Source organism: Dendrobates tinctorius, unplaced genomic scaffold, assembly GCF_039654945.1.
Source record: "Dendrobates tinctorius isolate UK_male_01 unplaced genomic scaffold, ASM3965494v1 ptg000062l, whole genome shotgun sequence".
In the NCBI taxonomy this organism is placed as follows: domain Eukaryota; kingdom Metazoa; phylum Chordata; class Amphibia; order Anura; family Dendrobatidae; genus Dendrobates; species Dendrobates tinctorius.
Window position 1 is genome coordinate 35,252,596 of NW_027361730.1, and position 144,179 is coordinate 35,396,774.

The 144,179-nt window shown below is 45.5% G+C and overlaps 2 protein-coding genes across 7 annotated transcripts; both read right to left on the bottom strand.

The window, feature by feature from the left end:
- Positions 1-20,981: 20,981 nt before the first annotated feature.
- CSNK1G1 (casein kinase 1 gamma 1) lies at positions 20,982-100,566 on the bottom strand. Of its 6 annotated transcripts, none has more exons than XM_073579518.1 (14): positions 100,435-100,566; positions 70,976-71,365; positions 65,757-65,797; positions 52,447-52,516; positions 49,703-49,854; positions 45,128-45,362; positions 36,551-36,636; positions 34,192-34,276; positions 32,458-32,606; positions 30,820-30,927; positions 26,888-26,998; positions 25,468-25,574; positions 24,275-24,298; positions 20,982-23,016 (listed from the first exon to the last, which is right to left on the bottom strand). In XM_073579518.1, exons 2-14 carry the CDS (start codon positions 71,154-71,156, stop codon positions 22,959-22,961), a joined length of 1,407 nt encoding a protein of 468 aa, XP_073435619.1. In that variant the 5' UTR covers positions 71,157-71,365; positions 100,435-100,566; the 3' UTR covers positions 20,982-22,958. The 6 variants fall into 6 exon arrangements, with proteins under 6 accessions (XP_073435619.1, XP_073435620.1, XP_073435618.1 ...); XM_073579519.1 differs by having other exon boundaries at positions 100,455-100,552; XM_073579517.1 differs by lacking the exon at positions 100,435-100,566 and adding an exon at positions 99,965-100,357.
- A 6,668-nt stretch (positions 100,567-107,234) lies between these two features.
- On the bottom strand, positions 107,235-114,321 carry PCLAF (PCNA clamp associated factor). The gene is made up of 4 exons (XM_073579530.1): positions 114,166-114,321; positions 113,783-113,866; positions 111,784-111,961; positions 107,235-107,461 (listed from the first exon to the last, which is right to left on the bottom strand). The coding sequence occupies exons 1-4, from the start codon at positions 114,218-114,220 to the stop codon at positions 107,425-107,427; spliced, it is 354 nt and encodes a 117-aa protein (XP_073435631.1). The 5' UTR covers positions 114,221-114,321; the 3' UTR covers positions 107,235-107,424.
- Between the last annotated feature and the right edge of the window lie 29,858 nt (positions 114,322-144,179).

Genomic DNA, 144,179 nt, shown 5'->3' on the forward strand with positions numbered 1-144,179 from the left:
AAGAGGGAGCCCCCACACTCTGTTAACCATTTGTATGATGTAGTCACTATTGACAGCAGCATCTAAGGGGTTAAACAGAAATAGACGGTGCCAACACTGATCGTGGCTAATGCAGCATGTTGTCAGCTATAGTGTACAGCCGACAGCTGCTGGATTGTTACTTGTATGGGAATGCTAGTCTCTTATATGTCAGGTCAGTAAAAAGATGTATTGGCAGTCATTAAGGGGTGAAACAATATGATGCGAGGTCCCCCCATGTTTGATAATCACCAAAGATAAAGCAGATAGGCTTAGAAGGCTTAGAAGGTTCCTGGATATTGGCCCCTTCCCAGAGTAAAAATACAAGCCCACAGCCACTCCAGAATTGGCGCATGACATTAGATGCGCCAACTCTGGCGCTTTGCCCGGCACTTCCCATTTGCCCTGGTGCTGTGGCAATCAGGGTAATGGTTTATGGGGTTTATGTCAGCTGTGTAATGTCCACTTGAATCAACCCCTGGGGTTAGTAATGGAGAGGCACCTATCAGACACCCCCATTGCTAGCCCAGTAAGTTAAGAAAAACAAATATTTATATTTTGCATATTATTTGTCTGGGGTGTGAATAAAAGGTACTATTTATTATGAAATTTACTATCAAAAGAGAAAAAATGTAAAGGAAAGAAAAAAGAAAAATTTAGAAAAAAATGAAAATGATATCAGTAGAAGTATAAAAAAAAAAAAAAAAAAACAACAACTTTGTATCAATAAAACAAATCCAGTGATGTTACCTCCACTAATGCCCTTCCTATAAAGCTACTATGTACTGTTATTTTTTGTGCAAAAACCTACGTGCAGAGATGGTCGGCTGTCAGAGACATTAGGCGCCTCTACTCGGTCACCACACGGTTCAGGGCACATCCTGCTGCGACACCCAAGTACAGTAGGTCCCGGTAACAGGTTAGAGGGGTTATCCACCTTTTGGGGACCATTTTTTTTAATCTTTTTTTGAATGTATCCATTTTTGGCTAAAAATAATTTTTCTAATCGGGTTTCATCAGGACACTTGCACCGTTTGCCTTCTAAGGCTTCTGTGGTACAATGTCTATTGCTGGCTACAAAAAGAGTTAACTGAGAATCAGTCAGTGAACTTGTTCGACTGATCCAATGGGAGAATTTGTAGCTTTTTTATCTGTCTTTTTAAGCTCCTCTCAGCCAATTTATTAACACATCAAAGTTGAATGTGCAGAGAAATAAAGAGTCTGTAAAAGTCAAATGGTGCAAAATATGTAATGTAACCAAAATGCAAAAAGGTTTTGTCACCGATCTACTGGAACAATCCATTATCTCCTGTATTATTACACAAGATTTTATCCATGATGGGATCTGCTCTGTTGGACTGAAGTTTGGATTGGAAAGTCTGTGGCTCCTGGCAGATGTTACTGCGATCTGGGGTCCTCAACACTCCAGCGGGGGGATGATTTTCTCTATATGTTTAACATACTGTACAGTATATAATATCTGATATAATTCTATGGACGTCATATTAAGCTATTGGCTCATGTTTCTTTTCTCCTCACCTGTCAAATAACAATTCCTCTAATGTTTGTTTGCCATAAAACACTTTTCTGTCTTTTTACCCTAAAATCTGATAAAGGAGCGACACCCAGTAAATGTCACCTCTGTGTGCAGTGGATATACGGTGTATCATGTGTAGACAGGTTTATATCATCTGTCCCTGAATACAATGAATCACACATCAGATAGAAGGAAACGCCTGTATCATTATGGGCTCTATAAGGTTTGTTATAGGAGATCAGTAATTCTCGGCACTTACATAATAATCATCCTGTTCTTCATCAATTTTGTTTTTTTCTTTCTCTCTTTTTTCTCATTCTCACTATTGTAGAAGGAAGATACATCCATTTATGTTAAATGGTCACAAACTCTATAGTACGAGAAAATGTAAGAAGCTTTGTAATATATCTTATCAGAGAAATCTGCTTCCTTCTCCACTTATGAGACACTTCTACTCACACTTACGTCTTGATCTCACCATCCCTCCCCCCCAGAAAAAAAATCAGTTTAAAGTGAACCTGTCAGGTCTTATACCGTTATTATCTGCAGATATTGGGTTAATCTGCAGGTTAATAGCGTTATGAAGGTGCCGGCAGCTGTACTGAAAGTGCGTCAAAAATTAACTTTTTCTTTTCGGAGGCACCAGCTTTCAGTCATGCAGGCATGCCCAGAGGGATTACAGTCACGGCTCACAGCACTAATAGTGGCAACTGAGAGGTCGCTCAGAAGTGCATCATTGCACAGCCGGCTGTCAGTATCAGGGAGCGGTTACAGCCTCACTCACTGTGTACTGAGTGGTGACTGAAGCTGCACCGAACACTCCTCTATGACTGAAAGCCGGAGGCTCCTCTGTTGCCAGCATACGCAGTAATCGCACTGCACTCGGATGACATTCAAGTGCAGTCAGATCTTTCGCACACACCCTTAGATTTGTATGGGTCAGTGTGATACAATTGCTAAATCTGCATGAGAAAATCTCAGATCTGAGCTGCCCCATAGAATAACACTGGTCCGAGGGCTGTGAGATGTTTTATCATGTAGCACTCGGCCGTGTTATAGTCTCGTGTGACAGAGTCGTTAAACTGCACATTTACCCCATATCTACAGGCTAATAGCGTTTGGGGAATCTGTCACCGGAAGTTTGACACCTAATATGAGAGCAGCATGACATAGCGATAGACTCTACATCCAGCGATGTGTCACTTACTGGGCTGCTTACTGTTTTATCAGCAGTAGATTATCAGTAGAGGATTAGTAAACCTGCCCCCTAGTAATCTTCCACATTCATAATCTCTGTATAACCCCACCTCAACATTGATTCTCAGCTTTCTGCCTATGAACAGTGTACACAGAAAACTGCCAATCAGTGATGAAAGCGGGACTTTTCTGAGCTCAGTATTCAGAGAACTGGTAGATCTGAGGAAGATAAAACACTGATTGGATCAAAACTGCTGCAAATAACCCAATAAGTGACACATCTAAGGACTCAGAGTCTCTGCCCCTACATCTTGCTGCCCTGAGATGAGGTAGCAATAACCTGGTGGCAGATTCCCTTTCATGAGTTTACATCCAGTCCTGTCTTATAACCACAGTATAACTGAATAATATTAATATTCATTATTATATAATTTTATACAAATCTGGGGACGTCTCCACTTTCTACCTGTTGGGGGTCTGACTACCAGTACTGCTACAGATCCTGAGAGTGAGGGGTCCGCAGTGCTTGCTTATTGCCGCATCCCCTCTATTATTCCATATACCGCTGTGCGCTTAGCCGTGTCTGTATTAGGCCACATTCACACTTTTAGTATTTGGTCAGTATTTTACCTCAGTATTTGGAAGCCAGGGCTAGTAGTGGGTGATAAATACAGGAGTGCTGACGGGTTTCTAGTATACTTTCCCTCTGATTGTTCCTCTTCTGATTTAGCCTTACAAATACGAATGTAAATTACTGAGCAAATCCTGACTGTGTGAACGTGGCCTTAGGCTGGGTTTACATTAGCGTTGGAGTCTGCAGCGCGGTGCTGCAGACTTCTTTCCTTAAAGCTCCCCCTATTTCCGCATGGCTCCGCCTACTTCCACATGCGTCCTGCGTACCTATCTTTAACATTGGGTACGCAGGGACATGCGCTATATTCAGATGCGTCCGCGTGCGGCTGTTTGACGTGCTCGCCAAACACAAGAAAATGCAACATGTTGCGTTTGGAGGGCACTTCAAAAGGACGCACGTGGACGTATCCGCATACAACGCATGTCCCTGCGTACCCAATGTTAAAGATAGGTACGCAGGACGCATGCGGAAGTAGGCGGAGCTTAAGGATAGGACGCTGCGGACTCAAACATGAATGTGAACGTGGCCTTAGGTGGAGCAGTTGGGTTTTTTTTCATTGACTCTTGCTGGTAACTATTGTGTCCCCCGTCACATTCTCATAGTTTCCATGTAACTTAGTGTAAGGCCGGAGTCACACTAGCGATGAATACGGACGAGTGCTATGTGATAAAACATCGCCTAGCACTCGGACCAGTATTCATCTATGGGGCAGCTGCCATCACCGCTTTTTTTCTCGGCCGTATTCAGCATGCTGCGATTGGCACCGACACTCGACCGAGTCTCAGCGCACTCGCACCCATGTAAGTCTATGGGTGCGAGTGACAGCGCACAGCACTCGGATATCATCCGAGTGCTGTGCGATATACGCAGACAGTGGAGGAGATAGAGAAATTAGTTTCTCCGCAGCTGTGCTCCGATCCGCCCTGTGCAAGAGGCTCGGGGCACAGTAGCATGACACTCTGCTCCCGCTCTCAGCAGAGCAGGAACCGAGGGTCATTAGCATATCGCATCCGATGCTTTCACATCGGATGCCATACGCAAGCGTGACCCCGGCTTAAAGTGTAACTAAGCTCCACACTATAACAGCCCATGGTGGGAGGGGAGAGGAGAAACTGAAAGAGTATAGATCATTGTTATCTAGTACGTTTACTTTTATTAGCTCGCTAAGTCTCAGTGCTTACAGAGTCAGATGAATGTTTTTGAGGGAGATGTTCTCCTCCTCTATCTTCTTCTCTATCAGATGAATGTTCCTCTCCCTGTTGCACATGGAGAATATCTCTCATATTGAAATGTACAAATGCCATTAATTATTACAGAGTACAACAACATTAGTGACCATGACAAACTGGGCTAAATTCCTCCCCTTCTCCCTCCATCTATTCTAGGTACTTTCTTTGCCAACATTTTACATTGACTACAATCCACAGTTAACCCTTTAACGACCAGAGGGATTTTTGGTTTTGCGCTTTCATTTTTTGCTCCCCTTCTTCCCAGAGCCATAACTTTTTTTATTTTTTGGTCAATATGGCCATATGAGGGCTTGTTTTTTTGCGGGACGAGTTATACTTTTGAACGACACCATTGGTTTTACCATGTCGTGTACTCGAAAACTGGAAAAAAACGCCAAGTGTGGTGAAATTGCACAAAAAGAGCAATACAACACTTGTTTTTAGTTTTGCTTTTTACTATTTTCACTAAATGCTAAAACTGACCATTATCATTTTCCAGGTCGTTACAAGTTCATAGACACCAAACATGTCTAGGTTCTTTTTTATCTGAGTGGTAAAAAAAATTTCAAACTTTGTTAAAAAAAAAATTGTGCCATTTTCTGATACCCGTAGCGTCTCCAGTTTTCATGATCTCGGGTTGAATGAGGACTATTTTTTTGCGCACCGAGCTGACTTTTTTAATACCATTTTATAGCAGACACGATCTTTTTATCGCCCATTATTGCATTTTAATGCAATGTTGCAGTGACCAAAAAAAAAACGTAATTCTGGCGTTTTGACTTTTTTTTCTCGCTACGTCGTTTAACAATCACGTTAATACTTTTTCTATTGATAGATCGGGCAATTGTGAACATGGCGATACCAAATGTGTGTATGTTTGATTTTTTTATTGTTTTATTTTAAATTGGGTGAAGGGGGGTGATCTGGACTTCTATTTATTTTTTTTGTTTTATATTTTTAAAAACTTTTTTTCACTTTTGGCATGCTTCAATAGCCTCCATGGGAGACTAGATGCTGCCATAACCCAATCAGCTCTACTACATACAGGCGATGATCAGATCACCTGTATGTAGTAGAATACTTCACTTGCTATGAGCACCGACCATCGGCATAGCAATATTGCAGTGACAACCATAGAGGTCTCCAGAAGACCTCTAGTTGTCATGCCAACTCGTCGGTGACCCGCGATCACGTGACACGGATCACCGATGGGCGGATTTCCGGCACGATTGCCAGAAGCGCATGTTTAATGCCGCTGTCAGTTTGACAGCGGCATTTAACGGGTTAATAGCCGCTGTTGGATCGCGATTCCACCCACAGCTGTTTCGGGCACATGTCAGCCGTTCAAAACAGCTGACATGTGCCAGTAAAGATGTGGGCTCAGCGCTGGAGCCCACATCAAAGGGAGGGTGTCCAGCATCGGTGGAAACTTAAAGTGGTTAAATGGAATCCGTCAGCAGTTGTTTACTATTTAATCCGAGAGCAGCATGATGTAGGGTGCAGAGATTCCAGCAGGATGTCACTTACTGGGCTGCTTACTGTAGGTTCAATAAAATCACTGGTTTATCAGCAGGAGATTATCAGTAGAGGACTAGTTGTCACTTTCCCTGTAGTCCTGCTCTGTATATCCTCATCCCCACCACTGATTAGCAGGTATCTGTCAATGCACAATTTACCCAGAAAGCTGCCAATCAGTGGTGTGAGCCGTCAGGGCTGTATTTAGCGCTGATGCTGCCCGAGACACTGTGATTCTTAATGCCCCCTATGGTAAGTCAGCCTAAAGACTCATACAGGGTTTTTTTGCATACAAGAAAACAATTTTATCAGTGCGACGGATGCAATTTTAATCTATTTGTGCCTGTACTCTGTGCACTGACTGGTGGAGCATCGCACAGCAGCCCCTGCTGGCTGCCGTTCCACCACAATGTTGCTTCAGGCCCAATTTTTTCCTCTTTACAAAGAAGAGCACAAGAAAATGGACCTCAAAATGTGTTACCCCGTTTCTTCTGAGTGTGCTGATTCCCACATAATTATTCCTGTACTGTTTGAATCCCATCATCACTACGATGGGATCTTTGTGCTGTGAAATAAGTTACATGACTGGCGCCCAATAAATGGCGGCTATGTGTGTAGTCAGATATTGAGCAGACAGGATTTACATGCGACTTCTCCACCTGAATAAGAGACTGAGATCAGGAGACATCGATATCACTGTGTGATCTATAAGGTTTGCTTGCATTAGTGAGTTATATTTTTTTACTTACGTTATTGTGAATCTTTCTTTAATATTTTTATTCAGATCTTGAAGAATTATTTTCAGGGGGTCCACCCTATAGTACAAGGAGAACATGTCACTGTGTATGTTAGGTAAGGGAGAAACTGGGACTTTTTTGTTCCACTCAGCGTCGGACTGGCCCACCGGGGAACCGGAGGATTCTCCGGTGGGCCCTGGCATCTGGTGGGCCCTGGCACCTGCTGGCATACAGGGCCAGCAGTTGCCTAGGGCCCCCGCTGCTCCAGGGGCCCCCAGCCAGTGGTGTGTCGCACACCATGCAGCTGCTATGGGGGCCCCTGCCTGCAGAGCAGCAGCGGGTGTCAGGAGGCAGGAGACCCTGTCCCCGCTGCTAAAGAGAAATGAATATTCACTGCGAAGCAGTGAATATCATTTCAGGTCTCCACCCCCCCAGAGGCCCCGCCCCCAGCCCAGTAAGCTGCTCTGCAGACTACAGCTGTAAATCAGGGCCGGCGCCGCCCTCAGTCCTCTCTGCTCCTGGCTCACAGCCAGTGCGCGATGACGTCACTACATCGCGCACCCGCTGTGTGTCTGGCAGAGGGGGCAGCTCCTGACACTGAAGCCGGGATCAGCGTGGGAGCGAGGAGGAGAGGTGAGTATTGTGTTTTGTTATTTTTGTTTATATCTCTCGCTCTCTCTGTCTCTCTCTATCTCTCTTATATCTATCTTTCTATCTCTATCTATTATCTATATCTATCTATTTCTATATCTATCTCTATCTATTATCTATATCTATATCTATCGCTCTATCTTTATATCTATCTTTCTATCTCTACATCTATCTCTATATCTATCTCTATATCTATCTATATATATATATATATATATATATATATATATATCTCATCTCTATATCTATCTATCTATCTCTATATCTATTATCTCTATATTTATTATCTATCTAGCTACCATCTATATCTATCTATCTTTATCTATATATATATATCTCTATCTAATATCTATACCTATCTATCTATTTATCTATCCGTTATCTATCTCTATATCTTTTCTCTGTATCTATCTATCTATATATCTATATCTCTCGCTATCTATCGCTCTATCTCTATATCTATATCTATCTCTATCTCTATATCTATCTTTATATCTATAAATCTATCTCTATCTATCTCTTTATCTATCTCTATTTCTCTCTATATCTATCTCTATATCTCTATAGCTATCTATCTATATATCTCTATCTATCTCTATATCTATCTCTCTGTATATCTATCTATCGCTCTCTTTATCTGTCTTTCTATCTCTATATCTATCTATCTTTATCTATCTCTATATCTTTTCTCTGTATCTATCTCTCTCTATATCTATATCTATCTCTCTATATCTATTATCTCTATATCTATATCTCTCTATATCTCTCTCTATATCTATCTATCTCTATATCTATCTCTCTGTATATCTATCTATCTTTCTATCTCTATATCTATCTCTATATCTATCTTTCTCTATCTATCTATTTATCTCTATCTATTATCTATATCTATCTCTATCTATCTTTCAATCTCTATATCTATCTTTCTATCTCTATATCTATCTTTCTATCTATATCTATATCTATCTATATCTATCTATTATGTCTATCTATCTAGCTATCTCTATTATCTATATCTACCTATCTCTATATCTTTCTATCTTACTCTATCTCTATATCTATCTGTTATCTCTATATTTATTATCTATCTTTATCTATCTATCTCTATCTATTATCTATATCTATCTCTCTATCTATTTATCGATCTCTGTATCTATCTCTCTCTCTATCTACCGCTCTCTCTATCTATCTCTATATCTATTATCTCTATATCTATCTACCTCTATATATATATATATATATATATATATATATATATATATATATATATATATATATATATATATCTGTTTCTCTCTATATCTATCTCTATATCTCTTTCTCTATAGCTATCTATATATTATCTCTTTATCTATCTATATATTATCTCTATATCTATCTATCTCTATATCTGTTCTCTATATCCATATCTATCTTTCTATCTAACACTATATCTCTATATCTATCTCTATATCTCATTATCTATCAATCTCTATCTCTAGCTCTCGCTCTTTATCTATCTATCTATCTATTGATCTATCCATCTATCTCTATATCTATCGCTATATCTATCTATTATATCTATCTATTATCTCTATTATCTATATCTATATCTATCTCTATCTATCTCTAAATCTATCTTTCTAACTCTATATCTATCTCTATACATATCTCTATATCTAGCTATTATCTCTATATCTATCTCTATATCTATCTGTCTCTATATCTATCTCTATATCTATCTATCTATCTCTATATCTATTATCTCTATATCTATTTTTATTTATAGCCATCTATATATATTTATCTCTATATCTATCTATATATGTCTATATTATTATTATTATTATTATTATTATTATTATTATTATTATTATATCTGTATATCTCTATCTATTATCTATCTCTATCTATTATCTATCTCTATCTATATATCTATCTCTATCTATATATCTATCTATCCCTATATCTTTCTATCTATAGCCATCTATCTCTATATCTATCTATCTATCCATTATCTATTTTCTATCTATCTCTATATCTATCTACCTATCGATCTATCTATCTATATTTCTTTCTATATCTATCTTTATATCTATCTCTATCTATCTCTATGAATCTTTCTATCTATATCTATCCATTATCTACTTTCTATCTCTATATCTATCTATTTCTACATCTATCTTTCTATCTATATCTATCTAACTCTATATCTATATATCTATATAGCATTATACCCTATGAGGAGGCAGCATTATTCCCTATGAGGGGGGCAGTATTATACCCTATGAGGGGGGCAGTATTATACCCTATGAGGAGGCAGCATTATACCCTATGAGGGGGTGCATTATTCCCTATGAGGGGGGCAGTATTATACCCTATGAGGGGGCAGCATTATACCCTATGAGGAGGGCAGCATTATTCCCTATGAGGGGGTGCATTATTCCCTATGAGGGGGTGCAGTATTATACCCTATGAGGGGGGCAGTATTATACCCTATGAGGGGGGCAGTATTATACCCTATGAGGGGGTGCATTATACCCTATGAGGGGGTGCATTATTCCCTATGAGGGGGGCAGTATTATACCCTATGAGGGGGGCAGTATTATACCCTATGAGGGGGGCAGTATTATATTCTATGAGATGGCTGCCTTATATTCTATGAGATGGCTGCATTATACTATGTGAGGGGGCTGCTTTATATTCTATGAGGGGGCTACCCCAACTCCTGCTACATAATTAAGACATGTACAACCTTATACCCGGATATTAGCGTGTTTTACCGCATAATTGGTGGTCTGGTATTTAACTCTATGCAGCTACATAGTGGGCCCCAAGAATGATTTTCTCTGGTGGGCCCAAGGTGTTCCAGTCCGACGCTGGTTCCACTTGTCACTTATTAAAAAAAATATCAGAACTTAGTTCTCCACTATCCACAGTATAGAGAAGAAGTTACTGATTACGGGGATCCATCCGCTGGGACCTCCAGTGTTGAGATGTCCCATAGGATGGAGCCGAGGGGGCGCATGCGCCCCACACACTGTACAATGAGAAGAAAGACGCTTACCTGTAAATTAGTTCTGTAGCTGAAAGACAAACAACAGTTTACAATTAGACTTACTGAACTATCTAATAAATCACTCAGTGGTAGCAGACGACTTATTGTTGGGCCGTATTCACACTTCAATTTATTCTCATCCACACAAAACTAAGCCAATTAGTTTTCATTAGTGTGCAGCATCTGATTGTCATCTGTTTCCTTCCCAACGTTACTGTACAGAGACTTCCTTATACCATTATCGGATCGGATCTGGCATTCAGGTTTCGGTCATACTGTAACTACTGGGGTGCAGGGGTGTTACATCCTTAGTGGCGGACCACACGGCCGGGAGTCCTGGGGAGCACTGGCTATGTTCCCCATCACCCAACAGTCATCACAATTTTACTGTTCCAGTCCCACCATGCAGCCTGCCCCTATGAGTCTGAGACTCAGCTCAGCAGGCGCCATTACATCAATATTTTGCGCCTGCTGTGCAAAGCCTCAGTCCCCGCACTGCACAGCCTGGAGCAGGGCGCTGGGAGGAGACAGCGAGGTATAAATGCTGTAATTGTCAGTACTGAGAATGTCAATACTTACATCTCATGTTGGAAATCGCCATCTGTAATAGTAAAAAGAGAAATGTATAAAATCCATGAAATATTTCCGCTTCTTACATTGTACCGTACATCACACACTCATAGGCTTCCATTACACGGGATGAGCAATGTGGTTTTATGTTATTGTACAGGATAGATTTATTAATTGTAAGGCGATGTATGAGCAGAGCGCCGGTCCATACCCCAATGCAGCATTCATATCGTCCATAAATCGCTCGCCTGGTAAGTGACCCCGGCGTCTGCTGACAACTCAGTGATATCTGACTTTATTATTTCATTTATAAAATATGTGGAATATATCTATAAATGAGCGGCGTCTTATGAATCTCTGAAGCTGCGGCCATTTTTTCCATATTTATTTATGCTAAAAAATGGGGGCAAACTATATTCATCATGAAGTGTGTCAGGGACTTTGGAGGGGTCTCAGAAGCAGAGCCCACTCCACACCAGGCGGCTATCTATATTATATAGATGTCATCATCCTCTATCGGCAGCAGTTGGTGTACCCGTTGATTGCCGCTATTAACCTGTTTAATGGCACTGTCAGCAGAGCTGAGGAAGCTGACTCCGCCCACACCAGGCTCTGTATGTACAATCTCCATAGAGAGTGAGCTGTCTGTCACAGGAGGGGTGTGTTGGACCAGGGCTCAGGGACCAGCTAGTCCCAGCAATGGTAAGCTACTGGCACTGAAACAATCATTGTAAGCATCGCTGACATCTGTGTGTTACCCCTACAGCATGCTGTCTTCAGTTTACATAGCAAAAACCTGATGACAGATTTCTTTTAAATAAAAAAAAAAAATGCAGGTTTGACGTCGTTGTAACCGTACTGACCTGATTGGTCCAGGCAGTTGGCCGTGCATAAATAACGGACATCAGACAACAGAAATTCATTTTTCTATATACATATAGAGATCTCATTACAATCACTATTCTGAATTACATGACTTTTCTTATTTCAGACTTACATGAATAGTTTCAAAAACTGCGCTCGTCATTCTCATACAATAAATAATCGCATTAACCTGAATTGGGTAAAAGAGAAAGGTTTCCTTATAAATATAGCCTAATGTTCAGTACCAGTTGTATCAATAGTACATATTGCCATAACAAGCTAATCAACAAATATAAGGTTTTCTAATTAAAAATGTATGGGCTATGAGAAGTAGGAAGTAGAGGAAGCTTGTCATAAGAAATCAGGACCTTATATAGCTAGGAAATGGGGAATAATAAGGATCGGGGACAGGAGTATAAACACGCACATACTCACTATTACACTCCTACTATAACCCTCAACGGAATGCTGGGTGAGCGGCTGCTTCTTTATTCCTCCTCATGATGTCACAATATCCAGGCAGAGGTGACCATGGCTCTGTGATCTCATAACAGTCTACAGTAGAAAGTGCTAGAACAAGCCCTGCAGCCAATGAGATCAATAGAAATCTGTGTAATAAAATCTATGGAGGGTTTATAATTGTATGCAAATAATCTGATACAGTAAATTGTTACAAATGATTGGAAACAGCAACCCCCCCCCCACACAGACCCGGGAACACATACGCAGAAGCGTCTTATAATCCACGTTTTTTTATTATATTGTTCTTATACACCATATGGACAGAAGTATAGGGATACAGAATTTTAGGACATCCCATTCTACATCCATAGGCATTAATTTGAATTTTCTCTCTTTCTACAAGATTTTGGAGGCGTTTGTGGGAATTTTTGGCCTTTCATTCAAAAGAGTATTTGTAACATCAGACACTCATGCTGGATGGGTGGTCCGGGCTAGCAATCTCCATTCTAGTAAATCCTGATGGGGTTGAAGTCCGGGTTCTGTGCGGCCAGTCAGATTCTTCCAAACCAAACTCCCCAACCTTCCCTTTATGGATCTTGCTTTGTGCACTGGAGCGTAGTCATGTTGGAACAGAAAAGGGCCTTCTCAAAACTGCTCCCACAATATTGGAAGCGCAGATTTCTCCATAATGTCTTCTATGCTGAAGAATTAAACCTTACCTTCACTAAAACCAAGAACCCAAAGCCGACCCCTGAAAACCAACCCCATAGCATTATCTTTCTCCACCAAACTCTACAGCTGGCACAATGCAGTCAGGCAGGTAACATCTCCTGACATTCACCAAACCTAGAGTCGTCCATCAGATGACAGAGAAGCGCGATCCGTGACTGCACAGGACACGTTTCTACTGCTCTGCATTATTGCAGATGTAAAAGTGATAATACTAAAAAGACAGTGTAAGAAAGATGGAGAAATATCTGGATATTCAAGCTGATAAGGAACCATGTCACACCTCCACCAGACTGACTCCAGATCACTACACTCCTCAGCCATCACTCCCATCACCTCTCCATTTGTTATAAAAGCATCAATCTTAAGGGGGTTTTACACTAAGCGATATCGCTAGCAATATCGCTAAAACGTCACTGGTTTTGTGACGTTATAGCGATATTGCTAGCGATATCGCTATGTGTGATACTTACCAACGACCGGCTCCCCTGCTGTCCATCGCTGATCGCGCGAGAATGTCCGGCTCCATTTCTCGTCAGCTTCCTGCTGAGACTTCCTGCTGTGACGACGAGTGACGTGTGGAGGCGGGCGGGAGGACGTCAGGATCGCTGTGTGTGAAAGGTGAGTATCGTGCGCTGCGTCGCTGCTGCATCGCTGTGAGATCTTTCTGTATGAAAGCTCACTAGCGATCATTTAGCGATGCACCAGCGATCCTGACCGGGTCATATCGTGGTCGGGATCGCTGGTGCATCGCTAAATGTAAAAGGGCCTTTAGAACCTTGGCTTATCTTTAGAAGACATTACACCATCCACCCCAGGCAGAAATATCCTGTTTTGACGTCTCTTAAATTTTTTGCTCTTTACTCATTCATTTGTAAACCTGCCTGATGAAGGGGCCTCTGTGCTCTCAACGCATGCAAATATATATTTTTTCTTGCTGTCCAGTATAGGTATCACTCCTAGAATACTTTTGTTTGTTGTTGGCATAAAAGAAATTACACATGCAGGGGTTGAATATATACAGAGAAAAGAAACGATCAAAAAAGTCCAAAACCACTTATGAAAATACATTTTTATTGTGATTTATCAGGAATAAGGAGAACAGTGGGATAAGAGTTAAATGACAAAAAAGCACATGGGCAGACATGGGACAAACAAAGGGTGGAAAAACCATAGGGATATATGTGACTTATACATAGCCATAACAACATAGTTTAAAGGTATATTGCACTATCCCAAGTAAAAGTAATACACCTGGACATAGTATCAAGTAAATAATAATAGTAAAGAGGTAGCTATAAAATGGATATTACCTGTCCTGGTATATAGTGGAGGTCCACCCGGCGTGCTCCCCCCCCCACCCCCGACGAGCATTTCAGCGAGATGGCCCCATATATATGGGGAGAACTGGGGCCATCATACTATATACCCTATATGGAAGGAATTGGGGCCATCCTACTAATTATACATACATGGTCAAAATTGTTGGTACCTCTCGTTTAATGACAGAAAAACCCACAATGGTCACAGAAATCACTTGAATCTGACAAAAGTAATAATTAAAAATGTATGAAAATGAACAAATTAAAGTCAGACATTGCTTTTCAACCATGCTTCCACAGAATTAAAAAAAAAATAAAACTCATGAAATAGGCCTGGACAGAAATGATGGTACCCCTGAAAATGTGACAAAAGGGACATGTTAAATCAAGGTGTGTCCACTAATTAGCATCACAGGTGTCTATAATCTTGGAATCAGTGAGTTGGCCTGTATAGAGGCTACAGATACTCAACTGGGCTGTTTGGTGACATGGTGTGTATTACACTCAACATGGACCAGAGGAAGCGAAGGAAAGAGTTGACTTAGGAGATTAGAAAGAAAATTATAGACAAACATGTTAAAGGTAAAAGCTATAAGACCATCTCCAAGGAGCTTGATGTTCCTGTGACTACAGTTGCACATATTCAGAAATTTAAGATCCATGGGATTGTAGTCAACCTCCCTGGGGACGTGGCTGCAGGAGGAAAATTGATGACAAATCAAAGAGACGGATAATACGAATGGTAACAAAAGAGCCCGAAAAAATACTAAACTGATTAAAGGTGAACTTCAAGCTCAAGGAACATCAGTGTCAGATCGCACCATCTGTCGTTTTATCAGTCAAAGTGAACTTCATGGGAGATAACCAAGAAGGACAACATTGTTGACAAAAAAAAAATCATAAAAAGGCCGGACTGAAATTTGCCAAACTACATGTTGACAAGCCACAAAGCGTCTTGGAGAATGTCCTATGGACCGATGAGACAAAAATGGAACTTTATGGCAAGACACATCAGCTCTATGCTCACAGACGGAAAAATTAAGCATACCGAGAAAAGAACACTGTCCCTACTGTTAAACATGGAGTAGGCTCTTCTGTTTTGGGGCTGATTTGCTGCATCTGGCATAGGGTGTCTAAAATCTGTAATGTAAACAAATCCCATAACGCATATGGAACAAAAAGAGATCCCAAATAATATTAAAAATAATATTTATTGCATATTCCTTAAAAATACAAAAGTATAATGCCATATAGGGGACACTAGGACACCACAATCAATAATATCAGGAAAGAGGGATGCAGGACATCAGAAATACATGAATTTTACAATCTCATAATATAAGATGTGACAAATTATAGTACCAACAATCACTAATCAATACTCATGAAGAATTATTGTATACAAGTAAACATATCATGGCATATTCTATCACAATCTTGTAACCGTCATGCTATAACATGGACTGTGTTCTGAAAATAATATGATTCAAAATAGTGTCCCTCAAACACTGTAGGTAAGGGTTGCATATCCCATTAGAACGATTAACTTAAAAAACCATGTGAAATAACATGGACACATTGTTATGTATGCAATAGTAGTGCCAAGGGAAAATAACGGGTGCGACCCAAAGAAAAGATGGAAATGGTATAATTACCTTAACGTGGTGCCTGGCGTCCCCTCACCCCGATGCCCGTTTCGCCGCCTGCTTCTTCCGGGGGCGTGTCTAGGGGCGGCATGGTTTAAATGAGAGCCGTAATCATGTCAAAACTGCAAGCAGCCAATCAACAATACCCGCGCATGATGCTCTTAGTCCCGCCCCCACGACGTACTTCCCTGAGGCGCTCAATGAAACGCAAGCCTAAGCTAAGCGTGTCAGTGGCTAAGGAAAATTGCGCATGCGCTCTTGCTGAATGGCTGTTACATATGTCAGGGAATGGAATTGAGATGTGCGCTTGTAAGACATGGACCAAATAATATATTATGAAACCTTATGGATTAACGTGACACAGGAGACAAACGCCCCCTATATTTTAAGGTGACAATGACATAGAAAGAACTCCATTATTATGTATAAACAATTAATGGAATGCATCCATCACCCAGCTTTGCACATAGACTTGCCTCTGCACCTAGCATTCACATGGTATGCCTTTCAGCTAACCCCAGCTTACCCCAGAGTTATTTATGACCTTGTTTACTCTGGCGTGATCATATGCATCTGGTCCACTCTTAATTGTGTGACCAAGATGAGCAGAGACCACTCCTCTCTGCTTCACACCTGACTGCACTTAGTTGTACATATATTGCATAGCTCAAGTCTGCATAGCCTTCAGTCTGCAGTGTGATTCCTATAAGTGTGTTCTAGAAGTGTGAAGATAAATTTTAGAATTAAAAGCAGAATTGAACCAGAAGGGAGCTGAAGGCAACTGTACACAGTCACTGTAAACAATGTTTCTATTTGTTTTCACTTTCACCCCAATAATCCTTCACTTTCTGTTAATTCCCCTAATCCCTACTCCTAGTAAGGAACTGTTCATCTCTTCAATCCTCCCCATCCACCTCACGTCCTCCTCAAAACTGTTCCTTAACATACAATCCTCTGTCTCCAAACACAGACAGCTCCCTCATTCCCTCTCCTGCTCCCACCTGCTAACACTTTCTCTGCTCCTCACGGCTGGTGAGATCTCTCCAAATCCTGGTCCTCCTCACCACATTCTCACAGTCATTTCTACCTCCCATCCACGCTCTATCACAACCTTCCGTAACCACTCCAACCTTATACCCATTCAACCAGCCCCCGCTTCCCCAGTCCCACTAACAGGTGCTCTGTGGAACGCTCGCTGTCTGCAACAAGCTTTCCTACATCCATGATCTTTTTGTTACTACCAAACTTTCCTTCCTCGCCATCACCGAAACCTGGCTCACCCCTTCTGACACAGCCTCTCCTGCTGCACTTTCATATGGTGGCTTCCACCTTTCTCACACCCCCCGCCCCAGCAGCAAACATGGCGGAGGAGTTGGTTTTCTCCTGTCAGATACCTGCTCCTTCACCCCAATCCCACTGCCACCCTCTGTTACCCTCCCTTCCTTTGAGGTGCACTCTGTGCGCATCTACTCCCCCTCCAACTGGCTGTCATCTGCCGCCCCCCAGGGCCAGCCACCACCTTCTTTGACCACTTCACCACCTGGCTACTTCATTTCCTTTCCGCGGACATCGCTACTATTATCATGGGCGACTTCAACATCCCCATTGACACTTCCCTCTCAGCTTCTACTAAACTTCTCTCTCACTTCCTCCTTCGGCCTCACTCAATGGTCTTCTACAGCCACCCACAAAGATGGCCACACACTGGACCTCATCTTCACCCGCCTCTGCTCCCTATCTAACCTCTCTAACTCACCTCTTCCTCTCTCTGACCATAACCTTCTCACATTCTCTTCCCTCTCCACTCAATGTCTACAATCCCCACCCCACAAACTTTCACACCCTCGCAGAAATATTAAACACCTTGACCTACACTCATTCTCTGAATCCCTCCTCCCTCTCACAGATATAAGTTCCTTACACAATGCGGATGACGCTGCTGCTCTATATAACACCACAATAGCTGTAGCTTTGGAATCTGCTGCCCCACTTACACATACCATCTATCTATTGTAAGCCCTTTTGATCATCCTGCAGCTATAGCCTCTGTCTTCCACGTTCAGGACACATGCGGTTTGTTCCTTACCACTGTTTTTAGATGTTTTTATGCGGTGTTGTCAATAAAGCTTTTTCTATCCACAAATTACAATTGTGGTGTGCATTCATCATAGTGGTCGTCTTTTTCCTTGTTCTGGTTATGACTCACTCCCTGCACTCTGATTGGAAGCCTGTCATTCCTTCTCTCTGACTCCCCGTGATCACGTTTGTACCGTGCATGTTAGATACATGAGCAGCACAAAAGCAGGGGAAATAAAAGATAATCATTGACTGGAGGCAGCTCTGGGTGGGCCCCCTCAGAGCGCAGGGCTCATTAAGGTACACACTGCACCACATCTTGACTGAAAAAAAAACAAATGTAGAAATTTTAGCTAATTTATTAAAAAAAAGAAAAATTTTAATATCACATGGTCATAAGTATTCATACCCTTTGGTCAGACACTCATATTCAAGTCACATGTTGTCCATTTCCTTGTGATCCTCCTTGAGATGGTTCTACTCCTTCATTGGAGTCCAGCTGTGTTTAAGACCCACTGGTTCTGGGTAATTTGGGACCAGTTTGCCGAGAAATGCCCCGATCAAGACAGCGTCATTGCCTTCTTGATTTTGAGCCAGATCCAAACAGGGAACTTCTACTTTTCCTGCCTCTACTGTGGGTACTACTGTAGGGACCCCTAGAGTACTTTCCCTGGTTCCTATACTCTGCCTGCCTCCGAGAGGTACCAGGCCTAGGAAAGGCCTGATTCCTTTTAGCTCTCTCCTCCAGGAACCCTTTCTCTTTATCAGTGGCCTTCTCTAAAATGTTATCCAGAGCAGGGCCGAACACTCTCAACCCGGAAAAAGGAATGGAGCAGAGCTTTTTTTTTTTTTGAAGCTCAGTCCCCCGACCAGGTTTTCAGCCACATAGCTCTATGAGCCACGTTGGAAAGTGAACTATTTCTGGTTGAGAATCTCACTGATTCAGCTACAGTATCCGCTAAAAAGGCCATAGCTGATTTCATTAGAGGAAGGGAAGACAAAACCCCAAGGGAAGAGAACTTATTAGACACATGTTCCGCCAGCTGTTCCACCCACAGGAACATGGATTTGGCCACTGAGGTAGCTGCTGTTTGTTTTAATTTAAGCCCCTTAAGACTGCCAAGCTCTTTTTAATAGGCTATCCGCCCCTCCGATAATACTTTGCCCTCTTCCTGGTCTGATCCCAGAGAATACGAGTCCTCATCTGAGCTTAGCTCGATCTCCCACCTAGCTCTCTTAGTACTTGGGCCAGGGCTACGGGGTTGAGGCCGAGAGAGAGTGGATATGGATGCCTGGACCTCTTCCCAGATAATAGACCTCATCTCGGATAGGAGGCATGGTTGTTCCTCCCTCACGACTTTGGCCATACATGTGTCACAGAGGGTCCTGTTAAATGTGTCAGAGAGCTTTATGTGACAGATAGGGCATTTTCTGGATTTTACGAATGTTTTCCCAAGTCGCTTGAGTACAGGAAGGGGCATTATTGGGGATCCCTTTTCCTATGCAGCGCAAAAGAGGGATCAATTAGGGCCGTGCTCAGGGACAGCAGGATTGCTCACAGAACACTTACCACATCCTGCTCCGCTCTGCCCGAGTCCTCCATGACTGCTGCTGTCTTGCAAGATCCAGGGAAGCCACAGCCGCCTGTCTCGCTGTGTTCCACTGTGGAACGCACGTTGGCCTCTTACCTCCTTTGCACCCCCTGATGTCACCAGAAGCGCGTCAGCCCCTTCCCTGTGCGACTTCTGGTCTAGCGCTGACATGCCAGCGTCGAGAGCCTGCACTGCGGGAGGAAGCGGCTCTACCCAGGAGCATCGTCCACTCGCTGATCTTTGTGGCTCAGGGACTCCCGCCCAGGAGAGTGTCAGCCCCGGGCTTCTTGACAGGGGGAAGGTTTGGACCAGCCGCCCAATCCCCCTGGCCCAATCCGGTAAGCAGAGCTTCCCCTTGTGCGTCCCTCCTTGCAGGGACAGGAAAAACACTGGGGGAATACGGGTGGGGAGGGTCCTTTAAACCTCTTGTGTGCTTTTATGTCCCTGTAAGGAGGAGGAGGATGACAACCTCCATGGTGCGGTCAGGAGGGACGTCCTGGAAAATCAGCATTTTGGCTGACGCAGATTTTTGAAAAATTCTAATATAATTCAATTCCACTCAAATATATTCGCTCAGCTGCAATGTTCTATTGTGGACATTTGTGAGAACTGTCATCTGGAATGAGGTGTGTGCTTTATAGTGTAACATTTTATTAGCAGCTTTTCTTCTCTGAAAAACACCCAAGCTGATACAGTTAGGTCCATATATATTTGGACAGAGACAACATTTTTCTAATTTTGGTTCTAGACATTACCACAAAGAATTTTAAACAAAACAATTCAGAAGCAGTTGAAGTTCAGACCTTCAACTTTCATTTGAGGGTATCCACATTAAAATTGGATGAAGGGTTTAGGAGTTTCAGCTCCTTAACATGTGCCACCCTGTTTTTAAAGGGACCAAAAGTAATTGGACAGATTAAATAATTGTAAATAAAATGTTCATTTCTAGTACTTGGTTGAAAATCCTTTGTTGGCAATGACTGCCTGAAGTCTTGAACTCATGGACATCACCATATATATGAGCACCAACCAAGTAAAATATTTTTTTAATGCAGTCATTGTAGGTATTTTGCTGGCCTAATTACGGTTATGGCAAAATGGTATCTTCCAGTGCCCCCGAACCCATACCCCTCCAGTTTAGAAAATGCACACATCTCAGGCAGAATCATTTAACAGACAAACATTTATTAAAGTTCTTAAAAGAAACACAAAACAGCTTAAAAAAATCCCCCTTTAGCTACAGTGCAATGCAATACTCTAAATTAAATATACCTTTAAAAATACAAAAAAAAGTGATCTTTGTACAATGAAGGGATAATGTTGAAGTTTCCTGAGGGGAAGGGATTCATCCATCCATGTGGACAAGTGTAAGAAACGGAAGGAGGAATAACTTAAGTCCTTGTTTACCTCCAAAAAAAAACAAAAAAAACACTAAACTAAAACATCCACACGAAGCATTTCCTTGTGGCAATGGTTTTCAGTGTCTGGAAGCTTGAAATGAAGACTGATCAGAATCAAATAAAAGGCACTGGAGCAATAGGGAAACCTTAGTTTTATATACCAGCAGGTATCCCAGTCTCATCAGTGCATGAGAAAATGTCACTTCTGGCAATCAAAGGCTCACCAATAACTGGAAAAAACTGCAGTAGAAATTACAGAATGCAGAATTAGCAATAATTCACAACCTCAAAACTGAAAAGAAATGATTCATTACTGGATCTAAGTGGGGTGAGACGACAGATACAGGATGCAGAAATCATATTGGCTGACGTTGGGATGAAACCAGTCACTGTGGCATGTCTGACTTGTGCATGGTTGGCTTACTGCAATATCATGTATGGCCATATTGAAGCTTGCTTTCTCATTGCATTGATACAAAGTTATAGATTTCAGGATTTCGGAAGGAAAAAAAAAACCATTTGGACTGACAAATGAAACCTTGTCCATATAAAAAAAAAAAAAAAAAAAATAGAATCAGCCATGGTAAAGATTAAATAGTTGCACAAAAAAAAAATGAATTCACAGTTTTTGTTTTGCAGCCAAAATCAGTGTATGCTAGAACACAGGAGAATATTGGTTACCCGCCACAGTACTTGAAAATCAAAACACAAAAGTATTGTTTTGTAGGAAAAGTCTAAAATACCATGCTAAAAGAAACTGATGGATTCTTGATGGTTTCTAATAAAAGTATAACATTGCAAGAAGGTTTACAGTAAGAATTCAAGCATAGAGAGGTATTCCCATAGTATTTAGTCCATTTATCAGTTCCGTTCGGAATTTATTTCCCCTGAAGCAGCAACACTAAATACTTATCCTCAGTTTAATCAGTTGTGGTCTGCTGTTTACATAAAGCTAAGCAGGGAGACAAGGCTTCATCATTCTAAAACCTGAGCCCAAGCCTCGCTCGGAGGTGAACGTGCAGCAGAGCAGGAGAATGTACACGTCATATCAATAAAAAAAAAGAAAAGAAAAGGTATATTTAGTTTAAAGCCAGTAGTGCAACACAGACTCCGTGAGGCATTTACCCATGCAGGAAGCGGCCCATCTACTGTGGAATGCTTTAAATCGTCTATACTTTATTTCTAAGGAGATTTAAAAAAAAAAAAAAAAAATGAAGAGGAGAGTAGAAAGGCAACAAAAAAAGAAGGAGCAAGATCATTTTGTTTCTAAATAAAATGTAGTCAAGTTTCTATTCCCTCCAGTCCAAAATACTTGGATGAGGGAAATGTAAGGAGCTGTGAGATGCAACCCCCAACCATGGCTATTGAGGGGGGGAAATGGGTTGGTGGTGGTTAGGACTTTGTTGCATTCAAGCATTGAGGGAGTGCAGTAACCTATGCAGTTAATACAAATGAACTGGAAGAGGAAGAGTGGTCCCCCGGCAGTCCCTGTTCTGAGCCGTAGGCATGGCCCTTTGTCTTGGGGCTCTCAGCGATAAAGGATCGGCATTATTGCACCTGGACTCAGGAACCACTTCTGGGCCGGCCTTACATTAGTCGATGACATTCAATTTCTGGTGATATCCCCCTGAAGACTTACACCATAGAGAATCTACATCCTCACCCCCAATGCCCTAGAGTCATTGACACAGCGACACTGTAGACGCTAATCTGATCATTTTCTCCCCAGTGGATTATGGAGTTCACTTGTGGTGTCTTTGAGAGTGGTTCTTCCTTTTTCTTTTAAAAAAACAGCAGCACCTGCCAAAAAAAAAAAAAAGAGAAAGAAACAAAAAGGTCAGTTATTTTGCGACCACAATTCTTTGCTAAAGAGGTTTTCACTAAATGCTGCTTAATAACTACACTAAGGAAGATGCGAAAATAAAAGGCTGTGTACAAAACACCAAAATGCACAGAGAGGTTTTCTGCAGAAGTGCCAGACAGCTTTGTAGGAGAAATATTGGCATTAAACAAGTTTCTTTTTTAGCATCGCTGCAAAGGTGCTTGTCCCTTAAAGTGACTAGAAGTATAAACCAGAAGGTAAGTGGAGGCTGAAGGCACCATGGGGTGGTTACAGACATCTGAGGAATGACGAGGAGCAAGAAACACACTGGTGTGTTGCATGCAGACAATATACAAGGTGACAAGTGGACAACAACTTAGCCAGACAAAGTGGGAGTTTGGGTGAAAGGACAGGACCTCGAGTGACCAGGTTTATACTTATGAAAGGAGCAAATTGGCACCCCTGCTGCTTGAAAAATCCATTACCAAAATCCCTAGATGTGCCATATCATGGCCACACCCATTGGGTGAATGTCTGCCAAACTCAACAAAATTTAGTGGGACTAATTGACCATCTAATATGTATTGGGGTGTCTTGATTCTCCCCAATAGCAGATATTCGAGCATCCTTGATTTCAACAAGCCTGATGTTTTTCTTCTCAAGGGACAATAGTAGTGGCCAACTCAATGTCAGGTGCTTGCAGAAAAGTAACTGGCAACACCACTACCACCGATTGTCAAGCATATAAACCAAGACAAGGGAATCAGTGTGGAGCATGGCACCCAAACAAATAACGTAAGTGGCACTCATTCACACAGTCCGAAGAGCACTGATGTCCCCATGTACAGTACGTTATCGGCAGCACATCTCCTGTTTACACGGGACACTGGGCGGTCAATAACTATTTTCAGGTGTGCAAAAAATAAATAAGTCACCCGACAGGCGTTTTGCTCATTTGTAGGGTAACTGCCATCATGTTTACACTGGGGGATAATTATGAAGAAGCGTTCCTCAGGAGATTGTTACTGGAACATGTGCAGATATTGCTGTGTATTATAATGCAAAAAATGTGGACTGTCTCACTAGGTTCTTAATACATTTCTAAAGGGTTTTTATAACTACGAGATAAGCAGTCTATTCTGCATGTAATTAAAGAGGGACACAAGCTAATCCCAGAGGGTAACTTAACATGGGGGTCCTCTCGATGGTGTGCGCTCCTCAAAGAGAGAGACTCACCACAAGTTGAGCATTTTCACGCAGCTACAGTGTGTTAAAAGACAGAGAAAGAAAGAGAGAGAAATATTAATACACCCAAGAGACACTAGGGAGCGGATGGGGGAATGCAGCCATGCAGACAACATGCCCAGCAGGTTGAAAGAATGGGAATATTACATTAAGGTCAAAAGAGGTGGTGACTGAAACACTGGAAATTGATGCTTAGCATTGGCTTTCCATATTTGCTTTTTTTAAGTCAAATACATGACACTGACAAAATCATATTTAATTGTAAATCTTGGATTTTAAGATGTGGTTTTAGGCAAAGAAACGCATTATCAAAATGCTAATGTTTATGTTTACTGCTGATTGGAAGAAGAAACTATAAATGCACATATGTTGTGTTAAGGGTTTTGGTCAGTCACCTGAAATATTTTACAAAAGATTACAATGGTAAGGAAAAAACTGAAAATACGCCTCTTACTGACCCTGGCCACGTTTTCCCAGGTCTCTGTATCCTGGCCTCCAATGATGACGTTTCCACAAGGACATATAAGTGCTGCAGTGGACATCACTGTTGGCTGGAGATTGGCTGGAGTGATCACATGTTCAACCAGTGGAGGTCAGGATACAGAGACCGGCAAGTGCCGGCATGGGAAAGCTGAAGGAACTAAGGAGTTTTACGCTCTTACATATTATCTACTATATGATTTTTATAAACACTTTCAAAAGGTGGACAAGCTCCTTTCCTTGCCTCTTAGACTGAGATAATTTGCTAGACATAATAAAAAAAATATGAATGCAAATAAGAGCAGACATGTGGCTGTGTAATGTTAGGCAGACCAAACAAGTATGATGGAGAAAAATCTAAACTTCTGTTACATCTGTGATGTCAATATACTTGCAACATATATCTGCTCTACAAGGTCCACAACCCAGAAAATCGGCAGTTCAGTTCTTAACACTCAGTGATCTTAAAGCAGAAAAGGTGACAAAATGTAGTGCTGGGCAGGGACAGTGGTCACGGGGTGGCGTCTGAAGACTGACTGCATGCAGGAGTGGCCGCAGTGTGGCAGTGATTTGTGCTGTAGCGGCAGTATTGAAAAAAGGCACAATATGGAAGACAAGAAAGTAGATGAGGCACATGAGAACAGATTAAATGGGCATACGTGCTGGGGTTGGATTTTGGATGGGTACAAAGGTCGGGCACATACTTAGCTTCTTCAATAACATCCACGTCGGCCTGCGCTGTGATTGGTGCATTGGAGTGACCACCCGTTTGGTCATCAGCATTCAGCTGCCCATTTGTTGAACTCATCACCTATGGCAAAAAGAGATTTAAAAAATATATATATTAGTAATCATGAACTAAAAACTGGGACACAGTACAAACATTACTGGTGACGTTACTGGACTCCCAATATATGGAGCACAAACATACAGCAGTCTACGCATCAGTCATGGAAAAGCCAGACTCATGTCAATCTAGATACACTAACATGAGGAAATCAGGCTTGATGGGCATCTTTTATACAGAAGAAATAATGGAAAAAACAGAGTAAAGCTTAACTATTTTGTCAACAGATGAGAGGTTTGTGATGTCCAACTAGTGTTTTAAAAACTAAGTTCAGATGCTGTAGATTTCCTGAATCAAAAGTGTGAGAATTGCTGGTAAAATCAGTGACATCTTAGACAACTGATGCAAGTCATACTCTACTGAACGCCATAAAATCTGAGACAAATTTTTCATCTACATGCGAATTGGGTTCTCCACTATCATGTTTGAATATGACCTTACATTCAGTGGTATGTGTAGGAGTGACCGTGAAAGCCTACAGCACGGGGTCCCTTTCCAAGTTCCGGTGAATAGCAGGTAATTGGGGGCTCTGCAGCGTGATCCCATTAACTTGCAGTTTTCTGCACAGGAGGTGTCTTATGTAAAGGGGGAGACGGTGCTAAAGCAAGGTTGTGGCACATTCAGTCTCAGCGATGACTCAAATGTGCTGCCAGAACCTTTACCAATCACACAGAGGGTGCACCCATGCAATAAGCTATCCACTAGTGTGATGGCAGCAGATTAACCTGTCTCATCCCCTCTACCAGGCACACAAACACCTTCCATCTAACTGACAGAAAGGGACAATTTATAATAAAGGCGCTGCATGTTTACAACTAGGAGTGCGACTATTGTTTGGGTGCATTTTACTCCAAAATGATGTTATCTGCCGTTTCATATTTAATAAGTATTTGCACCAAAGCCATCTGAACCGAACTGTAAAAGTGGAGTAAAAATTTGGCACGGTTTACTTTTGGCCATGACAAACACTTATGAGATGAGACTAAGTGTCACATGTCCACCCCGCGCAGACAGTGCCATAGGTTGGCAGCGTGGATGGTAATGTCAGTGAAGTATGAGGTGAGAAGTAGAGCAATTCAGTTAGAAATCTACTATAGGTACGATACTTGACAAACATGGGCCAATGTTTGCTAAAAGTTAAGAATTGGGAGGTCTCACGTAAGAATTCATGATCTAACAGCTGAGACAATTATGACATTCACAACCTCTGTGCACTAAACATGTTCTCATTCATTCCTCACATGCCTAATAAACATCAGCCCAACATGCTCTAATACCTGCACAGATCCCCCATGCCGGTCTGATGCCAGGTGAGGTGCCAGGTAAGCGGGATGAGCCTGTCGGCTGGCCTGTAACTCCCAGGCTCCTCGGCGGTCTGGAGCGCCCGTCTGCGCAGAGGCGTTAGGAAGCATGCGATTGCGAGGTGTGGAGGAGAGGGGTATTTGGGGAGAAGGAGATCAGCCACGCCAAAGCAATGGAAACAGATCACTGTGTTAGTGAAGGTGAGTAGAAAGCCAAGCTATGGTCGCGTGCTGCAAGCAGAGCAAAATACTCAGCCCTTCTCTGTACTGAAAAATGCAAGTGGTCTCAAGCAGAACCAGAAACGACAACGTGGTGCCTACACAGCAAGCAGATTATGTGGGAAAAAGGGTTTGGTTGCCATGTCTGCACCAGTTTTCCCCAACGCCATCTTGCCCTTTTTCTTACAAGAGAGGGCTGGCAATGCAATCCAAGCCAAGTATAAATTTCACTTAAAACAGAGATGCATTTGTTTTATCAGAACTCCAAGGCATCAGTCCAAAAGTGAGACAATTCTGCATTAGTAAGAAACCACCGATTCCTAAAATAATGTACCCATCAGCATCACTACTAAACACAGAGCACGTCAGAGCTGTCATTTGTTGGAATACAGTAATTACAGGTGCGTGGTAAGTTAATTTATGTGTTAAAGAAATTAATTCTTCAATTTTTCCTTGCAGCATGTCAGGAACCATTCATTTTCAGTAGGTCTAGTTGTTTTAGCGGGTCACAGTTTCCAGCAGCAGTCCAGCACTGCATTCTTACCATTTCTTTGCAATGGAGTCTATTAAAGAAGCACTCCTCCTCCCATCAAAGTTTTTAACTTAATATATTGCACTCATCATATTATATAGCAATGTGTCCTTACATTTCCTCTTCTTTCTTTCTTCCCAGTTAATTCTTCTCTTTTCCATTAGGTCTATGACATCACATGATTAAAACAGACTACTTGTATCCTTCTAAGATCTATCTAGAAACAGGAGGTCAATTTTCTCTGCATGAGTGAGGAGTCGCTGCAAAAGTCCCAGGCGGGGGGAGGAGGGAGCAGCCTGGTCAGGAGTTGAAGTAGAGAATTGTTTTTGCAGGGAAGAGAGACTTCCTGTTTTTACATAGTGCACAGAAAAGAAAGGAATTAGCTGGGTAGAAAGGCAAAATGAGCAATTGTAAGCACACAGTGCTAAACAATATGATGACTGCAATATAGGAGAAGGATAAAATCTTTGATGGGAGGAGGAGTGGTTCTTTAATGTTGGATCAAGACTGAAAAGGTAGCAAGGTCAACAGAGAACGTATCAATTTCTAATTAGGGCATATGGATGACAGATAAAGGAGCCTCCTCTGAGCACAAGGGGTGCGCACAAGCATCGGGTCTCCCCCCTGCTAGACCGATGGCTTCCATGGTCACTACATCTGATACTATGCATCCCTTGTAATTATTGCAGAGGAAATGGTCCCGTGATGAAAAAACACCTTTAATACAGATTCTTCAACCAAATGTATTTAAAAAAAAGTTCAGAATCATCTTTGGAATACAAATGGGGAATGGCCTAGTGACTACGCTACTTCCCTGCAGCAAGGATGACTTGAAAAAAGTGACCCCCCAACTTCCCTTTGCATTTACTAGTATTACACCAATTTGAGTTTTAACCATGGAGAACCTCTCAAGGCAATCCCTGACCATGTGCTGTATAAGGAAATACTAGATAAGACTGGGGTCCTACTCAGAAGCTGTTTTTAGGACGAGGTTGACTTTATGTCATTTTAGCCAAGAACTTTGAGAAAATACCATGTTTAAATGTTATGTGGAAATCCATTCAAATATATCACATTTTTTTATTAGAATAATTTTATCTAAGTGAATTTTTAAAGAACAGGAAAATGCCAATGCCCCCCTGCAGACGAGTCTAGCTCCACGCACTTCCCCCGGTCTCATCACTTAGGAGGTGACCACACAAGCTGCCTTCAGAAATGGCAAGAACATTTGCTGATATACTCTGCACTCACCAGAGGCACAGTGTAGAAATTAGTGAAGTTTTGGATAAAGGGATGGGATAAAGTAAAAGGAAAATGAGAGTACACACTTTAGATCCAGCGCATCAAAAAAAGAGCAAATCGACATACACACTTAGTACATTTAAAAGGGAATCTGTCACCCTTTTTTAGGCCTATCAGCTGCCGGAATTGACATCAGGGGCTTATCTACAGCATTCTGTAATGCTGTAGCTAAGCCCCTGATGTAACCTGAAAGATAAGAAAAACACGTTAGATTATACTCACCGGAGGGGGCGGTCCGGTCCGATGGGTGTCGCAGGGAGCAGAGCAGTGCGCCTGCGCCGCCGGAGCTACTATAGGAAGGGAAGAGGACAGCATCGTATGAAGATGGGAGAAGCCAAAGCGGACCGCGACACCCATCAGACCGGACCCCGGGGTGAGTAAAATATAACTTGTTTTTCTTATCTTTCAGGTCACATCGGGGGCTTATCTACAGCATTACAGAATGCTGTAGATAAGCCTCGGATGGCGGTGGCCGCAGCTGATAGGGCAAAAAAAGGTGACAGATTCCCTTTAAAATACTATAAAACCAGTGATTTTGAGAACAATATTACTGAAGGTGGATGTATAGTAAAAATCAAGGAGAACAAAACATCTCAAAGGAAGACCTTGTGCTTCGCTAAAGCAATTCAGCTTGGCCAGCCGGGTTTCCTCTCTCTTAGTTTTGATATTTAGCATTACCTTACAGATAAGTCTCCCAATACCTTCTGTCGGGTTAAACAGACCAAAACTAGGTTTTTGTATATTGGTATAATGGCAATCAAATCCTCAGGTCAATTATATATTTGTCCCAGGAGGTGTAATAGGGATTTTCACAGAAAGAATATGCAACTTTTTAAAAATTTGCAGCTTAGGGCTTGTTCAGAAGAGCGTATAATATGGATGTGTGCTGTCAAAGTAAAAAAGTCAGACCGCACACTGGCCAACGTCACTGACTAGAGCTGTTCAGATTTTTTTTCTTCTTTGACAACACAAAATACAAGTGTCCGTATAAAGAAAAAAAAAAAAAAAAAGTCTGCACCATTCTTTTCTGTATTTTGGATGAGACCTGCACAGTAGATTCTGTGGGTGTGCAAAAAAACCAAAAAAACCTGATACGAATCAACCGTTTAGAAACCGACACATTGCCATTATCACCCTAGGAAACTCACATACATTAAAAAAAGTTGATGCTGAAATACGGATGCCAAAAAGACGTACCGTAAATACAGGCACATAAATGGCATATAGATGACAATACATATGAAAATCCGTTTTCTGGATGAAAATCGGACGATTTTTGATATGTTCTTCTGACATCATCCTTATATTGAGGTTTTTGAGATGATCAGGACTCTGCTTAGCAGACTACTCATATCAGTTCTATTATTTGGTCACTAGATGGCGCTACTGTACTATACCTTTTTTTTTTTTTTTTAAACTCCCACGTGGTTGAAAAATACATAGAATATTCTTGATAAACACATAAAATAAATTAAAAGGACTACTATGTAAAAAAAAAAAAAAAAAAAAAAAAAACTGACATAGTATTCACTAAATGAGCACTTATAAATAGGCCAACAGTGGTTTAATTCATGGACTTTCACTTCTGACAGTAAGCCATAAATGTATATCATACAACCATTGGACTGATGCTTATGGAATTAAGGAAATACAGAAGGAAAAATAAAAGGGCAGAATGATTCTAGAATTTAATACAAGGGATATACTGAAGGACAAAAATAATCACTGAACAAATGCAATATCTTAATATAATATTTAAATTAAAAAGGGTTAATTTGCGGTAAAACATCAAAATCTTGTACTACAATCATGTAGCTAAAACAAAATCCCTTAGTCCAAAAGTAAGGCAGCTCACCTGGTTTCTCAGGGGTTGGGTTTGTGACGGTCGCTCCCGGTGGGCATGGCTGTCCCTTGTAATCGCAGAGGTTCCAGAATCTACATGGATGGATCCCACAGGAGTAGGCTGCAGCAGGAAAAATACTGATTACTTGATAATAAAAAAAGGGAGTACAGTAATTGATCAACTTTGCAGAGCTAAATTTAATTAAAGGGAACCTGTCGTCTGATTCATTCTGCTCAAACCACAGGCAGCATGGACCAAAGCCTAACTGCACGACTGCCAGCCAGGTCTACACCTCTAACACGCTCCAGTGTTGGCTGGCCAGAGACTCCCAACTCCGCTCCAGATGAATGACAGGTTTCTCCATATGAACAAACATGGGAGACACGTGTCCATCTCCCAGTGTGGGGAGAAGCCAGACAAGGGCCGAGGCGGGCTACACTCTTCTCTGGCTAGGCTTCCCAGCAGGATTTTCAAGCTATATTTAGAGCATTTCAAAGAAAAATATATCTGGCTTAAATCGTGTAGCCGTGTTCTAACCACTAACGTGGTGGTCCAAGTTATTAACAAATTGCACATTGTTATTATTTAACAAAAACTAAACCAAAATGCAGAAGCAGTGTATGACAAGGTTAGTACACCCCATGAGTTATGTGGTGTTCTACTTCAGAGGTTGCTTTTACCCAATTTTAAGACCTCCTGAGGAGCAGAATTTTTTTTTCTAAAACCTAACCCATAAAACCATAGCATTCACTGTTATTTGTTTTATTTCATGACTGTATGCCCTTATTTGCCGTTATTCATGACTGGAGGCCAACTGCCACACTGCCTCCATTATGCCAGTGTATGGCGTCTGATTATACCAGATACGATGACTAAACTACAAGCAACTACACTCCCAAAGGGGAATAGGCCATCAGGGAATTGTCACACGCACATGACTACATAAGTTCCAACGTTCCTCCTTAATGCTGATGGACAATACTCATGGCATTAGAATTGATGAAAAAGATTTTCTGGACCCTGGTCCAGTGGCCACGTCAGTAGGTAGCGGAGGCTGCTGGACCTGCAAGCTTCCACCTACCTGCCAGCATCCCTAACACCTCATCTAATTACTAGGCCTGGAGTGGGGCCATCATTGTGGCGTGACGCATGCATGACATAGTGCAGGACCTACTAATCCGAAGAGGTATTGGGGAGATAGAAGGTAGCAGGTTTGTAGTCTACCAGCACAGACTAGCAAAGTAGCCACTGGACCACTGTGCTGCAAATCTTTTTGATAAACCTTAGTGGGCACACTTCTTTACTAACATAAATGACGCTATAAACATTGAAGGTCCTGTACACATCAAATTTAAGTCAGACAACCAGGCAGATTTTAAAAGAACCTGACAGCTAGCTAGGAACTAAATATCTGCCATTGAGATCTAGCAGCGGCTTAATCCACTCTTCATAGAAGACACAATATTGGTTGGCAAAATGTACTGTTAGTCTTTGTGGGAGAGTCAGGAGATAGACGTTGGATCTACGAGAGGCCAACCACCAAGCCAAGTTGTATGGGCAGCTTTATAAACGTCTTCATCTGTGTCAAGGATCAGGCAGGTTTTGCGAGTTCTCAGCAATGTGAAATGATGAAAGGAGCCAGTTACTTACAATTGGCCTGCCAACCCAGTCGTAAACATAGTCAAAAGTGTATCCTTTCCGTTCGAAAAGCTCGGAAAATAGTGTCCGCAAGTAATCATAATCTGGCTTCTCAAAGAAATCCAATCTTCTTACGTATCTTAAGTAAGTTGCCATCTCCTCTGAAGAGAGCAAAAACAACAATTACAATGTGCAGTCTCCAAAAAGAAACAAAATGTTGTCTTCAGCACTAACAGGGTCATTAATGAAGCCCTACTTGGAACTCTTTTTTCTCCACAAAACAGGTGTACCGTACGTGCAGATGTGGAGTACTGTCAGTGTTGACATTCGCACCTACTGCCGTCTCCTCTCGTACCCAGCACCACTCCAGTCGTCTTCTCAGCAGCATCACCCCTCTTCAGACTCTCCGCGTCACATTGCGTTCTGTGTGACCCGGAAGGAACTTTTACAATGCAAGTCTATAAAGCATCAGAATGAAGCTCCATAGGCTTACATTGGTTCATGCATAGGGCATAACGCATCAGAATGAAGCCCCATAGGCTTACACTGGTTCATGCATAGGGCAGTCCAGGGAATGTGAAGTAACGGGAAGTCACTAAGAGGAGCAGAATGGGGCTGGATACTGGAAAAGAAGGAAAGGCGAGTATATTAGCGCGCACACACACGTAAAAAAACTTAATGGGAGTGCTTCTTTAAAAGGGTTGTACGGTCAAAACAAATAAGTCTGCAGTCACTATGTTTCAGACTGGGGACTGGAGAGAGTATGTATGAGTTCTACATACCCCCAAGCCAGTGAGTGTGGCCTCACGCTCCATACTCTTGTATTGAGCTAAGGCTGTGCCCCGTCTAGTGACGCGGACGGCCAGTGGAGGAGACTGACTACAGGGCACGGTCTCACTCCATGCAAGTGTATGAAGAGCAAAGCCGCACCAACTGGCTGGGGGTATATATAAAGCATACATACCCTCTGGTCGAAAACCAGCGAATCCACGCAGCACACAGTGCGTGTGCTGGGGGATTCATAAGTCTGCAGTCATAGTGACTGCAGACTTGTCTATTTTGGCCGGACATCCCCTTTAATAAGCATGGTATATCCATCTAAGCAGGTGAATGCGAGCCATTATCCATACATACATAAATGCCACCAGTTATGAGTAAGATTTTGACATCATAAATGTTTCTCTTTGCCTGGAGTACCAATAATCTTGACGATCATTTCATAACATTTTTCCTAAGATTCACTTACACACTGAGCAATGCTTCTGAGAATTACACTGAACCTACAGCCCTGGACATATGCAATGTTCATTTACACAATTCACTTTGAGGGATAGTTCACACAAGTGTATTCACAGGTCAAGTGCTGTCCCCATGGGGGGAAAAAAGAAACAGTACTAAGATCAATGTTATTTAACTGGGATGTTAGGATGAATTGTTAGTTTTTTTTCAGTAGCCGAATCTGCATTTGAAAAAAAAAAAAAAAGCAGCCTGCAGTAGTTACTTCTGTATGTCGGGTCATAACGGCCAATTCAGGTTTATGGGTGCGCAGAAAAAGAAAAAAAAAAAAAGAAAAAAAAAAAAAAAAATCGATCTCATACGGAGCATCAGTATTGTAAATTATTAAGAGCTGCTGTAAAATAAATAAATAGGAATGCTCTGATTTGAGGTTATTGCCTTAATCTGTTCCGAAAGGTTGCATTACTCAACAGGCAGACAGTGTGTGTTATAGGGACGTGATGTTCTTACCTGGGAAATTCTCACAGAGGACTTCTACAGGAGTGTTCCGTTTTGTGTCTCCAATCTTCTGGTAGCGCTCCTTAAGTGTATCCGCCTGTGAGTGTTAAAGGGTAATATATAATTAAATGAAGGCAAAAAAGCATTAGACAAAAGAAAAAACATTCAGATGCATAGGCAAATTTGGTTCACGTCTGGCCAAATTCGGTTCTGTTAATACAGTAGCATGAATTGGTCTATCACGTAGGCACTTCTCCCCCCTTTTTTTTTTTTTTTTGGAGATCTGATGTTCGTGTCATGAGAAATCTAGTGTAGAATCCACAAGCCGATCAGACTGCATTTGGGCTGCGTCTGTGACACCAACTCCTTCCCCCAGCCTGATTTTACAAATGGATTTTATGTTCAATTTCTCATGACCAGCACTTTGGCTCTAAAACGGAAAAAAAAAATCAGCCCAAGGACTATTTTGATATGTAAGAAACATGCTATGAAGTTTCCATGATAACTACTATGTACAAATATATTATGAGGTCTATATTATGAAAAAAATGTATAAAAAAAAAAAACTCCACAAAAAATGCAACCAAAATATTCATCATTTCTAACCAAGTCAGATGACTGCAGTGCCCCTTTATTTCAGGCTGTGACTCTACAACATTTCTAAGAACAGGGAACAATTCCAGATGCCGCGGAACACATGAATAGAATCTGGAGTGTTGCCATAAGCTGACATTTAACATGTAGAACCTGACACATTCATAATGTTATCGTGCTATAGCACCTGTTGAGTGAAAACATGTTAGAGGTCACCGAAGACTGGAGAAAGCCACGAGTCGTTTCTAGATTCTCAAGCATCAATCACAGATAAATTAAAGGCAAATTGGCACAAGATTTATGCTTCCCTATCTGGGAACAGAATAAAATATGGACAGAGACCCTGAATTCAGCACTTGTCACTTCTGCTGTAGTTTTGCGGAAATCCCTGTTGCATCTTCTGCAGCTCAGCTAGTACTTTACCTAACATGGGTGTGGTCAGACAGAGCTGAAAAACGATTGACAGCTTTCTTCTTTCACTGTGCAGACCGAAAGCCACCACAGAGCGGTGGACGGCTGGACAGCCGGAGATCATGAACAACGAAGGTACTACATGGCAGGAAGTTCTTACTGAAAGGACTAGCAGAGCTGCAGAAGATAAAACAATGCCTTATCGAAACTATATAAAGAAGCATATCCTGCTCATGCATTATACCAGTCTCAGACGGGCAGCATAAACCAGGTGACAGTCTCTCGAATGAGAGAAAACCGAGACCATGAACCTCGTAGCAGAAGAAATTTTATGCCAATTATCTGGTGTTAAAATATTTGGCCACAAACTTCTAGTGAAACACTTTGTGACAGGAACACAAAACTTATTTACGAAAAGGAACACCATCATGTCCAGAAACACCTATTTACCTGCATACATAGGGTAAATCTACAGGTAGATAGTGTTAAAATGATGCCTGCTTGTCTTATTCGAGCAGCGGCCACAGGTAGGAAATTACCTTGCATCCTCCCTGTAGCTGCTTGTGTTCAGGTATCGGGTCGGTGCAGGAAGCGATTACAGTGATCGTTCAATAGACCTCTGGTTTTAGCTGTAATCACTCCCCGGCACATTGATTAACAGAATTTCTGGACATGAGAGTTTCTCGTAAGGCCACAATCACACGCTCAATATTTTCCATCAGTATCTGTAGGTCAAAAGCAGGAGTGGGTGATAAATACAGGAGTGGTGACGGGTTTCTATCTTACTTTTTCTCTGATTGTTCCTCTCCTGGTTTTGGCTTACAAAAACTGAAATGCTGACCAAATACCGATAGTGTGAACATGGCCTTAACCTTCCCTTTGAATTTTACAAAAATGTCACGGAGGCGACCAGACAAATCTATAGTCCTGCACATTACACAGGTGGCAACCCATTGCATCCTTATCATTTCTCTACATTACCTAACCATGGGCCTGGATGGGGCTACTAGATTTTTTTTTGTTAGGCAACAGTTGTGAGCCCCACAGCCTACATGTCTTTGTATGGGGGCAAATAACCAACATGTAACAAGGCATGCAACGTCATTAATTACAGTATATCTCGCACTTCAACTACTTTAATTCCTGCACTTCAGCACAAAGAGCACATTCATATGGGCATAATAGCAGATTTCCCAGATCCACTGTATATTCAATGATCACCATTGTGGGGAAAATGTTACAAAATTTCATCCACTTCAGATTTGCCACCTGCAGTTGGCTTATATATGCCCCGGCAATTCTGCAGGAAAATGAATGAACAGGACAATTACAGGAGCTTTATTAAAAAAAAAAAAAAAGGTCTTACCTTTAGGCCTTGCCATGGAAGGCTTCCCCGTAAAAAATACATAAACATGTGTCCCAAGGCCTCCAGGTCATCTCTTCGACTTTGCTCTTAGCAGGTAAAAGAAAGATAAAATTTAGTTAAAAAAGTATATATCGACGTTAACTGCACCGTACATAAAATAAAGCCGGGCTCCTCGACTGTATTCATAAAATATTCAACATCCTATCAGAACACTATACGACCCGCCTGTTTCAGTACAAAATCAATAACCATAAAAAAGCCATAATTTATAGTGTAAAGTTACACAGATGTGGAGATTTCTACAGAGCAGATAAAGCGCTTCCGTCCTACTAACCAGCATGTGGGAAAGTGTATTATACCCGGAGTTATTACATGATTGTCCTGGCAGGACTCTGCCTCCTAATGCATTCATGGCTATACAGCCAGCATATGCCAGAGACCCACTTTATAGATGGATCTAGGCAAATGCTTCCATTGAGGCGGTGAAGGAGTGGAGGTGAGAAGAACGCAGAGCATTGATATAATAACATTTTACACTGGAGTTGCCATAGAAATCCTGCCATTATGCAATGTTCCTCTACAGAGTGTCACACCACTAGCAGCAGAGAATAATAAGAGGTTTAACAATGCAATCTCTATAACCAACAGCCAATCAAAGCCTCACACTGTAATCAATGGCAAACACATGCTTATTAACAGCCGCCATAGAACGTCACACACACACTGCAGAGGAGAGACAAGAAGCCAAGTGACTACCGCTACTCCGAGCCTAAAGACCCATATGGGACGGCAGCCATGCCCTCCCTGAAAAACCAGACTCCCAAGTGTTCGGGAAGCTTAGATACTCCTTTACTCTTCTCAGTGACCGCAGGTTTTTGTTATGTAATCTGACAGCAGCACGAGGTAGGGACAGAGACCTGGATTCCAGTGATGCATTAATTACCATAGTTTACAAGGTGCAGCTTTTATGATAGAGTCACAGTTTTCTGTGCTGCTGATCTAGGAGAGCTCAGCCTCGCCACAGCTTTCTGTGTAGACTGTATAGTGACCACAACCTGCTGATCGGTGTGTGTTTCGAATAGGATGCACAAGGCCAGTTGTCCTGTAGTGATAATGTCCTGCTGTTAAAACACTGTTTGTATTGAAATAGCAAAACACTGCTCAGTAAGCGACACCACTGGAATTGGGGTCTCTTCCAATACGTCATGGCGCTCAGATAACTTAATAAAAACCTGGCGATAGATTCCCTGTAAGCACACTGCAGAATTCCGAAAATGGAACACTGCCTTAAGGAAATATTATAAAACTTCCATCACTTCCAGTACTGCTCACGAGGACCGTAAAGGTGCCATATTTGTTGGTAAGTGACAGCAAGCAGAGATCTTAAACAACATGAAGAATCAATCTAATGGAAATATTGGGAAAATCTATAACTTTGCTTTAGTATATAAACTTAAGATTAGAAGAGAACATATTATTCCCATGACAAGGCCCAATTAGCTCTTTTTCCACTTTACCGTGAACACACTTATGGGCATTATATAAAGAGCATAGCTTTAACTCACTGGGCAGTGAAACGCGTGCAGCAAGTGTCCAAAAACCACCAATACGCCAAACATTTTGCCTGGTTATAAAACTAGATAAAGTAATGCCTAAAGGAAGCATTCAGCTCAGTCATGGAATAGAAAATGCCCATAACACAGCACTTGTCAAGCTAATAATGTCCAGGGATGAATAATGTATGAGGATAGTGGATGTCCGTGTGTGCAGGGAGCATTATTAAATCCAGCAATTGATCTTCTCTGTAGCTTTCTACTAGCAGCAAAGCAATACATCGCTTGTTTATACTTCACTGCACCAAAAAAATAGTTAACATCATTATAGTGATCCCAGTCAATGTGAAAATACTGAATGTAATAAAGTGTCAAACAGATAAATATAGTATTACTGGGAAAGATTCCGTCCAGCTTGCTCACTCTAAGCTGAGGAGTCCAGTGGGTGGTGTCAATAATTGACAGGCTTTAATGTGCTAGTGTGCATAGTTAGAGAGCAGAAAAAACACTGAACAGGACCAGCCCCCGTCCCCCGCACAGGACCAGCCCCCACACTACTAAGCCCACAATGAGCAGAGACTTAAACAGAATACAAGTTATACTAAACCATTTAGCCACTAAAAATTCAGCTTCTTTGGTTCAATCTGCATATGTCAGCTAACTAAACGAGACAGGTTCCCCCTTCCCCAACTTATATTTGTTAATAGCTTTTTTCCCAGAACTTGAAAGCAGACATTGCCACCTTAGGATAGGCAATAATGTTTGGTCAATGGAATACGACCGCTGGCAAACAAGGTGATTAAAGGAGTCTATTCAGAGAAGTAGGTTACTGATAACATTATTACACTCCAATTATTATTATATTCCAGTATTGCAGTGTTTCAATATCTCTATCTCTGAGTGTATAGCCCTGCCCACTCCGCATAGCCACATTCACTATATTATCCCACATCATCCAGTCAGCCAGAGCTACCGGACTACTACCCCCAATATCCCACACCATCCCGTCAGAGCCACCGGACTACTACCCCTAATATCCAACATCATCCCGTCAGCCAGAGCCACCGGACTACTACCCCTAATATCCAACATCATCCCGTCAGCCAGAGCCACCGGACTACTACCCCTAATATCCAACATCATCCTGTCAGCCACCGGACTACTACCCCTAATATTCGACATTATCCGGTTAGCTAAAGCCATCGGACTACTACCCCCAATATCCAACATCATCCCTTCAGCCAGAGCCATCGGGACTACTACCCCTAATATCCCACATCATCCAGTCAGCCAGAGCCATCGGACTACTACCCGTAATATCCCACATCATCCCGTCAGCCAGAGCCATCGGACTACTACCCCCAATATCCCACATCATCCCATCAGCCAGAGCCACCGGACTACTACCCCTAATATCCCACATCATCCCATCAGCCAGAGCCACCGGACTACTACCCCTATTATCCCGCATCATCCCATCAGAGCCACCGGACTACTACCTCTAATATCCCACATCATCCCGTCAGCCAGAGCCTTCGGACTACTACCCCTAAAATCCCACATCCTAACTTTCATACCGGGGATCTCTTTAAGAGAGGCCAGGGGTCAAAACCAAAGCGCTGGATGGATTTGCCCTGACTTCTATACCAATGATCCCTTTAAGAGGGAAGATGTGCCTATGGAATGGAGGATGTGTGATGGGTATATGGGAAGGAGGGGGGCAATTCATTTCTGTCATGTGCGCTCTCTCCTTTCTGGGGGGCAGACAATGGCTGGTAGCTTATGTTCGCGGGGATGCTAGATTTCTCCCACCATGTCAGTGTCTGCTGAGGTGTTGTCGTGGAGTGAGAAAACTATTGCTCATAGCAACCAATCACAGCTCAGCTTCTTTTAAACAGCTCTGGTGAAATGAAAGATGCTTCGTGATTGGTGATACACACACATTTACTTTTACATATATATACTAGCTGAAGAGCCCGGCGTTGCCCGATCATAGTAACTAAGGTTAGTTATAACAAATTATAATGAATGAATATATTATATAGCTGAGTGTATAGTTCCGCCCACACCGCATAGCCACATTCACTATAATATCCCACATCATCCCGTCAGCCAGAGCTACCGGACTACTAATATCTCACATCATCCCGTCAAAGCCACCGGACTACTACCACTAATATCCCACATCATCAAGTCACAGCCGCCGGACTACTACCCCTAATATCCCACATCATCTCGTCAGCCAGAGCTACCGGAATACTACCCCTAATATCCCACATCATCCCGTCAGCCAGAGCCACCAGACAACTACAACTAATTTCCCACAACATCCCGTCAGCCAGAGCTACTGGACTACTACCCTTAATATCCCACATCATCCCGTCAGCCTGGGGTCAGAACCAGAGCGCTGAGTGGAACAGTCCTAACTTCCATACCGAGGATCCCTTTAAGAGAGGCCTGGCATCAGAACCAGAGCGCTGAGGGATTTACCCTATCTTCCATATTGGAGAGCCCTTTAAGAGAGGCCTGAGGTCAATACCAAAGCGCAGAGTGGATTTGCCCTCACTTCCATACCGGGCATCCCTTTAAAAGAGGGGCCTTGGGTCAGAACCAGAGCGCTGAGTGTATTTGCCCTGACTTGCATACCAATGATCCCTTTAATAGAATCCTGGGGTCAGAATCAGAGCGCTGAGGGATTTGCCCTAATTTCCATACCAGAGATCCCTTTAAGAGAGCCTGGGGTCAGTACCAGAGCATTTGAAGGCAATTGCCCTGACTTCCATACCAGAGATCCCTTTAAGAGGGGCCTGGGGTCAGTACCAAAGCGCAGAGTGGATTTGCCCTAACTTCCATACCAATGATCCCTTTAATAGAACCCTGGGGTCAGAATCAGAGCGCCCTGACTTCTATACCAGAGATCCCTTTAAGAGAGGCCTGGGGTCAAAACTAAAGCGCTGGATGGATTTGCCCTGACTTCCATACCAATGATCCCTTTAAGAGGGAAGATATGCCTATCGGACGGAGGATGTGTGATGGGTATATAGGCACAGGAGGGGGGGGGGGAAATCATTTCTGTTGTGCTCTCTGCTCCTTACTGGGGGGCAGACGGTGGCTGGGAGCTTATGTTCCCAGGGATGCTAGATTTCTCCCACCATGTCAGTGTCTGCTAAGGTGTTGTCAAGTGGGAAAACTTGCTCATAGCAACCAATCACAGCTCAGCTTCTTTTAACCAGCTCTGGAGAAATGAGAGATGCTTAGTGATTGGATGCAAGGAAAACTGTTGCTCATAGCAACCAATCACAGCTCAGCTTTTTTGAACAGCTCTGGTGAAATGAAAGATATTTCGTGATTGGCTGGTGACACACACATTCATTTTTATATATAGAGATAGATTAAAAAAAAAAACATGGAAAATAAAAGTTTCTTTTTCTTTTTTTAAAGGGTCTATTGAATGCTACAGCCTCTTCAATCTGGGAAGACGTCCCAACCAATAAAACATCGATGGACTAAGCAGAGGTTCAACAGCATTTTGGACCACAGCTGTAAAATACAACAAAGTACTACTTCTGGATTCCAGAAATAGATCATAAAACTGAAGAACTACTCTGGCTTTCACACCAGAAGTTTTCCCTTTTTAAACTTGACAAGTGCACGGTTAACCAGTGCCCCAAAAGCGATACAGAGCAGAGAGGTCTTCTGGGATGAGGCTGTTCTGAGCCATTTACTTCTGTATCAACAGGAGACCGTCAATGATAACGCTGTGCCCCACAAACCTGCACGATTGGGAGGAGTCGCCCTATTGCCCCTGCAGGAATGTAGAGAAGGGACTTCTTCAAGACCATACTCTTCACGATGCAGATGTGAATGACGCCAAACACCCATCAAATCCCAAAGACCCCTCTCCTGTGTCCCTTCTGGGTAACGGATGACGACATGCTTAGTCTGTTTAAAGCACAGCCACTTAGGAGGGCTCACAGAAGACATCATCATACTCAAAAACTAAGGGGGAAATGCACACAGTATAGGAAATTGTTGCTCCCATTGGTTTACACTAGTTATATTGCAGAAAGTTGACTATGGCCATTGAAATTTCTCTGAGAACAGAATGCATTTTGGTTTGTCATCCCCCACTGATGAAAAGTTGACAGAAGCAGGGTAAGAGGGTACAGCTAGAATTTGATATCTTTTATCACTGCGAGTGCAACAGCTTTGTAACGCATCCACAATCTGCTTTCATACAAGACTTGGCACTTCCGGAGAGGTAGGTGTATGCGGACGTACATGCTCCTATGTAATGACTAACCATTTAACAGTATTTTTTGCCTCAAACCTGGAGAAAAAAAAAATAATCTTTCAATCGCTTCATTAACAATCTGACAAAATTCCTATAAAAGGGCTACATTCAACCATCCGGATATATTTTTACATCTGTGCAACAGCGATCTTTGTGTCAGCCATTTTGCCTTAGCTTACTTCATTTTTTAAAAACTGAAGCAGGGAAAAGTTGTAAACTTTTATTTATCCATTGCCACTTAGGGTATGTGCACACAATGACTTTTTCAGGCAGTTATGCTTCCAGAAAAGCTCTAAACAAATGCGAAAATGCTGAGGCCACTCACCGTTTTATATACACACACATACAAAAAAAAAAAAAAAACGTCTTCTGCGTGAAAATCATGATGGGTTCTTCCAAGTGTAAAGTTGTGGTGTGCACAAAGCCTAAATAGTGAATCAGTTATAAAAAAAAAAAAAAAAAAAAAAACAACAACAAAACTCTGAAATACAAAGTATGTCTTCCGTGACTCACCCGTTTTATATTGATCTTCTTTATTGGCAGAGTCTGATCCACAAAAATGGAGAATAGGACAGGCTCCGAATCTCATGGATCTGGTATACAAATCCATTTTTAAAACGGATGAGTGAATGCGTCAATGACATACTATGGGTCCCTGTGCTGTTGGGTTTAAAACATAAACCATGTCCAGCACAGGGATGTCTGAACGCAGCCGTATAGACACGCTGCGAATCTGAAAATCCACAGCTTGTTCTCAGTGGAATAATCTACTGCAAGTACAATACTCTATTCAGTAGCAGCAGTCTATAAACTAAGGCTAGTTTCACACTAGCGTTTAGCAAAGCTCCGGAGGGCTGCGTAGTTCCTCCATGAAGCTACACCCATTGCCGCTCCTCCTCCGTTCAGCTCCGCCTCCGGCATGCGGCCTGCATACCTTTTCTTTACGGAGGCCGCAACAAAATCCAACACGTTGCGTTCAGCGCAGGTCGCTACACTGTCAAAACGACGCATGCGGAGGCATCCGCATACATCGTCATGGCCTGCGTACCCAATGCAAAAGATAGGGTACGCAGGCCGCATGCATACGTAGGCGGAGCTGAACGGAGGAGGCGTGACAGTGGGCGGAGCTTCACAGAGGATTAAGGGTGTTAGTTCACCAGAAACACGTCAATATTGCATTTCTACTTAATTGTTCACGCTGATGTTTTAATCCTCCACTGAAAACCTTTTATAGTGAATAAAAAGTTTTTCACTATATCGCTGAGCTGAATTTCCATGATTTGATTGTTCCACGTTCTGACTCAACGGTTCCGTGCTCCGCAAACCAAGATGTCCACTACGGTGAGCTGAACTTTTTGTTTCCACAAAGCCCATTAATACCTTTAGCAAAAAGACAGCTGTACTTGTACTATCACTGTATACACTGAGCTCAGGTGTTAAGCCCACTCCATGCAGCATGGATATCGGCTGTGTTATAAGCCAGCACCCCACAGTACGGCCCCCGTCACACATAGCGGCGCACCAGCGATCCCGACAACGATATGACCTTGTCAGGATCGCTGGTGTGTCGCTACATGATCGCTGGTGAACTGCCAAACAGGACAGCGACGACGCGGGTAACAAGCGCGCCCGTCGCTTAGTTACCCGCTGTGTACCTCAGTTACCAGCGCGCTGGTGCAGGGAGCTGGTAACCAAGGTAAACAGCGGGTTTCTAAGTGCCGCACGGCGCTTAGAAACCCGCTGTTTACCTTGGTTACCAGCTCCCTGCACCAGCACGCTGGTAACTAAGGTACACAGCGGGTAACTAAGTGACGCTCGCCCTTAGTTACCCGCGGTTTACACTGGAAACCAGCGTCCAGCTCGCTGATGGCTGGTCTCCCGCCTGCCACACGCAGCAATGCGTGCCGGCCAGCGGGAGACCAACGATCAAAAAAATGTCCAGGCCATTCGAGCACGATCAGCGATACCCGGCGGGGGGGGCTGGTCGCTGATACCTGTCATACACAGCGATATCGCTGGTGAGATTGCTGTTGCGTCACAAAACTTGTGACTCAGCAGCGATCTCGCTGTGAGTGATGGGGGCTTACCTCATGCAATTGTAGCGAACTCTGAACGCAACTGTTTAACCCTTCAAATTAAGCTGTCAAGCATGACCAAAGCATTTAACAGGGATATCTGGGACTTTATAAAAAAAAAAAAAAAATTCCTGCCAGTGATTCGGTGGCCTCTGCTGACATCACATCGACAGAGCATCAGCTTCATTTCCGCCCTGCTCCGTCGACGGGGAATGAACGCCGAGATCGCTTTGATTGATGGCTTGATCCCCGCTGGGGAGCGTGCTGTCAATCAGCATGACGTCGTAGTCCCACCCTGTCAAGAGACCACAGCGGGAAAACAAGCAGTAGTTTACCGATGACCCATTACCTTTAAAACCAATCCGAGACATACTGCTTGCCAGAGATGTGCAGCTTTAAACCTATATAGTGGCAAGGCTTTATGCTATTAAATCCCAGGCATGAATCAGAAGTGTAGTTCAAACCTGCATTGGCACTTGAAGTTTTGCTTGCACATTAGCAGTGTATAGTTATACAGGGAAGCTGTGCAGAAACCTCTGCTACTAAAAAAAACTCCAGCAGAAAACATGGATTTCGGCCAATCTCATTCACATGAATGAGACATTTGCAAAGATCTGTGCACCAAAAACAATAATAAGAAGACAAGCATGCCCACCTTTTCCCAAGTGGGTATTTATGGACATGTATCTGGCTGTTCCAGTTAAACTCTTGTGTTCCCGATAAGGTATGTGCTTTTTGGTTTCTGGGTCTATATATTCCTTGGCCAGGCCAAAGTCAATGATGTGGATGACATGTTCTTTCTTATTTCCTTGGCGACCAATTAAGAAGTTCTCAGGCTTAACATCTCTGTAAATGAGGTTCTTCGAATGAACATATTCCATTCTTGAGATCTTAAAAATAAAGATAATGCAATTAAAATATATAGAGCCAAAAAAATAAAATAAAGCCGAAATGTAAGAAACCTAAATTGTACCCTGAAAAAAAAAACAAAAACAAAAAACCACACACACCTAAACTTTCTCCTTAAAGAGAATCGGTCATTTCTTTGTAGTATATTAATAACATCCTGAAATAGTGCAGCCAAAGCACTTCCAGGTTATGTCATTTTTATTTCTCTACGTTGCGCTGGTGTGTTGCTGTAAGCCCTGGACAAATTTATTGTCTTGTGCCAGCAAGTCAAGCATATGTAAATGGTAAATGAAAATTCACCCCTTCCCCCACCCATCCCTCTGCACCGCTGTTACGGAGTCAAACTGCCTTATGCCGAATATTTACACCACAATCCTCGGACTAGCCGTCTGCACTTCTGACAGCTGCATTGAAACACATGCAGCCACACTCAGGTCAGGAGAGCAGACGGCCAGTCCGAGGATTGCAATGCGATCCTCAGGGGAGCAGCTCAGCAGTCTGACTGAATCAGTGACACAGAGAGGGCTGGGCGGGATTATGGGCGGGTGAAGGGGTGAATATTCGCTTACCACTTACACTATGCTTGACTTGCTAGCGCGAGACAATAAATTTACCGGGACTTACAGCAACACAAGGGGGAAACGTACAGAAACAAAAATAACTTGAAATTACTGCACATACCCTATTTCATACCATTAGCATACTACATAAAAATGACCTCACAGATTCCCTTTAACTAATCAGAATGAAAGAAACGCAACTGAGCCAACAAGGCCTGGAAACGGTACAACACTGGCTGAAGAAAAGTTAACCATGTTACTCGTGGTTAGGGTCGTGTGATATTCCGAAATCTTCCCTTTAAAGGGAATCTGTCACCTATTTTTTCATATATAAGGCTAGTTTCACACTAGCGTTCTCTGGCGCAGCGACGGGACGCCGCTAAGCCACACCCCCTCTGGTCAGTTCCTCCTCTGATCGCATGACACTGCATGCGATCACCGTCCCTATATTTAGCGTTGGGTACGCTGACCGTGCGCTGGTATGATTTTGCTGGCGCTGCGCCCAGCGAACAAAAATGCAACAGCGCGCTTTTGTGCGCAGCGCCAGCAAAATCATACCAGCGCACGGTCAGCGTACCCAACGCTAAATATAGGGTATGGTGATCGCATGCAGTGTCATGCGATCAGAGGAGGAACTGAATGGAGGGGGCAGGGCTTAGCGACAGCCCTGCACCCGAGAACGCTAGTGTGAAACTAGCCTAAGACGCAGCCACAGCCATCAGGGGCTTATCTACAGCATTCTGTAATGCTGTAGATTAGCCCCCGATATAACCTGAAAGAGAAGAAAAACGAATTATGCTATACTCACCCAGGGGCGGTCCGGCTCCGATGGGTGTCGCGGTCCGGTGCCTCCCATTTTCTAGCAATGACATCCTCTTCTTTGTTTCCCGTCGCGGCTCCAGCGCAGGCGCACTACTCTGCCCTGTTGAGGTCAGAGCAGAGTACTGCAGTGTGCAGGCGCCGGAAAAGGTCAGAGAGGTTCAACAGGGCAAAGCAGTGCGCCTGCGCCGAAACGGGAATTAAAGAGGAGTACGTCATCGCTAGAAGATGGGAGGTGCTGGACCGGACCGAGACATCCATCGGACCCGGACTGCCCCTGGGTGAGTATAATAGAACTTGCTTTTCGTCTCTTTCATTACAGAATGCTGTAGATAAGCCCCTGATGGCAGTGACTGCATCTTATATACGAAAAAAAGTGTCAGATTCCCTTTAACACTTCGCTACTGGTCATATAACTATAATGGATACGACAATAAAGAACCAAAGCGTGGAAATGGAGTTACACAATACAAAAAAAAAAAAATCAGACAGTTTAGATCTCATTTACATTTGCTGTAAAACAACATCCAGTTTAACCCTTCGCAAGGGAATTTTTCGGGTTTTATTTTGCAATTTCGCTTTCTTCCTCCGGGCATAACTTATTTTAGAGTCAGCAGACGCTGAAAGATTGCTTTTCTGGGACAAGCTGAGGTTTTAAATATCATACACTGTGCTTTGCCATACAATACGGGTCGGACTGGGACTAAAACTCAACCCTGACATTTGAAAGCCATAGCCCCTTGCTGTTAACACCCCATTCGCCAGACTGGGGTCTCTATTACTATTATATTACCTGGAGGAAATCAAAATTTACTACAAGACAATTATTTTTAATAATACTGTTATACAAGAGTTAATTATAATATCACATTAATCATATTGTAACACAACAGACAAATACCACCAGACCATAACCAAATATTACCAGTGTACACAGTAGATATAATATCACCATACAAATCATTAAAGGGGATGGCCAACAGTTTACAAGTCTGTTGTATGATGGTCCCCTCACAGCCCCCCATGTGGTATGATGTCCCCTCACAGCCCCCCCATGTGGTATGATGGTCCCCTCACAGCCCCCCATGTGGTATGATGGTCCCCTCACAACCCCCCATGTGGTATGATGGTCCCCTCACAGCCCCCCATGTGGTATGATGGTCCCCTCACAGCCCCCCATGTGGTATGATGGTCCCCTCACAGCCCCCCATGTGGTATGATGGTCCCCTCACAGCCCCCCATGCGGTATGATAGCCCCCTCAGCTCCCCAATGTGGTATGATGGTCCCCTCACAGCCCCCATGCTGTATTATAGTCCCCTCACAGCTGTCCATGTGGTATGATGATCCCTTCACAGCCCCCCATGTGGTATGATGATCCCTTCACAGCCCCCCATGTGGTATGATGGTCCCCTCACAGTCCCCCAAGCTGTGTGATGGTCCAAGACTGCACCTCGCAAAAAAAAACAAACTCATACTCAACATATTATATAGGCTCTCCGTCCCCGCAGCCAGTCTCCTCTTCTATTCTGTCTTGTAATGAACGCAGGTGGCACCATGCAGTGATGTCATCATGCAGCCCAATATCCCCGGCGTGGAGCCAACCTCCAGCAGGCCGGATGTAGCATGTATCCTACTGGATTAATTGACCGAGCAGAGAGCTAGTCGCTTTGGCTCCACCACATATATTAATTGTACCAGCGTCCTGAAGACACCAATAACGTTAACAACAGTGTGAATCAGTGTGATTATGGAACTCCAAGTGATAAAATGGAGAATTTAGTAACAAAAATAAATAAATTTTCCTTTGTTTTATGTCGCCATTTTCTGAAACCATGCTTTTTTTATATTGATTATGGAGACAAGTAAGGGCTTGTTTTTAGCAGGGCTGTGGAGTCGGAGTCGTGGAGTCGGAGTCGGAGCTCATTTTGGTGGAGTCGGAGTTGGAGTCGGTATAAAATGAACCGACTCCGACTCCTAAAATATATACGGTAATAAATTGGGTACAGTAATTCAATGCAGGATGTGCTGAATATTTTTTCATAGGAGTTTGGGAAAGTTATGAAATGTCCTATAAATGGCTGTTCTATTCCTGATCTAAGGCTACATTCACACACAGCGTTTTTCCTGTGTTTTTTGAGGATACGTTTTTCAGCTGCAAAAGCTGATCATCTTTTTAAAAAACTGCATCACCTGAAAGGTTTTTGAGCTCATAGATAATGTTTTCAATAGCAAAAGCAGATTAGAAATCTGCTCTATCTATATATCCATTTATCCATATCTGTCTATCCATATCGTATCTGTACCAAAAAGAATGAAAACCGGGTAGTACACCAATATATATTCTGTTCTATCTAAACATCTTGATTATTGGATCATAAAAATGATTAAATGTCTGAGGTTCACATTGTACTACAATAAATTTTTTGCTTAAATATAAGCAATATGTGTGGGAGTCGGAGTCGGAGTTGGTGTAAGGGAAATTGAGGAGTCGGAGTCGGAGTCGCAGGTTTGGCTTACCGACTCCACAGCCCTGGTTTTTAGCACGATGAGCTGACATTTTTGTTAATACCAATTTTGGTTGCACATGCTTTAATTTTTTTCGGGGAGATGAGGTGACCCAACCTTCACCCACCTCAAAAAGCAATTAAAGCACAACTCTGGCAATTTTTTTCCTTAACAGTGTTTACCGTAAGGTTAAATTAATTTTGTCTGAATATACCGAACTCTTACAGACACTGCAATCCCAAATAGGTTTAGTTTTTGCTTTGCTATAAACATTTTTTTTTTAGAGACATATATGCACATTTTTAGTCCCCTTAAAAGGACTTTGACATGCGATCTTTTTGATCTAGCGATATAATACAATATAATTAAGGCTGTGTTGGGCATTGACAAAATGGCAATTAAAAATACAAGAACAAAAAGCAAACCGTCTGCTCACCAGCTGAATTGCTATCATAAGCACAGTCTTCAAGGTAAAAGTCCTGTCACACAGGTCAAACAAGTCTTCTAAGCTTGGACCTAGAAGCTCCAGTACCATGGCATTGTATTTTCCACATGGGCCAAAGTAAAAAACCTGGGGAAGTCCATCAGCTGGAAAACAAATATGTAAATGAGAGGCAGGAAAGTGCAATTACCATCAAGATATCATTTGTTAGATTCAAACAGATATTTGTTGTAACTTATGAGAAAACCGCTTTAACGCATAACTTCACTTTCAAAAGAAAAATCTATTACATTGCAGTTTGTCTTTTTAAATTACTCTATTAGAGTTTCTTGTGTCAACCGGCAGCGCGGACCACCCGAAGGACTGTGCTGTGGGCTGCACTATACTAAGCAGCGTTCTGCCTGTCCCTCCTAGCTGCCGTTTTCAGCATGGGAGTGAGCGCTGTAAAATCCTATGGAGTTCGCTCCCGCACTGAAGAATGTCTCCTAGAAGCAGAATGACGCTGCCTTATTTGTTGTAGCCCACAGTGCAGACTTCGGGTGGTCCATGCTGTGGGTTTACAGCAAAAACCTCTAATAGAGTGAATTAGAAAGCCAATCATACTGGCATAAGGTTGTGGTATATCTTCGTTATCAAGCAAAAAGAACAAGTATAACTTCACAAGTGCAGGTCAAAAACAGGAGCAGATCTACTTTTGGCTATATATTCAACCCGCAAACCATATTTTAGACCTTATGAGGATGGTGTCGTTACACTGAAAATTGTCACCAGGAAGGAAAACTTTTCATAATGATTAAACAGTCCTTCTAATACGAAGATGAGCATTTTATGAGCCAGCAAGTACACCAGCCTCACCAGGTCTGAGAGATCCACGTAATAATATATACAGTTTAGGGTACAAAATCTGGTTACAAATAGGGACTTAATGTTTTAGTTTCTGGTTAGTTAGCGGAGTTGCAGGCTGAACGCAAATACATGAATATCAAAAACGCCTGGTTATGATACGAATATGCAATAGTGAATATTCATGGAGAAACATTATGCAGCAAAATAACATAGTACGATGCAGTGAACAGATCCAATTTACTAAAAAGGTACAGTAATTACAGAATACCTAATCAACAGCAAGTAAACTAGCACAAAAGCAAGAATTAGGACCACCGATTTACATGCACTATGCTAGTATATACACGGACAAAAATACAGAGCCACCATACAGAGAGATACCACCATAAGGTCACCATTTCCCAAAATTGTTCCTGAACAGCTGAGAAAACACAAGGAGTAAATGACTATTGTGTTCTGATCCATTATTAAAAATTAATTTCATTCTTAGGAGCCATTTTATAGAATAAGATACTAGCTTTATTTAGCTCAAATGACATTTTGGTAGTGTAATATGGTATTACTTCATCACCCTCTCAATGTTTGTAATAGTCAGCAACGGTCTTTAAAAAGGAATCTGGCAGGATTTAAGCCCCAGAACGCCACCAGCCTGTACTCCCAGACGAACGACAGGTTCACAGAGATTTTCTTTCTTAATTTCACAGGGTTTAGCTGCTCTCTGGAATAATTAAGTGTCCTAGCCCCCCTTATGGCTTAATGGAAGTCCCAAAGTGCTAGTGTGTAAAGCCACTACAGTGGCACAGAGGGCATGTCCAGTGTGTAAAGCCACCACAGTGGCACAGAGGGCATGTCCACAACAGCATATTTAGTTGTGATATCCACCTGCGGTGGCTTTTATGACAGTCTTTTGAATAAAGCGATAAAATATCTTTTCCTCCCTTATTATGAATGTATCCAAAGAAGATAATCATTATGAACCAGTCACTGTCCTGGATAACGGGAAGATGTCAGTTTGGGCATCCTGCTGATAGGTTCTCATTAAGTTGATCAACATCGAACTCCCGAATAGTCCTTCACATTGGAGGATTATGTATTGTATGATAAGGGGACAACCTCAGATGCAGAGATCACCACAGGATACGTGGAGTAATGGCTGCTCCCAAATATTACTCTATAGACCCCCATAAACCTTATACAGCCATTGACCGAATGATGGTTCGGCCAGCAGCTAACGTGCCTTTCCCATACAAATGAAGCGATCGCAGTGCTAAGCATTCCTGTACTCTCTATGAGAGAGCCACTAGCGGATATCTCGGGCGTCCGCTTACCTATCCCTTATGGATCTAACATTTAAGATTTCGTACTGCCGATCCTTTTATTCTCTTTTTTCCCCTTACATCATCTGTAGGAAGAGTCAGGGCCCCTATAAATATTAGACTGTTGGCCGAACTCGGCGATAACCGACAGGTTTGGCTGAGGTTAGTCTTTTGTGTATGGGGCCTTAAAGGGGTTGTCCCACAAAGTACATTTTAATCAATAGACCTTGGAATGATAATTTCCACAATTAGATGTGTTTAAATAAAACGTTCCATGGTACGATCAGACACAGCCGTTACACAGTACACAGCAGGGGCACATGTATAAGATTAAAAAAATGTCCCTGTGCGGAGATAATCTTATACATGTGCCCCTGCTGTGTACTGTGTAATGGTTGTGTCTGATCGTACCAGGGAACGTTTTATTTAAACACATCCAATTGTGGAAATTATTATTCCAGGATCTATTGATCAAAAGGTACTTTGTGAGTGGGAAAACCCCTTTAAGGTTTTTTTTTTTTTTTTATATAACTATGCTAATAACTACTAGGAACCCTAGATTGGCATACATATTACCTGTACTCCCAAGTTGCTTGTAAAACCGATATTCCAGATGAAGCTGAGGAGCACGGGACTTAATTGGTTCCTAGTAAGAAGAAACGAAAAATAGAGCTTTAAAATTTTATTTTGGGATGCTGAAAATCAGTGTGTGTACACAACCTCTTCCCAACTGAATGGATTAGAAATGTACCTGGCCCAAATCGGATACAGCTAATATATAGGTCATAGTGTGCATATGAGAGGACGACATGCAGACACAAGACCGGCACCCAAAGAAGATTCACAACAGGCTGCACCCACAAGCCAAGCCACAAGACACTGCAGAGAGGGACAGGGTCTTTTCTACTTAAAATCATGTACCGTGGCATGTAAAAGTTTAGGCACCCCTGGTTAACCCCTTAACCCCCAAGGGTGGTTTGCACGTTCATGATCGGGCCAATTTTTACAATTGTGACCACTGTCCCTTTGAGGTAATAACTCTGGAACGCTTCCATGGATCCCGGTGATTCTGACATTGTTTTCTCATGACATATTGTACTTCATGTTAGTGGTAAGATTTTATTCATATAACGTGCGTTTGTGAAAAAAACGGAAATTTGGTGAAAATTTTGCAATTTTCCAACTTTGAATTTTTATGCCCTTAAATCACAGTGATACGGCACACAAAAAATTAATATGTTACATTGCCCACATGTTTACTTTACAGCAGCACAATTTTGGAACCAAAAATTTATTTTTTTTGTTAGGAAGTTATAAAGGGTTAAAAGTTGACCAGCGATTTCTCATTTTTGCAACACCATTTTATTTTTACGGACTACATCACATTTGAAGCCACTTTGAGGGGTCTCTATGAGAGAAAATACCCAAAAGTGACACCATTTTAAAAACTGCACCCCTTAAGGTGCTCAAAACCACATTCAAGAAGTTTATTAACCCTTCAGGTGCTTCACACGAATTTTTTGAATATTTAAAAAAAAAAAAAAAAATCAACATTTAACTTTTTCACAAAAAAAATACTTCAGGTTAAATTGTTTTTATTTTACCAAGGGTAAAAGGAGAAATTGGACTGGAAAAGCTATTGTGCAATTTGTCCTGAGTACGCTAATACCTGATATGTGGGGGGAACCACTGTTTCGGCGCATGACAGAGCTCAGAAGGGAAGGAGCACCGTTTGACTTCTTCAATGCAAAATTGGCTGGAATTCAGATCGGACGCCATGTCACGTTTGGAGAACCCCTGATGTACCTAAACAGTGGAAACCCCCCACAAGTGATCCCATTTTGGAAACTAGACCCCCCCAAGGAACTTATCTAGATATGTGGTGAGAACTTTGAACCCACAAGGGAATCACAGAAGTTTATAACATACAACGGTATAATTAAAAAATCATTTTTTCCACAAAAATGATCTTTTCACCCCCGATTTTTATTTTCCCAAGGGTAACAGGACCCTAAAGGTTATTGTGCAATTTGTCCCGAGTACGCTGATGCCACATATGTGGGTGTAAACGACTATTTGGGCGCATGGCAGAGCTTGGAAGGGAAGCAGCGCCATTTGACTTTTTTGGCTGGAATTGAGATCGGACACCATGTCGCGTTTGGAAAACCCCTGATGTACCAAAACAGTGGAAACCCCCCACAAATGACACCATTTTGGAAACTAGACCCCCCAAGGAACTTATCTAGATGTGTGTTGAGCACTTTGAACCCCCCCAGTGCTTCACAGAAGTTTATAACGCCCGGGCGTGAAAATAAAAAAAATCGTATTTTTTTCCACAAACATGATCATTTAGTCCCCAATTTTTTTATTTTCCCAAGGGTATCAGGAGAAAATGGACCCCAAAAGCTGTTGTCCAATTTGTCCTGAGTACACTGATACCCCATATGTGGGAGAAAACTACTGTATGGGCACACATCGGGGGAAGTAGTGACGTTTTGGAATGCAGACTTTGATGGAATGGTCTGCGGGTGTCATGTTGCCTTTGGAGAGCCCCTGATGTACCTAAACAGTGGAAACCCCCCACAAATGACTCCATTTTGGAAACTAGACCCCCTAAGGAACTTATCTAGATGTGTGGTGAGCACTTTGAACCCCCAAGTGCTTTACAGAAGTTTAAAACGCCCAGGCGTGAAAATAAAAAAAATCATAATTTTTTCCACAAAAATGATATTTTTGCCCCCAATTTTTTATTTTCCTAAGGGCACCAGGAGAAATTGGACCCCAAAAGTTGTTTTGCAATTTGTCCTAAGTAGGCTGATATCCTATATGTGGGGGTAAAACACTGTTTGGGAGCATGGCAGAGCTTGGAAGGGAAGGAGCACCATCTGACTTTTTCAACTCAGAATTGGCTGGAATTGAGATCAGACGCCATGTTGCGTTTGGAGAGCACCTGATGTGCCCAAACAGTGGAAACCCCCCAATTATAACTCCAACCCTAACCCCAACACACCCCTGTCCCTAACGGGAAAATGGAAATAAAAACATTTTTTTAATTTTATTATTTTTCCCTAACTAAGGGGGTGATAACGGGGGGTTTGATTTACTATTTATGGCGGTTTTTATGTTCGGCAGCTGTCGCACGCTAAAAGACACATTTTATTGTAAAAATAGTTTTTGCATCACCACATATTGAGAGCTATAATTTTTTCATATTTTGACCCACTGAGTCATGTGAGGTCTTATTTTTTTGCGGGACGAGTTGACGCTTTTATTGGTATCCTGTTTGGGCACGTGACATTTTTTGATCGCTTTTTATTCCGATTTTTGGGATGCAGAATGAACAAAAACCAGTGTTTCATGAATTTCTTTTGGGTGGTGCGTTTACACCGTTCCACGTGCGGTAAAATTGATAAAGCGGTTTTATTCTTCGGGTCAGTACGGTTACAGCGATACTTCATTTATGTCATTTTTTTATGTTTTGGCGCTTTTATGCAATAAAATCAATTTTATATAAAAAATACCACCATGGTTACTTACCGGTAGCCGGTTTTTCCAGAACCCATGACAGCACCACCTGAGAGAGGGATCCGCCCCGCCAGGACAGGAACCTACTGAGACATAAGGGGCGGCACCTCTCCCCCGCTTCAGTTGGGTTACAGAGCATTGAGAGGACTTCCCGGTTAGTTACATGTTTAATCCAACACCACAACACTCAAAACACCCTACTAATTGTGCACACCCATACAGTGAAAAAGGGGGGGAATGTACGGGTGCTGTCATGGGTTCCGGAAAAACCGGCTACCGGTAAGTAACCATGGTGGTTTTCCCTTCACCCATGACAGCACCACCTGAGAGATTTTTGGAGACTTCGAAACACCTTAGGGAGGGACCACCGCTTGCAGCACCCTACTACCAAAGGTTAAGTCAGCAGAGGAGGATAGATTTAATCTATAGTGCTTAAAGAAGGTTGAAGGTGAGGCCCAGGTAGCGGCCTTACAAATCTGTTCGATTGATACCTCTGCCTTTTCAGCCCAGGAGGTCGCCACGGCTCTGGTGGAATGAGCCTTGATGCCGTCAGGAATCGGGATACCACTAGCTGAATAGGCTACACTAATGGCTTCCCTAATCCATCTAGCAATAGTCCCTTTTGAAACCCCATAGCCTTTCCTGGCACCCTGAAAAGCTACGAATAGGGACTGTGACCTCCTCCACTGGCTAGTGGCAGATATATATTCTACGAGAGCCCTTTTAACATCCAGACTATGGAATTTTTCCTCCCCCAGATTTTTTGGATTTTCGCAAAAGGATGGAAGGACAATTTCCTGACCCCGATGGAAATCTGATACTACCTTGGGCAGATAACTGGGGTCTGTTCTTAAAACTACCCTATCCTGAAAGACTTGCGTATAAGGAGGATTTACTGAGAGAGCCTGTAAGTCGCTTATCCTGCGGGCTGATGTGAGGGCTACTAACAGGATTGTTTTTAGGGTCAAGAACTTTAGGGGTAGCTGATGTAATGGCTCATACGGATCTTTTGTAAGGGCTTCTAACACCAGGTTTAAATCCCAGGGGGCTATTCTGGGTATTGGAATAGGCTTAGCTCTATGGCAGGATTTAATAAATCTGGCTATCCACCTATCTGATGCCAGTTTGCAATTGTAGAGCGCCCCTAGTGCCGACACCTGAACCTTAAGTGTGTTTACTGCTAACCCCATCTGCAACCCAGACTGTAAGAACTCTAGGATGGCCCTAATCGGGGGTTCTTTTCCTAACGGCTTACCCAAGAACTGTAGGAACTTATCCCATGTTCTGCCGTAGATGTTAGTAGTCACCGGTTTCCTGCTTTTTAGCAGAGTGGCCACCAGCCCAGGGGAGAACCCCCTATCCATTAAAAGCGACCTTTCAAATTCCACGCCGTCAGATGGAATCCTTTGACCTGAGCGTGCAATATTGGACCCTGAGCTAGTAGGTCCGGGATTTCTGGCAGAACCCATGGATCGGAGAGGGACATCTTCCGTAGCAGAGCGAACCAGGGCCTTTTTGGCCAGAATGGAGCTATTAGAATCACCCTGGCTTGATCGTTTCTGATTTTTCTTACCACAGTTGGGATCAGAGCTACTGGGGGGAACGCGTAAGCCAGTCTGAAGTTCCACTGGATGTGCAACGAGTCCACTGCCCATGGATTTTCCCTCGGGTTTAGAGAGCAGAACCTTTCTGTTTGCCTGTTGTGCTTGTTTGCAAAAAGGTCTATCACCGGTTCCCCCCAAAGCTGAATTATCTTTTGAAAAATGGACCGGTTTAGCGCCCATTCTCCTTGCCTCAGGGTATTGCGACTCAGGAAATCTGCCTCTATGTTTTCTGCCCCTTTTATGTGTAGGGCTGTCACGGAGTGTAGGTGTTCCTCTGCACTGCTCAGAATGTCTGTTGCTGCTTCCATTAAGGAGTGTGATTTTGTCCCACCTTGGTGGTTGATGTATGCCACTGCTACCTTCTTGTCTGACATGATGCGTACATCTCGACCCTGGAGTAGCGGAATGAAATGGCTTAGGGCCTTGCCCACTGCCCACAGTTCTCTCAGGTTGGAGGATGCCTTCCTTTCTTGAGGTGTCCAGGAACCCTGACCTATGAGGCCCCTTAGGTGTACCCCCACCCCGAGGAGCTTGCATCTGTTAAAATTATATCTGTCGCCTGTCTGTCCCATGGTATTCCTAAGGTCAGATTTGTCCCGTTCAACCACCAGTTGAGAGAGTCTCTGTTTTTTGAGGAAAGCTCCAGCTTCCCTTCCAAACGCCCTCTTAGCGATCTTGTGCTCTTAGTATCTCCCCCTGGAGTTGCCGGGTGTGAAACTGAGCCCACCTGACCGCCGGAATACAGGAAGGATGTTAGGGTACCTAGTAGGGACATTGCTTTTCTTAATGTCATACATGGTTGGTTTCGGCCCGCCAAGGCCAGATTTTGTACCTTCTCTATCTTGGACTCTGGGAGCAGACACTCTTGCCTTTCTGAGTCCAGTATAAATCCTAGGAAGGTCTGTTTCTTTAGGGGTTGTAATTTTGATTTTTTGAAATTGACTATCCACCCTAACTCTTGCAAGGTGTTGATCACCTGAGTCAACTGTGCTGTACAGTGGTCCTCTGAACTGCCCACTATAAGAAAATCGTCCAGGTATGGTATTATGACCGTATCGTGAATCCGGAGAAAGGCTGTCACTTCCGCTATGACCTTGGTGAAGACCCTCGGGGCTATGGATATGCCAAACGGAAGAGCCCTGAACCGAAAGTGCCTTAGTGTGCCCTGAACATAAAGCGCTACCCTCAGGTATTTCTGGTAATCTGGATGGATAGGGATGTGATAATACGCATCCTTTAAATCAACTACGGCCATGAAGCAATCTTGATGTAGCAGCTTCACTGCCGTAGTCACTGATTCCATCTTGAAGGTCGGGTTCCTTATCCAAAGATTAAGGCGTCTGAGATTTATGATTGTCCTGAACGACTGATCCGTTTTTTTTATTAGAAAAAGGGGTGAATAAAACCCCTTTCCTTCCTGTAAGCGTGGCACCTCGGACAGTACCCGCTTGTCTATCAGGCTCAGGATTTCTGTTTCTAAGGCCAGTTGTTCTTCGGTCATCTTCCTGATAGGTGTGATGACGACCACGGGTTTTGGCTGACGAATAAAGGGGATTTTCAGGCCTTCTTTTAGGATGCTCAGAATCCAGGTATTGGAGGAGATCTTTTCCCAGGCCTGGAAAAAGAGTGCCAATCTCCCTCCTACTGGAATACCGGCGTCATTGTGGTGACTTTTTTGAGGTGGAGGTGCCTCCACCAAACATAAACCCTGATTCTTTCTTTCTTTTATCATCCCATCTCCTGTCAGCGGGAGGACGCCCTCTATTGAATCTCCCCCTCCGAAAGGGCTGTCTCCTCTGATCCATAGGGAATCTGGGGAAGCCTTTTTTCTTATCGCCTGCTTTCTCCAGAATATCGTCCAAGTTCTTGCCGAACAGGAATCGACCATCGCAGGGGAGAGAGCACAATTTGGCCTTGGACTGAAGGTCACCCGGACAGCCCTTAAGCCATAACACGCGTCTAGCAGCATTTGATAGTGACGCTGCTCTGGCTGTCAATCGCATAGAGTCCGCCGAGGTATCTGCCAAAAAAGCCGCTGCCCCGTGCAAGAGATACATGTCTGATAAGATATTCTCTCTTGGGACCCTTGACGCCAGCTTCTCTTCTAACTGCTGCAGCCAGATCATGAGGGAGCGTGCCGTGCCGGTGCCCGCTATCGCCGGCTTTAGACCTCCTGCTGTCGCTTCCCATGCGTGCCTCAAATATGAGTCCGCTTTTTTGTCCAGCGGGTCTCTAAGAACCCCTGCATCTTCCAAGGGCAGGGCCGACCTTTTGGAAGATCTGGACACCGCTGCATCTATTTTTGGGACTTTGTCCCATACCTCCGTATCCTTGTATTCAAAGGGGTATCGTCTCTTAGAGGCGGATGGAAGGGCCCCCGATTTTTCAGGCTTTTTCCACTCCTTCTCAATAAGCGCCTGGATTTTCGCGTTTACTGGAAAGGTTCGTTTTTTCCTCTCCTGAAGCCCCCCAAACATGACGTCCTCTAGGGTTTTAGCCGCCCTTTCTTCCTGTAGGCCCATTGTGGTTCTAATGGCCTTTAGGAGGGCATCTGTATCTTCTACAGGGAAACATGGCTTACCCCCTGTGTCACTATCTGAGGAGTCTGAGGAGGATGATTTTTCCGCCTGAGATGATACTGACGCGGAATCTGAGGGGGAACTAGGGAAATCCTTCCTGCTTTTTTTCCCTTTTTTCAATAAGGACTTAATTGAGCCTTCCATTTCTGACCTGAGGGCAGATATTAGATTGGCTGCGAAACTAGGCGCTTCCTCCGCCATAGTCCGCTGAATGCACGAAGCACAGAGATCTTTTTGCCAGTCTCTTGCTAGGGGAGATTTACATATAGCACAACCCCTATTATTCTTCTTGCTTCCCGCTTTTCTGGGCCTTTCCTACAGGGTGAAGCATACAATAGAAAACCCCTATTAATATACTGTTAACATTCACGAAGATCACTCACCACCCGTAATCAAGGGTACCGGACTTGGAGGCTGCATCGGAGCACCTGACCCGCGCTCTTTGGACCTTCAGGAGTGCCCCGACCTGCGGCTGGGGCGACTGCTGCTTGAATGGCTTCCATGCTTCCTGCCAGAGGGCTGTGAGGGAGGCAGCGACGCTGAACGTTCCTGCTCGGACTCCATTTTGCACCGCCGATCTACAGCTGTCTTCCTCCTTTTAAATTGCATGCCTCCGCCTGGTGAGCGTCTTCCTCCCCTCCCCCCTGCGACCGCCGGCTCAGCGCTTCAGAAGCCAGCCGGCGTCGCACCCGGCGCCAATACACCGTCGCCTTCTGCTGACGTCAGCCGGCGCACTCAGCATTCCAAGCGCCGCTGATGTCAGCGGCCGGAAGACGCCAGCGTCTCTCCCCTACCACGGGGATCGAGATGTGGCGTGCGTGAGGGGAGGGCGGCGCGGTGGGGGCTTCCCGGAGCCACCGGGATCCCATCCACGCCCGAACGAACCCGGAGCCCCAGGGACCCCGGGGACTGCGCTTCCAGGACCCGACGGCCGGCGCTACAGGTAAGCTACCTGTTCTTCCCGCGCCGGGACGGGCCTGGGTCTTTTATCTTTTTCTTCGCCCATGACAGGCACCGCCACAGTGGGATTCCTTCCAGGACAGGAACCCAACTGAAGCGGGGGAGAGGTGCCGCCCCTTATGTCTCAGTAGGTTCCTGTCCTGGCGGGGCGGATCCCTCTCTCAGGTGGTGCTGTCATGGGTGAAGGGAAAAATTATTTTTGCATCGCTTTATTCTGTGAGCTATAACTTTATTTTTTCACTGATGATGCTGTATGGTGGCTCGTTTTTTGCGGGACAAGATGATGTTTTCAGCAGTACCATGGATATTTATATGCGTCTTTTGATCGCACGTTATTGCACTTTTTGTTCGGCGGTATGATAAACATTTTTTGCTTCGTTTTTTTATTATTTTTTAAGGGGTTCGCTAAAGGGGTTAACTAATGGGACAGTTTTATAGGGCAGGTAGTTACGGATGCGGCGATACCAAATATGTGTACTTTTTTTATTTCCAAAAAATGAATTAGGGAATATTTTTTTTAATTTAGCGATTTTTTAAAAATTATTTTTACACTTTTTTTTTTTTTTTAACTTTATTAGGTTTATTAGCAATCTGTCACAAGCATTGAAGCAGACTTCCTCTTGCCTGCGCTTTGCAGGCACTGAGGAAGTCAGCTCCCTGCAGGCCCCCGAAGGTCCTCGTCGCCATCTTGGATCCGGGGACCTGCAGGGAAGGAGCCCCCCCACAGCAGCGCTGCAGTGGGGGGCTCAGGGAAACAAAGAGGGAGCCCCCTCCCTGCCGATGCTTCCCTTTAACCCCCGGTACACCGTGATCGTGTTTGAGCGCGGTGTGCCAGGGGTTAACGTGCTGGGTGTCAGCTGTGATAATCAGCTGACACCCGGCCGCGATCAGCGGCGCTCACCACGTGGGCGCCGCTGATCGCTGTGACGTACTATCCCGTCCCTGGGAATTAAGTCCCAGGGCACATGGACGGGATAGTATGTCACATGGCAGAAAGGGGTTAAAATGACTGTTGTGAACCGTTAACCAAGTTGACGATCAAATGATTTCTAAAACGCCTAAAGTTACAGATGACACATTTCATTTATATTTTAGGCAAAAAAAAAATTATCTTTTACATAGTAACATAGTTTTGAAGGCTGAAGGAAGACCTTATGTCCATCTAGTTCAGCCTATTTTTAGTGCAGCTGTTCTGCATTGTTGATCCTGGGGAAGGCAAAAAACCCACAGAGTAGAAGCCAATTTTCTCCATAGGGAAAAAAATTCTTTCCCCTAAGCTGGGTCAACCATCTACCTATAATATTCTGTTATTCGTAACCTTCTATACTGTTACTCACAAGAAAAGCATCCATTCCTTTCTTAAATTCATTCAGTGAGTTGGCCATCACCACTTACATTTTAAAAAATTACATAAAGGAAAATGGGCAGATGCAAACGTTTGGGCACCCTGCATGGTTAGTACCTAGTAGCACCCCCTTTTGCAAGTATCACAACCTGGAAATACTTTCTATAGCCAGGCAAGAGTCTTTCACTGCTTGTTTGAGGGATTTTCCTCAATTCTACCTTGGAAAACTCTTCCAGTTCTGTGAGATTCCTGGGTCTCTTGCATGCACTGCTATTTTGAGGTCTAGCCACAGATTTATAATGATGTTCAGATCAGGGGACTGTGAGGGCCATTGTAAAACCTTTATCTGGATGTTGACTTGTGTTTAGGAACATTAGCCATTTGTAGTAGCCATCCTCTTTTCAACTTCAGCTTTTTTACAGATGGTGGTTTGTTTGCATTAAGAATTTGTTGAAATTTCATTGAATCCATCCTTCCCTCTACCAATGAAATGTTCCCTGTGTCCTTAGCTGCAACACAACCACAAACTATTATTGATTTACCCCATGCTTAATGGTTGGTAACATGTTCTTTTCCTGAAATTCTGTGCCCATTTTTTATCCACACATACCTTTGATCATTGTGGCTATTTTAACCTCATCGGTCCACAGGACTGGTTTCCAAAATGCATCAGGCTTGTTTAGATGTTCTTTTGCATACCTCTGAAGCTGAATTTTATGGTGAGGACACAGGAGAGGTTTTCTTCTGATGACTCTTCTATGAATGTCATATTTCTGCAGGTGTCTCTGAACAGTTGAACAATGTACTACAACGTCAGAGTCCGCTAAATGTTTCTGAAGGTCTTCTGCAGTCAAGCAGGGATTCTGATTTGCCTGTCTAGCAATCCTATGAGTAACGCTTGCTGAAATTTTGCTTGGTCGACCAGGCCTCATCTTAACCTCCACTGTTCCTATTAAATTTTGGACTGTGGAAAGGGCAGCTAAACACTTTTCTATCTTCTGATAGCCTTCTGATAGCAATTTTCGAGTGCGGAATTAAGCGCATTCTAGGCGAAATCAAGCATCACTTGGATTGTGATTGTTTGACGAGTGTGACCAACCTGTCAGTGTTTGACAAGTGTGACCAACTTTTTACTATTGAGGCTGCCTATGCAGCCTCAATAGTAAAAGATAGGATGTGAAAAAAAAACAAAAAAAAAAACCACATCGTGATAAACTCACCTTCCGGCGTCCCGCGCATCCTTCCCGATCCTCGCGAAGACCTTTGATGATGTAGCGGTCTCGCAAGACCACTACGTCATCACAGGTCCTTGCCGCAAGGCATTACTGGGAACAGGAGTTGGCGGGGGCATCGGTAAGGCTGTGCGGGACGCCGGAAGGTGAATATAACCCAATTTTTTATTCTTTTTTTTACAGGGATATGGTACCCAGGGCCTGAAGGACAGTCTCCTTTCCTCCAGACAGTGAGTACCATCCGCAATGAGCCGCTCACTTTGCGCATGGTGGGCATAGCCACATGCGGAAAGTAAGCGGATCTCATGCATTCCTGTGTGTGCGGAATCGCGGCGATTCCGCAAAAATAATAAGCCTGCTGCGTTTTTTTCCGCTATGCGATTCCACCACGGAAAAAAACACAGCATTAGCACAGCAGGTGCGGAATGCCTTAGGAATGCATGGGGTGCATTCTGTATGCATTTTCGCAGCGTTTTTGGGGCGAAAAACATGGCAAAAACGCATTCAATCCGCAACAAGGGTACACAGCCTAAATGGGCTGTTTGCTGTAGGTTCAATAAAATCACAGTTTTATCAGCAGATCATCAGTAGAGGACTAATGCCCTAGTGCCACCTAGTCCAACTCTGCCCCCAGCACTGATTAGCACCTTTCTTAGTGCACAGAGAAAGCTGCTGATCAGTGATGTGGGTGGAGCTACACAAGTCTCAACATTCCAAGCTCTGCAGCAGAATCAAAACTGCAGCAACCAGTAAATTAACCAACACAGTTGGAATCAGGGTCTATGCTCCTAGATAATGCTGCTCTCAAGATAGGGTAGCAAAAACCTAGTGATAGATCCTCTAATCATCTGAGCAAGATAAAACCAATATTCCTCCATTGCACTTAAAAAAACAAAACAAAACAAAAAAAAAACAAGAAAACAGACAAACCTGCATTTGAGGTTTGGTTACAACAGGGCATGCAGTGGATAAAATGTGCACAAAAGCAGCCCCTCGCTGCTGGGTAACACATGATAACTACTCTACTAGTACATGGAATTAAGGAATCAAGGTCAGGTAAACAGAGCACAAAGTTAACGACTTCCTTTCAGCTTCTTAGCAGCAAATCCGCTGGCTGGCATTATAGACATGGGTGGAGTTTCCTCTATCACTACAATTCTTCCATGCTTTCTGCTTTACTATTGTTTAGGTTGAATAATTTTTTGTCTTACGCCAATAATCCCCCCATCTTAAAAAACAGAGAAGTATTTTCTCTGGTGGACTAGGTTTTCTTAGGCAAGCCTAATTATGTGGAATAATCTTGTCCAGGTTTTCAGCCACCGACTTCTACATGGTCTCTTTGAATAATGCGTAGGACAGCCTTAAAGAGGTTGTATAGTCAAAATTGATGTCTCCGGTCACTCTGTGTGACTGCAGACTTATGAATCCCCCCAACGCACGCTCTGTGCGCTGTAGGGATTTGCCGGTTTCAGATTTGGGAACGAAGGGTATGTATGAGTTAAAGGGAATCTGTCACTCTATTTTTCGCCTATGAGCTGCCGACACCGCTCATTGTCAGAGCTAGCTTATGCTGAAGGTTGCTGCTGGTGGTTATTTGTGTAGGCGGTTAGTGGATTTAACAGTGAATGTTACTAGGTTTTGACCGTGCGATAATACCCTTTCTTCTCCTACCTTGATTTAACTCCCCAATGCATACCTCTATTATAGGTGTCTGTATATTTGTATGTTTGGCATTTTTCAGGGTACAGTCAGGGTGGATTCAGGAGCTAAAACAAGGTACGTGGCCCCAGCATCTTCACCTTCAGAAATGACCCAGGGAACAGGGTGAGCTAGGGCGCCCCTATCATTGGGGACAGGGAAAGATCCCCTGGTCACTCGACTACAGAGTCGTGACACATACCCTCTGGTCCCGTGTCTGAAACCGGCGAACTCCAACATCGCATCCGCTGGGGGATTCATACGTCTGCAGTCACACAGAGAGACTGCAGACTTATCGGTTTTGACCTGACAACCCTTTTAAGGGGTCAGGTAGCAATATCTAAAAAAGGCATGCTTTTCTGTTTCGTATAGTAAATCTTAAAGGGGGTTTGCCTGGGTAGAAATCATTGATGACCCACCGAACTATTCCAAGAAAACATTGAATCCAAAAGGTGATCAAGGCAACGTGTTACAAATGCTCAACTGTGTTCAGTTCACTCCCATGCTTGGAAGCCTTAAGACGGGCCAACAACATGTAGATACATAAAAGTCTAGCATCCAGAAAGTTGTCGACGAAAAGAAAAAAAAAGCTTTTTTTCAAAAACTATTAAAACCTGCATACAGAGCCAAATAACTCATGCGACAAATTTCAGACATTATATAACCAAAGCCAATTTCTAGGTGGATAGGCTCCGTGACAAACTTGTCCAAGCAAAAGTTGCACCAAAGCGATAGATTGATAATGGCTCACGTATGACCATCTAGTCTCTCACATCTCAGTAACCTGTGAACCCTGACATGCTGAACCAGGAAGCCAGCCATAGTTTATACATACGCTTAGCGGCAGGAAAAGGAAGGAAGCCAGGGTTTAAGTCAGGAAGCTGGAAAGACAAGCGTAAGCCTTACCACAGCGCACACATATACACGACTGCTGTATACTCACCAGTTTTATCGCCACATACTCATTGGTGTAGAGATTCTTGCCTGAAGGAGGGAGAACAGAGGAATTACAAATTTGCAGAAACTCAGTCACTCTTCCAGTCTTGCTACTTCTGCCAATTGCAATTTATAAAAGATACAATGAGGATTTTATAAAGTTCAGAAAAAGTATAAAATGATGGAATGCACAAAACCAAAAACAAACAGAAACTACTGACATGAGTTACAGAAACCGTGGTGGATTTCCCTGAAGGTCACCGGCGCTGGGAGTGTAGCCATCCTCGTCACTGGAAAATCTCATGCAGCTTTTCATGTTTTACAAGTACAGATGACATAACAGTAGAATAAACCAGTACAGGCCCGGGTCGTAAAGGACTAGACCATAGATCCATTACAGGGACACTAAACCTAAGCCAATGCATTGGTATCTTAAAGGAATCACAACATAAAATTAAGGAATAGCACAGCAGAGGAGTTATTAGATATAGTATCACTTTAAAGGGCAAAGTAAAACTATACTTTGCAAGTTCTTTTTACTAAGTTAGAGGTCACTTGATTGCTGAGGATACAACAGCAATCCTGAAATTAGGGCGTTAGAAGCCCAATAACAGGGCTCTGCCAACCCATCCTGAATGGAGTGGAGGTACCCAAGCATGGCCTCCACTCATTGTCTAGGGGACAGCTGAGTGCAGCACTTGGCTACTCCAATAGACAATTCAGAGGTCAGAGGCTTCTCTTAAACACCTCAGCTCCCTGTGGTGCAGAGCAGTGTTCTTGGAATCGCTGGAGGTCACAGCGATTAGAACCAAACAAATCAGTGAATTATCCCCTATATTTTATTATTTAAGAGGAGGAGAGGGGGGCTTAACCCTTTTAATCTCTGATGTTACTATACTTAGCAGTCCATTGGGACATCGCATTCAGCGACATCCCCGCTTAGTCACATAACGTAGGCTGTCAATGCCAAAATCAGTCCACCCACTGGATATGTAGGGAGAGAAAAAAAAAAAAAAAAAAAAGGTACTTAAAAATTAATAAGATACAAGTTAGGCCGGGGTCACACTGGCGAGGAATACGGCTGAGTGAGAGGTGCTAAAAGCACGCATTACACACGGACCAATGATTCTCTATGGGGCCCCTCGCACCAGCCGTATATTTCTCATCCGTATTCTACGCTCCGTGCCAATCGCAGCATGCGGAGATTGTCAGCGTACTACGGCCGTAGTACACCAATGCAAGTCTATGGGTGCGCAAAAAATACGGATTACACACCGACCACACGTGTGACTTGCGAGAAATACGCACCCGGTGTCTTTTAGCAAAGGCGGCAATTCAGTGCGCTATACAGTAAACTCACACTGACAGGTTTAATAAAGAAACGAATGAATAGATATATACACATAGAATACATACATACATATATATATATATATATATATATATATATATATATATATATATATTTTATTTTTTTTTTTCTATATGTCTATATCTATTCTTTGGTTTCTGTTAGAAACCCTGTCATAGGGCTCCATTATATGTCCATTTTGCAAGCCTGCGAGAAAATCTCACCATACGGATGCCATACGGATACTTACATGCGCAAAATACGCGACCACACCTTGCTTACGGATGACATACGGAGCACTGTTTAGGGGCCATTCATCCGTATTACGCATGTAAAATACTGACCGTATTTTGCGTCGGTTAGTGTGACCCCGGCCTAATGCTGACTAACGCCAACAAAACTATAAATCAATTCACTCAGATATCTGGTGACCACAGGGAGAAGACACAGTTTCTTACCATGTCTGCCATTTCTGTTTAAGGCTACATTGACTTTAATTTGCGCTCTCTCCTGAACAGAAGCATTAGGAATGCCGATGAGACGCAACCACCACATGATGGCTGGGTTCCTTGAGGGTAGAGCAGAGCGGGTGTGCTTAGTAGGCCTAGATAACCTGTGCCAGTGAGGTGTGGCACATCAGGTCGTCGCTTACCTGTGACTGGGGAACCTCTGAATGCCCCAGTTATAGTGAAAAAATGAGCAATAAAACTTCTGAATATCCCCCAAATAGTGTTTTCTCACCTCCTCCGGAATATATATAACAAATATACAGTGCCTTGTGAAAGTATTCGGCTCCCTGGAACTTTTCAACCTTTTCCCACATATCATGCTTCAAACAAAGATTCCAAATGTAAATTTTTGGTGAAGAATCAACAACAAGTGGAACACAATTGTGAAGTTGAACGAAATTTATTGGTTATTTTAAATTTTTGTGGAAATTCAAAAACTGAAAAGTGGGGCGTGCAATATTATTCGGCCCCTTTAACTTAATACTTTGTTGCGCTACCTTTTGCTGCGATTACAGCTGCAAGTCGCTTGGGGTATGTCTCTATCAGTTTTGTATATCGAGAGACTGAAATTCTTCCCCATTCTTCCTTGGCAAACAGCTCGAGCTCAGTGAGGTTTGATGGAGATTGTTTGTGAACAGCAGATTTCAGCTCTTTCCACAGATTCTCGATGGGATTCAGGTCTGGACTGTGACTTGGCCATTCTAACACCTGGATACGTTTGTGAACCATTCCATTGTAGATTTTGCATTATGTTTGGTATCATTGTCTTGTTGGAAGACAAATCTCTGTCCCAGTCTCAGGTCTTTTGCAGACTCCAACAGGTTTTCTTCAAGAATGGTCCTGCATTTGGCTCCATCCATCTTCCCATCAATTTTAACCATCTTCCTGTCCCTGCTGAAGAAAAGCAGCCCCAAGCCATGATGCTGCCACCACCACCACCATGTTTGACAGTGGGGATGGTATGTTCAGGGTGATGAGCTGTGTTTCCTTTACGCCAAACATATCGATTGACATTGTTGCCAAAAAGTTCGATTTTGGTTTCATTGACCAGAGCACCTTCTTCCACATGTTTGGTGTGTCTCCCAGATGGCTTGTTGCAAACTCTAAATGACAATTTTTATGGATATCTTTGAGAAATGGCTTTCTTCTTGCCACTCTTCCATAAAGGCCAGATTTGTGCAGTGTACGACTGATAGTTGTCCTATGGACAGACTGACCCACCTCAGCTGTAGATCTCTGCAGTTCATCCAGAGTGATCATGGGCCTCTTGGCTGCATTTCTGATCAGTCTTCTCCTTGTTTGAGATGAAAGTTTAGAGGGACGGCCGGGTCTTGGTAGATTTGCAGTGGTATGATATTCCTTCCATTTCAATATGATCGCTTGCACAGTTGCTCCTTGGGATGTTTAAAGTTTTGGAAATCATTTTGTACCCAAATCCGGGTTTAAACTTGTCCACAACAGTATCACGGACCTGCCTGTTGTGTTCCTTGGTCTTCTGGATGCTCTCTGTGCATCAAACAGAACCCTGAGACTATCACAGAGCAGGTGCATTTATAAGGAGACTTGATTACACACAGGTGGATTATATTTATCATCATTAGTAATCTAGGAGAACATTGGATCATTCAGAGATCCACAATGAACTTCTGGAGTGAGCTTGCTGCACTGAAAGTAAAGGGGCCAAATAATATTGCACGCCCCACTTTTCAGTTTTTGAATTTGCACAAGAATTTAAAATAACCAATAAATTTCGTTCAATTTCACAATTGTGTCCCACTTGTTGTTGATTCTTCACCAAAAAGTTACATTTGGTATCTTTATGTTTGAATCTTGATATGTGGGAAAAGGTTGAAATGTTCCAGGGGGCCGAATATTTTCGCAAGGCACTGTAAGTAATATGTAGAACGATTTCTTCTGAAACATTTTATTGAATTATTACAAAACAAAAACCTATATATATTAGCTATCCATATGACCATAATAACCTCAAGAAACATTCCATAGGTTGTTTATCTTTACTTGTTAACATTATTAAAACAAAAAAAAAAAAAAAAAAAAAAAGATTCTCCAGAATAAAACAAAAAGATAACTGCTAGCTGCTGAAATTGAAGACAATTTTTCTATGAACCTTAAAGGTGTATTCTGGTTGCGTAAATCACTGTTCCCCCACTGCAGTAGGTATTTTTTTTTTCAACCAAAGTGCACTTTCCTCACCCTTGTAAGGTCCAGTGCCGAGTGTTGACCACTGCTTCCAGTCTCTGTTACGGTCTGTACCGTAAAGAGTCACATTGACTTGACAGAACTGCAGCAGCCTAGCGAGCTCAGCTATTCGGGTTGTCAACTCAGGCACAGCCGCTCACCTCATATACTGGCTGCAGCACTGTTGACGGGACATCAGCACAGCAGAGACACATCGCTGGACCCAGGGAGGGTGACTAAAGCGTATATATATATATATTTTTTTTTTTTTTTTTTTTTTTTTTTATTATATTCGGGCAACCTTGAAAGAGTTCCCAAAACTGGGAAACCCCTTAAATGCCTTGCCTTTTCAGGCTATAGGTGATTAATGGTTTAAAGAATGTAAAGGCAGGAAAAAAAAAAAAACACAGCAAAATGTTTTTATACCTCATAAAAACCCTAATAGACAAACAATAATGAGATAGTCAATGCTAAAGAGAGACTTGTCCTAAAATTTGTATCCTGATGGAGGGGATAGTCAGTTTCATAAATAATATGTATCGCCGCCTGTTCACTGAACGTTCTCCTTTGTTTTTTTTTTGTTTGTTTTTTATGGCCTTCAACATGTTTGCCAAAGGTGAAAAAAATAAGACAGAATTTATGCTTTTTTTTTTTTTTTAAGCTGGAAGTGATACGGCCTACACAAAACCCTGATCTTAGCGTCATCAAGTCTGTTTGGAATTACACGGAGAGACAGAAGGAGTTGCTCACATCTACAGAAGCTCTGTGGTGAGTTCTCCATGATGTTTGGAACAACTGCTCTGCTGAGTTCCTTCACAAACTGTGTGCACGTGTAACTAGAAGGATTGATGCTCTCATGAGGTTTTGAATGCAAACCGTGGAAACACCAATCTGACTTGATTTAGGTTTTTTTTTTTCTTATTCCACTTTGTATTTTGTTAATTGATAATATACACATTACTTTTTCTAAGGCATTCTTTGCAACATTTTTTCGACACCTGTCCAAAACATTTGCACAATACTGTATATACACACGCACACATATAATAAACCCATGAGCTCTGCTCCATCCAAGCTACGGTATATCTGGTAGCTCAACAATTTCAAGTATAGCAGAAGAACAAGAGGGCTACAAGAATAATGTGCCTAGGATTTCTGTCACCTTACCTAACCGTAGTTCCCCGAAGTTTCCACAGCCAATCTTCTTTCCCACCCTAAAGTTGGGTCCCACCATAAGAACTCCTGAGGAGGTGGTCGAGCTGGACGGCCGGGAGCTATGACCAGTCCGTACTGGCAAAGCTTTCGTTGCTCGTGGTCGGTCATCCTTCTCCCTGTTGCTATGGTCCATGTTAATATACCATAAGAGCTATTCCTCTAAATCCCAGCTGATGCTAGGAGACTGCCAATCCACAGAAGCAGAAAAACAAGGGTGGACCAAAAATGACCCCGCAGAGTATCCCCAGGGCCGAAGAAGCTGATCACATCACAGCACAGATTTGCCAAGGTACCATCTCACATCCACACAGCAAGGTCATGATGGAGGCTTCTCATTGTATCCTTTGGGAAGAAAGAAAAAACTGTTAGTAAACCCACCCATTTTTAATAACGTCAATTGATTTAAACAGAGTGAATGGAAAAGCAAAAGACAGCCCTCCATGAAACCCAAATAAAATACACCAGCACATTCTTAAGAGTTTTTGAGAGCCACATTGATTGGACACCTCTTTCTTCAGGAGCGCACTATTCCCCCTACCTCCCCTGCTCCTGTCTGCCAGGGTGGTAGCGCGCCTTCTGGAGACAGACAGTTCTGACCGGGGACATGGTGCACGGCTGTTCCAACAACACGGGAAAAGCTTAGATACAAAAACTGGCAAGATCAGCTTCAGAGCACTGTGTACAGGCACCAAGACAAAGCATACAAGCCATTGCTCCTAGCCTAGGAAGGGGGCACGTAACCTAGGCAACAGGCAGTATACAACAGAATCAAAAATCCCTTCGTTCTGGAGACCAATTTAATGAGAGGTAAAACAGTAAACTTTCTTTTTCGTACAAGAACTTTGTAACTTTACCCATTTAATAACATGAGAAGCCTTTTTTATGAGCGATTTATGAAGTGTGTCACACAATTTAATGGATTAAACTATCAAATAAGAAGATCATAACATTGGTAAAAAAAAAAAGGGAGGGGGATCCAAACAATTCAATTACACCACATACGTTAGCTTTGTGCAATAACTATTATCCAGATTTTCGGCGTTCTGTAAACTAGCTTCCATGTTTGCCAACATTCAGGGAAATGTTTCATGGCCGTTATTGACTCGTCTGTGCTTTATGTTTAGTTATGATGCAAAATAAGTAAAACTAATTGTTTCACTGCCTTTGATCGTTCTTTAGGCTTTAATCTTAAAATCTGAAATGATAAAATCTTAAGGCACTGCATTAATCAGCCTGGCGGGTGTACACAGCGCAGCTTTCACTGTCATATATCAGTGCCTGTTCCAGAGGAAAGCTTCCTCCCCTTGTGCGGCTATAAATATCGCCTGCATCCTACCCCTGCCTGCTGCTGGCCAACTCCGCACATCAAAGCACTTATTAACCTGGGTGGTGGTTTCCCAGATCTATCCATTTCCTTGATGAATGTCTCAACCCTGTACCGACCCACAGCCAGCAATCACTGCTGACAACACAAAAAACACGTACAAGAAGAATACTCTGTACAAGAAGATGCCAAGAATACAAGGGAAAAAACAGGAGAAGAGAGCGCAAAAAGGGAACCCAACAGGCACAGCACAGACCGAACACTATGCAGACACCGTTCTGCCACCCATGGGACAGACAGTCACTTCACAGCTTAGAAAGAAAAGAGCAACACTGGTTACAGGATACTTCCAAAGTGTTGTGGGTATTTCTGATGGCAAGAGTTGTTCAGATCATCATAAATACTAAAAAGACAAGGAAAAAAACATTAAAAAAAAAAAGTTTACTAAAAGGGAATCTGTCAAACATTTTTTGTGATATGATGTAAAGATTTCATTCAATTTAGTGTCACATAAGCATTATAGCTGTACTTTTGATACCCCCTGACTCCCCACCTTTGATGCATAAATAACGTTTTAAGCTCTCCTGCGGTGTATGGAAATCACAGCGGTCCGCTCCGATGGGCGGGGCTTAGTCTTCTCTCCCCCCCCTCCTAGGCTTGCTGTACATAGTGATCTTTGAATATCACAGATCCTGTAGAGGTGACGCATGCGCGCATTGAAATGTCCTCCCGCGCGTACGCAGTATGCTTTGCCCAACTGAGGACAAAGCATAAAATCATTATTGCGCATGTGCCGGCATACGCCATTACGTTCTATGGCCTGGAAGTATCGCATAGAATGGGCCATAAAACGTAATGGCATATGCCGACACATGCCCACAGTTGGGCAAAGCATACTGCGCACGCATGGGAGGACATGTCAATGAGCGCGCACGGCACCTCTACGGGATCTGTGATATTCACAGATCACAATACGTACAGCAAGGCGAGGAGGAAGGAGAATAAGGCCTCCTTCACACGTACCTTTTTTTGGCGTTTCCGCGGTAGTATTTTCCGCGCATTTGTCGCGAAAACACGAAAAATAAGCATCCCATGCATTCCTATGCAATTCCACAATGCTGTGCTAATGCTGCATTTTTTACCGCGGCGGAATCGCTTCGCAGTAAAAAACGCAGCACCCTCATTAATTTCGTGGAATCGCGGCGATCCCGCACCCATAGGAATGCATTGTTCTGCTTACTTTCCGCATGTGGCTGTGCACACCATGCGAAAAGTAAGAAGAACATTTGCGGATGGTACCCACGGTCCGGAGGAGAGGAGACTGTCCTCCGGGCTTTGGGTACCATATCCCTGTAAAAAATAGAATTTAAAATAAAAAATATTGTTATTCTCACCTTCCGACGTCAAGCGCAGCCTTCCCGCCTCTCTCCACGCTCCCGGTCCCAGTAAGCCTTTGCAAGCGATGACGTCCGTTCTCGCGGTCATTCACGTGACGTCATCGCGAATGACCACGAGACGTCGCGATCCCGTGAGAACGGACGTCATCGCGGTAATTGTCGCAAAGGATTACTGGGACCGGGAGCGTGGAGGCGGGAAGGCTGCGCGGGACATCGGAAAGTGAGAACAATATTTTTTTTTTCATTATTTTTTACATTCTATCCTTTACTATTGATGCCGCATAGGCAGCCTCAATAGTAAAAAGTTGGTCACACTCGTCAAACACTATGTTTGACGAGTGTGACCAACCTGTCAATCAGTTCTCCAAGCGATGCTCCAGATCGCTTGGAAAATGCTAGCAATTCTGCAAGCTAATTACGCTTGCAAAATGCTAGTTTTTCCGCGGGAATTTAAAATGCGATTTTCCGGCGGAATGGAATTCCGGCGGTAATTTCTGCAAGAGTTCCGCTACGTGTGAACCCAGCCTAAGCCCCGTTCATCGGACCGGACAGCGGAGATTTACATACACCGCAGGAGAGCTAAAAACGGTATTTATGCATCAACGGTGGGGAGTCAGGGGGTATCAAAAGTACTGCTATAATGCTTATGTGACACTAAATTGAATGATATCTTTACATCATATCATAAAAAATGGGTGACAGATTCCCTTTAAATCTGTCTTCTTGAACACAGGTATCTTTAAGAGCAGATTCAGCGGTCTGGCCATTATAATTTTCATAAAAACAACTCTAGGTGGCTGCAGTTTTCAGAATGCTTTGCTCATACTTCACAGTGTCAGGATTCTCCGATGTAGCAGGTAAGAATGGGCAATTTGCATACTTCCAGCCACATTCCAACTAGATGTGCTCGGCCTTGCTCAATTCATTTGTGTAGTAGGCATGGGAAATCGCATATTTGCAGGCACATGACGGCCTGCGACACTTACCTGTGACTTGCAGCTGCAGCATTGTAATTCCACGCATTCACCGTCCATTCCCTTGGCTATGTGAAACTTATCCACCCTTCTATGGGCAGTCTTCATCGATCATCTCTGCGCAGGCAAGTCTCTCTCTTGCGCATTGACTCTCTGGCGCCTGAGCAGAAGATCGATGAAGACTCTGCCTATAGAAGGGCGGATAAGTTTCACATAGCCACGTGAGTGGATGGTGCATGCGTGGGATTACAACTAGAGATGAGTGAATCTGATTGTGTCAGTGCTTATTCTGCAAGCTATAGTGCTTACCGAATAAGGTACAGAGGGAAGCCGGCTCCGTGGATCTCATCCGCTGAACAGCTGCTCGGCGCTGCAGCTGCATGTGTCGCAGCTGTGTGACAGTCACAGCACAAGCATGGAGAAGCCAACAAACAGGCTCTCCATGCATATGCTGCGAGAGTGACACAGCCGTGACACATGCAGCTGCGGAGCCGAACAGCTGGTCACCCAGCACGATCCAGGTTCCCTCTGCAGCTTATTCGGTAAGCGCTATAGCTTGCCTAATAGGCCATGACCCAATCAAATTCGCTCATCTCTACTTACGATGCCGCTACTGCAAGTCACAGGTCAGTGTGACATACATGGAACGGGGGTGCCATTATTATAGAGGCGCGGCAGGGATTTCTTCCAGGCACGGCACGCCCCGAAGCCTGTAAGAAATTAAGGATATGTGCACACGATTACTAAATGCTGCGAGTTGGACGCTGCGTACTTGCAGCATCCAACCTGCAGCGGCCAGATGTTCCAGCATAGTGGATGGGATTTCAAGAAATCCCATGTCCACTATGGGTCCACAGACGCCCGCAGATCACTCGTGGAGAATGACATACGGCGCGTCTCCGCAAGATAAATTTCACAAATAGAATGTATTGGACGCAGTGAATCCACATGGTTCAGTCAACACATGCAGATTCACCTGCATTCAATAGACGGCAGCGCTTTGGACGCAGCGGATATGCGTTGCGTCCAAAGCGCTGCCACTTCGGATTTTGTGAACATACCCCAAAATAAAACATTATAGATGAACTTCACCATATCTACACCGCAGCTATGAGGCAGATAAGACTGGCTTAAGCATTCTGTTAACTGTAAGCTCGGAGTAACAGCGAAAATCGTCTAGACGGTGACAGATTCCCTTTAAGAGCTCCATTTACTATATTATCTTACATCAGTGAGCGCCTAAAATGTGAAAATTCCCTTTATATTATTTTACTGAGGCCAATACCCCTACACTAGGAGGAAGCTATGAACAAGTGATAAATATATTAAATGGGGAAACTTCTATAAAATTAACTATTCAAAATTCCCTTATTTGCCTGTAAGTACCATATATATGTGGCAGGTACCAGGCGATCAAATTTTTCTCACTAACGCCAAGCAGCATTTCAGTAAGGGCTTGTGCACATGTTAAGTATTTGGTGCAAAATTCTGCATCTCTTGGCAGGGAAAAAACACTTTTTTGCCTCGTTTTTAGGGAAGATTTTTTTCCCCACTCATTAGTATGGGTGAAATCTGCAGCAAAAGCGCTGAAAGAATGGACATGCTGCAGATTTAAATCTGCGAGTCACAAATAAGCAATGACTGCAGGAGACTTGAGGAGCATTATTCACTGGCAGCAGGATTCCCTTTGGGCTTGGCGACAAATCTGCACTGAAAAAATGCAGCAAAATGCGATGTGTGCACACAGTCTAAACATTCTTTGAATAGCAGCCCATGGCGTTTGTCATATAAACAGACTTCTGCAATAAAGTAGCCCGACTGAAAGCTGCCTGTGGTTTGGCCAGCATGAATCACACGCTAGGTCCCCTTTAATACCCAGCAGCCAATTAGAAGAGACAGAGCTGCAGAGAGGAGTGACTGCAGAATCATGAACCAATGAGGAGACAGGAGGCGTGTCTCAGACCACCCAGTATTAAGCAACCATCTCTGAGCTTTTGAATAATTATATATCAAAAAGAACCTGAAGACCTACCTCTTCCGACAAGCCTACAACCTGCAGTAACCACCGATTGACCAATCCTCACCCATCCCATGTAGATTGTGAGCCCTCATGGGCAAGGTCCTCTCTCCTCCTGTACCAGTCGTGACTTGTACCGTTTAAGACTACAGTAGTTCTTTTTATTATGTATCCCCCCCCACATGTAGAGTGCCATGGAATAAAAGGCACAATAATAATAAAATTATATATATATATATATATATATATATATATATGAAAATAGAAAATATGGAAACCTTACAGACTTGGGTTTTCATTGGCTGTGAGACATCATCAACATAAATGCTTGAAATACATCACTCTGTAATGACTCTATATATAGGAGGATCACTTTTTGTATTGAAGAATTGAAATAAATTAACTTTTTCATGATATTCTAATTTTGTGAGAAGCACCTGTGTTGTATATGCAAGTGTGTGTGCACACACCAGAATGCAAATGAAAACGGCAGTGAGGGGTTATATGGTAACAACTTTGCAATTTAGAAAAAAAAAAAAAAAAAGGAAATAAAAAGTGCAGAATTCTTTCCACTGTGGCATAAGAACCCTACAGGAGCACCTTGCAGCCGTATTTGAGTGCCGTGTTCCCTTTTCTACTCCTTCATAAGAGTGGCGTACTGTCCTCATTTGTAGCTTTATAAGGAATAAACGTCTGGTGCAAATTCTAAATGTCGTATGGCAGATAATTCTACAGCCAAAAAAAAGGTCTCGAAGTTCACATTAGCATAAAATCAGACGTGGAGTACGTCATGGATTTCTTGAAAATCCTGTTCTACTTTCCATATTAACCAGCCACAACAGTAGCACCAACCTTCTACAAAAGCCCAGTAGGGCAGGATGGCAAAATGCTAAAATGACCCGATTTAAACACTTAAGTGAAGGAATAGCATTTCCAAGCAGATGATTAAAATAAGAATAGTGGTAGGAAATTAACGACCTTGTTTTATACGTACAATTGAGCAGACTAGCGATTTTTTAGGAAAAGCTAAACAATACGGTAAAAGGCTTATAGTCTTCAGACCAGGATCATTCACGATACTTAAACATCAAGCAGTCATGAGTGGGGTGAACATGAACCATGAATCGGATGGGTTGGATTTTCCTGTATGCTTCTATTCATCTAGAACTTCCACCAAATTGTTCTTCTGAAAGGTAACAGGACACGTTACATCTTTCTGCTGCCCTCTTCCCTTTCTCACGTTCTCATGCCTCACTTTCCCAGTGGTTATAGGCTTTCCTTATAGGTGACTATAATGTCTATAAAAACAAACATCCACGACTGTAATAACCATGGGGGGATTTTTTGGGGGATAGTTCTGTTGGGTAAAATATTTAGAGTTTATGCTGCACTGGACACTTTTCAGATACGTTGCTTTTTTTTTTGCAGCAACAAAAATAGTGCTATGTAACTATTTGTAGCAGAGACAAAAACAGACACTATGACTAATGTGTGAACACTGCCTTAGTGTTTTCTTTAATACTGTTCTGTGACTTTATACTAAGCCCATATACTGCTCTGTATGCATACTCAGGAAGAAGCCAAGCGCTTCTGTCTGCTCATCAGCGCAATGCAGAGCGGATTTTCGGGAGATTGCTGAGGGTTTCTCTTTGTGTAATGATAATGTAGTAGGTGTTCTACAAGTATTTCACGAGATTACAGATTACTCATCACCCAGAGATAGGACTCCCATTTTACTGTCCTCCTCCAAAAATACTGCCTTTTATTGCTATTAAATACTGATTTAGTAATACTATGAGTGTCACCACCAAAACCCAAATTAAACTTCTTAAAACAGTTTTACATTATAAAACCTGAACTATAAAAACCATAGCAGCAAAACACATTCAGTGCGCTAGTGCCGGAGAAATTACTTTTATGTTATAACCAAAGGAGGTACTTCTGGTGCACCCTTGGCGTGGTCAAGGGCTCAATGCACCATTATGCTCCTATATTGACAGTGCTCGCCATCCCACAGCGAAAGCTGCCAGAACCCAATTTGTAGTATACAGACACTGAAGGATCAAGTGCATGCCTTGCCCGCCGTCTGCCACTTGCTACACCAATATTGGAAATCTAGCAAGTGGTGGCTGCAGACAGGAGCCAGGGATTGGACGCTAGGCTCCTGTGTCACAGTACCGCACACAGTACAGGCAGCGCTCGCTGTGGGAAATGGTGCACCAAAGCATCTTATATTTTCATATTAATTAAAAGTCATTCTCTGCCAATAAAACGTTAAAACATACATGGTCAGTATTTTTAGAGGGGCCAAGCCCGCTAAATAACTGTTTAATTAGTTTACTATGCGTTTTGGGGGTGACAGACTCCCTTTAACTTGTCAAACACAATACTTTATTAACATAGGCATACAGCACGTCATCTTACAAATGAAGGATTGCTACATGTACAGTGCTGCAGAATCAGAAACCCCATTAGTATGTGGATGTTACACCAAACTTCCCAAGTAAGGTCAGTCCCTGCCATGTACAGCTGTGCTCAAAAGTTTACATACCCCGGCAGAATTTTTGCTTTTTTGGCCTTTTTTCAGATCATATGTATGATAACCACAAAACTTTTACTCCACTCATGGTTAGTGGTTGGATGAAGCCATTTATTGTCAAACTACTGTGTTTTCTCTTTTTAAGTCATAATGACAACCCAAAATATCCAAATGACCCTGATCAAAAGTTTACATACCCTAGTGACTTCGGCCTGATAACATGCACAGAAGTTGACACAAATGGGTTTGGTTACTAAAGGTAACATCCTCACCTGTGACCTGTTTGCTTGTAATCAGTGTGTGTGTGCATAAAAGCGGAGTGAATTTCTGGGGTCCAGACAGACTCTTGCATCTTTCATCCAGCCACTGACGTTTCTGGACTACAGAAAAAGACATTACAAACAGAGTGATGTATTTCTAGTGTTTATTTCTGTTAATGTTGATAATTATGGCTTACATCCTATGAAAACCCAAAAGTCATTATCTCAGTAAATTAGAATACCAGCTTGAAAAATTATTTTAAGATCCGAAATGTTGGCCTACTGAAATGTATGTTCAGTAAATGCACTTAAACTTGGTTGGGGCTCCTTTTGCATCAATTACTGCATCAATGCGGCGTGGCATGAAGGCGATCAGCCTGTGGCACTGCTGAGGTGTTATGGAGGCCCAGGTTGCTTTGATAGCAGCCTTCAGCTCGTCTGCATTGTTGGGTCTGGTGTCTCATCTTCCTCTTGACAATATCCGATAGATTCTCTATGGGGTTAAGGTCAGGTGAGTTTGCTGGCCAATCAAGCACAGTGATACTGTTGTTTTTAAACCAGGTATTGGAACTTTTGGCAGTGTGGACAGGTGCCAAGTCCTGCTGGAGAATTAAATTTCCATCTCCAAAAAGCTTGTCGGCAGAGGGAAGCATGAACTGCTCTAAAATTTCCTGGTAGACGGCTGCGCTGACTTTGGTCTTGATGAAACATAGTGGACCTACACCAGCAGATGACATGGCTCCTCAAACCATCACTGATTGTGGAAACTTCACACTAGACCTCAAGTAGCTTGGATTGTGGCCTCTCCACTCTTCCTCCAGACTGTACGACCTTGATTTCCAAAATAAATGCAAAATTTACTTTCATCTGAAAGCAACACCTTGGACCACTGAGCAACAGTCCAGTTTTTTTCTCCTTGGCTCAGGTAAGACGCTTCTGGTGTTTTCTAATGCTCATCAGTGGCTTGACACAAGGAATGTGACACTTGTAGCCCATGTCCTGGATACGTCTGTGTGGTGGTTCTTGAAGAAATGACTCCAGCAGCAGTCCACTCCTTGTGAATTACCCCCCAAATTTTTGAATGGCCTTTTCTTAACAATCCTTTCAAGGCTGTGGTTATCCCAGTTGCTTGTGCACCTTTTTCTACCTCACTTTTTCCTTCCACTCAACTTTCCGTTAATATACTTGGATACAGCACTCTGTGAACAGCCAGCTTCTTTAGCAATGACCTTTTGTGGCTTACCCTCCTTGTGGAGTGTGTCAATGACTGCCTTCTGGACACCTGTAAAGTCAGCAGTCTTCCCCATGATTGTGGAGCCTACGGAAACCAGCTAAGGGACCTTTTTAAACACTTAGGAAGCCTATGCCTGTATTTTTTGTTAATTTTTCTAATTTACTGAGATAATGACTTTTGGGTAATCATCAACATTAACAGAAATAAACACTTGAAATAGATCACTCTGTCTGTAATGACTCTATATAATATAAGAGTTTCACTTTTTGTATTTAAGAACTGAAAAATTAACTTTATGATGATATTCTAATTTTGTGAGAAGCAATTGGGTAATATATCGTACATTAATAAAATAATGTATGGGCAGCAACAAAAAAAAAAAAAAAATCTGAATTGTTCTGCTACAACACCAATAAAGGAAGATGCTAAATTACACAACACTTTCCTACGGAAATGGTTAATCAGCTTATATTTGTAGATCAGTAAGGTTTCATCAGGAATAGCATAGGGCAGATTTCCAAGTCAAAGCTTTGGTTTTAAAATCAATAGTACCAGATGATGGTGAGAAGACCCTTTCATCCAGCGCCACTGTCCGTTGTGTAGAAATGAGCTCATACAGTAATCGGCCCATTTATTATTGAACAGCCTAAAAGGACAGATGAGTCATTAAGTAGTGCATTAAGGAGACTGGACATCACCAAGCAGACGGACACACACTGCGCTAGAACACTACCAAAAAGGATTTACTTGATGTAGACACAAAAAAAAAGAAAAATGTGGTTAAACTCATAATTACTTCAAAGTGTGACATAAAATTAACAATACGTTTTAGGACAGCAGAAATAGTAAACTATTTGATATTTTTAATGAGCTGAAGCATGGCCAAAATGATTCGAGGGGCAAATAGCACGCTGTACATGCATTCCATAAACAATGCAAAAATGCACAGTTTGTAACGAGACATGCGGATACATCCATTGCCATGCAGCACATTGGAATGGTATTGGAGTTGGGTTGGAAAATTCAAGTGATAAGTTCTGATGTAAACTGTTGACTGTAAGGCTCGTTTTCCCCTGCCGACCGCGGTCATTTAACGACTGCCGATTGGCATGAGTATAGCCTATCGGCAGTTGATGGACTCTCTAGACAGGTCGTCCACAAATTTTTGTGCACCGTTATCAGAACATCACCTGTATATACGGGACCATGTGCTGCCGGGACAATGATTTTAATGTCAACGTGAACAATACACATTCAATCACTCAATAAATGGGCGATTGCCGACATGTTTATACAAGTTAACTGTCAAATGAGCATTCTGATTACTGCTCATTCTAAATTATGAGCTAGTCTAAACGGTACTAAACACTGCCCCTCCTTTCTTCCTCATATCTACCACCCCCATTTACCATGTTTATTACCCTTCCCATGCACTGAACTGTGCTAATGATCTAAAATTAAAATCCCCCATAATGGGAACCTTCCATTCCTCTTTTTAAAAATATTTGTGCTGCACCAGCTTTGTGGAATACACTACCCCAAACAAGCAGAATAAAGGTCCATTTAAAAGAGCTGATAATCGGGAACAAGCATGATACTTGCTGATTTCTAGCATGTTTACCCAAGCTGATCACCCACATTAAATTATTATCAGCAGCTCCTCATCCTCTGAACAGGAAATGTACTGCCGATTACAATATTTTATGTGCGCAGAATGACTGGATTAATGATCATTTTATGCACATAGAATCCCATGCGACCAGGCCATTAAACAACTGCTGACCGGTTTGGAAATATCAGATCCACAGTGATTTAAAGGGCAGCGGCTGCAGAATGTGCTAGTGACCCATAAACTGCAATGATTATTATTACAGATATCACATTGGAAATGTGACCTTGTCGTAACCCACCGGTCACATGATACAAAACTGATGTCATTTTGTTGATAAACACTAATGCATTGTGTAATCAATATACACGAAAGGAAGCCAGCGGGATCCAGAATAACACAGGTATGCCGGCGAGTCGGGGGTTATTTCCGAGACTGCTACCTGCGACTGCATCCATACATCCAGAAGACAGTGAAATTACCTCCCATGCTCATTACTGTGTAGAGGAAAGCAAGGAAAAGCTTCCATGAGTGGGTGTCATGCAATTATGTTACCCACATGAATTCAGGAGAGGAGGAACATTGTGACGAGCGCAGAACGCTCAGCACGAGCTCTCTGCCTGGAACAAAGCCCCCCCACCCTGCAGAAAGCAAAGCGGAGGAGAAAAGGCCTAGTGTGCCCACATGACACAATCAATACAACCATTTTTAACTCGCTAGGACTGGCCCTCATTAATATTACAAGACTGTATAACATGACCGTGCACAGCGGACTAACCAGCCAAGAGACGCGCTAAAATTCATCAGCAGATATTTCGGGGAAGTGTGTGGGGATTTATACCCAAACTATCTGCAGAAGTTACACCGTACTTCCGCTGCCACCGAAAATAAGAGGGCTGGACAGACCGAGCATATTCGGAATCAATTAACGGGGCTGATAAATTATTACAATCTTACAGAGCACCAATCTTCCTTGCAGCCAGAGAATGAGAACAAAGCTTCGACCCCAACTGAGGCATTTTACTCCCCTACTTTGCTGCAGTCTATCAGTACAGGAGAGAGGACTGTGCCCCCCCCCGTACAGCGAGCAGACACAGGGCGGCATGGGGGCCGAAAGCAAAACATTTTTTTCCCCCTATTGACTGATGGCAAACAAAGATGTTCAAAATTGTGAGGAACTGAAACGCGGTCTTTACTAAAGCTGCAGAGCGTGTTATACAATGAAAGCACCACTGAAGGGGAGAGGATCAGTTTTTGTTTTTCATTTTACAGCTGTAGTGTTTTCACAAACAGAAGTTCTCCGGCCCACGTCTAATACTTACCAGCCGCTGTCTTTATCGGGTATCAGTGCCGCTCTGGTGGTCTTCCGCAGGCTGTGACCTGCCGGATCGCTCCAGTGTTTGCTGTGAGAACTCAATGCAAGTCTATCAGAGCCAAACGAGACCCTCAGACTTAGGCCGGGGTCACACTTGCTTAGTTCATTGGGTGCCGTAGATGGGAAGCCATTTTTCATTTCTTCAAACGTAAACTTGTTACCAAGTTTTTACTACCCATCTTAGAGTAGCATGATGTTGGGGCTGAGACCCAGAGTCCACTGATGTGTCACTTGCTGGGCTGCTTGCTGCAGTTTTGATAAAATCCCTGTTTTATCTGCTGCAGATCTCCCAGTTCTCTGAATGCTGTACAGAGGCAGAAAACTATCAATCGCGGTGGGGCTGGGTTATATAGAGCTCATCAATATGGAGGACTAGCAGGCAGCAAGTTTATTAAATTATAGCAAGCAGCCAAGTAAGTGTTATCACTGGTATCAGGGTCTCTGCAGCTACATTATGCTGCTCTCCAATTAGGTAGCAGATTCCCTTATTAATATTGCAAAGTTTACCGTGTTAAATATAGATAGGGCTCACATCACGTTTGCTAATCATGATTACCGGTACCATATAGGTTATTCTAGACAGCGAAAGCCATTGAAAAATTATACATTAAAAAAAAATCTAATATATAAAGCTAAATGTGTGTGTATGTATGTATGTATGCATGTATGTGTGTGTGTGTGTCCAGGATTGGCATCCGCACCGTCGCAGCTACAGCCACAAAATTTGGCAGTCACACGTCTGGACCCCGAGAGTGTCCTAGGCTATGTTGTGAGGCGAAATTTTAACCCCGCGCGTTCCAATTCACCAAACAATTTTGCCCCTATCTACATAATGGGGAAAAAGTGTGTGTGTATCACGCCCCGCCCCTCATTATGATGTCATAATGGTTGCCATGGCGACGCTGATGTCATCATAGGTTGCAAACCCCGCCGCTCATTATGATGTCATAATGGTTGACTATGGGATGGAGGATGTGTGATGGGTATATGGGCACTGGACTATGGGATGGAGGATATGTATGACAGGTATATGGGCACGGGACTATGGGATGGAGGATATGTATGACAGGTATATGGGCACGGGACTATGGGATGGCGAATATGCATGATGGTATATGGGCACGGGCCTATGGGATGGAGAATATGCATGATGGGTATGGGACTACGGGATGGAGGATGTGTGATGGGTATATGGGCATGGGACTATGGGATGGAGGATGTGTGATGGGTATATGGGCATGGGACTATGGGATGGAGGATGTGTGATGGGTATATGTGCACTCGACTATGGGATGGAGGATATGTATGATGGGTATATGGGCACGGGACTATGGGATGGAGGATGTGTATGATGGGTATATGGGCACGGGACTATGGGATGGTGGATATGTATGATGGGTATATGGGCACGGGACTATGGGATGGTGGATATGTATGATGGGTATATGGGCACGGGCCTATGGGATGGAGGATAATTATAATTTGTTATAACTAACCACAGTTAAGGGGGTTTTACACATAGCGATATCGCTAGCAATATCGCTAAAACGTCACTGATTTTGTGATGTTATAGCGATATCCCTATGTGTGATACTTACCTCCGACCGGCTCCCCCGCTGTCCATCGCTGATCACGCGAGATCGGGCGGCTCCATTTCTCGTCGTTCGCTTCCTGCTGGGCTTCCTGCTGTGACGACGAGTGACGTGTGGAGGCGGGCGGGAGGACGTCAGGATCGCTGTGTGTGAAAGGTGAGTATCGTGCGCTGCGTCGCTGCTACATCGCTGTGAGATCTTTCTGTGTGAAATCTCACTAGTGATCATTTAGCGATGCACCAGCGATCCTGACCGGGTCGTATCGCTGGTCGGATCGCTGGTGCATCGCTAAATGTAAAAGGGCCTTTAGTTACTATGCCTGGGCAGCGTCGGGCTCTTCAGCCAGTTATAAATAAAATGAAAGCCTGACTTAAGGCCCCGTCTCACTAAGCGATCTCGGTAGCACATCTGTGTAAACAGGACCTATACCAAGAACAACGACAGACTAAAGGCCCTGTCACACACAGCGATCTCGGTAGCGAGATCGCTGCTGAGTCACAGCTTTTGTGACGTAACAGCGATCTCACCAGCGAGATTGCTGTGTGTGACAGCGATCAGCGAGCGCCCCCCCTGCCGGTATCGCTGATCGCTGGAAGAAACCTCTGGACATTTCTTTGGTCGCTGGTCTCCCGCTGGCCAGCACACATCGCTGTGTGTGACAGGTGGGAGACCAGCGATCAGGTGTAAAAAATAATAAAAAATATTGTTATTCTCACCTTCCGACGTCCTGTTCAGCCATCCTGCCTCTCTCCACGCTCCGGTCCCAGTGATCCTTTGCACGAATGACCGCGAGATGTCACGGTCTCGAGAGATAAAGTCTCGCGGTCATTCGTACAAAGGATCACTGGGACCGGAGCGTGGAGAGAGGCAGGATGGCTGAACGGGACGTCGGAAGGTGAGAATATAATTTTTATTTTGATTCGATTTTTTACAGCGATGGCCAGCGATCACATAGCGACTTACTAGCGATCCTGACACCTTGATATCGGTGTCGGGATCGCTGGTAAGTCGCTTAGTGTGACGGGGCCTTTAAGATTGTTAAGTACATAGATATTAATGATCCATCTAAAAGGGAACTTATCACCTGCAAACACACAAGATACCTGAAGATAAAGTAGTAATCTACAGGTAAATAGTGTTTCAGTCATGTCTGGCAGGCTTGAAAATGAAACCCTATTCGCCCTGAAACGCCTCACTTTGTCATTGGGGCGGTGTACGGCTCAGTTACAGCCACTCACTATACAGGGAGCACACTGTAACCCTACACACACATGCTGCAGAGGGAGTGAGGTTATAGCACCCCCACTGAGTGGCGAGCAGTGGCTCTCCGCACCGCCCCAGGAGTGCCTGCAGGGAGAAGAGATCATCATTTTCTCCTTGTAGCTGCTGCTCCTGTAAGCTAACAGACATGGTTACACTATTACCTGCAGATTACCACCAGCTTTGCAGGTACAGAGCTTTTTTTTTTTTTTTTTTAAGAGGTGGAAGGCTCCCATTAAAAGGCGGCTGTCAACCTCAAGACACAATTTAAACTGAGCACATACTCATGTGGTGTATTTGGCTACTATAAAAAGTATATCCTTTACTCTATAGGTTTGTCCCTCAGTTCTGCAAAAAAAAAAAAAAAAAATCTTGCGCACATGGCCTAAAAAGTGGCACATCCCTCGAATTAGGCTCTCTGCCCCTACATTATGGTGCTCTTAGATTAAACAGGAAATTAAACAGCCATGAGACATGTGCAGAGACTCTGAAGACACTGTCAGCACCCGAGCATGCTCAGATAACACCTTATGCCAGCACATTCGCTCACCACCATAACAGATTACCTTTAATGTAAATGTGCAGAAAAGGAGGAAGTATGGTACATACCGGTTATCACGTCTGAGTTTACTTCTTTGAAGCTGGGAACCACGCGTCACTCAGTTAGCATGCTCAAGCTATACCAGCGAGACCATTTACAGAAATGCCAGTTCCAGGTGACAACCAATATGGCAGCACTTCCTGTTGTCAGTTTTGGTAAAAAGGTCGCTGCAACCGAAGAACGATAAACCTAGGCTGCTAGTGGAGGATCATGTGACCGGATGTGTCCATTCACCTCCTCCAACGGATAAACATCTTCCGTAAGAAAGCTGCCTTTCTATTGGAGGAGGCTGATGAACTGGTCTGGTCAAAGGCTCCTCCGCCAGCAGCCATGTTATGGGAGGAAGTGCTGGTCAGCGGGTGAAGACAGCTGCAGAAACAAGTAGACGGCGCTTCATAAAGCAGGTGAACATGGAAGGGACACTGAATTGTGCCCCCCCAAAACATTTTTTAAACAAAGTGGACAGCCCCTTTAAAAAATGCTGAGCCCCCGCCTGCGGTACACTACATTTATCGCATTCGCCCTCTGTACTGCTACACCTTTCTATATCATTAAAGAAACGTGATGATTCACGAGCCGCTGAGGCACGGCGAGTAACATAATTAGGGAAGATTACTATACATCTACATGGCCTGGCCCCAAGATTAAAGTATGTCAGGAAGATCAGACGCAGCACTCCTTACAGCAACGCACATTGCCATCCTGCTGCCAACCGGCACTACACACATGGTGCCCACTGCGCAGAATGCCAGAAGAGTGCTTGAAATAAAACAAGGCAGCAAACGCTGAAAGAAGAGGAGCAGCGTGGCACAAAGGTATAGAATATTCTCAATTCAGACGCATCCCCTCCCCCAGCCTCATTACACAGCACTTTCTAACGTTTCATCTTTCACATGAATGTTTGATCCGGTGGCTCCTAAACCTTTTGTAATTTGTGTTGGTGACACCCAGGAAAATCACTTTTTTAACCAATTTTAAAGAGATTTATTTCTTTTAAAGCAGGCCGGCTATGAACACAAATACTCAAACTCAAGCCTAGCCAGAAACCAATATACCGCAGATTTTTTATGCCAAAAGCAGAAACGTCCAATACAGCCTGAATATTATTACCGTATATGTCTCTACTAGTAAATATCAGTGTTTAGCAGCTGCCTGTTATAAAATATAACAATTATTTGACACGTACAATTTTAATTCTGCCGATATTAGTGCATTACCAGAATCCTGGAAAAGCCTATATACATTCCACCAATTTAGTCATCCGTATAACAGGAAGGGGAGGAGAAAGCTGTGGAAAGCCAGAAAATAAATATATGTATTTTAGTTAAACCAATACCGATTACCATCGAATTTGTCAGTAAGACCAACACCCCCAGCCCACCTCCGCATATGTATGTACATCATCAGCACGTTATATCAGTTGCTGCATTCCTCGGTAATTAGCATTTTCATTCACATGCATATGAGGTATTATATGCTCTGGGTGTGAGAGAGCACTTAAGGAGCCACTGCCTCCTGTGGTTGTTTCTGTGCCCAGCACCAGCCTTTAGTTTGATTGCTAGTGAGCTATCAAGCTATAAAGCAACTGGTTCTGGGCAGGAAAACAACCTTGTTAGGCCAAGCCTTGTTAGGAGCCCTTTGACATTCAAAGCAATTAACACATCATTTGCATATCAGTAAAACCCACTAATTACCGTGGCATGTAACAGCAGATAGAAGATATAAAAGGTGAGAATGGTTTTACATTTCAGAGACCTGCATGCCCATATATGGAAGATTCCCTTGAAATGACCCAGCCCCATCACCATGCTCTACTGCTGCTCTCTCTAAATGCCTCCTCCACTGTGGTTGTGCAGAGGAATGGAGGATCAGGAGCCCATTTTCTGAGGATTATGCCTTGTGCAATACAAGTGAATTCAACGAGGCTGGACACGTCTAGTCTTAATGTGGCCAGAAGTAGGCAAATTGCATACTTGTGGTCACATGACCGCCAGCTCCCGATGCTGGAGAATCCTGTGCACACAGGGGATTCACAAGTCTGCAACCACACAGAGTGACTGCAGATTTAAGCCTCAAGACTGGACAACCCCTTTAAACGAGTTACCCAATGAAGAAAGGGGATAACTAGTGAGTGCTTGGATAAGGAGTCATGAGAACATGTTTGTGTGCTAATAGAGTATCTTTGGTGTGCTTGAATGCTATGTTCGAGTCCCCGCTCCCGCATGTCTCATGACTGTTTGACATGCAGGGGATTGCCTATTTTGTTAAGTAATCCCTGCATGTGTTGTGGCTGTCGAACAGCTGCGAGACATGTAGCTGCGGGGACTGAGCATAGCATTCAAGCACACCGAGGACACTCACAGGAGCATGCTCAGATAACACCTCATCCGTGCACACTCGCTCATCACTAGTGATAACGTATAGATTAGCAGGGGTCCAACTCCTGTGTCTTGCAGAACAGAGCACTTTGATTCAGGTAACCCACCATTTAAAATGGAGAGCAGTACATATGCCAGACTGCTTCTCTGTTCATTCTCTATGGAGTTGCCAGAAAAAAAACAAAAAACAAAACACTGAGCGCAGCGTCCAAAAGCCCCATAGACACTAGATGAAGAAGCATTCCTGTGTGTACACCTAAGTGGCGATAAGGGGGATAACACGCCACAGTCTGATCAGTGCGGGTTCCAGCGGTCGGACCCTCACAGGATAGATTACAACTTCTCTTTGGACAACCCCTTTAATAGGACCATGCAGCAGTGGACAATCTGCTGTAAAGGTTAATAGTAGTGATGAGCGAGTACACTCGTTGCTCGGGTGTCCTCCGAGTATTTTGGCGTGCTCGGAGACTTAGTTCTCGTTGTCTCAGCTGCATGAATTGCGACGGCTAGACAGGCTGAATACATGTGGGGATTCCCTAACAAACAGGCTTTCCTCAGCCTGTCTACAAGTCGCAAATCATGCAGATGACGACGACGAAAACCTCCGAGCACGCCAAAATACTCAGAGACCACCAGAACAACGAGTATACTCGCTCATCACTAGCTAATAGGAAAGGTTAACTGGTTATATTCTTAGACAATTATTATGGAAAAAAATCATTTGTGGTATAAAAACTGATAGAACAATCTCATCTTCCACATAATGGTTTGTTTTACATTAACACATGGGTGTGGGCAGAGACTGAAGGAAACAAACAGCTCCCCTTTGTGAGTCACCTTCTCCTGTTCTGCAATCTAACTACAGCCTTAACTCATGCAAGACTGCTGACGTCTGGAAACGAAGGCGCTTCTCACACCTACAGCGCTGTGCTTCCACCCCAAGCCAGGCAGGCTCACACTACAGGGAACGGAGGAAAAGCTGCCCATCTCTATAGGTGATTGGGGGCTCAGATTCCCACCAATCCAAACCTCTGGCCACATAAAGGCATGTCTGATGCCGTAAGATTTATTCCACCACAAGTATTTCTTCAAGGGGAGAATATAAGTTGCTGTTGGCAGCACATGCAGTGCGCCCAAACACAGGGACTGTAGGTAAGTCAATAACAGAGCAAAATGACTTTTGGGGACACTGATCCAGTGGTGACGGTTCATGGCCACTGGACCAGAGCATTGTGAACCTTACACTCCTTGTGAGCTCCCTGGAGCCCAGACTGATCAGAACGACGCCCGCATAGTCATGTGTGCGTTCTGCCGCAGTGCATTGATGTTGCAAGGGCTTACTAGTTAGAAGAGGCGCCATCTTCTGGACCAGGGGACCTGAATTTCTTTCCTCAATTCTATAGATTATCTTACCTGCATCTTAAAGACAGCTGATGAATCCTAACAGCAATGCCGATTAGACACATACAGGACAGACCACAAAATAAATGATTGCTGGAACGTATGTTCTTATAACAAAGCTCTGAATGGACAAACTCAATATAAGAGCGATCCGCCACCTCCCCACATCTGTTCTAACAAATACTTAGTATTTCTCATAAAATAGCAGCTATGGGGCATTATTCCTTACAACACAAAATTCACCTTTTATTACTCCGGAAATTGCATCAATGAAAGGACGACTGGGAAGCGCCATTTCATTTGTCAATACAGAGCTGACAATCACCGATCTGTTCTACTTTATCAGACTGTATACTCACACCATACTGACAAAGGAAAAGGTAACACTTGTCAATTTATTTGTATAGAAAAAATAGCAAAGGAACAGCATAAGGTTCTCCAGAATTGTTATTTCATGGGGAGGATCAAAAGATCTGACACCTCTGCTTTTAGTAAGAAAGGTTACTAGAATGCCAATGCAGCTACTGAAAAATGTCCTACAGAAATGGAAATCCTGAAGTTTAAAGTATGTGCACACGTTGCGGATTTGTCTGCGGAATTTTCCACACAGAATCTGCACATTTTGGCAGAAAACGCAGACCAAAATGCTTGCGGATTTCACGCGGATTTGTGGCGGATTGTCATGCGTTTTTTGATGTGTGGATTTGCCTTACTCAATGTATAGTCAATGGGTGCAGAAACGCTGCGTGTCCTCAAAAAGAATTGACATGCTGTGGAAAATAAAACGCTGAGAATCCACGCAGATCTTTCCGCAGCATGTGCACACCAATTCTCAAATTCCCATTGACCATCATTGTTACTGTACTACACTGTGGATTTGATGCAATTCTGCGCGTCCAAAAATTCTGCGGAAACGCATCAAAATGTGCAATGTGTGCACACAGCCTAAGACCATGGAAACTTGCTGGAGGCTACACGCATTAGAAACAAGAATCTGAATACTTATTATGGCTTATGCTACAGATATTAAAATCTGGTTATATTATGAGAAGGTGAAGGACATTACTATCAGTACAGATCCATAGTATGTGGCTCACAGTGTGTCCACTGTATGCCAGCACACACAAGGCCCCAGGCTATGTGATCATTGTGATCATACCCATACTACAGCTGTAACACCCAACCCCTGTGGGCTACATAACTCAAAGTCTACTGTATCTCTGCCCAGTAGCTACACAGATCAGTGGTAAAAGGAAGGCATGTTATTTTCTCCCTTGTGTGTGGCTGCCTGCTGATGACTGGTCAACCACATGCAGGGGAAGAAGTACACACCCCCAGAGACTAATCTCTTGTAACACCAAGTTTTTTTTTCAAGGGACTGTCCACTACTCAGACAAACCCTTCTCAATCACTATGTTTCCCCTAAGTAAAATAAGAAAACCTATACTCAGCGGCGGCCAGGGCTGTGTAGTCGGAGCCCATTTTGGTGGAGTCGGAGTCATGGAAATTGAGGATTTGAGTCAGAGTTTTGGCTTACCAACTCCACAGCCCTGGTAGTAGCGCCATTCCTGCAGTGTCGGCACTGGCTCTCCCGGGGCTCACATGCCATTGGCTGAAGGGATTGCGTGACATAATCAGCAGCCGCTTCATATCTCCCGTCCTTTGGACATAACGGATATCCACAGGAAGTGAGAGCTGCAGCTGCCCTCACTTCCTCTGGATGTCTGATTTGTGGATGTTAATTTCTTACTTGAAGTAGACCGTGATTGAGAAGGGGGTTGAATGAGTAGTGGACAACCCCTTTAAAATACATTGTAAAACGTTACAAACCAATATCTCCACAACGGAAGAGAAAAAAAAAAAAATATATGTGTTTTACTCAGCCACGCTACCACTATTCCATGATGTGGCCAGTAAAATCTGCTCAAACTGGTGGAAGGTCCTCTTTACAGGAGCATTCCATTTACGCTTGATAGAAGGAAACATTGTACAATTCTCTAAAATACTTGGAGGAGACCCAGATGCATGTCTGATAATATGACATGACCAGGACAGATCTGTACTCACTGGGAGGAAATGAAAATGGATTACATTTTAGTAAACCATAGAAGCAGACTCCACTCCCCATCCTGCAGTGAGCGTAATACAACAATATACTGATATTATGGCCTCCGTCCATTAGATACATTGGACGAGGACATGCTGACAATGGCACTTCTGTTAAACATATTACGGTAATATGGAGAACAGCGGAGGTCCATGAAACTACTGCTTTTCATCTACTCTGGTGTGAGCGAATATGTGCCTCAGGATCCCTGTGTAAGCATGTTGCTGCTCAAGACAGCTTAAGTTCTCATCCGAACTAGCCCTTAGGGCTAATCCAGACAAGCCATTTCCTGCCATGTCTAGCCCCTGCAAACAGATACAGGGGTCACCTAGGACTTATCCATAGGAGGACTCATCATTCCATCAGTGCAACCCCACTGAGGTTGGCCAATAAACCTGGTCTGAATACACCACATTCAGACGCACAAAACTGCAACGTGACAAATCAGAGAGTCTGCAGATGTACTAACCGTCTGACCTCAATCGATCACTTATGTCTTATCATATCCATACACAATATAATTACCTAATGGAAAAACCTGTTAGGTCACTTTTGTGATTTGATCAGCAATGTGCTTCTATATTTGTAAACCAAAACTGGGGGTGGAACTACAGAGAGAAACTAGAATGGAAGCACTGGCACCGCTGGTGTTTTGTTACTGATCAGAATACTGCCATGCCCTATGGTATTACAAGAACACAAAGTACTAGGATATGGCATCACTTCCCTTCATCCCAAAAATAAAGGCTCTGTATCTGCAGATGCTACATAAAAAATAAAAATCAATGTAGGAGCAAAGGGTTCCCTAATAAAGCCGATGGGTAGCTAGGTATTAAAAGGTTGCATCGAGCCTACAGAGCGAGAGCTTCCATTCTGCAGCAGCCATCTTTTGTCTATACACTGCTTGTAGGCGGCACATAAAGGGGTATTCCCATCTCTATTGATAGGACATGCCATCACTTTATAATTCAGCACTGCCGTGCCTTCAGCCTCCAGATCGTGAGGGTGAATCAGGAGGGCAGGACATAACCAGACTACACAGCAGCAGACTCCTCCAGAAGGCGGAAGACATATGACTACAGCAAAGATTGCTCATGATCTGGACCAGTGGTCCCCAACCTTTTTTGCACCAGGGACCGGTTTCAAGCAAGACCATTCTTCCATGGCCCGGCAGGGCGGGGATGGAGGTGTGACAGGGGCGGGGCTTTGGTCATAAGGGGGCGGGGCTATGGACACGGTTGTAGTGTAGCAGTGCATACTTATAATTAAATAACATTTATAATGTGACTCAACTCACCATAGGTTTTGAATAAGTGCTCCATCACCCCCTTCTCCCCATCATTGCCTTCACCCCATCACTCCCTTCTCCCCATCATTGCCTTCACCCCATCACTGCTGTCTCCCCATCATTGCCTTCACCCCATCACTGCCTTCACCCCATCACTGCCTTCACCCCATCACTCCCTTCACCCCATCACTCCCTTCACCCCATCACTCCCTTCACCCCATCACTCCCTTCACCCCATCACTCCCTTCACCCCATCACTCCATTCTCCCCATCATTGCCATCTCTCCATCATTGCCTTCACCCCATCACTGCCATCTCTTCATCATTGCCTTCACCCCATCACTCCCCTCTCCCCATCATTGCCTTCACCCCATCACTCCCTTCTCCCCATCATTGCCTTCAGCCCATCACTCCCCTCTCCCCATCATTGCCTTCACCCCATCACTGCCGTCTCGCCATCACTCCCCTCATGGCCTTCTCATGTCCCCATCTCCTCCAGGGCCAGGCTACACAAACATGTACACACACAGACAGACATACCTACATACACACACACACACACACACAGACAGACATACATACATACACACACATTATACACACACACACAGACAGACAGACATACATACATACACACAGACACCACTTCTCTCCTCTCACCTGCCCGCCGCCCGCGCTTCCTCGCTCTGACACAGCAGCGGCCGCGCTCTCCTCTCTGTGTCAGTCAGAGACAGGAAGCGCGGGCGGCGGGCAGGAAGCTGGACGGGTCCTTGCAGCTCCGCTCCTGCTATTACCTCTTGCAGGCAGCGGAGCTGCTTGGATCGCTCCCTGGCCGCCGCTAAGAACTGCTGCGCGCCGCCCCATCCCCCTCTATGCCACTGACCGCCCCTGGCTCCCCTTGTGTCCGCGGACCGGCAAGGGCACTGCAGCGGCCCGGTGCTGGGCCGCGGACCGGCGGTTGGGGACCCCTGATCTGGAAGACCCCAGTGCCAGGGGACAGATGATCACTGTTAGGAGTCAGATTTCGGCCATTGCCAGGCAGGAATCTAGACCCTCACATGCTGCAGTCTCCTGCCCTGTGTTTAATGCAAAGGAGATTGCAGAGGAGATTGCGTTACAGCAACTCTCTCCGGAGGCCAAGTCCTTCGTTCCTTCCTCTGAGCATGCTCATGGGATAAGCTCCCATTGGAGTTCAGGAGTCAGGTGCTCAGGTCCTGCTCCTGATTCCATTGGTTCAGCCCAGGGCTCTGGGGACTTCCGGCAGGTCCCGTTCACTATAAAAAGTGCGTATGGCTGTTCCGCCATGCGCTAGTATTTTCATACGGCTGCTGTATGTTTGCTGATGGATGCTTGGACTGGTGACTGACTTATTAAGAAACCCCTTCCCTCTGATAATACGTCTGTGTGAGTGTTTGGGTTCAGCCAGTAGCAGCGCTAGCGCGCCTGTGCTCCATCTACCTCAGCAGCTAGTGTCCTGCATCGCGCTTGCGATATAGCGGTGCCATCTCTGCGGCACAGTTTACGCTGCGCTTGCAGTCCTGCCCGGCGTTCGCAGTTGCGACGCCACGCACACTTCCAGTTACGGTAATGTAGTGGCGTAATTTTTATAACTACTCTGGTGACCGGTTACCACATGTGTGCCGCTCAGTACCTGTGCTGCTAACAGGCTCAGCGTTTTCAGTTCCACTGTCTGCCATTGCAGCTCTGTGCCCATAACAGAGACTGCTAACTTGCACCTGGGTGATATCCAACCCCGTGCACATTACCGCCATAGTGCTCTGCATCTTCTAGCTGCGGTTTTTCCATCCACCGCACGGTGAACCACGAGTGGCGAAGGCACTTTATTTATATTTTTTATTTAGTGTCTTCCGCCACTCCTAACAATCACGAGCCATGACTGAGGATCGCTGAGGTCATCCATTAACAGCCCAGGGAGATTACAGCAAAAATTAAGACACTGAACCAAGAACTTGGAAAACTTGGTTCATCAATTTTGCTAAAAATAGAAATGTTGAAACTCAACAACACTATGTGGAGGGACATGCATGGATGATCATCCCAAGCCACAGTCATAACCTGGAGATCGTATGCATCATCTATATAAAGCTCCCCACTATATTCTTATGTAGCTCCTCATGGGCCGGGACAATCCCTAACATTACTGCAGATCTCCTGAGAAAGGCACGCATCCCACTGCCACCTCTGCAAAAGAAGGCTGTTGTAGAGCAGGTAAAGCACTCGGTGTTATGTGATGGGTGACATCACTTTTCTGCTCTGTAGTTTATCTTTGATCTTTGCTATTGCAACAGTGGTGTAGTATAGCCCCAATTACTAGGAAGCCCAACCCCTATGGCTGCAGCCAGTCCTCAGCTCCGATGGTCCATACACTGCGCCTCCTGTGGTTTACAGATCTGTCGATGTACCCATGTGTGGTAAGTGTTAGCCTGGCTGTGATGGACCATTACCCCCTTGTGTGACAGCAGTGGAACAGTGTAATTTAAGGGATCACAAGTGGGGGAACTAGGTTATCTAGACTGTGATATAATATTAAACCTGGTGTAACCACTGATGACAGTAGGTGACCAGCACAACATCAAGGATGACATGTGGGGTACCCAACTTACCCAGGCTCTGAGATAGTATAGGCCCCCTGCGTGCCCAGAGGAACAGCAGCTGACCTGTAAATAAGGGATGCCCACAGCTGACACGCGGGGTACCCCTCTTACCCAGGCTGTGATGCCCACAGATGACACGCAGGCTACCCCTCTAACTCAGGCTGTGATGCCCACAGCTCAAACGTGGGGTACCCCTCTTACCCAGGCTGTGATGCCCACAGCTGACACGCGGGGTACCCCTCTTACCCAGGCTGTGATGCCCACAGATGACACGCGGGGTACCCCTCTTACCCAGGCTGTGATGCCCACAGATGACACGCGGGGTACCCCTCTTACCCAGGCTGTGATGCCCACAGATGACACGCGGGGTACCCCTCTTACCCAGGCTGTGATGCCCACAGCTGACACGTGGGGTACCCCTCTTACCCAGGCTGTGATGCCCACAGATGACACACGGGGTACCCCTCTTACCCAGGCTGTGATGACCACAGATGACACGCGGGGTACCCCTCTTACCCAGGCTGTGATGACCACAGATGACACGCGGTGTACCCCTCTTACCCAGGCTGTGATGCCCACAGCTGACACGCGGGGTACCCCTCTTACCCAGGCTGTGATGCCCACAGCTGACACGCGGGGTACCCCTCTTACCCAGGCTGTGATGCAAACAGATGACATGTGGGGTACCCCTCTTACCCAAGCTGTGATGCCCACAGCTGACACGTGGGGTACCCTGAAAATACATTTATTCAGACTGGCCTATCGCCTTAACACATTAACCTAATCTATCCCTGTGTGGCACAGCCAAAAGTTTTACCATAACCAGGTTCCCCGCATCATGTTCCCACATGCTTTATGCATCCATTAGCCCTCTGTGTCTGTACTGTTACACACTTAACATGATGGCTGGTCTAAACAATCAGGGCAATTGTTACCACCCACCTTTCGTGTCTACCTCTTTCCTCATAGACTGTAAGCTTGCGAGCAGGGCCCTCACTCCTCTTGGTATTTGTTATAATCTATGTGATTATTGTTATGCTGTAATGTCTATTGTATGTACAAATCCCATCTGAAATGTAAAGTGCTGCGGAATATGTCGGCGCTATAGAAATAAAATGTATTATTATTATTACCCCTCTTACCCAGGCTGTGATGCCCACAGATGACACGCAGGGTACCCCTCTTACCCAAGCTGTGATGCCCACAGCTGACAGGTGGGGTACCCCTCTTACCCAGATGCCCACAGCTGACACGTGGGGTACCCCTCTTACCCAGATGCTCACAGCTGACACGTGGGGTACCCCTCTTACCCAGATGCCCACAGCTGACAGGTGGGGTACCCCTCTTACCCAGATGCCCACAGCTGACAGGTGGGGTACCCCTCTTACCCAGATGCCCACAGCTGACACGTGGGGTACCCCTCTTACCCAGATGCCCACAGATGACACGTGGGGTACCCCTCTTACCCAGATGCCCACAGATGACACGTGGGGTACCCCTCTTACCCAAATGCCCACAGATGACACGTGGGGTACCCCTCTTACCCAGATGCCCACAGCTGACACGTGGGGTACCCCTCTTACCCAGGCTGCGATGCCCACAGCTGACACGTGGGGTACCCCTCTTACCCAGATGCCCACAGCTGACAGGTGGGATACCCCTCTTACCCAGGCTGTGATGCCCACAGCTGACAGGTGGGGTACCCCTCTTACCCAGATGCTCACAGCTGACATGTGGGGTACCCCTCTTACCCAGATGCCCACAGCTGACAGGTGGGGTACCCCTCTTACCCAGATGCTCACAGCTGACAGGTGGGGTACCCCTCTTACCCAGATGCTCACAGCTGACACGTGGGGTACCCCTCTTACCCAGATGCCCACAGATGACACGTGGGGTACCCCTCTTACCCAAATGCCCACAGATGACACGTGGGGTACCCCTCTTACCCAAATGCCCACAGATGACACGTGGGGTACCCCTCTTACCCAGATGCCCACCGCTGACACGTGGGGTACCCCTCTTACCCAGATGCCCACCGCTGACACGTGGGGTACCCCTCTTACCCAGATGCCCACAGCTGACACGTGGGGTACCCCTCTTACCCAGATGCCCACAGCTGACACGTGGGGTACCCCTCTTACCCAGATGCCCACAGCTGACAGGTGGGGTACCCCTCTTACCCAGGCTTTGATGCCCACAGCTGACAGGTGGGGTACCCCTCTTACCCAGATGCTCACAGCTGACAGGTGGGGTACCCCTCTTACCCAGATGCCCACAGCTGACAGGTGGGGTACCCCTCTTACCCAGATGCCCACAGCTGACAGGTGGGGTACCCCTCTTACCCAGATGCCCACAGCTGACAGGTGGGGTACCCCTCTTACCCAGATGCCCACAGCTGACACGTGGGGTACCCCTCTTACCCAGATGCCCACAGCTGACAGGTGGGGTACCCCTCTTACCCAGGCTTTGATGCCCACAGCTGACAGGTGGGGTACCCCTCTTACCCAGATGCTCACAGCTGACAGGTGGGGTACCCCTCTTACCCAGATGCTCACAGCTGACAGGTGGGGTACCCCTCTTACCCAGATGCCCACAGCTGACAGGTGGGGTACCCCTCTTACCCAGATGCCCACAGCTGACAGGTGGGGTACCCCTCTTACCCAGATGCCCACAGCTGACAGGTGGGGTACCCCTCTTACCCAGATGCCCACAGCTGACAGGTGGGGTACCCCTCTTACCCAGATGCTCACAGCTGACAGGTGGGGTACCCCTCTTACCCAGATGCCCACAGCTGACAGGTGGGGTACCCCTCTTACCCAGATGCCCACAGCTGACACGTGGGGTACCCCTCTTACCCAGATGCTCACAGCTGACAGGTGGGGTACCCCTCTTACCCAGATGCCCACAGCTGACAGCCGCTGCCCCTCCAGGTGACACAGACAATAGATGGTGCTGGCATAGGGCGCTCACCTTTCTCCTGCGGTGTCAGTACGCGACTGGGTGGGGAGTGTCCCGGGGACAATGGCTCAGCTGCCTGCTATGTCTCCCGTGCCGCTCTCATAGATGTCCGCAGTCAGAGCCCGGGCCTCCCACACCGGCGCTGGCTCCGCACTTCCTGGCTCTGTCCGTCTCCAGCACACAGGGCGGTGGCGGATGCCCGTACTACAACATCTTACGGCAGCCAATAGCCCCGGAAGCTGCTCATAGACAGGTGCCTAAACACAATCCCAAACTCCGTTGTTTCCGGTTATTTGCTCCGCCCCGGTGTCCCGGTTTCTTTCCCCACACACAACGGGGCCGAACCGGAAACGCTGCCAGCTCCGCCCTACCACCCGCACAACAAGGAAAGGGGCGTGGTCACACGGGGAGACGACATGACGTCACGCGATCCGCTCCGCTGGCCAGTGTCTCGGGTGCGGGCGCTCCCGTGTGTTACGCACGTTTTGTGTGGAGCTGTCACCTGTGTGTCCGTACACGGAGCACGGCTTATTGGTGACGTCCCGGCCTCACAGCTCCGTATAGACAGCAGCTGGCAACATGCTCCTAGAAATGGGCATTTGCTTTAGTTGCTGAGTGGGCCGCCAGCACTAAAGATGGCGAGACAGCTGCACGCATTGCGTATTTCCGTGTTAGAACCACGTAAACGTCCGGCCCTTTCCTTAGCGACCGCTTCTATAGTTGCTATGCGGAAACGTATGCTCTTATAGCGCAGTGCCACCTTGTGTTCCTGCTGGAGAACTACAGGACAACTACTAAGTGCTGATTACACCTGATGCCTCACGTCCCACACTATAGCCCCTGGTAATGAGGAGTCCTGTGCTAGTAGGACTGTGGGGGGCTGCAGCTATTAGGGGGCTGAGTCTCCTCCACATCTCAGTCCCCTGACAGCGGCCATGGGGGGAGATTTCACACAAAACCACACTAGGAGTTGTACACTTGCCTTTTCCACAGTGACAACGTGCACAGGTTATAGATGAGAGGATCTAGTTTGAAATTCTTGGTTCAAAGCAAATGTGAACACTTTGCAATTCGATTCATGAAGCTCACAATGATTAACAAACGCCCAGCTACCATTCTTGTGAACCTTAAAGGGCTGGCAAATGGAAAAACATTGCTTAAAGGGCCCGTCACACTAAGCGATATCGCTAGCAATATCGCTGTAATGTCACTGGTTTTGTGACTCAGCAGCGATATTGCTAGCGATATCACTATGTCTGATACTTACCTCCGACCAGCTCCCTCGCTGGTTATCGCTGATAGCGTGAAAACGTCCTGGGCCATTTCTTGTTGTCAGCTTCCTGCTGAGATATTTGCTGGGCTTCCTGCTGTGGAGACGAGCGACGCGTGGACGCGGGCAGGAGGACGTCAGGATCGCCTCGTCTGTCAGGTAAGTAGCGACCCCCGACCCCTGCGATGTCGCTGGTGAGATCTGCCTGTGTGGCAGCTCACTAGCGACCACTTAGCGATGCACCAGCAATCCTGATCGCGTCATATCGCTGGTCGGGATCGCTGGTGCATCGTTAAGTGTGACAGTACCTTACTCTCCAGCACCCACTCTACAGGGTCTCTTATTTCAGCTGTCTGGCACCTCGTCTGCCAGCCACAACCAGGCCTTCACAGTCACTTAGTGTAGGGTCGCAAAGTCATGATGCCACCACAAAGTGTTGTACCTCCACATAGTATGATGCCCCCAGTGTCACGCACACACAGTATGATGACCACAGTGTCACCCACACAGTATGATGCAGCCAGTGTCAACCATACACAGTATGATGCCCAGTGTCATCCACACAGTATGATGCCCCCAGTGTCACCCACATAGTATGATGCCCCCAGTGTCACCCACACATAGTATGATGCCCAGTGTGACCCACACACAGTATGATGCCCCCAGTGTCACCCACACACACAGTATGACCACAGTGTCACCCACACAGTATGATGCAGCCAGTGTCCCCCCACATAGTATGATGCCCCCAGTGTCCCCCACATAGTATGATGCCCCCAATGTCCCCCACATAGTATGATGCCCCCAGTGTCACCCACACACAGTATGATGCCCACAGTGTCATCCACACACAGTATGATGCCCCCAGTGTCACCCACATAGTATGATGCCCCCAGTGTCACCCACACACAGTATGATGCCCCGTGTCACCCACACATAGTATGATGCCCAGTGTGACCCACACACAGTATGATGCCCCCAGTGTGACCCACACACAGTATGATGCCCCCAGTGTCACCCACACACAGTATGATGCCCCCAGTGTCACCCACACACAGTATGATGCCCCCAGTGTCACCCACACAGTATGATGCCCAGTGTCACCCACACAGTATGATGCCCAGTGTCATCCACACAGTATGATGCCCCCAGTGCCCCCACACATAGTATGATGCCCCCAGTGCCCCCACACATAGTATGATGCCCAGTGTGACCTACACACAGTATGATGGCCCCAGTGTCACCCACATAGTATGATGCCCCCAGTGTCACTCACACAGTATGGTGCCCCCAGTGTCACCCACACAGTATGATGCCCCCAGTGTCACCCATAGTATGATGCCCAGTGTCACCCACACATAGTATGATGCCCACAGTGTCCCCCACATAGTATGATGCCCCCAGTGTCCCCCACATAGTATGATGCCCCCAATGTCCCCCACATAGTATGATGCCTCCAGTGTCATCCACACAGTATGATGCCTCCAGTGTCATCCACACTGTATGATGCCTCCAGTGTCCCCCACATAGTATGATGCCCCCAATGTCCCCCACATAGTATGCCTCAAGTGTCATCCACACAGTATGCCTCCAGTGTCCCCCACACAGCATGATGCCCCCAGTGTCACCCACACATAGTATGATGCCCCCAGTGTTACCCACACATAGTATGATGCCCCCAGTGTCACCCATACATAGTATGATGCCCCCAGTGTCACCCACACACAGTACGATGCCGCCCTCCAACACAATCTGATGCTCACATGTGGATCCTGCTTCTCTACTTAGTTGGTGTCTGCTGCCAGTCACATGATCTGCAGTTACTTACAGTACTTCCTTCTCTACCTAGACTGACCAGTGCAATAGAGACCTGACAGCTCAATGATTTACCTGTGTAGTTAACTGTATCGGTGTCCTTGGGTCAAGACATAGCCCTGACATCATGAGACAGCTCCCCAAATTTAGACATGTCTCACTGAATCCTGGATGTTGGAAGGTATGCTATGTTTCATTTTATGTAATGCTTCTGATACATCAGCTACTTCGTTAGTGCAAATAATGCCACAGCGCTTTAGGCTGTGTGCACACGCTGCGGAAAAGGTGCGGATTCATCCGCGCGGATTTTGTACAATCCGCAGGTGAAACCGCAGGTCAAAAGACCTGCGGTTTTACCTGAGGATTGCTCTGCGGTTTTGCATCTCCTCAATGGAGATGGCAAACCGCAGGAGAATCCGCAGAAAGAATTGACATGTCAATTCTTTCTGCGGATTTAAAACCGCAGATAATCCGCGCGGAAAATTCCGCACCGTCTGCACTGCGGTTTTTGATTCCCATAGGGAATCATTGTATTGTACACCGCGGCCGGAACCGCAGCAAAATCCGCAGCGTGTGCACACAGCCTTATAGTCATCATTACTGTCCTCATTGGGGCTATCAGTTTGTCTTTGGACCCCAACGGTAACTACTAAATCACCGTGCTGCCCACAAACTTCCAATAGGTGGCACTAGATTTCCTGTCCTCATCCTCGCTGAGGAGACAGTTTGCCCAAACACAGACATGTAGCCATGATATATTTATGGGCATATGGTCCAGACAAAAAAAAAAAAACAGACACATGAACAGCCCCGTAGAACTCTATCAGTGGAAAAACAAGGCCAGAAGATGTACAGTAAGTGAAAAACAGACGTGTGAATTAGGCAGAAGGCCAGATTCACCCATTCATGTTTTGCAGTCCATATATGGACTGCAGCGTTCCCAACCCAAAGTCCATAGCCAAGTATATGTATATGAGTCTGTTGAGTCCCTACCCTGACCATGAAACAGAGACTTGTTAATGTAGCCTAACAGGGATTGGCCATTCTGAACAAGCTCTTTTGTTAAGTGTGAAGCAGCAGTCAATGAGGACACAAATTGTTATTAGGGTAGATTCAGTGTTTTCCGAACCTCCTGGCCTCTAACAGCAGCCGCTCACACGCTATGCCGTCAGATGTACAGGATAGCTCTCATGTTGGGATGCCCCTGAGTAAGTAGGTTTGGGACCTCTGGAAAAACCATGGATCGCCATCAGATGTAGCCACGTGAACCAGGTCCTTCTGGGACAGAAAAGTAATAAGTATTACTTCTGTCTGAATCTTCCTCAGTACTATTAGGATTAGTGAAATAGGAGGGAGGGCATAGACTGACCCCCCCCCCCGGGCCATTTCCATCCACCCCATTGGGAGAATTCCTTTGGGTCTAGGGATAAGAATGCCCAAGCTTTTTGCTTGCTCGGTTTGTAAACATCAATGGTTGCGCCCATTTTTCAAAAGTTTGTTGGATCTTGTGCCCCCTTTGCTTGTTCACGTATGCTACAGCTGTCCCGATGTCTCAACACTTTTAAATGGTGTCCCCTTAATTCCAGTAGAGCTTCCAGTAGCACTAGTTTTATGACCGCTAGATGTCATGTTTGACAATGAATTTGGCAACTATTTTTGCTGAAGAACTTAGCTCTATGTGTGGGACCCCAACCCAAAAGGACTTGCATCTGCAGTGGTTTGTTTTTTCCCCACAGGACTCTTCTGGAGAGGTTCTTTTCATAAAGCCACCAGGCTTAGGGATTTCTGTGTACTTAAGATTGTGAATCTTCCTTCTAGGTTCCCTTTGATTTCTTCTTTTTTAAAGTTGTCTGTCATTGAAGACTTGGAAAGAGGATTCAGGCACAAGTTACAGCAGGAACATGGTTAAGTCTACTAGATCTCATCCTAGGATGACTTATCTGATAACCTCCTTATTCCCAATCTTCAACCTCTTCAGGTTGAGAGTCTAATGTGGCTCCTTAACCCCTCTAAGGACATTTTAATCTCATCCTTGATCAGGTCTTTCATGCTTTCTGTAAGGGGTACTTCACACTAAACGTACTGTCACACTTAGCGATGTACCAGCGATATGACGCAGTCAGGATCGCTGGTACATCGCTGAGTGGTCGCTAGTAAGCTGCCACACAGGCAGATCTCACTAGCGACATCGCTGGGGAAGGGGATCGCTACTTACCTGTCACACTAGGCGATCCTGCGTCCTCCCGCCCAGCTCCACACATCGCTCGTCCTCACAGCAGGAAGCGCCACAGGAAGCTGACGACGAGAAACAGTCCTGAACGTTCTTGCGCGATCAGCGATAATCAGCGGGGGAGCGGGTCATAGGGAAGTATCAGACACAGATATCGCTAGCAATATCGCTATAACGTCACTAGTTATCGCTATAACTAGTGACATGCTAGTGATACCTTAGTGTGACATGCCCTTTAGCGATGCACCAGCGATCCTGACTAGCGATATGATGCGGTCAGGATCGCTGGTGCATCGCTAGTGAGGTGTCACACAGGCAGATCTCACCAGCGACATCGCTGTGGATGGGGATCGCTACTTACCTGTCAGACACAGCGATCCTGCGTCCTCTGGCCCAGCTCCACGCGTCGCTAGTCTGTGCCACAGGAAGCCCAGCAGGAAGTGGCCGACGAGGAATGGTCCAGGCGCTTCTCGCGCGGATCAGCGATAACCAGCGGGGGAGCCGGTCGGCTGTATCAAATGCAGCGATATCGCTAGCAATATAGCTGCAACGTCACAAAATCGGTGACCTTACAGCGATATCGCAGTGTGTAACGGGGGCTTAAGTGGTCGCTAGTGAACTGCCATACAGGCAATCTCACCAGCAACATAGCAGCGGTGGGGGGGTCGTTACTTACCTGTCAGATGAGGCGATCCGGACATCCTCCCACCCGTGTCTATGCCACAGGAAGCAGCTGACGAGAAACCGTCCAGGACGTTCTCACGGTCCAGCTGGAGGCAAGTATCACACAGCAATATCGCTAGCAATCTCGCTGCTATGTCACAAAAACCAGTGACGTTATAGCGATATTGCTAGTGATATCGCTTAGTGTGACAGGCCCTTAAGCGAGATCGCTGATGCATCACCAGTTTTGTGACATATCAGCGATCTCGCTGTGTGTTGTGCAGGAGAACCCTAGGACTCACCCCCACCATACACAGGAACTACGAAGGCCAACAGTAGCTTTTTCCATAGGCTCTCCTGGCTGATTTCAGTTACCCATTATGGAATATTTCTCCATTTGGGGTGAGTTACCATGACAAGATTGCTTTATATTCCTCATGCCGAGGTGATATCACATGGACTCCGGAAGTAGTCTTCCCACATCCTTTACTGTCTTCATAGAGGCTTCAGTGAGTACCACACCATGCTTTCCCCTCTAGTATGCCACCAGGTATATTTCCCTCCCCCATGGAGTCACTGCCATTACACGCCAAACTATTCTTATTTGATGCTGTACTGTTACCTCCAAGAGAAACTGCACCATATCAAGATGTGGACCCCCGTTGCACCAAACCACAACTGTCAAACATAAGGCAAGGGGTCCCATTCTTCCAGCAACAGTGAGGAACTTTCTCTCAAGTAAAAGAAGCCAGTAAGTATTACAGCTCTGCCTTTTAATGCTGCAAGTTTCCTGACTTGGTAGAAGATTGCATTGTTGCACAGAAGGAGGGGAGGTGACAACAGGCAACATAACATCTCAGCCTTCAGTTTATATTGCAAATTCTTTCTCGCTAATATGGTGTGATTACCCCCTACACAGATTATGCTTAATCTAGACATGCATGAAACACCACATACAAGCAAGCATTTTATGAGTTTAGAGGTTATTTTGACTTAACCTTTTGAGAGAGGCCAGTCTAGATATTACACTCCAACTCAGACCAGTTTTATGGATGTGTGATAGTGGCCTTAAAATCTTTAAGTCTTCATGCAATGCATCATCAAGCATAGTATAAATAGACTGCAATGTGTGAGCACCATATTATAGATCAATGATCAAGCATCTATTTGAATAAGATTCTAGTACAAGAAGCGTATGCAAAGCATGTTTAACCATTGCCAGTTTTAGTAGGCCAACTCTTAAAAATATGCCATGACTTAAAACAAGAGACTCCAGATTGATCTAGACAATGTAACAGTATAAGTGATGGCTTTAAGTATTTTATTAATAAAACAGAAAAACATGTAAAGTTTTCAAAACCAATTCAAGATAGAATAAAAAGCTAAAATGCTACACAAACAAGCTAAAGCATAGGAGTTGAAATAGTATGGCAAGACATATGTACAACAAACAATTTACAAATTTACATTATTGCATCAAATCTCATCTCAGTCTTAATCGGAATCATTTGCTTCAGGCAGAGGACGAGATCTGTAATTAGAGAAAATTTCCAACATAAATGATTACAAAGGGTCATTAGCGACATCAAGCAGTGAAGTGCAATTGCTGTTAATGCTTTAGAAGTTACAACTTTAGCTTTGGACCAACTACCTCACCTCCATGGGAAAAAAAAAAAAAAAACCCACTCCCCTCAAGAGCATGTTCACATATAGCAGATTTTCTAGACTTAAAGTCCACTGCATGCCCAGTATTGAGAATAAGATCATATCCAATGGAAAAGACAGGGTGTAGGAGTTTTGAAGTCACAGCTGGTATGCTTACACTGCACATTTAACTCTTTCTAAAGCATTGTGGAATTTTATATTGCAGTTAATTCTGCTGTACACTACATACACAATGTGCAAGTGTCCCAATTTCAAATCTGCTGAGCATGCAAGTTTACATTACAGTTTTCCTTTGCAGCATCTAAGAAATGTCACAAAATATTCAATACAATTTTGTTTAATAAATCATTGTAAGCTTGTCTGGAGTGTTCTACATAGATTTAGATTTCATGGACTAGCAAATATTGATAATGTTATACAAAACAGATTTAAACTAAAGTATATGGCCTGTATTTCAACTAGCATATCAAGATGAGGAAATGGTTGCACTCAATTGCGTTAAGGCATATCAATGTGAAATACATGAAATGTGAAGAGCGTAATGGCTTTTGAAATTTAGGACCACCACATGATACTTAGCACAAAATTTGGCCAAAAACTGAGCTCATTCACCAACGTCAAGGTGATATCATTGAATGGGTCCCTGACCTGACTGCCTAATGTGAACACTTACCTTTGGCTAATAACTTGATAAAGCCTGTATTTATAGGAAGGTCGGAACTAAAAATCACAGCATGGTGAAGGGCAGAGTGCTCAGTCAGAAAGTTAGCATACAAATTACAGAATTCAATGAGATCACCTTGATGTTGGTGAATGGGCTCACATTTTTCGGCCAAATTTTGTTTCAAGTATCTCATGTGTTATTCCTAAATTTCAAAAGCCATTACGCTATTCACACATATTTCACATTGATATGCCTTACGCAATTGAGTGCAACCATTTCCTCATTTTGATATGTAGCTGTTTTTTGGTATGCACCTATTCAGACTAGTTCTTGATGAGCTGTCAGTTTTCTGTAATCTGTATTTCAACTACGGCACCATTTTTTTTTAAAAAGAGCCCTTGTTTACTTTGACATTTTTAACAGTTGTCTTAAGTCACTTCTAGTGCACTAGATATGTTATTTGGTGTACTACAGTCATGGCCAAAAGTTTAGAGAATGACACAAATATTAATTTTTACAAAGTCTGCTTCATTTTTTCTAATGGCAATTTGCATATACTCCAGAATGTTATAAAGAGTGATCAGCTTAACAGCAATTACTTGCAAAGTCAATATTTGCCTAGAAAATGAACTTTATCCCCCAAAACACATTTCAACATCATTGCAGCCCTGCCTTAAAAGGACCAGCTAACATCGTTTCAGTGATTGCTCCATTAACACAGGTGTGGGTGTTGATGAGGACAGGGCTGGAGATCAATCTGTCATGATTAAGTAAGAATGACACCACTGGACACTTTAAAAGGAGGCTGGTGCTTGGCATCATTGTTTCTCTTCTGTTAACCATGGTTATCTCTAAAGAAACACGTGCAGTCATCATTGCACTGCACAAAAATGGCCTAACAGGGAAGAGTATCACAGATAGAAAGATTGCACCTCAGTCAACAATCTATCGTATCATCAAGAACTTCAAGGAGAGAGGTTCCCTTGTTGCCAAAAAGGCTCCAGGGCGCCCAAGAAAGACCAGCAAGCGCCAGGACCGTCTCTTAAAAGTGTTTCAGTGCAGGATCGGGCTACCAGCAGTGCAGAGCTTGCTCAGGAATGGCAGCAGGAAGGTGTGAGTGCATCGGCACGCACTGTGAGGCGGAGACTCTTGGAGCAAGGCCTGGTCTCAAGGAGGGCAGCAAAGAAGCCACTTCTCTCCAGAAAAAAACATAATGGACAGACTGATATTCTGCAAGAGGTACAGGGAGTGGACTGCTGAGGACTGGGTTAAAGTCATTTTCTCTGATGAATCCCCTTTTCGATTGTTTGGGACATCTGGAAAACAGCTTAGGCCTGTTTCACACTTCAGTTTTTTCAAATCCGTCAAAATCCGTTGTTTTCCGTAAAAAAACGGATCCGCCATTTTTTGCAGGATCCGTTTTTTGTCCCATAGACTACCATTACAGTTACCGCGGATCTGTCAAAAAAACAGATCCGTTTTTTAAAAACGGATCCGTTGGCATCCGTTTCCTTCAAAAATAACGGAAACGGATCCATTTGGCGGACACAAAAACGGAAGTGTGAAACAGGCCTAATTCGAATACCAGGTGAGCGCTACCACCAGTCTTGTCTCATGCCAAATGTCAAGCATCCTGAAACCATTCATGTGTGGGGTGGCTTCTCAGCCAAGGGAATGGGCTCTCTCTCAGTCTTGCCTAAAAACACAGCCATGAATAAAGAATGGTACCAGAATGTCCTCCAAGAGCAACTTCTCCCAACCGTCCAAGAGCAGTTTGGCAATCAACAATGCCTTTTTCAACATGGAGCACCTTGCCATAAAGCAAAGGTGAGAACTAAATGGCTCAGGGAACAAAACAATTTTGGGACCATGGCCTGGAAACTCCCCAGATCTTAATCCCATTGAGAACTTGTGGTCAATCAAGAGACGGGTGGACAAACAAAAACCTTCAAATTCAGACAAGATAAAAGCATTGATTTTGCAAGAATGGACTGCTATCAGTCAGGATTTGATCTAGAAGTTGATTGAGAGCATGCCAGGGAGAATTGCTGAGGTCCTGAAGGGTCAACACTGCAAATATTGACTTGCTGCATTAACTCATTCTAACTGTCAATATAACCTTTTGTTACAGAAATATAATTGCAATCATATTATGAGTATGTGATAAAAACATCTGAAACACACATAAAAACCAGAGGGCAGCAGATCATGTGAAAATATAATATTTGTGTCATTCTCTAAACTTTTGGCCATGACTGTACATAGAACCATGTAAGCCAACTGACAGGTGCTGAGAACAGGGCTCATTGACACTGCACAAGCAAACATTTCCATTCTTAGAAACACATTTCCCAATAGGCCAATGTAAACAGGCTGCTAATAACCAAATACTTGTCAGGTGAAATAGGCTTGCATGAAAGTCAAAGACCTTTGAACCACACCATCCTGTATAAACAGGACATGTTCTGGCAGGAAAAAAAGAAAAGCCAAACCAGCAGTATTTCTTTGGTTTAGGTTATATTGTCAGATCTCATTGGACAAAACACATTGGTGTACAGCACACTCTTTCCCTATATTCTATAGCATTCTTTTGGCCATGGTATGTCAGATTATCAGTGGTAGTTTATGGCCATGATCCAGCCCCTTTATACAAAGTGCACTTTATCAGTTTTCAGACTGTTTGGTCTGTTGATTAACCTGGAAGGTGAAAGTTTAACGTTTTACTAAGTAGATTAATGTACTAAACCTACCATCTAAAGGTACTGTCACACTTAGCGATGTACTAGCGATCCCGACCAGCAATATGACGCGGTCAGGATCGCTGGTACATCGCTAAGTGGTCGCTAGTGAGCTGCCACACAGGCAGATCTCACTAGCGACATCGCTGGGGACGGGGGTCGCTACTTAAGCCTGTTTCACACTTCCGTTTTTGTGTCCGCCAAACGGATCCGTTTCCGGTTTTTTTTGACGGAAACGGATGCAAACGGATCCGTTTTTAAAAACGGATCCGTTTTTTTGACGGATCCGCGGTAACCGTAATTGAAGTCTATGGGACAAAAAAACGGATCCTGCAAAAAAATGGCGGATCCGTTTTTTTACGGAAACCAACGGATTTTGACAGATTTGAAAAAACGGAAGTGTGAAACAGGCCTTACCTGTCACACCAGGCGATCCTGCGTCCTCCCGCCAGGCTCCACGCGTCGCTCGTTGTCACAGCAGGAAGCTGACAACGAGAAACAGTCCAGCCTGTTCTCACGCGATCAGCGATAACCAGCGGGGGAGCGGGTCGTAGGTAAGTATCAGACACAGTGATGTCGCTAGCAATATCGCTATAACGTCACAAGTTATAGCGATATCGCTTAGTGTGACATGCCCTTAAGGTAAAAGTCTGAGACTGCCCAGTTGTGTTTAGTAATTTTTTTTTCTAGTTTTATCTCTGTAAAAAGGGACAGTCAGCTAATATCAGCTATCATTATCACAAGAAATAAAATCCTCCTTCATGTGTACACAAGATTCTTGCTTACTTCCTTGGTGCTTTTTTCACTCCACTGCCACCAGCTTCCTCCTCATCCTCTGATGGTTGACGGTTTTCTTTTTCAGAGTGGATTATAGATGGTCCGCCAAAGAAGTCTCCAATACCCTTCTGCCATTTTGGTGTTGGTCTAACACATACAGGATTTCCCCCTGCATATTTGCTTTCAGCTTTACATATGTACAAAATAAGAAAAAGTATCAAGATAATTGCTATGCAACAGTTGTGAAAAGTCTAATATTAGGGGGGGGGGGGGGGGGGGGAAGAGAGATGATATATATAAAAAATAGAAACCAGAGATATTGTACTCAGCAACCCAACAAGATGCCTTACATTACAGTAGCTGTGAGTCAGGGCCAAAGATGCTGCTATAGAAACAGATATGAAAAATGAAAGGTGACTGATCTGGCACCACACCCATGGCTGCATGCAGGTGCCAGACAGCATAATTCTGTTAACCTGATTGCATATCGGCAGGTTAACACAGCATTGTTTCTGGTGACAGTTTCTCTTTAGCATTGTATAAAAGTTTACCAATAAGAAGGCTTGCCAATTGAGCATAGGAGTTCAATAGTTGAAAAGGAATCTATGGATTAATATTGGTGAAAAGTAAGTGGTAGACAGGGCACCTACACTCATTAAGCGTAAAAAAAAAAAAAAATTCCGGTGAACAAAAATGGGATAGCTAGTTTTTCCTTCAACATTTACTGATCTCCTGTGAGGGTGTTTCTCATCTCATTTGAGCTGAAGACTGCTTATGGCACATTGGTTTTGTGTGTATTTTTTATGTCCGATTTTTACCTTACTGAATAAAATTATTACTTTTCAGGATGTGCCAATCCACGCGTAGTCTATTTAATGCTATTAATATTTCCAAATAAAAAAAAGCAATATACTCATATCAATCCCTCTATGCAACCATATATGCCTTTAAATGCAGTTTAGCAGGATAAAGATGATGGATGCCATATATCCTTCCACTATACAATGAGGTGTATAAAGATTTGCACAATAGCTATCCTTTTCATCAAGGCTGTGGAGTCAGTGTCATGCAAAAATTAGCAGTCGCAGGTTCGGCACCTCATCTTCTTGTGATGCCACCCTCCTGCTTGCTTCCTCGCTCCTGCCCAGGTGTACTTATCCGCCCTGTTGAGAGCAGATAAGTATGCCTGTGCAGGAGCGTGATGCTGGGAGTGAGGAAGTAGGAGGGCGGCATCGCAAGAAGATGGGGAGGTGCCGGATCAAGACCTGCGACACCCATCGGACCAGACTACTGGGTCAGTATAGTGTAACTTATCTTGCAGGTCAGACCTTGGGCTTATCTACAGCATTATGGAATGCTGTAGATAAGCATTGAAAGGCAGTGGCATCTTATAGCAGTCAAAGTAGGTGACAGGTTCCCTCTAAAGGGATTCTCATTTATTTTGTGACATAACATGCAGCCACCGCCATCAGCATTCTGTAATGCTGGAGATAAGCCCCGATGTAACCTGAAAGATAAGAAAAACAAGTTATATTATACTCACGGGGGGTGGTCCGGTGCCTCATCTTCTAGAGATGACATCCTCTATGCTTAAGTCACAGCTCCTGCGAAGGCATACTGCTTTGCCCTGTTGAGGGCAGAGGAAAGTACTGCAGTGCGCAGGCACTCTGACATGTCCTAGCGCCTGCAGTACTCTGCCCTAAACAGAACAGAAAGTACACTTGCACCACAACAGGAAGCAGAGGACGTCATCGCTATAAAATGGGAGGTGACGGACCGCAACACCCATCGGACCCAGACGAGACCACCCGCCCCCATCCCCCGTGAGTATAATAACTAATTTTTCTTCTTTCAGGATACATTGGGGGCTTATCTACTACAGCATTACAGAATGCTGTCTGTGTCAGTGAAAACAAGATATACTTGACACATTTCCAGGTTTGTAGGTATAAGGGCGGTCACGGCCCGGCATTAGCACTACAGGGATCCTGGGCCATGAGGAACTTACCTTTCTTCCCGGTAGGGGAGGTGACGTTACTGGAGGAACTCGCTGCGGCGCCAAATGATTTCCTCGGTGCTCGGGCAGCAACAGCTGGAAGAGAGATGGCACAGGTTAGCGGTGTGCGCCGACAGGACAGCCTCACACAGCGGGCGAGGCGTTACCAGAGCGCGGACATTTTGGCGCGCACCTTCTCATGGCGCCAAAATACATAAGCCATTGCTTTACACTGGTCGGGCCAGTTAATGACTACGCCGCCGCCATAACGCGCCTGTGCGGGAACCGTACACTGCATGCTATAGAGAACTACAGAGAGGCTAGTGCTCCGTGCAGGAACCCACCGCAGCAGCGGTTACTCGTGTAGCCCCAGCCGGCAGTGCCCACCCGCTCACCTTTCCTGTAGCTGCCGGTGGAGGCCCCTGCGCTATCAGCCTTAGTCCGCACCATCCTGCTGCCGCCCGCGCTAGACTCACACAGTGCCGGGACACAAGATTATGGCGCACTTTAAAGCTCACACTTTGGCGCCCACAGAACAGAGCCGCCCCCTGTAATTCTATTGCACGCATTTCTTTGCGCTCCGCCCACTCTTTAGTAATCAACCAATGAGGGTAGAGCATAAGCTGTCCGTCTTTCTGCCTCGCTGTGTTCCCGCCGTGTGTGGAGTGACGTAGTAACGGGAGGGGCGCGCTGCTGTTGAGTTTCCCGCTCAGTTGTGTGACCGACTGGCCGGACAGGCGCCATCCAGTGCTCAGTGTTCTGCCTGGTGCGGGTCCCACGTCATTATACCAGCCGTAATGGCCACGAGCCTGTAGATCCTCAGAGAAGCTCAAGGCCTGTAGCGATCTGTGGGGTGAAAATCGGATAATTGCCAATGGCGGAATTACAAGGAATGTGTTGTATGGGGTCACCCAATCTCCCCCAATACTGTGGTGTTGTGGAAGCAGCAACAGGATTTGGAGTATTAGGCTGGAGTCACACCAAACGATTAAAAAAATCGGTCTGATTTTAACGGTCCGAAATCGCGCAAAGATTTCTTGTCCAGGGATCCGTCTGTCATCCCATTTTCCGGCGATGATTTTATTCGCATCTAAGCATCAAATTGACATCCAATGCCTGATGCTCTTTCCTGCTGACCTGGAGAAGTCTTGCGATTTAATCACAAGTCACACGTGTGGTGCGTTTTCAATGCGATTTTTAATCGCACCCATAGACTTGCATTGGCGAATCCGATCCGAAAATCGGTGACAATCGCAGCATGCTGCGATTGTCTCGGTCCGAGGAACGGATCCGATAAAAAAAAAAACGCATGATGGGAGCAGCACCATAGAATAACATTGGGGCGAAAGCAATGCAGTTTTTTTTGTTATCGCATTGCATTCGTCCGATTTAATCGCAAGTGTGACTCCGGCCTTAGGCTACTTTCACACATCAGTTTTTCAGCATCAGGTGCGATGCGGCAAAAAATGTCAAAGCCGGCGCCGGTTGCCACTGGAGCTGGCTTTTTTTCCCATAGACTAGCATTATCACCGCATTGCGCCTGATGACCATGCGGTGTGTCCGGCTTTTGCCGGATACGGCAAAAAATGCCTGTCCGGCGTCTGCAAAAAAACGTTCCCTGCAACGTTTTTTTACAGCGCCAGACCGCTTTTTTCCACTGCGCATGCCCGAAGACTCGCCCTCTCCTGCACCGTCTCCGGCCTAAACAGATGATCCGGCGGGCTGCGGCTTCTACCGGATCAGGTTTGACAACTTTTTGCCGCAGCCCGCCGGATTTAAAAAACTGAAGTCTGAAAGTAGCCTTAATCATTTACAACAAGCGGCTACTTCCGTCTTGGGCCGAATTTGGACGTCTGTGTATCACTGTCAGTATAGTATGGACCGCCATTCCAGGATCGGCCGAGGGTTTCCTGAGCCAAACTTGACAGCCTCCTAAGCATTTGGGTCAGGAGACCCTCTGCCAGTCCGTACTCATACCGTGATATACAGATGTGTGAATGAGGTATTACACCACATTTATTAGGGGCTTTAGACACATTTTCAACACTTAGTGGGGTAACTAGAGTCATGTATGGTGTAAGGCCCATTTAGACGATTTGCCAATTGTGATACCACATTTGGTGATTCTATGTTTGTTCACCCGCTGAACGGACAAAACGCTTGTTGGTCGGATGATACAGATTGGATTGTTGATGCCAGCATTAATCTAATCATGCTCAGCAGCACATTGTCCAGTATACACAGGTGAGGTGCAAGGGTTGGGAAAGTATGTTGCACCCCCCCAACCCAGAGGTGTCAAACTCAAGGCCGGCGGGCCAAGTACGTCCCACCTGTCATTTTATGTGGCCTGCAAGGTCAGAACACGTGAGGACCAGCTCTCCATTTTCCCTGTATGGAGAGCAGGTCGGAGCACTGTAGAAGTGTGCAACAAAGCTCAGAATCCAAGATGGCACCCACCTCCCGTACTGGCGCTACCCCCTCTGCCGATTGCTGGCTGGGTTCTACGTCATCACAGCCAGTGTTTAGCAGAAGGGACAAAGCCGTTACAGGGAACTGGTGCCATCTTGGAATCTAAGCCGTGAGGCCAGCACAAGGAGCGAGTGCCATTTTGAGTTGGCAAGTGAATGCAGTCAGCCAGCACAAATAGTGAACCCTGTGGGTCTGGCACAGCTCTCTTAACCCTAATACCCAGGAACAACTCGCTTAGAGCCCATGGCCAGTCCGTGCATTTCTTTCTTTCAATGTTCTTTTTATTGAAAGAGTTTAAATGAGATAAACAGTGAGTGAGATAATGCTAATATCAACAAGAAAGCATTAACAAGTACTTCCAGAAAAGATTAAGCTGATTCATATACCGTACTCAGTCACTTTGATTCAGTAATTTATAGAAAACTTGATAGTCTAATATATAAACCTCAAAGTGTGTATGTATGTGTGTATGTCCGGGATAGGCATCCGCACTGTCACAGCTACAGCCACAAAATTTGGCACAGTCACACGTCTGGACCCCGACAGCGTCCTAAGCTATGTTGTGAGGCGAAATTTTAACCCTGTACGTTCCAATTCACCAAACAATTTTGCCCCTATCTACATACTGGGGAAAAAGTGTGTGCGCTTCAAGTCCCGCCCCTCATTATGATGTCGTAATGGTTGCCATGGCGACGCTGATGTCCTCATAGGTTGCAAGCCCCGCCGCTCATTATGGTGTCATAATGGTTGACTATGGGATGGAGGATGTGTGATGGGTATATGGGCACTGGAGTATGGGATGGAGGATATGTATGACGGGTATATGGGCACAGGACTATGGGATAGAGGATATATATGATGGGTATATGGGCATGGGACTATGAGATGAAGGATGTGTGATGGGTATATGTGCACTCGATTATGGGATGGCGAATATGTATGATGGGTATATGGGCATGGAACTATGGGATGGAGGATGTGTGATGGGTATATGGGCATGGGACTATGGGATGGAGGATGTGTGATGGGTATATGGGCACTCGACTATGGGATGGAGGATATGCATGATGGGTATATGGGCACGGGACTATGGGATGGAGGATAATTATAATTTGTTATAACTAACCACAGTTAGTTACTATGCCCGGGCAGTGCCGGGCTCTTCAGCTAGTCAATATAATAAAAGAGAAACTACAAAGTTATGGACCCCGATGCGAACTTTCAAATGGGCCCCCCCATGCCAAACTATCCGGTGCCCCATCCTGGTATATATTTGTCCAGCGTACTGTCGTGTAATGTATAAAAGAAAATAAACCATTATACTCATCAGGGGCTTACATAGAAGTCATGGGGATCCATATAAGAAGTATATATAATATAATCCACCCCCATAGTCCTCTATAATATGATTACACCGCTGGATTACAGATTCATTCATTTCCATCCTCCAGCACAGTGTATGTGTATATATATATATATATATATATATATACATATACACAGGGGTTGGACAAAATAATTGAAGCATCAACAAAAGTTAATTTAATATGGTGTAGGTCCATCTTTTGCGGCTATTACAGTCTCAATTCTCCGAGGTATGGATTCATACAAGGTGTGAATTGTTTCCAAAGGAATTGTAGCCCATTCTTCAGTTAAAACACCCTCCAGTTCTTTGAGCGACGATGGCGGCGGAAATCGACGTCTAACTTGAATCTCTAAAATCAACCATAAATGCTCAATAATGTTGAGGTCTGGGGACTGTGGGGGCCAGATGAGATACTCAACTTCTTTACAATGTTCCTCGTGCCATGCTTTAACGATTCTAGGTGTATGAATTGGTGCATTATCATCCTGAAAGATGGCGTTCCCCTCCGGGAACAGTGCTTGAACCATAGGATGCACTTGGTCGCCCAAAATGCCTAAATAATCGCGGCTGTTAATTCTTCCATGAAAGGATATCATTGGCCAAGCAGATCTCCACGAAATAGCACCCCAGATCATCACAGAACCTCCGCCATGTTTTACAGTTGGGAGAAGGCAGTCTGGATGGAATGCTTCTTTTGGCTGTCTCCAAACGTACACTCGGCCGGAGGTCGGAAATAGGGTAAATGATGATTTGTCTGAGAATATCACATGTTTCCACTGCTCGAGGGACCAATTCTGGAGGTTTCTACACCACTCTAAACGCTTGGAAACATTTGTCATTGAGAGCAGCGGTTTTCTAATTGCAGCTCTTCCGTCGAATCCAGATTTGTGCAGCTGCCGACGAACAGTTTTCGTGGAAACTGGGTTCTGTAGGTGTTTATTGAGCTCAGCAGTGATTTTCGGAGCCGTGGTCTTGCAATCCTCTCTCACAATTCGCTTTAGAGTCCGACGGTCTCTCAGTCAACTTCGACTTTCGGCCGGACCTGTGCTTTGCTGCGGACGTTTTTCCTTCTCTTTCAAACGCAGTCATTACTTTGGAGACAGTACCTCTTGACACACCAAGCATTCGGGCACTTTCTGTTACACTAGCGCCTGCTATACGAGCACCAACAATTTGGCCTCTTTGAAAATCCAAGACGTCTGCCATTGGTATCAGGTTCTCATCAATGTTCTTACAATTCTGCAAAACAAACAGTTAATTTACATACACAAGCCCCTATCACAGACATTTGTGCTGATGACCTGGCCTCCCACTTTACAGAAAAAATAGATAATATCCATCAGGAAATCTGCTCCCAACCTCCAAGTGCTGTGACTCCCATCCTTTCCTGCATCTCCCCTGGCTCACTTTCCACATTTGATCCCATCACAGAAGAAGAAGTCTCCAGACTCCTCTCTTTTTCTTATCCGATTACATGCACTACCGACCCCATTCCCTCACATCTCCTCCAGTCTCTCTCTCCAGTCGTCACAACCCACCTAACTACGATCTTTAATCTCTCCCTCTCCTCGGGCATTTTCCCATCCTCCTTCAAACACGCCATCGTTACTCCATTACTAAAGAAACCCGCTCTCGACCCATCCTGCACAAACAGCTACAGACCAGTCTCCAATCTCCCCTTCATCTCTAAACTTTTGGAGCGCCTAGTTTACTCCCGCCTTACCCGTTACCTCTCCACTCATTCCCTTCTAGACCCTTCACAGTCCGGCTTCCGCCCCTTACAGTCGACTGAAACTGCACTCATCAAAGTGACCAATGACCTTCTGACAGCAAAACGTAACGGTGACTACTCTCTGCTCATTATTCTTGACCTATCTGCAGCTTTCGATACTGTTGACCACCATCTCATACTCTTTAGGCTCCAGTCACTAGGCATTAAGGACACTGCTCTCTCCTGGTTCTCTTCCTATCTCTCTGACCGCTCCTTCAGTGTTTTGTTCTCTGGCTCCACTTCATCTCCTCTTCCTCTTGCTGTCGGGGTACCTCAGGGCTCAGTCCTTGGCCCCCTTCTCTTCTCTCTCTACACAGCCCCAATTGGAAAACCGACAAGAAAATATTCGAATTTATGGTCAATAAAGAAGTACCATAGATTGTAGTAAATATAAGAATACAAATAATAATAAAAGAAACAATATATGTTTCTTATAAAAATACCTTTATTTAAATACGGTAACCATAGTAACACGAAACACGTGTCCTCTGTGTAAAATAATTAAAATAATTGAATATATAGAAAAATGTCAATTACACAGCAGGCCGGCAATAATCAATCAGAAGTGTGTGTGTGTGTGTGTATAATATATATATATATATATATATATATATATATATATATATATATTAGATTTGGTATATAGTTTATAAAACTCCTTTCATAAAAATATGTGAAAAAATGATAAAAAATGCTAAATTGGTATTAGAAACACCCTAGAAAAAGTACAATATAAGCTAATCACATGGTGTAAGTAATCCAAAAAATTCATAAAATGTGGCCTTAATAAAGAAAAAATACAAAGTGCAAAAAACATTTGCATATTGTAGGCAAAATTAGTGGTAATAATGAATAAAGTGCAAGGTGCAATATAGCAATGCTATATCAATGTAATAACAAAATATATGGCTTTTTAACAAAGGAAAGTGTCACGTGCAATATATAAACAAACAACAATAATGTGATGATAATAGGTGCAAATGTGCATGTAAATTAGGGAACAATATAACAAAAGAGGAAAATGAGAAGGGTATATACCTGAAGCACGGACTGCCGGTCACAGAGAAACACAGCCCCGACGCGCGTTTCGGAGTTAATCCTTCGTTAGCCCCTGTTGGAAGATTACGATGCCAAAACGTTAGGTGTTTCCATTATTTTGTCCAACCCCTGTATATATACATATATATCAGACACAATTTCTCCGGCTTTAGCAGATCTCCCCCAATCCTGGAAGTTTCCCCCCATACAGGCCACATCCTGCATGGACACTCCTGGCTGAGGACGCTGCGGCCAACAAAGCCCCATCTCCCCCCGTCAGACCCCAAGACAAGTTGCCCATAAGTCCGTCACCCGCTCCCCCGTGCTCCGACCTGAGTGACCCGCTTCCCTGTGCACCGACCTCCACCAAACCCTCCTGTAATCTCACCGGAATGACAAGAACCGGAAATCTGCTGCTGGCTGATACCAGAGAACACGAGCTGCACACAACCAGGAGCTGCTGCACTGAGAGCTGAAGGACCTGTGGTGACGTCATCATCATGTGATCAGGGGGCGGAGCTGATTAATGGTGAAGGCTTGTGATAATGATGACGTCACCCCCCGGTCCTTCTTCTCTTCCTTAGTTCAAGTGTTGGCTGCGGTACTGAATTGTGTGCGCCTGGCAGGTCAGGTGGAGCGCAGGTCTGTCTGTTGCCATGCAGGAGGAATCTCCGGCACGGCAACAGATTTTAACTTTTCGCTGGTGTCGGCGTGCGTCTGACCTGCCGGGCCCCTGACTCCCCCCCCGGGCCTCGTTGCAGTGGCGATTGCTGCGACCGTGGTAGTTACGCCCCTGATGGGGAGCGTATTATACTATATGGAGAACTATTGGGAGTGTATTATACTATGTGGAGGACTATGGGGTGTATCATACTAAACAAGCAAAATGTTGCCTATTCATCAAGGGACTTGATTGTTTATGTCGGAACAAAAATCATTGTTCTCAGCAGCACATCACTCAGTGAAAACTGCAGATATGCTGCTGATAACATGATACTGTGTTACGCTGAAGATGACGGTGGCGAGAGTGGACCCTCTGGGCCGTGACGCCGAGCCCTCCCCGAGCAAGCGCACCAAGTGGACCGACCCCTATACAGGGACCGTTAGGGAACAGACTCGGGAAGTTCAAGCGCCACGGCATCCAGGACCAGGGGTCGGCTCAGGAGAGTGAGCAGGTGATGAGGAGCAGAGGAAGATCCGGAAAGAGACCAGGGAGACCAGGGTCCAGAAGCTGAGGGAGAAGGACGGAAGAGGATGGCGGGAACCAGGTAGAGGCAAACTAAAAAGGGAAGGAGACACAGAGGTTACCAGGAGGCACAGGCAGGAGTCTCAGAGGGAACACAAGAGACACAGGCGGGAGACACAGTGATTATCAGGCAGAAGGGATACAAGACACAAGGGGTTAACCAGCGCGCAAGCTTGCAGGAAACTAGCAGAGAGCGCGGCCTAGACATAAGAGAGGTAACTCAATAGTCAGGCGCCTCCACTGAGGGAGGGCGGCCTGAAATACCTGGTGGTGAGCTCTGATAGGTCAGGAGGCTGGTCCGGGTCAGGTCACGCCAGGCGGGTAGCTGACGGCAGAGCCGCGCGGCTTAACCCCCCGGCGCGTGCGCAGAGGCATAGTGCGCGCGGCCGAGGGAAGTGGAGGAGAGCGTCGGGACGCCGGCCGCCGGAAAGCGAGGAGAGCGGGGGAGCGCGTCCAGGACACGTCAGAGGAGCAAGTCGGACCGGAAGCGGAGGTGGTGAGTATGGGAGTGGGAGCGGCGATACGGGGAGCGGTGCTGACAGTACCCCCTCTCTTACCCTCCCCTCCACTGCGTCTGGCTAAAAACCTCTTAAGAATGTGTGGAGCATTGATGTTCTCCTGCGGCTCCCAAGATCTCTCCTCGGGACCAAAACCCTTCCAATCGATCAGAAAAAATGTTTTACCCCTAACCTTTTTCGAGGCCAGAATGTCTTTTACTTCAAAGACATCATCAGATGTGACAGGAAGAGGAGAAAGGTTCGGGGCCGGGTGAAACCGATTCAAGACAACTGGTTTAAGGAGAGAGACGTGGAAGGAGTTGGGGACCCGAAGCGACGCAGGCAACTCCAGTTTGTAAGACACGTTGTTAAGACGTTTGAGAATCTTCAAAGGCCCAATGTAGCGCAGTCCCAGCTTGTAAGAAGGGAGCTTTAGCCTAATGTACTTGGCCGAAAGCCAAACTTGCTGACCTGGGAGGTAAGTTGGAGCATCCAAGTGTCTTTTGTCAGCGTGCCTCTTCATGCGCTCCCCAGACCTCCTGAGAGCCTCCTTAGTCTCGGTCCAGATCCTAGAGAACTCTTGGGTTAGGGAATCGGCTGCAGGCACACCGGAGGAACCGGATATAGGTAGAGGGACACCAGGGTGCGTGCCAAAGACCACGAAGAATGGAGACTTGGCTGATGACTCGCTGGGATGGTTATTGTAGGAGAATTCTGCCCAGGGGAGTAGATGGACCCAGTTGTCTTGATGAGCGTTGGAGAACTGCCGTAAGTAGGACGCTAGCACCTGATTGACACGTTCAACTTGACCATTGGACTGGGGATGGTACGCGGATGAAAAGTCCAGTTTTACCTCCAGAAGTTTACACAGGGCTCTCCAAAATCGAGAGGTGAACTGTACACCTCGATCAGAAACAATATGCCGTGGGAAGCCGTGGAGGCGGAAGATGTGCTGGATAAAAATCTTCGCCAACTCAGGAGCGGAGGGCAGCGCCGGAAGAGGAACAAAATGGGCCATCTTGGAGAAGCGGTCGACCGCCACCAGGATAGTCGTACATCCGGAAGAGTTAGGCAGATCCGTGATGAAATCCAAAGCTATATGTTGCCATGGAACCGAGGGAATCGGGAGAGGAAGCAGGAGACCGGCGGGTGGCCGCCTAGGAATCTTGACCTTGGTGCAAGAGGGACAGGAGGCCGTGAAGTCAGTCACATCCTGGCGGAGTGAGGGCCACCAATAAAAACGAGCGATGAGCTCCAACGTCTTCTTGACTCCGACATGTCCAGAAATTTTAGAGGAATGTCCCCAATGCAGTACCTTTTTTCTTTCAGAGTCAGGAACGTAGGTCTTGCCAGGAGGAGGGGTAATCAATCTCACAGGAGCCACAGTGATGATCCTGGCGGGATCGATAATGTGAGTTGGTTCCTCCACCAGATCAGGAGACTGTAGAGACCGGGACAATGCGTGCGCCTTGATTTTCTTTGTCCCAGGACGGAAACGCAATTCAAAATCGAACCGTCCAAAAAAGAGAGACCATCTGGCTTGCCGGGGGTTAAGTCTCTGGGCTGACTGAAGATATGCAAGGTTTTTGTGGTCGGTAAAGATGGTAAACGGATGAACCGACCCTTCAAGAAGGTAACGCCACTCCTCCAGTGCCAACTTTATGGCCAACAGCTCGCGATCCCCGATGGCGTAGTTACTCTGCCGGTGAGAAGGCCTTTGAAAAGGACCCGCAGGTAATCAGTCGGCCGGACGGGGACCTCTGTGAGAGCACTTGCACCTGCTCCGGTGGAAGAGGCATCTACCTCCAGGATGAATGGCTTATTCGCCTCGGGTCGGTGCAAGACAGGTGCAGTCACAAAGGCTTGCTTCAAACAGGAAAAGGCCTCTTCAGCCTCCGGGGGCCAGGACGAGGAGTTGACGCTCTTGCGAGTGAGACTGGAGATGGGTTTGATGATGGACGAAAAATGTGGCACAAATTGACGATAATAGTTGGCGAAGCCGAGGAACCTCTGAATCGCCTTGACCCCCACTGGGCGGGGCCATTGCAGAATAGCCGACAGTTTCTCAGGGTCCATCTCCAGCCCAGAAACAATGTAGCCCAAGAAAGGCAAGGAAGACCGCTCAAAGAGACACTTCTCAAGCTTCGCGTAGAGGCGATTCTCCCGCAGACATTGTAGAACCAGACGAACACTCCTCCTATGGGATGCCAGATCCGTGGAAAAAATAAGGATGTCGTCCAGATACACCACCATGCAGGAGTATAACAAATCTCGGAAGATATCATTGACGAACTCCTGAAGGACCGCAGGAGCGTTGCAGAGACCGAAGGGCATAACCAGGTATTCGTAATGCCCGTCCCGGGTGTTAAAGGCGGTCTTCCATTCGTCATCAGGGCGAATGCGGATGAGGTTGTAAGCTCCACGTAGATCCAACTTCGAGAAGATGCGGGCTCCCCGCAGCCGGTCAAAGAGTTCTGGAATGAGAGGCAAAGGATATTTATTCTTCACAGTAATGTCGTTCAGACCCCGGAAATCAATACAAGGACGAAGAGAACCGTCTTTCTTTTTTACAAAGAAAAACCCGGCTCCGGCCGGGGAGGAAGACTTCCGTATGAAACCTTGAGCTAAATTCTCACGAATATACTCGGACATGGCCGTAGTCTCTGCTGGAGACAAGGGATAAATTCGCCCTCGAGGTGAGGTGGTCCCGGGCCGCAGGTCAATAGGACAGTCATACGGGCGATGCGGGGGAAGGACCTCTGCCTCCTTCTTATCGAACACGTCGGAGAATGCCCAGTATGCGGCTGGTAGAGCCTCAGGACCCGAGAAGACTGGAGGGGGATCGGCCGGGCGGACAGACCCCAGGCACCTCTCTTGGCAGGGATGCCCCCAGCGGAGGACCTCACCGGAACGCCAGTCCAAGACAGGTTCATGTGTCCTAAGCCATGGAAGACCTAGCAGCACAGCATGGGAAAGGTTGGGAAGAACGTAGAGAGCGATCCACTCCTGGTGCAAGGCCCCGATTTGCACGCACACCTCCTCCGTAACCAGGGACACAGATTCTCGTAGGGGTCTTCCATCTACTGAGGCGATGACACGTGGAGTCTTCAGGGAAACCACGGGAATCTGGTACTTCTTCACCTCCTTCAACCTAATGAAATTCCCTGCCGCGCCCGAGTCCACATAGGCCACCTCCGAACCACGTCTCTGGCCCAAAACCAGCTGAATCGAAAAGGTAAGGGGATGAGAGGAGTGAGACACACCTAGATCGGCCTCTCTTACCTGCCCTAGGTGGAGGAGTTTCCCGGTCTCTCAGGACAGGAGCGTAGGAAGTGAGACGCGCTGCCACAATACAGGCACAAACCCTCCATCAGTCTCTCCTTACGGCGCTGTTCTGCCAACTTGACCCGATCCACCTGCATCGGCTCTGGCGCCGGACTGGAGGATGCCCCAGGAGGACGTGGGCTGGACGGCCTGTGAAAAGAAGCAGATGGTCTAAGCGGTCTCCTATCCCTAGCAGTCTACCTAGCGCGTTCCTGGAACCGGAGGTCAATTCGTGTGGCCAAGGAAATTAGATCTTCCAAGGTGGTCGGGGTATCTCGCCCTGCCAGCTCATCTTTAATTTTGCCAGAGAGACCACGCCAGAAGGCCCCAACCAAAGCCTCGTTATTCCACCCCACCTCAGAGGCCAAGGTACGGAACCGGATGGCGTGTTGTCCGACCGTAAGAGTGCCCTGGGTGAGGCAAAAAAGAGACTCGGTGGCGGAAGCCAACCGTCCGGGCTCGTCAAAGACCTTACGGAAAGTGTCAGTGAAGGTCTGGAGGCTGGAAACTACGGGATCGTCCCGCTCCCACAGGGGGTTTACCCAGGAGAGTGCCTCTCCCTCCAAATGGGAGACAATGAAGGCAACCTTGGCCCGGTCAGTGGGGTACTGTTGGGGCAGGAGTTCGAAGTGCAACCTGCACTGATTTAAGAAGCCTCTGCACAACTTCGGGTCGCCGCCATACCGAGGCGGTCTACCAAGCCTGGGAGGCGGAGAGGGTCCGGGATCAGAGCTGCGTGACGATTCGCGTCCGGTGGCCGACTGAAGGGAAAGCAGCCGATCGTCGACCGAAGCCATATATGAAAGAATATGGGACTGGGTGTCCCGTTGTTGAACCAGCTCCTGCTGGAGGCTGGCCAATTGGGAAGCGTTACCAGGGTCAGCGGCCTGCAAGGCCGACAAGCGGGAATCCATGGTCTTCATAAAAGACATAATACGGGTCTGGTTCTCCCTTAGGAAAACCAACTCCTTTTGGGCAGCAGCCCCGGCGGGGTCCATGGCCTGACTATACTGTTACGCTGCAGATGACGGTGGCGAGAGTGGACCCTCTGGGCCGTGATGCCGAGCCCTCCCCGAGCGAGCGCACCAAGTGGACCGACCCCTATACAGGGACCGTTTGGGATACAGACTCGGGAAGTTCCAGCGCCACGGCATCCAGGACCAGGGGTCGGCTCAGGAGAGTGAGCAGGTGATGAGGAGCAGAGGAAGATCCGGAAAGAGACCAGGGAGACCAGGGTCCAGAAGCTGAGGGAGAAGGACGGAAGAGGATGGCGGGAACCAGGTAGAGGCAAACTAAAAAGGGAAAGAGACACAGAGGTTACCAGGAGGCACAGGCAGGAGTCTCAGAGGGAACACAAGAGACACAGGCGGGAGACACAGGGATTATCAGGCAGAAGGGATACAAGACACAAGGGGTTAACCAGCGCTCAAGCTTGCAGGAAACTAGCAGAGAGCGCGGCCTAGACATAAGAGAGGTAACTCAATAGTCAGGCGCCTCCACTGAGGGAGGGCGGCCTGAAATACCTGGTGGTGAGCTCTGATAGGTCAGGAGGCTGGTCCGGGTCAGGTCACGCCAGGCGGGTAACTGACGGCAGAGGCGCGCGGCTTAACCCCCCGGCGCGTGCGCAGAGGCATAGCGCGCGCGGCCGAGGGAAGTGGAGGAGAGCGTCGGGACGCCGGCCGCCGGAAAGCGAGGAGAGCGGGGGCGCGCGTCCAGGACGCGTCAGAGGAGCAAGTCGGACCGGAAGCGGAGGTGGTGAGTATGGCAGCGGGAGCGGGAGCGGCGGAACGGGGAGCGGTGCTGACATACTGTATGGGGACAGATTGATCTGCTAGTGATCATTATGTCCCCATCATTGTTCCTCAGCTGGTGTAGAGACACGAAAACAAGCATTGAACGACTTCAGTATTGTCAATCAATTTCGTTTAATGGCTTGAACTCAGCGCATGTAAATACAACCAAAATGTTTCTGTGTGATGGTGCAATTTGTTAGCATTTGGGGACCCAATTTTAATTTTTTACCCAGGACCACACTTTGCCTAAATCTGGTTCTGCCCATGGCCAGTCCATTCATTGTAGCCTGTGCTCGTACCATGTTGCCCGGGTGTCTGCATGAGCCCTTACAATTACAATTGGCCCTTTGAAGGCAACCATAATGCTGATGTGGCCCTCAATGAAGATGAGTCTGACAACCCTACCCTATCCAATAGACTGTTAGCAGTCCTGAATCCCTGCCACAATATTGAACCCTATTAGTGTAGCAACAGGGAGTGGGAAGAGGGAATGGTTGCCTGAGCCCCGGATTAGGTGGTGCACACCCACAGTGACTGCTACCCTTAACTGTATCGGTATGGAGGGAGAATTTTGAAATCAGCGAGACAACAAGAAAGTGAAATTCTCTCATCCAGCTCCATTAATACTTTGTGTATTCTACTTACTTAATTTGCTTTAAACTTGCATCCAGATGCATATCTAGGGGGGCAAGCGGGGCATGTGTCCCGACTCAGCCAGCAGGCGGGCACCTTCAGGCTGCCTGATGCAGGAGTCCGAGGTGTCTCTACGGTGGCTGCATTTTGCCACCACCGGACGTGGAGTCGGCAGTTCTCTGACCTGGCTGTCAAGCTGACATCCAGCTCAGAGAAAATTCAGCAAGCCGACTCCCAGTGATCAATTGTGCGATTGTACAATTGAAGCATTGAGAGCAGGGTGTGTTAGGCGTCGGGTTTCTGCTGCTGCACAGCAGGAATCCCGAGCCTTGCATTTGGCGGTCTCCCAATCTCCTTCGGCCACAGAGGAGCCTGCTCAGCAGACTCATCGTTCCCAGCGCTCTGCTCAGACCAGCACTGTGGTCTTGCTTGCGGATGCCACCTTGGGTCCACCTTTAGCAACGCAGGCTGGCCAGCAGCGAGTCTCTCCAGGGACTAAGTCCTCCTTGCGGTCCACTGAGCATGCCCGTGGTGTGATCTCCCATTGGAGATCGAAGGTCACATGCTCAGGTCCTTCTCCATCTAGGATTGGTCCATCTGAAAGGCCAGGAAGGTCCCGGAAGCACACGGCTGTAAAAGGTTCGCATGGCCGGTCGGCCTTTCGCTAGTATAGACTGCATTAGCTGACTATCAATAGTGTGTGTCGTATGCATGTATGAATGTTTCTGGTGAATGACTCAATAAGAACCCCTACCCTTGATATGCATGTATTGTGCAGCCTAGCCTGTTAAGCGCCCAGGCTTAGGTGTAGGTAGGTCAGAGTCAGTGACAGGCATTGGTCTCCACCAGTTGCTCGGCACGCCACAGTGCACGTGCTCTACACACTGAAGTCAGCGTCTACACCGGCGTCCGCAGTTGCGATGCCGCGCGCTCAGAAGGTCTAGAGGGTCTCTGACCCTGTGTCCTTGGGGCAGGGTTCTGTGACCACTTTCTGTGCGCTCCTTGGCCGGCTCTGTGAGTTAAACAGGCTCCGGTGTTTATGTTCAGCGGTAGTGCGGCTCTGTGAGTTAACAAAGTCGCTGCTGTTCACACTGGGTGACGTTAACCCACGTGTGACCTTCCCACACTGCTTTATACTTCCGCCTTTACTTAGCAGCAGTGTACCACCGCTGCACGGTGGACCCTGGGCTGCGTACGCACCTATTATTTTATAATTTGGTGCGTTCTGCCAGCCCTAACATTATACTAGCGCCAGGGTCTGGCTAGTAATGGATAAACAGCAACTACTGCAGCACATTCGGCAGCTGGGGGGCAGGTTGGCGGCTCTCGAGCGTTTAACCTCAGCTGCGAATGTTACTGTGGCCGCTGCCCATTCAGCCGCGGAGGCTGTTTCTCGTGTTCTCACTTCCATCCCTGCACCAATGTTATCCCACCTCCTGCTGCCCGAGAAGTTCTCGGGCGATAGTGCCTCCTGTAGGGGATTCGTCAGCCAGTGTGCTATTCAGTTAGAGCTGCTGGCCGCGCGATTCCCCTCTGAGCGGGTCGGATTCATCATTTCCCTTCTGGCTGGCAGGGCTCTGGAGTGGGCCACCCCACTGTGGGAGCATGGTGACCCCACGATTCAGAGAGCCTCTCAGTTCCTAGGCTCTCTCATGCAGGTCTTACTGGGACCACGAGTCACACATGATACCGCGCACCAGCTGTTGGACCTGACACAGGGTTCATCCCCGGTCAGCCAGTATGCCATCCGTTTTCGGACACTGGCCTCCGAGTTGGAGTGGTCGGATAAGGCCCTAATACCAATATTTTGGAGGGGTTTGGCTGACCACGTTAAGGACGCTCTGGCCACATGGGAGGTTCCCGGTACTCTGGAGGAGCTTATTACCATCTCCACCCGCATTAATCTCCACTTCCTAGAGCGAGGGTTGGAGCACTCCCAGTCCAGACAGAGGTTTAGGTTGGCTCCAACTTTCTCTAAACCTCTGGAGCCACCCGATTGAGCGTCCGAGTCGTCGGTGGTTATGGAGGTGCCTCGCACGGGCTCTAAGTTCCGCCCTGCTCGAACCTCCAAAGCTCATTCCTACTGCCGACAGTCTGGTCACGGTGCCAATAGGTGCCCACAGCGCTTGGAAAAACGCCCGCGTCTAGCGGCAACAACAGAAGGGTTACGTGACTCCACACCATTTTCCTCCAAGCTAACCTTCAAGGGGGAGCTGGTGTTTGGTTCCTCCACTCTTGCGGTGGAGGTGTCCGTGGTTTCTGGAGTGGAGGGTAATATTATGTCCTCAGCCTTCGCTCTTCAGCGTGTGATACCCATGGCCAGGTTACCTCAACCGGTCACCATCAGAGTGGTGAACGGCTCGACATTACCCTCGCAGATTACTCATCAGACTGCTCCATTAAGACTCTCACTGTCTCCGTCCCATCACGAGACAGTGTCCCTCCTTATTATGCCCGAAGGTATCGATCAGATTCTCTTGGGAGTTCCCTGGTTGCGCTGTCACTCTCCCCATATTGAGTGGTCCTCGGGGAAAATTCTTAGTTGGAGTAAGTCTTGTGAGGGTAGATGTCTGAGCGAGTGCGTTCAGGTTGCTTCCACTGCGGCTCCCACAGATCTCTCTTCGCTCCCTAAACACTATCAGCAGTACTCAGATGTGTTCTCCAAGAGAGCGGCAGAGACTCTCCCGCCGCACCGCCCCTACGACTGTCCTATCGACCTCCTGCCTGGTGCAGAGCCTCCCCGGGGTCGGGTGTATCCCCTGTCTCTTCCGGAGACGGAGGCCATGTCACAATACATCAAGGAGAACCTGGCCAGGGGATTTATTAGGAAGTCGGTGTCACCAGCAGGGGCGGGATTCTTCTTTGTGCCGAAGAAGAACGGTGAATTGCGGCCTTGTATCGATTACAGGGGTCTTAACGCCATCACCGTTAAGAATAAGTACCCTCTGCCCCTGATATTGGACCTGTTCGATAGGTTGCGGGGAGCAAGAGTATTTACCAAACTCGATCTGCGGGAAGCGTACAACCTGATACGCATACGTGAGGGAGACGAGTGGAAGACTGCTTTTAATACCAGGGATGGCCATTATGAGTATCTGGTCATGACGTTTGGCCTATGTAATGCCCCGGCCGTCTTTCAAGACTTCGTAAACGATATCTTTCGAGATATGCTTTCCTCTTCGGTGGTGGTCTATCTGGACGATATTCTCGTCTTCCCTCCAGATTTGAAATCCCACCGGAGGGAGGTTTGCAAAGTCTTCAGTCTCCTACAGGCAAACGCCCTATACGCCAAGTTGGAGAAGTGCGTGTTTGAGCAGGAGTCCTTGCCTTTCCTGGGCTATATCATCTCGGCCCAGGGGTTGGCCATGGATCCTGCCAAACTGCAGGCGGTAATGGATTGGCAGGAGCCTCACTCCCTCAAAGCGGTGCAGCGCTTTATGGGATTTATTAATTATTACCGCCAATTCATCCCGCACTTCTCGACTTTGGTAGCTCCCTTGGTTGCCCTCACCAAGAAGGGAGCGAATCCTAAAGTGTGGTCAGAGGAGGTATCTAAGTCCTTCCTCTCCATCAAGTCTCACTTCACTAGTGCTCCCATTTTACATCGCCCCAATGTGGATAAGCCGTTTATTCTAGAGGTGGATGCCTCGTCCGTCGGTGCTGGAGCAGTCCTGTTCCAGAAGTATGCTCAAGGTCGGAAGCATCCCTGCTTCTTCTTTTCCAAGACCTTCTCGCCGGAGGAGAGGAACTATTCCATTGGGGACAGGGAGTTGCTAGCCATGAAGTTGGCCTTTTCTGAATGGAGGCACCTCCTGGATGGGGCTCGCTATCCCTTCCAAGTTTACACTGACCACAAAAATTTGGTTTATCTCCAAACCGCCCAGCGGTTAAATTCTCGCCAAGCTCGATGGTCCCTCTTCTTCTCCCGGTTCCACTTCACCCTACATTTCCTTTCCGGTGAGAAGAATGTCTGAGCTTATGCGCTCTCTTGCTCCATGGTATCAGCGGAGGAGGAGGAGCCTCGTTTAATCCTACCGTCTGAGGACAGTGGCTCCGGTCGCCCTTGAGTCTGTACCCCTGGGCAAGACTTTTGTTCCTGCCCGTTTGTGTCCAGAGGTCCTCTCTTGGGCTCACGCGTCCAGGGTGGGTGGACACTTTGGTACTAAGCAGACAGTTGAGCTTCTGGTAAGGACGTACTGGTGGCCGCATATGGCTCGTGACGTCAAAGACTACATTCAGGCGTGCGTCTCCTGCGCCAAGAATAAGCCTTCCCGGCAACGACCTGCTGGGTTACTCTACCCCTTACCGGTGGTGGACAGGCCCTGGGAGATGGTTGGCATGGACGGACTTTGTGGTGGGTCTACCCAAGTCCAGTGGCAGCACAGTTATTTGGGTCGTCACTGACCATTTTTCCAAAATGGTGCACTTGGTGCCTCTCTCTCGGCTACCTTACGCACGGGGTTTAGCAGTGCTATTCATCAAACATGTTTTCCGCTTACACGGCATGCCAAACAAGATTGTCAGTGACCGGGGTCCCCAGTTTGCATCTCACTTCTGGAGAGAGCTTTGTCGCTTGCTCAGTATTGAGCTGAATCTCTCCTCGGCCTATCATCCCGTGACGAACAGGTTTGTAGAGAGGGCCAACCAGACCCTGGTCACATATCTCCGACATTTTGTCTCGGCCAGGCAGGATAACTGGGCATCTTTGTTGCCATGGTCAGAGTTCGCCTTGAAAAACACTGTGGCCGATTCCACCGGCCAGATTCCCCATTCCTCCTTAACTACAGTCAACATCCTCGTGTCCCTGTACCCATGCCCGCGTCGTCCGCCGACTCTAGGGTGGCAGACTGGGCGGTGGAGGCACGTGATATTTGGGACCGCACCCATGATGCCATTCGGGCCTCTAAGGAGAGGAGGTCCTCTGTGGACGCACATCGGCATCCTGCTCCAACCTTCTCTCCTGGAAACTTAGTGTGGCTCTCCTGTTGTGAATTCGCTTCCTGGCCTACCTCTGGTTACTACTGAAGGTAGTGGAGCTGGTCAAATTGACAGAGGGGTTGCGAGTTCTCTTTCTGGGCTCTCTCTGGTGGTTACTGGAGGTAATGGAGCTGATCTGATTAACAGATGATTGCCACCTGATAATGAGGACGACGATTGGAGATCTGGGGTTTCAGACTGGATTTAAGATAGCCGACTACCTCTATCCCTGCTGGTGATTTTTTCCTGCCTCCTGAGGTCTTAGTTTCCATCTCAGTCCCTGCATGCTCAGCTAAGTGTTCTTTTGCTATTCTGTTCACATTTGATCTCGTTTTGTCTATTTCAGTTTTGTGTGGGTCAGCCAGCTCCAGCTGGGGCTGTGCTGAATCACCATCTATATGTTACTGCTTGTGCCAGTTTGTTTTTGTCCCTTATTAGATTGGCCTCTTTTTGCTCTGCTTTCAGAATATACCAGAGTGCTGATATAGTGGGCGAAGTCGTGCGACTTCAGTATTTTTGCATCAGACGTGTTGGCCTTTTTTTTGCAGAGTTTTTTGCGTGATTGCAGACAGTGTCTTTCCTGTCCTGTCTAGTCAGTGTGGGCCCCATCGTTTGCTCAGTCTATTTTCCTACCTGCGTTTGTGTTTTCATCTTGTCTCACCGACAATATAAGTTTAGGGGCTATCTATTCCTTTGGGGTCTGCTCTGGGGCAGTTAGGATTTCACCTTTCTTGCTTTAGGCTTAGTTAGCTCTCCGGCTGTGCCGAGGCATCTAGGATCATCGTAGGCATGCTCCACGGCTACTGCTAGTTGTGTGGATAGGATCAGGGGTCTGCAATCCGCTTAGTTACCAACCTCTCTGGTTTTCTGTGGCTTAGCTTGGGCTTGCTCTCCTCCTCAGTGACCCAATCATAACAGAATCACCAGCCAAACCACAGACTCTAGGGTACTCAAAAGAAGGAAAGAATTGTAAAAAAAAGTGTCAGTTTTTTTTATATATTTTTTCCTCTTTTTCTCTGGGGCCGTAGGAGGATTTTTTCTTTAATTTAGATTAAGGAATTGTCTGATCATGTTGAGCAGCTCACTGCTGAAGTGCGGGGAATTTCTGCCTATCTCGCCCAATCATCTGCTGTTGAACCAAACATCCCTACTCCTGATGTGTTTTCTGGGGATTGGTCTAAATTTTTGAATTTTAAGAATAATTGTAAACTATTTCTTGCCTTGAAGCCTAACTCATCGGGGAGTTCTGTGCAGCAGGTTAAAATTGTCATCTCCTTGCTGCGCGGCGATCCCCAGGATTGGGCTTTTTCTCTGACACCTGGAGATCCTATTCTGACTAATGTAGATGCATTTTTTCAAGCCTTGGTGTTGTTGTATGATGAACCTAATGCTATTGATCAAGCTGAGAAAACCTTATTGGCATTGAACCAGGGTCAGGATTCTGCAGAGTAATATTGTCAAAAATTCCGAAAGTGGGCGGTCCTTACTATATGGAATAACGATGCCCTAGCAGCTCTCTTTCGGAAGGGTTTGGCAGAAACCGTAAAAGATGTTATGGTGGGATTTCCTGTTCCCTCTGGTCTTGACGATTCTATGTCATTGGCCATTCAAGTTGATCGGCGTTTATGTGAACGTAAATCTACACGAGAGGCGTTGCCACCTTTTGAACGAACGTCTGAACCCATGCAATGTGATAGGGTTTAGTCTAGGGTGCAACATCAGGAGTTTAGAAGGCGTAATAAGCTGTGTTTTTTTCTGTGGAGACGCCTCTCATACTATTTCTGTCTGCCCTAAATGAGAAAAACATTTTGCTCACACATTTGCCGTGGGCAGTGTACAGCCTAAGTTTCTTTTGGCAATTACTCTGATTTGCTCCTTGTCTACATTTTCCGCTAAGGCTTTTGTAGATTCAGGGGCAGCTTTGAATCTGATGGATTTAGACTTTGCTAAACGTTGTGGTTTTCCCATGATACCTCTGCGGACTCCTATCCCTTTGAGGGGTATTGATGCTACTCCTTTGGCGGAGAATAAACCTCAATTTTGGACCCAGGTGATAATGCGGGTCACCCCGGACCACCAAGAAAATTGTAAATTTTTGATGTTGCACAATTTGCATGATACTATTGTTCTGGGTTTTCCCTGGTTGCAAACTCATAATCCTGTTTTGGATTGGAAGTCTGTGTCTGTGGTGAGTTGGGGTTGTCAGTGTGTTCTTAGTGACACTCCTGTTTTCTCCACCTCTCCTGAGTCTCATGATATTCCTGATTATTTGGCTGATTTTTCTGATGTATTTAGTGAGAGTAAGTCTGCGTCTTTGCCTCCTCATAGGAGTTATGACTGTGCAATTGAGTTAATGCCCGGGTGTTAATTTCCCAAGGGTCGGCTTTTCAACTTATCGGTACCCGAACATGATGCTATGCGATCTTATATCAAGGAGTCATTGGAGAAGGGTCATATTAGACCATTCTCTTCACCTTTAGGTGCTGGGGTTTTTTTGTGGCCAAGAAAGATGGTTCATTAAGGCCTTGTATTGACTATCGTTCCCTTAACAAAATCACTGTTAAATATCAGTACCCGTTACCCCTGATTTCTGATTTATTTTCCAGAGATAAGTGCCTGTTGGTTTACCAAGCTTGACCTCAGCGAGGCGTATAATCTTATTCGCATCAAGCACGGGGATGAATGGAAGACTGCGTTTAATACTCCTGAGGGAGATTTTGAGTACCTGGTGATGCCTTTTGGGCTCACTAATGCCCCTTCTGTCTTCCAGTCCTTTATAAATGATATTTTCCGTGACTTTGTGGATAAGTTTTTGATCATCTATCTGGATGATATTTTGATCTTTTCTAGTGATTGGGATTCTCATGTGGAACACGTCTGGATTGTGTTCCGGATTTTGAGGGAGAATTACCTGTTTGTTAAGGGATCAAAATGCCTCTTTGGTGTACAGAGGATTTCATTTTTGGGATTTATCTTGTCTCCATCGACTATTGAAATGGACCCGGCCAAGATACAGGCCATTTATGATTGGGTTCAGCCTACTTCTTTGAAGGCCCTCCAGAAGTTTTTGGGTTTTGCTAATTTCTACCGTTAATTTATAGGTAATTTTTCTGGTATTGTCAAACCACTGACTGATCTGACCAAGAAGGGCACTGATGTGCTGGATTGGTCTCCTGAGGCTGTCTCGGCATTTCAGGAGCTTAAGCGGAGATTCACTTCTGCTCCGATTCTACGGCAACCTGATGTCTCACTCCCATTTCAGGTGGAGGTAGATGCTTCTGAGATTGGTGCAGAAGCCGTTATGTCCCAAAAAGATCCGGTGACTTCTAAAATGAATCCCTGTGCCTTCTTTTCTCGAAAATTCTCCCCATCTGAACGTAACTATGACGTGGGGAATTGGGAATTGTTGGCCATGAAATGGGCATTTGAGGAGTGGAGACATTGGTTGGAGGGAGCTAAATATCAAGTTGTGGTCCTCACCGATCACAAGAATTTGATTTATCTGGATTCGCCCAAATGCTTGAATCCTAGACAGGCTAGATGGGCCTTGTTTTTCACGAGTTTTAATTTTGTGGTCTCTTTTCTTCCGGGCACTAAGAGTGTTAAGGCAGACGCCCTTTCTGGGAGTTTCTTTGCCGATTCCCTTAGTGTGACCGAGCCTACTACCATCCTAGGTGAGGGGGTAGTTCTTTCTGCCATTTCGCCCAATTTGAGACACGCCCTGGAGGAATTTCAGGAGGATAAACCTGAGCGTTGCCCTATGGGAAAATTGTATGTTCCTGATGTTGTAGCTGCTTTTTGTCCTGACCAAGCGTCAGATCTTGCCAGATCACCAGTGAGGCCGGATTACGAGGTTTCGCCCTTCTGTTGCAAGCAGTTGGAGACAAAGAGACTCAACACACACGCCGTGGTCAAATCACTTTATCTGACGTAATGAAATACCAGGAAACTTTTATACCATTTACAACAATATGTGACTCTATGGAGCTCATTTGGCCCCCACCATCACCTCAGGGTCGTACCATGTTTACAATGTACCCAGAACATGTTGAGAACAAATATGATAACAAGTATAGTTTCCTTGAAGACAGAGACTAATAGTCTACATAAGAATAACACATAGCAATAATAGGCAAATGGCATTTGAAGTCTTAAAGATAATTAAAGGGATATAAAAGCAAACCATTAACTCTTCTATATCACTGACCAGTGGAGAAAGAGAGTGATGTCTGAAATTCATTGCTCCGCATTGGCTGGTCATCCAGGTATTTTTGGTACCAGAGATTTGGTGAGTCGGTCTTTTTGGTGGCCTGCCTTATCTCGTGACGTCAGGAATTTTGTACAGTCCTGTGGGACTTGTTCTCGGTCTAAACCCTGTTCTCGTTCTAGTGGGCTGCTGATGCCCCTGCCGGTGCCCAAGAGGCCATGGACCCATATCTCAAGGGATTTTATTTCTGATCTTCCTGTCTCTCAGAGAATGACTGTTATCTGGTTGATTTGTGATAGATTTTCGAAGATGGTCCATCTTGTACCACTCCCAAAGTTGCCATCTTCCGCTGAGTTGGTGCCCTTGTTTTTACAACAGGTGGCTCGGTTACATGGGATTCCTGAGAACATTGTGTCCGACAGAGGAGTCCAGTTTGTTTCCAGATTCTGGAAAGCCTTTTGTTCCAATCTGGGAATTCAGTTATCCTTCTCCTCTGCGTTTCATCCCCAGACCAATGGACAGACTGAGAGAACAAACCAGACCTTGGAGTCTTATTTGTGATGATTTCTATCTGCTGATCAGGATGATTGGATCTCGTTTTTACCCTTGGCCGAATTCGCACTGAACAATAGTGCTAGTTCTGCCACTTTGATGTCACCCTTTTTCTGTAATTTTGGGTTTCATCCTCGATTCTCTTCAGGGCAAGTGGAATCTTTGTCCTGCCCAGGTGTGGACACTGTGGTTGAGAGAATGCAGCAGATATGGGACCAAGTGGTGGATAAGTTGTCACTCTCTCAGGAAAAGGCCCAGTGATTTTCCAACCGGCATAGGACCATTGGTCCCCGGTTTAAAAAGGGTGATATGGTTTGGTTGTCGTCTAAGAATATTCCTATGAAGGATGCATCTCCAAAATTTAAGCCAAGATTTATTGGACCTTATAAGATTTTAGAGATTCTTAATCCTGTTTCTTTTCGATTGGCTCTTCCAGTTACGTTCAAGATCCATAACGTATTTCACAAATCTCTGTTGAAGAGGTTTGTTGAGCCAGTGGTTCCTATGACAGCACCTCCTGACCCTGTGTTGGTTGAAGGCAATGTGGAATATGAGGTAGAGAAAATATTGGATTCTCGTTTGGTTAGACGGAGACTCCAGTATTTGGTCAAATGGAAGGGTTATGGCCAGGAGGATAATTCTTGGGTCTCTGCCTCTGATATTCATGCCAATACAATAGATTGGTTTGTGCTTTTCACCGGACCCATCCTGATCGGCCTGGTGGTGTGGATGAGGGTTCGGTGACCCCTCCTCAAGGGGGGGTACTGTTGTGAGTTCATTTTCTGGTCCACCAGTTGTGAGTTCTCCTGCCAGGCTCCCTCTGGTGGTAACAGGAGGTAGTGAGGCTGATTTAATCAGTAGAGATCTGCCACCTGATAATGAGGATGACGATTGGACCTCAGGAATCTCAGACTGGATTTAAGACAGCCAACGCCCTATTCTGGTGCTGGTGATTCCTTCTGGCTTGTCAGGTCAGGGTTTTCAGCTCTGTTCCAGTCATCTAAAGCTAAGTTTTTCTGCTAATGTTCACACTTGATTTTGTTGGTCTATTCAGTTTTTTTGTGTGGTTAGCCAGCCCCGGCTGGGGCTGTGCTGAATTTCCACTCTTATTTACCTGTATTTGCCAATTTGCTTTTTGTCCCTTATTAGATTGGCCTCTTTTTGCTCTGGCTCAGAATATTTCAGAGTGCTGATATAGTGGGAGAAGTCTAGTGACTTCAGGGTTAATTTTGCTATCAGAAGTGTTGGACATTATTTTTGTAGTTTTTTTTGCAGATTGCAGACAGTGTCTTTCCTTTCCTATCCTTTCTAGTTAGTTTGGGCCCCATCGTTTGCTCAGCCTATTTTCCTGCCTGTGTTTGTGCTTTCATCTTGTTTCAATGTCAATACATGTGTGGGGGCTGTCTTTCCTTTGGGGTCTGCTCTGGGGCAGTTAGTTTTCCCCTTTTCTTGCTTCAGGCTTATGTAGTTCTCCGGCTGTGACGAAGCGTCTAGGATCATCGTAGGTACGCTCCACGGCTGCTGCTAGTTGTGTGGTTAGGATCAGGGATCTGCAATCTGCATAGTTACCAACCTCTCTGGTTTTCTGTGACTTAGCTTGTTTTGTTTTTTTTTCTCCTCGGTGACCCATTCATAACAGCCATGGATTCCGCCGGTACCTCTGCTCCTGCTCAAAAGGAGTTGCTCTGTTTGCGGGAGAACCAGGGGCGCATAATGTCCATAATGAAATCCATGGACTCCCGTCTGTCAGCTCTTCAGGCCGCCGATCCGGGAAATGCTGCTCAGCTGGCCAGTCTCCAACAAGAGCTGGGTCAGTAGCGTGACACCCAGTCCCATATCTTGGCCTCAGTCGACAATCGCCTGGTTGCTCTCCAGTCCGCCGCCGCGGCATCTGCGTCTTCTCCCGGTCCCGTCTCTTTTCCATCCCCTCGCCTCGCCAAGCCACCCCAGTTCAAAGGCGACCCCAAACACTGCAAGGAGTTCTTAAACCAATGTAGCCTTCACTTTGAGCTGCTACCTCACCAGTATCCCTCCGATAGGGCCAAAGAGGCCTTTATTATGTCCCATCTGGAGGGGGAGGCCCTGTCTTGGCTAAACCCTCTCTGGGAGAGGGACAATCCCATGGTCTCGAACCTTCCGGTCTTTTTGGATATGTTCCGGATGGTCTTTGACGAGCCAGGCCGGCTCGCCTCTCTTACAGAGTCCCTTTTCAACCTCCACCAGGGCGCCCCCACCGTCGGACAGTATGCTATCCGGTTCCACACGCTTTCCTCTGAACTAGGATGGAATAATGCAACTCTGGTAGGGGCATTCTGGCGTGGCCTCTCTGGCAGGATAAAAGATGAGTTGGCAGGTTGAGATAACCCCACCACTCTCGAGGACCTTATTTCCCTGGCTACCCGCATAGATCTCCGGTTTCAGGAGCGCGCCCGGGAGTCGGCAAGAGACAGGAGACCCACTAGACCAGCTCTTTCCGTCAACCGGTCCTCTATTCCACGCCCAGCCGGGGTTCCCCATACTCCTCATACTCCTCAAACCCATGCAGGTTGACCGAGTCAAGTTGGCCGAGGTCCGTCAGAGAGAGAGACGGGCGCAAGGTCTATGTCTCTTGTGGTGGAGCCTCGCATTTCATCCGTTCCTTTCCTGAGAGACCAGGAAACTCTTCCACCTAGGCCAGGTAAGAGAGGCCTCCCTAGGTGTCCATGATTCCTCTCAACCTCTTACAATGTCTGTTCTTTTGATTTCGGGGCAGAGGCGTGGCTCCGAGGTGGCGTACGTGGATTCGGGCTCAGCAGATAACTTCATCCGGCGTGAAGAGGTGGAGAAGTACCAGATTCCCGTGGTCACTCTGAAGAATCCTCGGCTAATTGCGTCGGTGGACGGCTGACCGCTACAGGTACCCGTCACCTTGGTCACCGAGGAAGTAGACTTGCAAGTCAGCGCCCTACACCGTGAAAGAATGGCCTTCTATGTGCTGCCTAGTCTTTCCCATGCAATCCTCCTTGGGCTTCCGTGGCTACGGACACATCAGCCGGTCCATACATCAGCCGGTCCTCGACTGGTCGTCTGGGGAAGTTCTTCACTGGGGACACTTGTGCCATGACCGGTGCCTGAACCCTATTCGTCCTGCTGCTTCTTCACGTCCACCTTCTGATCTCTCGGGCCTCCCCTCAGCCTTTTGGTCCTATGCAGACGTCTTTAATAAGAAGGAAGTGGAGATACTTCCCCCGCACCGGCCTTTTGACTGTCCCATCGAGCTAGTCCCCAGTTCCACCCCTCCTCGGGGTAGGATCTACCCATTGTCTCCCGCAGAGACCTTGGCCATGTCCGAATACGTCCGGGAGAACCTCGCCAAGGGTTTCATACGGAAATCCTCCTCCCCCGCAGGAGCCGTTTTTTTCTTCGTCAAAAAGGACGGTTCTCTGCGGCCGTGCATTGACTATAGGGGCTTGAATGACATCACCATCAAGAACAGGTACCCCCTTCCTCTCATTCCGGAGCTGTTTGATCGCCTCAGAGGAGCGCAGATTTTTTCCAAGTTAGACTTCAGAGGACCCTACAATCTGATCCACATCCGTGCAGGCGATGAATGGAAGACCGTTTTTAACACTCGAGACGGTCACTATGAGTACCTTGTCATGCCCTTTGGTCTGTGCAATGCTCCCGCTGTGTTTCAAGAGTTCGTCAATAAGATCTTCCGGGACCTCTTGTATTCCTGTGTGGTAGTGTACTTGGACGACATTCTTGTCTTCTTGCCAGACCTTTCTTCTCATAGGAGGAGTGTCCGCTCGGTTCTTCAGCGCCTTCGAGAGAATCGCCTGTACGCTAAGATGGAGAAATGTCTCTTTGAACAAACCTCGTTACCTTTCTGGGCTACATCATCTCCGACGCTGGACTGAAGATTGATCCGGAGAAACTGTCCGCCATTCTCAAGTGGCCCCGTCACGTCGGCATAAGAGCTATCCAACGGTTTCTCGGATTCACCAATTATTACCAGCAATTTATTCCTCATTTTTCTTCAATCACCAAGCCCATTTCCGCCCTCACCCGAAAGGGCACGATTCTTGGACCACGGATGCTGAAAAGGCCTTTCTGACACTAAAACGGGCATTCTCCACAGCTCCAGTCTTGTCCCGTCCCGAAAGCAGCAAACCCTTAGTGCTAGAGGTGGATGCCTCCTCAACAGGAGTCGGGGCTGTACTGTCACAGAAAACCATCTCTGGTCGCCTACGCCCCTGTGGCTTCTTTTCCAAGGCCTTTTCTCCATCCGAGTGTAATTACTCGATTGGCGACCGTGAACTCTTGGCCATAAAATTGGCCTTGGAGGAGTGGCGTCACCTTCTGGAGGGGGCTGTCCACCCTTTTGTGATTTACTCAGACCACAAAAACCTGGCCTATCTCCAGTCCGCCCAGAGACTCAATCCTCGACAGGATAAGTGGTCCTTATTTTTCGCTCGCTTCAATTTTGAGCTCCATTTTCGCCCGGGTGACAAGAACACCAAAGCTGATGCCTTATCCAGAGTCTTCCAGCTGTCCAAGGATGGGGAGGAACCTGCTCGCATCATTGAACCCACGAAGATTATCACCGTGGCTCCTGTGAATCTGCTTTCTCCACCCCCATGCAAGACTCTCGTGCCCGAGGATGCCAAGAGAAGAGTTCTACCCTAGGACCATTCCTCCAAACTGGCAGGCCATGCCGGAACCAAGAAGACTCTCAGTTCTCGGCACTACTGGTGGCCTACCCTCCACCAAGATGTGGTGGACTTTGTGGCCTCTTGTCCTTCATGCGCAAGAAACAAAGTACCACGACGGCCTCCATCCGGCTTGCTGCTTCCCCTGCCCGTTCCTACGGTACCTTGGGAACACGTCGACATGGATTTTATCACCGACTTGCCCCGCTCATCTGGCTGTACCGTGGTTCTAGTGGTGATGGATCCTTTTTCCAAGATGGCACATTTTATCCCGTTGACCGAACTTCCCTCTACGCCTGAACTAGCCAAAATCTTTATCCATCAGATTTTCAGGCTCCATGGTCTACCTCGACGCATTGTGTCCGACCGGGGAGTCCAGTTTACTTCCAAGTTCTGGAGGGCACTTTGCAAACTCTTGGATATATCCTTGGATTTTTCCTCCGCCTACCATCCGCAGACTAACGGGCAAGCGGAGCGAACTAACCAGACGTTGACTAGATATCTATGGCATTTTTCCAACGTCCACCAAAATGACTGGGTTGACCTGCTTCCCTGGGTGGAGTTTGCCTGCAACAATCATACCGGCGAATCCTCGACCAAATCTCCGTTTTTTGTGGTGTTTGGCAGACATCCCGGCCTTCCTCTCCCTGTTGGCTCTGCTTCCGAAGTACCTGCGTCCAACTCCGTGTCCCTGGAATTCTCCGAGATATGGGCCGAGACCAACATAGCACTCAAAGCCAGTGAGCGGATAAAGAATCACGCCGACAAGAGGAGATTGGATCCTCCGCCGTTTCATATCGGGGATAAAGTCTGGCTCTCATCCAAATATATCCGGCTAAAATTACCCTCATACAAGTTGGGCCCCCAATACATCAGTCCTTTTGAGATTCTTGATCGTGTCAATGAAGTCGCCTACAAGTTGAGGTTGCCTCCTTCGCTTCGAGTTCCGAACACCTTCCACGTCTCTCCTGAAACCTGTGGTACTAAATCGATTTCACTTCTCACTCTGTTCTGTTCCTCGGCCGGTTGATACCGACAACACCTTCGAGGTAAGAGATATTCTCGCCATGAAAAGAGTCAGGGGAAGGCCCTTTTTCCTTATTGGCTGGAAGGGCTTTGGTCCTGAGGAGAGGTTCTGGGAGCCCCGGGAGAACATCAACGCTCCCCGCATTCTCAGGAGATTTTTTGCCAGTCGCAGTAGGGGGCGGCTTAAGGGGGGGTACTGTCACGGCCCCCATCGCGCCCCATTGTACTTACTTGCCCGCTCCCACGCCGCAGCCTGCCTATTCCCATCAGCCGTGGTGTCCTGTGACCGGCCCGCGGCCTGCGACGTCATTGCATGCTTTGCGCATGCGCCGTAGGCCACGGCCGCGTCTTTCCTCCTTTTCTTATGCTCCGGCGGTGCCCTGATCCCCAAGCACCCCCAGACCAATGGGGGCCGCTCCCAGGCTATTTCAGACTGCCCTCCTGTAATGGAGGCACCTGATCGTCGTGTTCACTCCCACATGCTCAAAAGGCTGCTCTCCAGATCTAGAGTACCTTGCACTCAATTGTAGACCATTTTACTCTCCAAGAGAGTTTTCATCTATGGTTCTGGTTGCAGTATATATTCCCCCCCAAGCATCTGTTAAAGCTGCTATTGTTGAATTGGCATGCAAAATATCAGAATGGGAGAAAGGATCTCCAGAAGCATTTGTGATCGTAATGGGGGACTTTAACAAAGGAAAACTCAACCTGGATCTCCCCAAATTTACTCAACATATAAACTGCTTCACGAGAGAGAACAATACGCTTGATCACTGCTATACAGTCATAAAAGGGGCCTACAGGGCAGTGAGGAGAGCA

Bases quoted from the DNA above. Each gene is read 5' to 3' on its own strand.
- PCLAF (XM_073579530.1), bottom strand. From the start codon at position 114,220: ATGGTGCGGACTAAGGCTGATAGCGCAGGGGCCTCCACCGGCAGCTAC. The intron at 113,867-114,165 runs GTGAGCGGGTGG...TCTCTCTTCCAG, and splicing joins CACCGGCAGCTACAGGAAAG to CTGTTGCTGCCCGAGCACCG. The intron at 111,962-113,782 runs GTAAGTTCCTCA...ACATATGTAAAG, and splicing joins CTCCCCTACCGGGAAGAAAG to CTGAAAGCAAATATGCAGGG.
- CSNK1G1 (XM_073579518.1), bottom strand. From the start codon at position 71,156: ATGGACCATAGCAACAGGGAGAAGGATGACCGACCACGAGCAACGAAA. The intron at 34,277-36,550 runs GTAAGACCTTTT...TAACACTCACAG, and splicing joins TTCCATGGCAAGGCCTAAAG to GCGGATACACTTAAGGAGCG. The intron at 30,928-32,457 runs GTAAGTAACTGG...TTCCTGCTGCAG, and splicing joins ACTGGGTTGGCAGGCCAATT to CCTACTCCTGTGGGATCCAT.